The following is a 126,423-nucleotide window of genomic DNA, read 5'->3' as shown; positions in this document are numbered from 1 at the left end:
TAATAATATAAGTGAAATTAAATATTTATTTGAAGATTATGAATATATTGATCCCAATAAAGAAGAGTCTATACCAATATTTAATGAGATATTATTTACTTAGTTTTACAAAAGAATAGTATAATATAATAGGTGTAAATAATATATAGTATATAGGATAAACAGATAAATGAGATTTTATATATTATTATGATTTATTAACAAAACAATAGAAAGTAATAAAAGATATTATATAGATGATACAAAAAAATATTTATCAATAGCTATATTAATTCCTCAAACTAAAGAAAATCTATGTAGATATAGTTGTTTAATTAATATATGAGAAGATGATCTTAATAAAGAATGAAAAGAGAAGTTATTTAAAGATGGATATATGAGAAGAATAATAAACAAAATATTTTATAATAATGAATATACAGGCATAATTATAATAGATATTGTATATTTAAATTGTAAAGATGGAGATTATGATGATCCAGATATTAGAATAAATGATATAAAACTTATATGTGATATATAGACTCATATTATAATATATAGTAAGTATAATAAATAGAATTCTAATTATAGTTTAAATTTAGAAGATATTGAAAAATTCAATGAAATTTATTTTTATGATATTCCAGAAAGATATATTTTATGAAATAAATTAGAAAATAATAATTAAGTAATTCTTATTTATAATATAATTAGAAATAAACATAAAAATTATATAAACTTAAAAATTATAATTTTAATATAATGAAAAAAGAAAAAAGAAACAATAAAAAAAGAATAATATTTATTATAAGTATTATATTAATACTAATTATAAGTATTATATTAATCATATTTTCAATAAAATATTTTAAAGAAAAACCTCTATTAAAACCAGAACCTATTAAAATAACCATAGAAGAATTATTAAGTTAGGATATTATAAAAAATAGAGAATTTATTACTAAGAGTAAAATTCTAAATTTTAATTTATATTATGTAGAAGTTAGAGATTTTTTATATAAACATAATAATAAAATAATGGAATTATATAATAAATTTAAGATAAAAAGAAATAATATTAAAAATATAAATGAATATAAAATTTTTTAGCCTATTAATTTTAATAATATAGATAATAACCTTAATAAATATTTAAATAAAATATTTAATAAACTTACATGTGATTGTGATTTAGTAACTAATAATATAAAAGAAATCAAAAATTTATTAGAAAATCATGAATATATTGATCCTAATGAAAAAAAGTCTATACCAATATTTAATGAAATATTATTTACTTAGTCCATAAAAGAATAGTATAATATAATAGGCTCAAATAATATATAGTATATAGGATAGATAGATGAATGAGATTTTATATATTATTATGATTTATTAATAAAGAAATAGAAAGTAGTAAAAAATATATTCTATTGATGATAAAAAAATTTATTGATTAACAGCTATATTAATTCCTCAAACTAAAAGAAAATCTATGTAGATATAGTTGTTTAATTAATATGTGAGAAGATGATCTTAATAAACAATGAAAAGAGAAGTTATTTAAAGATGAATATATGAGAAGAGTAATAAACAAAATATTTTATAATAATGAATATACAGGTATAATTATAACAGATTTTGTATATTTAAATTGTAAAGATGGAGATTATGATGATCCAAAGATTGAAATAAATGATGAAAAATTTGTATGTGATGTTTAGACTCATATTATAATATATAGTAAGTATAATAAATAGAATTCTAATTATAGTTTAAATTTAGAAGATATTGAAAAATTCAATGAAATTTATTTTTATGATATTCCAGAAAGATATATTTTATGAAATAAATTAGAAAATAATAATTAAGTAATTCTTATTTATAATATAATTATAAATAAACATAAAAATTATATAAACTTAAAAATTATAATTTTAATATAATGAAAAAAGAAAAAAGAAACAATAAAAAAAGAATAATATTTATTATAATTATTATATTAATACTAATTATAAGTATTATATTAATCATAATTTCAACAATAAATTATTTTAAAGAAAAAAAATTAATAATAACCATAGATGAATTATTAAATTAGGATATTATGAAAAATAAAGAATTTATTAAAAAGAATGAAACTGGTAATTTTAATTTATATTATGTAGAGATTGATTCTTTTTTACATAAACATAAAAATAAAATAATAAATTTATATAATAAATTTAAAATGAAACGAAATGAAGTGAAAAATATAAATAAATCTAAAATTCTTTAGTCTGTTAATTTTAATAATATTGATAAGAATCTTAATAAATATTTAAATGAAATATTTAATATATTTACAGATGAATCTTCTCGAATAATTAATAATATAAATGGTGTCAAAGATTTACTTGAAGATCATGAATATATTGATCCTAATGAAAAAAAGCCTATACCAATATTTAATGAAATATTATTTACTTAGTCCATAAAAGAATAGTATAATATAATAGGCTCAAATAATATATAGTATATAGGATAGACAGATGATTGAGATTTTATATATTATTATGATTTGTTAATAAAGAAATAGAGAGTGGTAAAAAGATATTATAATAAAACAAATCAATATTGATGTAGATCTATATTAATACCTAAAAATAATAAAACCAAATCTAGATATAAATGTTCAATTAATATATTTGAAGATGATATAGATAAAGAGTGAACAAAAAAATTATTTAAAGATGGATATATAAAGAGAACAATAATGAAAATATTTTATAATAATGAATATGTAGGTATAATAATATTTGATTTTGTATATTTAAATTGTAAAGATAGCAAATATGATAATTTATTAATTGGAATAAACGATAAAAAATTTATATGTGATGTTTAGATGCATTTTATAATATATAGTAAATATAATAAAAACGATTCTAATTATATTTTTAATATAGAATATATTGAAAAATCCAATGAATTTTATTTTTATGATATTCCAGAAAGATATATATTGTGAAATAAATTAGAAAATAATAATTAAGTAATTCTTATTTTAATATAATTAGAAATAAACTAACTACAAAAAAATTATAATTTAATGAAGATATATAAAGAAAAAAGAAATAATAAAAAAAGAATAATATTTATTATAAGTATTATATTAATACTAATTATAAGTATTATATTAATCATATTTTCAATAATATATTATTTTAAAAAGAAAAAATCAATAGAGTTAGAATCTATTAAAATGACAATAGAAGAATTATTAAATTAGGATATTATAAAAACCCCAGAATTAATTAAAATAAATGATAATGAATATTTTAATTTATATTATGCAAAAACTGGAGATTTTTTAAATAAATATGAAAATAAGATAATAAAATTATATAATGAATTTAAAGTAAAAAGAAATAATATTAAAAATATAAATGAATATAAAATCTTTCAACCTATCAATTTTAATAATATAGATGAAAATCTTAATAAATATTTAAATGAAATACTTGATAAACGTGTATGTGAATATGATTTAGTAACTAATAATATAAAAGAAATCAAAAATTTATTAGAAGATCATGAATATATTAATCCTAATGAAAAAAAGCCTATACCAATATTTAATGAGATGTTATTTACTTAGTCCATAAAAAAACAGTATAATATAATAGGCTCAAATAATATATAGTATATAGGATAGATAGATGAATGAGATTTTATATATTATTATGATTTATTAATAAAGAAATAGAAAGTGGTAAAAAGATATTCTATTGATGATATAAAAAAATATTGATTAACAGCTATATTAATTCTCCAAACTAAAGAAAATCTATGTAGATATAGTTGTTTAATTAATATGTGAGAAGATGATCTTAATAAAGAATGAAAAGAGAAGTTATTTAAAGATGGATATATGAGAAGAGTAATAAACAAAACATTTTATAATAATGAATATACAGGCATAATTATAATAGATATTGTATATTTAAATTGTAAAGATGGAGATTATGATGATTCATATATTAGAATAAACGATGAAAAACTTATATGCGATGTATAGACTCATATTATAATATATAGTAAGTATAATAAATAGAATTCTAATTATAGTTTAAATTTAGAAGATATTGAAAAATTCAATGAAATTTATTTTTATGATATTCCAGAAAGATATATTTTATGAAATAAATTAGAAAATAATAATTAAGTAATTCTTATTTATAATATAATTAGAAATAAACATAAAAATTATATAAACTTAAAAATTATAATTTTAATATAATGAAAAAAGAAAAAAGAAACAATAAAAAAAGAATAATATTTATTATAAGTATTATATTAATACTAATTATAAGTATTATATTAATCATATTTTCAATAAAATATTTTAAAGAAAAACCTCTATTAAAACCAGAACCTATTAAAATAACCATAGAAGAATTATTAAGTTAGGATATTATAAAAAATAGAGAATTTATTACTAAGAGTGAAATTCTAAATTTTAATTTATATTATGTAGAAGTTAGAGATTTTTTATATAAACATAATAATAAAATAATGGAATTATATAATAAATTTAAGATAAAAAGAAATAATATTAAAAATATAAATGAATATAAAATTTTTTAGCCTATTAATTTTAATAATATAGATAATAACCTTAATAAATATTTAAATAAAATATTTAATAAACTTACATGTGATTGTGATTTAGTAACTAATAATATAAAAGAAATCAAAAATTTATTAGAAAATCATGAATATATTGATCCTAATGAAAAAAAGTCTATACCAATATTTAATGAAATATTATTTACTTAGTCCATAAAAGAATAGTATAATATAATAGGCTCAAATAATATATAGTATATAGGATAGATAGATGAATGAGATTTTATATATTATTATGATTTATTAATAAAGAAATAGAAAGTAGTAAAAAGATATTTTTTTGATAATATAAAAAAATATTTATCAATAGCTATATTAATACCTCAAACTAAAGAAAATTTATATTATAGATATAGATGTCCAATTAATATATGAGAAGATGATCTTAATAAACAATGAAAAGAGAAGTTATTTAAAGATGAATATATGAGAAGAGTAATAAACAAAATATTTTATAATAATAAAAATATAACTATAATAATATTGGATTTTTTATATTTAAATTGTAAAGATAGTTTTTTTTAAAGAATTTTAATTAAAATAAATGATAAAAAATTTATATGTGATGTTTAGATACATATTAGTATATATAGTATATATATTAAATATAATGAAAATGATTCTAATTTTAATATTGAAAATATTGAAAAATCTAATGAAGTTTATTTTTTTGATATTCCAGAAAGATATATAATATGAAATGAAATAGAAAATAATAATTAAATAATTCTTATTTCAAATATAATTATAAATAAACATAAAAAAATCATAATTTAATATTTAAATGAAAAAATAACAACAAAAAGAAATAATAAAAAGATAATATTTATTATTATAATATTGTTAATTGTAATTATTATATCAATAATAATTTTAATAAAATATTTTAAAGAAAAAAATTAACAGAATTTATAATGAAAATAGATGAATTATTAAGCTAGAATATTATGTAGTAACTATAAATTTTTTACATAATAAACATAAACATGAAAATAAAATAATAGAATTATATAGTAAATTTAAGATAAAACATAGTAATGCTTATAATATAGATGAACCTAAATTTTTTAATATATTAATTTTAATAATATAAATAATCCATGAATCTGTAGTGATAGGGATGTTGCCTTAAAGGAAAGAGCTAAAAAAGAGAGGTACCTTCCATTGGCAACTGAGCTGGGTCTACTCTGAGACGTGAAGACTATTGTTGTTCCAGTAACTATAGGTGCCTTTGGTGCTGTTACAAAGAACTTCAATTATCTGATCTCAGAGGTCATACCTGCCAACATATGCAAGTAGGTGGTCCACAGAGCAATCCGTGAAACATTAGATATCATCTAGCGGAGTAAAGGTGCATAAGTATTAGAAAATAATAAATAATTAATTTTATTTAAAATTTTTAAACTTTAAAAATATAAAATAAATTTAATTTTTTTAACACAAAATTATTATAAAATATGAAGTTAAACTTAAATTTAATATTAATTATATTTATTATTAATAAAATAAAAAATATTACAGATAAAGATAAATTAAATCAATATAAAGGTAATATTACTGAAAATTTAAATGAATTAGAAAAAATAATGAATAATGAAAATTTATTAAACATATTTTTAGATGAAGAAAAATGAAATTTACGTAATGTATCTCAAAATATTCAAAAATTATATAATGAAAAAACATATGATATAAATTTTAAAATATTAAAAGAAAAAATAAATAATATTAAATAGAATATTAAAGATATGATTTCATTAAAAATTAAAAAACAAGATAAAAATAAATTAGAAAAATTATTAATAACAATAAATAATATAAATTTAAATAAAAAATCAGATTGAATATTATCATAGGAAAAAATAGAAGAAATATTAGATAAAATGGTAATAGAATTTTATGATAAAAATATAATAGATTTAGATAATGATAATGGAATATTAATATATATAGATCTTAATAAAAATGAATTAATTTTTTTGGATAAAATAGAAATTAATAAAATAGAAATAAAACATAAAATTATTATTCAATTTTCAGATTATAAAGAAAAAACAGATAATGAAAAAAGTTCAATAAGTAGTTTATTATTAAAAATTTATCTAAAAAATAATAATAATAAAATATTCAAAAATTTTAAATTAAAAATAAAAAATAATATTTTAAGTAATAAAGATATATTAATAAAATTCAAATATATATTTAATAATGATAATATAATGGATTTTTTAGATTTAATAAAAAATCAAAATACATGTTTTATGAAAATATATATAAAAAATTTTTTAAAATCTGATAATTTTGAATATGAAGAATTATATAAAATAGCAAAAAATACAAAAGAAAAATCAGAAAATAATAGTATAATACATAAATTTATGGATAAACTAGATGGATATTGTTTATTTACAATAGATGAAGTAGATGAAATTAAAGAATATGTAAAATATATAAATAAAGATGATTCTGAAAAATTTAATATAGTATATGATAAGTTTATTGAAGATTTTAAAAATTTGGATTTATTTAATTCTTGAAATTATTCATAGATTTCATATAATATAAATGATTTTTTAAAAAAAGAATTAGAATCTATTATAAAAGAAAAAATAACTAAATATAAAGATAATTTGTTAAATATAAAAAAAATAATAGATGAAATTTTTTTTTGAATTTAGAATATATCAATTGATACTATAAGTAAAAAGAAATGTATTATATGATTTTTAGTTATATTAACAATAATTTTAATTATTATAGTTATATTTTATAGAAAAGGAAATTTATTATTTTATATAGTAAAAAGAAATCATTAATCGATTATTAAATTATATATCTTTATTAAATTTTTTAAAGATCTTTTTATTATAAAATAAATAAAAACAAAAAGTAAATAATTAGAATAAAATACCCCTAACTAATAAAGAAACATAATAGTAAAAATAAATAATATTTATTCTAAAAAATAATACTATATTAATCTTAATACGAAAAATATTTTGGAAAAAATCTAAATCATCTATTATATAATATTAATATAGATTATAAATTCTAAAAATTAGATATAAAAAAATATAAATTAATTAATGAATATAATATATAATTAAAAATATTAAAATTACAATTAAATGTATAAAAAAGGATTAAAAAATAATAATCAATAAGAGAGTAAACAAAAATAATGCAGTATAAAAAAATAAATCTAGTAAATCTAAAAAGAGGAAGAAAATAAATAAATTATTTTAAAAATTAGAAATTTAAAATAAAATTTCAATTATAATAAATATTATTAAAGAACTTATAAAATAAAAAATAGGATTACTAAATAATATTAAGAATAAATAAATAGTTATAAGAAAAAAGACTTTTTTTACTTATATATAATTATAAATTTAAAGTTTTAAGAAAATTCTTTTATAAAAAGAAAATAAGATAAATAAATAATAAATTTAAAATTTAATAAAAAATTAAAAAATAAAAGAAGAAAATATATAGCTTTATAATAAAAATAGTTAAAAAAACTTTATATTAATATATATTTTATATAAAAGAGTTTTAAAATAAATAGGGTTTATTATTGATATATTAAAAAACAACTTTTATATATAAATTATATTATTAAATTTAAATTATTTAAAAATAAAAAAGTTTTAAAATAAATAGAAATTTATTACTATATATTATATATAATAGCTTAACTAATTATATTTAAGCTATGATAAATATCTCTTATAAATTATATATAATATAAAAATCTAATAAAAAATTTATTTTTTCTATTTTTATTATAATATTAAATAATTATATAATAATTTATCATTAAAAATATTTAAATTTAAAAATGAAATAAAAAATATACAAAGAACTTTAAAGTTATTAATACTTATGTTTATAGCAATTATATTAATAAATAATAAAAATGATGATAAGTAGAAATTAGAATAGTATAAAAATGATATCAATAAAACAATAAATATATTAATAAAATTGAGTTTAGAAAAAAAAGTTAAAAAATATTTTATTAGATAAAGAAAAGTTAAATTTAAATAAAATATCTATTATGATTAAAAATTGATACAAAAATAATAAAAATTATATTAATCATATATCAATAAAAAAAATAAAAAAGAAGATATAAATAATTTATTAAAATTATTAAGTATTATTAAAAGAATTAAATTATTTAAAGAATTAGATCGAATATTATTAGATAAAAAATAAATAAAATATTAAATAATAAAGTATTAGAAATTAAAAATGAATTTATATAAGAAAAAAAATCTAATAATAAAATATATTTAAAAATATGATTATTAAAGAAGAAACATTATTTATTAGATCAAAAAGAAATAAAGTTTAAATTTATTGAACAAAATTTAATAGAAAAAGAAATATTATTCATGATTCTTCTAATTATAATTTATATAAAACTACTGATAATTAGATTAATATAAATTTAAAAATGTATTTATTAATAATGGCAATAATATTAGATCTTTTTTAAGATCTTTAATAAAAAAGTTTAAGAGTAATATATAAATAGTTTTTTGATCTGTTAAATATAAAAAAATAACAATTTATATAATATAACATAAGTAATAAAGAAATATAAAAATAATAGTATAATTAATTAAATTTATAAAAAAATTGAATAATAAAAGGATATTAATAGAAAAATAAATAAATAATATTAAAAACATATAAAAAATATAGGCTAAAATAAATAGTATAATAAATTTATTGAGTGTATTAAAAATAATAATAAAAACAATTTTTAATTCTTAAATGAAGGAATTAATTATAATATAGATAATTTTTTAGAAAGCGAATTTAAAGATATAATAAAAGAAAAGGTTGAATAATATAAAAATAATTTATTAAGTATAATAAAATTAATAAAAAAATAAGTAATAATATCTGTAGTTATATTCAAAATAATTTTAGATGTTATTATTATTACTGTATTTTATTATAATTAAAAAAATAGATTATTTTGTAAATAATAGGAAAATTAATTAATTTTTTTACCATTTTTCAGAAAATCTATATTATTTATTATAGTTTTATATCAAAATCAATTAATTAATTATAATATTTTACATTTTTAAAGATCTATAAAAAATTTTAAATCTATTTTATATTTTATTCTATTCTAATATATATTTATATAAAAATTTTAGAATTTTTTTTATTAATTTATTTTTTTGGATTTTATTTAATTATTTTATTTGTTTTTTAAATATTATATCAAAAACATTTACATTATTAAATAAATTTTTATCCATAAAAAATTAACATATAATAATAAATATTTAACTATCTTAATTAATAAATATTATTATAATAATAAAATATCGTAAATTTACAACATTATAATTAAAAATAATAATCTAATATATATTCTATAAATTAGATTTTTATATAATATATATCTATAATCAAAAAATAGATGAAAAGTAAAAAATTTAAATTTAAGAAAAATTATTAATTTATTACTTTTTTTATTTCTTCTATTCTTATAATAAAAAATTAATATAATAATTATAATAAAACCAATAATAAATAATAAAAATATTAATACTATTTTTAAAAATACTATTTTTATCTTTCTTTTCATTATTATATTTTAATATTGATTCTAATAATACTAAAATCTTACTAAAATACTATATTACTATATGTATTTCTTTATCCATATTTAAATATTTTATTAAACTATTTATCTCATTTATTATTATTTTTAATTCTATATTTTCTTCATTAAATACAGATAATATATTAATTAATTCATTATTTTTATTTATAATATCTTCCTTATCTAATAAAATATTCTAATATATATTATTATATTCAATATATAACTTACTAAATAAAAATACTATATGTTTTTGATATTCATTTATTTTATTATCAAATTCTTTAGATAAAATATTTAAAACTTTATCAAATTCTTCATATATTAAAACATCACAAGAATATATAAAATCATTAAGCTCTATATAAATTTTATTATTATTTTGATTATTATTACAATTTTCTTTATATTTCTCTATTATATCTTTAATATCTGTTAATAAATTTTTATTACATTTTTTTGTTATTGAAATTAAATAATCTAAAAAATTTATATTATTGTCTGAATTATTTATAGGAAAATATAAATCCTAATCTAATAAATTTTTAATATTATTTAATAAAAAATATACATTGATTTATCCTAAAATATTGTGAATCTATATGTAATATTTTTTTATAAGTGTTAGTTTTTTATATATTATCATATCTATATTATTCTATATAACTAAAAACTATCTAATCTAAAAATATATATCCATTATTTCTTTTTTTTATTCTATATAAGATTAATATTTTTTTTTTCATTCGTTTATATTTTTTTCAATAATAAAACTTAAATCATTAAATAATCTATTCATAATAAGTACTGAATCAATTAATTTTAAATTTTAAATTATTTTAAATTTTAATAGATCATCTTCTATTTTAAATATATTTAAATAAATACCTGAAAAATTTGAATTATGTCATAGACAATAATATCAAATATGAATACTATTATTTCATAAATGATTTTTTTATATTTCAATTTTTAATCATTCCAAAATATTGATATTGAATATCTATTATAAAATTCTTAAATAAAATATTTTCTTTTGTTATAGTATATATCATATTATAATATTTTATATTTATATATATATTTATTTATTCTCTTTTATATTCAAAATATTAGTAATAATTTCATCATAAATTTTAAAATTATCGCTATGTATTTTAAATATAGTAAATCTATTAATAAAATTAAAAAATTCTTTTCATGTATTTTTTATTTTATTTAATTCTTCATAATTTATATTATTTATTATATCTTTTATTTTCATATTAATATTATTTATTATTGAGATAATATTTCCATCTTTTTTCTTATAATTTTCTATTCAATTCTATAAAGAATTCTATAAAATATTAACCTAATCACATTTAATGAAAATTTCAATTTTTAATATAACAATTATCTAAAATAGTAATTTTTTTAACATACAAATAATATAATAATTATATATTTATAAAAATTATGAAAATAAATTTTACTATTTAATTCAAGTTATATAAAGCATTATTAATTCTTATTAAAGTCTAAAAAGTATTTAATAATTCTTTAATTATATTAGATTTAACTAAATAATTATTATATACTCTTAAATTTAATAATTTTTAGTTTATTTTCATTAATAATACAAATTTTCTGATTTAATAATTTTAAATATATATTATATATTTCTTTTTTTTTATTTATAATTTAAATTTAAGAAAATAATATTAATATAAATTTAATTACTTATTTAATAATAAATAAGAATAATAAGAATAAAAAGAAAAGTATAAAATATAATAGTTATTTCTGATAATCTTTATCTTTTTTAATATTAATAATATCATCACATTTTTCTATAATTTATACTTATATTTTCATATTTTTTTAGAAATATATAAAATTATTTTATATATATTTTCAATTTTGTTTTTTAGATTTTGTATATATTTAAGTATAATATTAAAAAATTAAAAAATATTTCTAATTTAATAATTTATTAAAATCTATATTTTTTTTTCATAGATTTTATTTTTTTTAATTTATCTATTTATTTCTAATATAAATATTTAGATAAATATTTTATTTATTACTTTAATGATTATATAATAATTTATAATTCGATATAATATTTTTAATTTAAAATTAAATGTTTAATAAATTTATATTAATAGATAAAAAATTTAATCTATATAAATAAAATTCATATTATACCGAAATACTTTAATATAAAATATTAATAAATATATATAGAAAATATAATTAATAAAATATTCAAAATAATATTTAAAAATAATATTAATATTTTAATAAATTATGTTTAAAATTTTATTAGTAATTCTATAAATTATTAAATATATTTTATTAATAAAATAAATATATAAATTATATAAAAGATAAATTTTTAAATAGAGAAACAAAGAAAAATAATATAATATAATAAATTTCTGTTTAAAAAAATCTTAGATAGTTAAATTTTCTTTTAAATTATTAAATTCTAATTGAACTTTCTTCAATTATTCTTTTTTTATTGTTAAGTATTTATTCTATTCTTTTATATTTTTTAAAAGATTATGAATATAGGGCAAAATATTGATTATACCATTTTCAGCTTTTTTTATAAATTCATTAATAGTATTCATCTTATTTCTATTAAATCCTAATATTTTATTAATACTTGCTTCATTTATTAAATTTGCTACATATTCTGTACTTATATATAAATGAATATTTGAAATAAAAGAAATAGACGCATTCGATCTAACCCCAACATCATTTTTGGTTTTTTTAAATGAATATAATTCTATTAAAATTCTATTAAAATTTTGATTATATGCATGATTATTATTATTCTATATTATATCCATTATATTAAATAAACATTTATCTATTGTATGAAAATTTATAAATTTAATTTTTTCAGAATTTAATCCATTAGATATTAACTCTATACATTCTTTTCTTATTTCTTTTTTATGATTATTTATATCTTTAGGTAGATTTTGTATCTAAAAAATAATATCTTTTAATTTTTTTATAAAACTAGTTTTATAAATAAAATATTTTATTTTTCCTTTATATTCTTTTTTAATAGTATATTTTTTAAAATTTTTATTTATTTTATTGGTTATATTCTATACAATACAAAAATGACTTATATGTTCATATCCTACATTTTCAGCAACATTTACTATATCATCATATGATATATTATATATATCTTCTGTTATATCATCATAATATTTTTTTAATAAATTTTTATCAGAATTTATTATTTTTTTATTATAATAATTTGTTTTAAGTAAATCTTTAATTTTATTATTATTACAATTAGTTAATTCTAATTTTTCTATAAAAATTAAATCGGTAGAATCTATCTTTTGATAATCATTCTCAATTTTAATATTTAATTTTTGGGTTTCTACATAATAAACATTTTTATTAATTTCTCCTAAAGTTTTGTCGATAATATTTTTATATATAGAATGTAATATTTCCTATAATATTAAATTTTTTTCTATAAATTTTATATTCGATCCAAAAGACAAATGTTTATCTAATAAAACATTAGTAAATTTTTCCGTTAAATATTTTTTAATTTCTTCATTTTTTAGTAAAAAGTCAAAATTTCTAGATATATTTAATGATAATGAATACATTTTACCCACTATATCATATAAATTTTCTATTATATTTGAATATTTAGTACTATGACTATAATACATATTTTTTATAATTTCTTTTGTTAAATTTTTATATAAAAAATTATTATAAAATACTTTTATTTGTATCTTAAATTCTTCAAATAATGATTCAAATTTCTCAATTTGTTCTTCTATTTTAGTTATTTCATTATTTTTTATATATATTATAATTGAAATGAAAATAAATATTATTATTTTAAAATCCATTATTAGTGGTATTTTTTGATAAAAATAAATAGTATATGAATAAAATATTAATTTTTTATAAATAAAAAATATTAAATAAAATTTAATAAATAAAAATATATACAAAAAAATTATAAATATAATATAATAACATATAAATTAATACTAAATTGCTTTTAAATATACTAATAATAAAATCTAGTAAAATAATAATAAGAAAATATAATATTTTAAATTTAAGTAATTAATTATTTAAAAAAAAGTAAAAAAATTATAAAGTTATAAAATATGATATATAATATCAATAATAAATAATGTTAGATTATAAATATTATTTTTAAAAATTAACATACAAAAATAATATAGAAATGAGAAATATAAATATTATAAAAAATAGTTTAAGATTTTTTATCTTTTGTCTTTTTTTAATTTAGTTAATATTAAATAAAAATTTAGAAAAAATAAAAGTATTAAAATTTTTTATGGATGATATAAAATCCAATATATTAAATTATATTCTATATAAATCTATTTTTAATATTAAACTTGATGAAAATATTATATTAAATAAATTTAATGATAAATAGAAATTATTAAGGAATTAATTTGGTCTTAATAAAGAAGATGAAGTGAATGAAGAAAATATTAAAATAAAAAATAAATGATTTAGAAAAAGAACTGAAAAAAAAAATGAAAAATCATTTGATGATATATAAGCGATATGTATGAAAAAATTAAAAAAAGATATATATAATAAAGTAGATACAATATAAAATAATTTTTCAGATATTGAAAAAATAAATCAATTAAAAAAAAATTAAATTTAAATTAAGAAATAGATGAAGAATTTATAATAAAAGTACTAGTAATAGAATATTTAAAAATAATATTACAAAATATTATGATAAAAACTGAATTTAATATATATTTAATTAATAGTTTAAATCACATAGAAATAATAAAAGATATAGATGAAGAAAAAATATATTTAGCTAAAATTTATGATATAAAATTATCTAAACCTATATATAATCACATAAAAATATATATATAGAAAAATTAAGTGAAGAAGAAAAAGAAAAAATTATCATTTTCCATATCTTCTTCTTATTTTATTATTATTTTAATATTTAATTATTATAAAGATAAAATATAGAAAAATATAGATGATATATATAATTATTTAGATACTATTGATATATATACATATAAAAATCTTTTTAAAAAATGATGATTATGAATAATAATCGTTTCTATATTATTATTAATATTTTTTGCATTAATTTAAAAAATAATAATAATATATATATATAATCTTTTATTATTTATGTATTCAATTATCTCTATTTGAATAATATTATAAATAAAAAAAGAAATTATGTAGATTTTACTTATAAAATATACTTAAAATTACATAAAAAACTATATAAAACTATAAAAAATTTAATTAATTTTAGTTTTTTTTACGAATTTCATCTTCATTTTTTTATTCATCTTTTTTTAATTTATTCTAAAATATTTACACTATTGAATAAATTTTTATTGTTAAGATATCAAATATATATAACAATGCTCATCTATATTAATTGATAAATTCTATAACACTAATATATCTTAAATATAACTTTATAAACAAAATTTAATATAATACATAAAATATAATATAAAAAACCTTAAATATAAATTATATTCTATTAAAATACTATTATATTTTACAAATAATTTATAAAATTATATTATATATATCTGTAAATTAATTGAAAAGTAAGAATTTAAATTTTTAAAAAATTATATTTTATTTATTAATAACTATATTAGCTCAATATTATTTTCTTCTTTTATTTCTTTTTTAATTATATTTATTAATCTATCAAATATATTAATTTCTTCTTTTAAAAAACTATTTTTAATACTCATTATACTTTTTAAATAATTTTTTATCTATTCTGTTTTTTTTAAATAATAAAATATAAATTCTAATTCATATAATATATTTGATCCTATATCCTTCTTAATATTTATTAATTTTTCTATTGTTTCCTTTCTTATACTATCTTCATATATTATAATTTTATTTATAAATTTTTTTATTTTTAATATTTTTTCAAAATTTTTTATCTTTATCTATCTATTGTTTATTCCTAACATATTTATCTTATTTATTATTTCATTCTCCGTTGTCTCTTTATTATTTAGTTGATACTTTTTAATATATAATGATTCAAATCACTTATCATAATAAATAATTATTTCATTATATATTTTTAATACTGTTGTCTCTATACATGAATTAATATGTTCTTTTATAGTATTACATATATTTTTTTCATTTTTTATATTATGTAAAAATTTAAATAAATTTAATATTTTATTTCTTTTATATAACATATTGTTTTCATTTATATTAACATCTAATTTTGATGAAAATAATATTAATTTATCTGTAAAATTTAATATCATTAATTCATTTATATAGGATATAAAATCATTTGTTAATATATTAAAATAATCCTATATTATATTATAAAAAGGAAGTAATATTAATATATTAGGTTTTTTACAAAAAAATTTTAATTTATTTCAATATATCTAATTTTTTTCATTTAATATGATACTTTTACTAGTCTATATCTCATTATTTATATTCTTTATTAAATTATACTCTTCCTATGTCTAAATATATAATATAGTTAATAAAAAATTCTCTATAACTATCTATAAATAATTATAATTTATATTTATAATTTTTTTAATTTTTAATATATTCTTATATATTTCTAAAAAATTAACTATAATCTATTTATTAAAGTTATAATAATATTCATATTCTTTATTAAAAAAATTAATATAATCATTCTTAATAAAAACATCTCCATATTCTAATACTATATTATTGATACTATTATTTATTATATTAAATAATCTAGAATTTAATTGCTCTGATAATAAAAAATCAAAATCTATTATTTCTTTATATTCCTAAAATAAATAACAATTAATAAATAATATAAATTTTTCCTTTTCTAATATTAAATTTTTATATTCTTCCTTAAAATCTATAAAATCTATTAATTCTTTTATATATTTTAATTTTATCCAATCATATACCTTTAAATTCTATATTTTTTCTATTTCATATTTTTTAAATTTTTCTATTTCATTATCATATACTTCTGATGATAATACAAAATTTATAAAAATCTCTTCTATATTTACCTAAATATTTTCCTTTATTTCATTTATTTTCTATTCTATGTGTTTTATTACATTTAATCTTTTTAAATAACTCCTATTCTTTATATATACTAAAAGTAATATAAAATTAATTGATATAGAAATATTATTTTCCTTATTCTTATAATAATTTATTTTCTCCATTAATAATAATAAAAATTTTATCTCATCCATTACTTCTTTCATTTTTTCTATTGTTTTTATTTTATCGATTTTTTCTTTTATATTCTTATTTAACTCATTATTTAATTTTTCTATTCTTATTTGCGAATAATCCTTTAATAATATAGACTTATCTATTATATAATAATATGTCTCAACATATTCATCAAATATCTTATATAAATTTCTAAAATCATCTTCATTTTCATTATATATACTTATTATTTTTTCATCATATTTTTTTAATACTTTTTTATATTCATCTATATCTTCTCACTATGAATATATATTTTTTATCTATACCTTATCTAAATTATTTTTTATTTCTAAAAATGCCTTTGATAATCTTAATATATTTTTATATGATTTTCTCATTAATATTGTGTTTTTATAATATATAAATTTTATATATAAAAATTTTAAATTAAATTAATTCAATTCCAAAATAATTCCTTTTCCTTTTCTAATTTAACTAAATTTTTTATTATATATTTATTTGTAAATTTATCTATCTTATCTTTATATTTATCAATTAAAATTATTTCTTTTAAATTTTCATATTTTTTAAAATTTCCTATTTTTAAATTATATAAAAATAATCCTTCTCCTAATATCATTTTTAAATATTTTTTATTATTTATATTAAAATAATCATCTAAATAAATTTTATCATAATTTATTATTTTATATAAAATAAAAAATATCATTTTTCTTATCTAATTATATAAAAAAGACTATCCACTAATCTCTATTAAACAAAACTCCATATCCTCCATTATAAAAATATTTTTTATATAAAATTGCGTTATATATCTCTTATAATAATCCTATGTTTTGCTAATATTTCCTCAATTAGTTGTAAAATTATGATAAGATTTTGTACCTATAAACTATTTCATTATATCTTCTATCTTATTTTTAATCTCTTCTGTTATTCTATAATTTTTTATATTTTTCTTAAAATTAAATAAGTATGTTGGACAATAATCTTTTATTTTATTGTCAAAATTAAATAAGTATGTTGGACATATGTAATTATATGTTCTATTCATAATTACATTTTTTATATTAAATCTTTTACTAATATTTATCATATCTATTATCTTAATATCTTCAGGCAAATTTTCCTATATTTTACTTATTAAATTATTATCTAATAATTCCTTTTCATATGTACTTAATTTAAAAGATATTAAATTACATGCTGCACTTACTCCTTTATCTGTTCTAGAACATCTTTTTAATTTAATATGAGATATTTTATTATAATTTGTTTCTATTAAAACCTTATTATTATAACATGCATCTATTAATTTATTCTCTATTGTTTCCTTAATATCTTTCTATACACAAGATCCACGATATTTTTCTCCTATATATTGAATTATAAATAAAGTATTCTATCTATAAATTTTATTCATTTTAATAGTGTTTAAAATTTATTTAATTATTTCCAATATTTCTTGCAAATCATATTCTTTTATTTTATTTTTTAAAGTAGGAATAAGATTATATGCTTCCTCTACATTACTTATTAATAAATCTATTAATAAAACTATTTCCTTTTCTGTTATATTATAATTTGCTGATTTAATTTTATATATAACATTTAATAATTCTTCTTTTGTATCATATTTTTTTAATTTCTCACAGAATTTATATGTTTTTTCTATTATCTATAATTTTTTACTATCCATATTTTTAAATTCTATTCTATCAGATTTATTATTTTCTATTATAGGATCCAATAAATAATATACTTCTGAATTTAATAAACATTTACCTTTTTTAATTTCTTCTGGTATTATTTCAAATTCATTTTCTTCATTTTCCATAAAAATATATCACTAAATATATATTATAAATCATTTTCTAATATATCATCAAAATATTTTGGAATTTCTATTTCTCATTTAATTAATTTATTCTAATATAAAAATTCTAAATAATATGAATGTAATAATTGTCCTTGTTTATTATATTTTTCTAATATTTTATTAACATCTATTTTTAAATTTTTCATATTATAAATTTTATCATTTAAAATAGGATGTTTAATATATTTTAAATGAACTCTTATCTAATGTGTTCTTCCTGTTTTTAATTCTAATTCTATTAATGAAAAATTTTTATATTCTTTTATTACTTTATATTTTGTTATAGCTTCTTTACATTTAATTTTATTATTATTAACTATTATTTTCTAATTTATTTTACTTATAGAATTACCTATTGGATAATTTAATATTCCTATTTTATTACTTATATACCCATAAACTATAGCTTTATATTTCTTTATAATTTTCCTATTTATAAATTTATTATTAAAATACTAATAATATTCATATTTTTTAACAAGTATCATTAATCCACTAGTATCTTTATCTAATCTATGTACAATACATGGCTTATATCATTGTTCTTTATTAAAAAACTATATATCTATATTACTTAAATAATAAAATATAAAATTTACTATAGTATTACTTAAATCATTCATTGTTTCTATAGAAGGATGTGATATTATTCCCGATGGTTTATTAATTATTATAATATTTTCATCTTCATAAATTATTTCTATATTTAAATTTTCTGGTTTTATATATTTTTTTATTATATTAATATTGTTATAATTCTATAATAATTCTTCTTTTTTACTTAATAATATAGCTTTATTATCTATTTCTATATCAATTTTATCATTTAAAAATAAAATCTATTTATACTTAGTACAAATCTAATTATTAACTTTAACATATTTATATTCTTTAATAATTTTTTTTAAATAACTTTTTGTAATTTTTAATTCTGTTTTATTTAATTCATTAAATAAAAAAATTATTAATTGAATTTTATCTATATCAACACTATAATTTATTTTCATATTTTTATAAAAATATGAATGATAAAATTAACTTTGAAGAATTAACAAAAGAAACAATAAAAAAATTAAATAGATTATATGTTAAAAAAAGACATGAAAATTTATTAAAAGATATTACTCAATTACCAATAGGAATGAAATTAAAAAATATAGAAATAAAAAAAGAAGATTCGGATTCAGATAGTCTTTATTCTGAAAATTATAATTTAGATATTAATTAAATTAATTTTTTAAAAAATATTTTTATGTATCTTTTACTGGTTTTCAATGATGATTATTTTTTGTTTGTGTTTTTATTAATAAAATAATAATGTTACTTTATTTTTCTGCATTATTAGGAATATTATTAGATATATTTATTTTTTTTATTTTTTTAATATTACCTTCAGCCTTACAATTAGTATTAGGTTATATCAAAGTTTATTTATTATGTATATTCTCAGTAATATCAATTATTATAGGTCTAGCTTTTGCTAGAAAAGGGAATGTTTTATTTTGTTATATAGGTTCAGGAATAAACATATTTTTTTCATTTTGTTTTCTTATTTCATTTTTAAGAATGGGTTCCGAAATATTACGTTTTATTAAAAGTAGCTGTTCTTCTATTGGTAGTGGGTGAATTACATTATTATCTCCTACTACAATGGATTTTGATACAGAAACATAGACATATGAAAATATAGCAGGTGAAGGCATTTGTCTTTCTATTAAAAAACAAGTTCCTATTTTTTTAATATCACTATTAGTTCTTATCTTATTACAATTATTACTAGCTAAATCTATATATTCATTAGCCGATTGTAAAGTAAAAAAGAAAAATTCTGATGATTGAGATGAATTTAATAACTTTGGAGATAATCAACAATACGATGATTTTGAGTTTTAATTAAAAATATTTTTTAAATAATTACACAAACTTAATTTTATGGAAAATAATAATTTTTATTCTTGATCTGATAATCGAGATAAAATAGAAAAATATCAAGAAGATAAAAAAATAAAACAAGATAAAAATTATTTTGTTAAAGATAATGAAATAGAATAGAAAAATAATTCTGAAAATATTAAATCTTGTTTTTATTATATAGAAAACTTAATATATACATTAAATTTAATAGTAAATAATGAAAATAAAATTCTTAATTTAATATCTACTAAACATAAAGAACCTTTAGATTTTGTAAATAAAAATTATAATATAATATTAAATAAATAGAATAATTATAATAATTATTTTGAAAATATAAAACAATATAAAGAAGAAACTAATAATTTATTAACTGAAAGAAAAATACAATATAAATGAATAAAATATTTTAGAAAATTTAATTTATATTTTAAATTAGTAAATAATAAATTAGAATTATGAAAAAAATATTTTAATATAATCCTTTTTTCTACATATGATTATAATTAGATAGAAACAAAAATATTTAATAATACTGAGGATGATTTAATATGAAATAATAATTGTAATAATAAAAATTTAGATAATTATTTTAATAATTTTAATAGTAATATTTTTTATATTTATTTATTTATATGTTTAATTAATTAGATATTAGAAAATGAAGATAAATATATATTTAAAATAAATTATGAAGATTATTTAATTATTATTATATTAAAAGAAGAAGAAACAAAAGTATTAGAAATAAATTTTATTAAAGATAAATATAATTTTTTAATGGATTGTATAATAAATAACAATACAGAAATATAGAAAGAATTATTTTTATTCCTTTATAATAAAAATAAAATAAATCTAATAGAATATTTATTTAAATATATTTTTGTTTAAAATTTAAATATATTTTTAGAATAATTTAATTTTTTAAATATTCCTCCTATATTTTTATTGGTTCTTTCTCCTACTAAAGTATTTACTAAACTATCTGTTCCACATATAAATATTTTAGTATCAGATAATTTAGGTATAAATAATTCCTATAATAAATCAATACTTATTCTTCCTATTAAACATCTTACATTTTCTATTTTTTCTATTCAAGAATCTTGTCTTGTTAATGTTAAAATTATATCAAATTTATCTTTATATATTCTTTTTAAATTTAATATATTCTTTTTTAATAATATATCTTTTTCTGTTTTATTTGAAAATATTAAAGTAAATTTTATATTATTTAATTTTATATAATTTTTTATTATTTGTCACATAGGAGTAATACCTGTACCACCACATATAAAATAAACATTAATAGGAATTTTATTTATTATAATTTCATCCATATTAAATTTTATATAAGGACCGTAAATAATAATTTCATCACCTATTTTTAATTTTTCATTTAAGTACTATGATAAATTATTTGTATTATAAATTTTAATTAATAAATTTATTTCTTTTGATATATTCAAATTTAATGGAGTATATGGCCTTTTTAAATTATTTATAAAAAGATGTATACAAGAAGATACTATTAAATCTTTCATTATATTAAGATTGTTTTTAGGAATAAAAATAAATTTATAACTATCATGAGAATGTTTATTTTTATTTTTTAATATATAAGTAAATTGAGAAAATGACATTAATTTTTTATTTTGGGTTTTATAATTTTTTTAATAAAAAATAATTTATGGAAGAAGAAACTATAGAGATATTTGAATTAAAAAAAATGATAAAACAAGAAGTTTAGTATTATATATGAACAAATACTATGAAAAAATTTTATTATTATATAATTATTTCATATATTTTTGCAAGTATTATTTTTATTATTATAATTTTATATTTTTGAAATGCATATGATAATAATTTTTTAGAAATAATAAAACATAAAGGAATAAAAATTATAGAAAAAAGAAGAATTTTAATAATACTTAATAATTATTTAGATTTATTAATTAATAAAATAATAGACATAAATAGAACTAATAATTTTAGTTTTAGATTGGATAAAATTTAGAAGATTAGTAGCTGAAATATAATTAAAAATAAATTACAATAGTAGTTTAATGAACTTGAAGTTATTAATCAAAATTTAAATTTTATTAATAATATAATTCATAAAATAAATAAATTATTAATATATATAATTGAAAATATAAAAATAAATGATTTTAAAAAATTAAATTTATTATTTTTTTAGAAAATAGAATAGATTAAAATTTTAATTAATTCTAAGTCTAAAATTAAAGATAAAATAAAATATAAAAATATAAAAATAGCTTTAGATATTTTTTTTAAATAATTACAATAATAAAATAAAAGATAGAATATAATTTAAATATTTTTAAAGTAAAATAAAAATTATGTTATCTAGAAATAAAAATATTTTATATAAGAAAATATTTTTTTCTTATATGTATTTCTATACTTTCTACTATGTTATCTATATTATTTATTAATATAAATAATAAAATAAATCTTTTATAATATGATGTTTTTACCTATAAATCTAAGCGCTCTAAATCTAAGATATATAATCTTTTATTATTTAGAACTATAAAATTTTTTTGTAATAAGAAAAATTTCTTAAGCATATAAGTTCAGTTATTAGGACTAAAAATAGAAAAAATAAAGGGTATTTTACTTCTTATTTTTTTATAAACATTACCTATAGGTATTTTTAATGTTTTTAATAAAAACTAATTTAATTCCACTTTATATGCTAATTCTTTATTATTGTTTGTATATGTACGATCTATTAGAGTTATTCTTAAATATGCAATAAAATCACTTGCTTCTTGTAGAGTTGAAATATATGTTAATAAATATCTATTCATGTATTTATTTTCTTTCATTAATGTTTCTAGATTACCTTTTTGATTTTCATTTAATAAAAATATAATATCTTTTAGAATATTTTCTTCGTTATTTTGACCTAATTCTAATACAAATTTATATCTATTAGTAACTATTTTTTCTAATGTATCACCTGATAATACAAAATTTGAACCAAATCAAGTAGTTCAGGAATAAAGAAATTTATACAATGTTTCATCAATTTCTGCATTTTTTTCACTATTCATATACATTTCTTCTTCATAAGTTTTATTAAATATATATCGTAAATATTGTTCTGTTTTATATGGTTTATTTAAATCTCAAGTTGTCGAATCTATTCTTGGTCTACCTACGGGATACTTTTTTCTAGGAACGCATAATAATTTTTTTATACAACATCTATCACATGTTTCAGATACAGGCGTCCAAACACATTTAGTTTTTGATGCTTTACATCTATTACAAGCACCTCTCTATTCAGAGATATCAGATTTATTATTCTACTTTTCTGATAGATTAAGCATTATATTTCAGTCTTGATCATTTTTTTCAGATGAAAGAATATCATGTAAATTTTCAACTTTTTTATTTGATTCCTCATAATTAGGAGAATTGCTATTATTTCCTAATTCCTTTCTAAGTATTTCTAGATACTGTAGCATTTCAGTATTATTGTTTTTAGACTCTCTATTATCCATTATTATAACACAAAGAATAAAGATATAAATATTCCATAAAAGATTTATAATTTTATAAAAAAAAATTTGAATTTTTATAATTATGACGTAAATTTTATGTAATAAAATAATAAAAATTTAAATATAAAAATGAATATAATTTTTAATATAACGTATTTAAAAACAGTTATTTTTTTATATTTTAAATTATAGTCATTATTATTTTAAATATTTTTTATTCTGTTTTTAAAAAATCTTTTTTTGTAAAATAATATATTATACTTCCTATAATAATTAAAATAATAACTACTATAAGAAATATACCTCATACAGGAACATTATTTTCTTTTATCGGTTCTATATTTTCATCACATGGCATTGTATATTTATTTTTAGTATCATATACTAGTATATTAAAAGTTATAGTAAAATAATCTAATACATTAAATAATAAATCTATAATTTCAGAATCATCAGTAAATTGTATATTATTTATATTTTCTATTAAATTTTTCAATTCATCTTCATTTGAAATATTAAATATTATTTTATCGAATTTCTATTTTTCTTTTCCTAAATTAATTTTCAAATGCCCTTGATATATCATTTTCAATATAGTTAACATTATTGCACCACCTTTAGACTATTCTAAACAATTCAAATAATTACCTAAAATTCTTACTTCATATATATATTTTCATATATTTTTTAAAATTACCATTAAGTTGAAATATTTTAATTCATTTAATAAATACATTAGTATAATTTTTTCGTTTTTCATTTTTTTCATTTATTAATTTTTTATATTGAGAATTATTAATATTAATATTATTTATTATTATATCAAAATTATTATCATTAAAGCAAACTTTTATTAATTTTAAAAATAAATCAAAATTTTCAATTTTATTAATTATTCCTATTTTAGTATTTATTTCTATTATTTCTTGTTTTTTATATAAAATTATAGCATCTATTGAAGGTTCATTTAATAATATATCATTATTATCTATATTAGGTAAACTATATTTTATTTTATAATCGTTTGAAAATTCTAAAATTTTTAAATCAAATAATTTTATTAAAAAAAATTTAATAATATTTTCATCTAAAAAATAAAATTTTTTTATATTATTGTCAAAATTATTAAAAGTTAATTTTAATATATCAAAATTTATATTAAAAATATTTATATCTTCATCTTTGAGATTAAAATATTCAATTATTGTTATTAAACTTTTATAAAAATTTGTTGATAAATCCGGATCTATATTATAAAAATTTGTTTTTTCATCTTTATTATTATTAATTAAAAGTTTAGTATATAATTCAATAAAAAGTTCATTTTTATCTTTTGAAAAAATTGTATTTATATATTTTTCTATTTTTTCATTGTTATTATTTACAATATCTATTATAAATTGATAGTTTTTTTGTATTTTTTTGATTTTATTAACTGGAAAAATATATACATCATTTCAATTAGTTTCCATTGTATCTTTTAGAAGTATAGACAAGAGATTTATAAGTTTTTTTTCATTATTTATTATTTTACTTAAGTTTAATATATGTATAAAGATGTTAAAGAATAGAAATATTTTTATTAGTGAATCCATTACTACTTTATTATTTATATGTACTTTTTAACTTAAATATTAAAATGAATAAAAATATTATTTTTAAAAATTTCCATATTTTTAGTATAAATATAATCAGGAATTAAATAATAAAATGAATAAAAAATTTTTTATTAATAAGATGTAAATTGGATATAATATAATATAATAAAGATATTATAATATGATAAAATGAATTTTATAAAATATTTTCTATTTTTATAGCTTTCATTTGATGTTATATATAGAAATTAAGAAGATAATTATTGTTATCTTTTAAATTTATGTTTTTATTATTTAAAACATCAGATAAATTATTTATTTAATGTATGAAAAGTCTAGTTATTGAAGCATAGGGATTGTCTTTTAAGGTGTTTGTTATTATTGTTATTTTATTTTCTAATGCAATTACATTTTTATTTCAAGATATCATAATTTCAATTAATTTTACAATACTAAAATATTTACATTTTTTAGTTTTTATCTATTCATAATCATAAGATAATTTATTTAATTCAATTTCAATATTTTTTGTATAATACTCTTTTATTTTACTATCAATTTTTTCATATTTTTCATATGATTTATTACATCTATTCATGTTAAACTATTTTATTATTCATTTTTTTAATTTATTTTTTAATGGAGTAGTAATATATTTTTTAAAATTTCTAATAAATTTTCTAATAAATTTATTATTTTTAGATTCTTTTTCATCATAATATTTATAATTATCGCTTTCTGAATCATACAAAGTTTCTATACCTCCAGCAGGTTTTACATTAGTAAAAACAATATGTCATCCTTTAACTTTAGAGAGTCATGGGTATATAGCTAATCGGTCATATGTAATTGCTCTAATATATGTTTCTCTAAATCTTGGCATACCACCTGATAAATATTCTTCTCATAAAAATCTAATTCCTATCATCCAATAAGCTGATAATCTAGTACTATTCAAAGAAAAATCAAATTCAGATAAAACACCATTTTTATTAATATAATATATAGTCATTGCAGTATCATCTATATCTTTTAATCCAAATTTTTTCTTATTGATTAGAAAAGTAGTAGATTTACACCCAAAAATAATATTAACAATATTTGTAATCTTAATGCAATTATCAGACATATGTCTTTTACTATCGTATCAATACATGTAAGACTAATCAAAGTTCATCTCCAAATAATATTTCTTAGGAAAGCTTCTCTACTTATAAATTCAAACAAACATCCCATGTTTTAATACTTTGTACAGATCATAACTTTCAGGATTCTAACACCACCATAACAAATTAAAATTACGATTTAAGACATTTTTGTACTTATGTTGATCATATATATCATATTCAGTACGACACCTATATGATGTATATTTGTTTATTCAGTTTATTTCTACGTTTGTAAGGTTTCTATTTGTATTTTGTTTCTTAAGCATTTCTTTTTATTTTTGTGTTAAACAAAATAAAAACATAAACATTGAAAATTTCACTTTATCAATTTATTAAAATATGATTATTAATATAATTTATAATATGGAATATCAAGTTAAGAAAAAACTAATTAATTTTTAATATATTTTAAAGTAATATTTGTTATTTATTACGAGAAAATTTTCTCATTTTTATCAATTTATGTTTATGTATGCCATGTTTTAATGTTAATAAAAAGTTAATTAATTAACGCGATTTTAATCTTTTTTGATTTTTTATTTAAAATAATATTATATAAATATATTATTAATAAAATTAAACAAAATAATAATAATATTAATAAAATTTTCATTCTATAATAGTTTTATATTTTAAAAAAATAGATAAAAAATATATTAATTTTTCTTCTTCTATATTTAATACAAAAATCTAATTTATTATTAATTAATATGGATATGATATATAAAATATTTTTATTCATTTTAAGATATATTTTTATTATAAAATTATTCTTATTTTTTTATTGTTTTTTATTTAATATATTTGAAATAATAGTATTATCTTGTATATCTAACATATTTTTATTTTTTAATTCTTGTAATAATTTATTTAATATTTCATCGCTTACTTTTAATCTCTATTTAATTTTCTGTATACTAATTTTTTCTATTTTTTTTAATATTGACATTAATATAATTTTATTTGATATTATATCTTCATTATTAACATCATCGTTTTTGATTTCTTCTATTTTATCATTATTATATAATATTTCATATAAAGTATCGCTATATAAATCATATTCTTTATTTATTTTTATTTTATCATTAACAATAATTTCATTTTTCTATAAAATATTTATAGTAATTTTTAATATCTATATTGGTATATTATCTATTAAACTATTATAATTTTCTTTTTTATAATTAATAATAATAAAAAACTATAATCCAGTTATTATACATTTGAATTTATTTAAAATTACTGTTACTTTTTCTAATCATATTATATGATTAACTACTATATTTTTTCCTAATTTATTTTCACAGTTCTATTTAATAAAATCATTTCTTTTATTATCAAAAATTATACTCTAATAATTTTTATATATATTCTATAATTTTATATACTAATCATGTTCAAAATAAAATATATTATCCCATTTATATAATATATTTTCTTCTTTATATTTAGATACTATATATTGTAACTATAAAATTAAAACAGATGAATAATAATTTTTTAATTTTTCTATACATGATAATTCTTTATTATACGTATACTATAAATAATTATTAAATAATTTATATATTAAATATTTTTTATATATTAGAAATAAATTTATTGATATATCATCATTTTTATATAATTTTAATATAATTATAAAATATTCTATAATATATTCTAAATTTTCTTCTAATTCTTTTATTATTATATTTTCTTTTTTTATATATATCATTATTCTAAAAAAATAAAGTTAAAACAAATGAAATTATTTTTTTATTTGATATTTTTGATATTTTTTCTAAATATATTTTATATATTGTTTTAGTTATTGAAATATTTGATTTTAATTTTGTTTTTATTATATTTGTCAAATTTATATAATTATTTATTATCTATTGTATATTATTTTGATTTTCATTATTTATTATAAATTCTCTAAAGCATTTATCAGATATTAAATTAAATTTTTCATATAAGAATAAAAATATTTCATATTTTTTATTATTTCATAAATAAATAAGACCAAACTAATGATATATTATTAAATATTGATTATTTTCCATTATATATTTTAAAAGATATTTTTTAATTTTTTCTACATCGCAATATAAATATTCAATACATATTTTAGTTTCAGTTTCTACTATATTCTATAAATTCTATATAGTAATTGATATATCTTCTTTAGTATTTTCTATTAAATTATTAATATATAAATTATTATATTTATTATTTAAATAAATTAAGTATAAATTTTGTATTAATAATTTATATTTCTTTATTAAATCTATATAGTCAAAATTAAAAAATAAATTTTTAGTTTCTAATAATATTTTAGATACATTACATTTTTTATTTATATTTAATTTATATATATCTTCTAAATAATTTTTTTCATTTATTTCTAATCCTGTATCTACCATATCTAATATTAATTTTTGATTTAATTTTATTTCTATAAAATTTTCATCATTATGAATATTTATAAAATATTTTATGTAAGTTTGTATTATAATGTCCATATGACTTATTAATAGATTTTCATAAAAACTATTTTTAAATGTTGTATTAAGTGGTGTATAAGTACTCATTATTTTTACTCAACTATTAATATATGAAAATAAAGAAAGTAATTTTTTTCATTTTAAATTCTATTTTTTATATATAGAAAGTAATTTTAGATAGGTATTTTGTTTTTCTTTATTTAATTCATTTTTATATTTTATTATTTCATTTTTATTGTAAACTATTATTTCTTCATATAATAACTATAGATTTTCATAATTATTATAGGTTAAAGAGTATATCTTCTTATATCATTTATCATAATTCTTTATTTTTTCTGTATCTATTAGTAGACTCTTTTCTATATTATTTCATAATTTATTTATTTCTGTTGTCATGTTTTAAAAATTTGTGTATTAAAAATAATTTTATATATAAAACACTTTAAAACTTTTTATTAAAAATATATACATTACATATATACATATATATAATGCATGTAATTAATTATTTATATGATATTAATATAAGAAAGAATATTCACTATATATAATAAAAAATATAATAGAGAAATAAGGATTAAAAGAAGATATTTAGATATATAATATAGAATTATCTGTTATAAACTATTAGTAAATTAATAGATAATTAAATTGATAAAAATCTTAATATTATCATTAATATATTATTATTTATCTATAATAATATTTAAATTTTAAGAATATTATTTTATATATATTTTAGAAAATAAAAAAATTAGAAAAATTTGATTTAATAAATTTTAAAATAATTAAATTTTATTTATTTATTAATAATATATATCATATTTTTTTTTTTTTTTTATGAATTATCTTATAATATTTTAATATTATAAATAATTACTATAAATTATAAATAAATACAAATATTATTAAAGTATCATATATTTTCATTATATATCTTATTAGACATATTATAGAATAATTGTTTAGTAGCTTCTATATTACAAATAGAATCTTTATATTTTTCAATAATTCTATAGTTATTATAATTATTGTCTCTAAAAACATATAGAATATAATGAAAGTATTCTTTTTATTGAAAAAAATTTATTGATTTTATTGATTTTTACTATATTGCTTAAAATCTAAAAGTTATGAAATTTATTACTATAAATCATTTTTTATATATTTATTATTTATTATTTGTATACTAGCGTAATAAAATATATTTGTATAAAAAAATTATTTAAATTTATTGTTTTACTCCAAATTTATTTTATGTATTTATATTAATCTATGTTAAAATAAAAATTAAATTTTATAATTATTTTTAATTTTATAAAAAATAATAATAATTTATTTATTTATCATATTTTATACAAAATTTTGTGTTATTTCTTTTATTAGTAATTTAACATTAAATTATTAATTAAAATCATAATTTTAATATATGAAATTTACAATAATTTTTTTTATATTTTATTAGATAAATAATAATGAATATAATATTTTACATTATAATGAAGAACTTAATTAGCATTTTAGAAAAAATCTTAGTTTAGAAAAAATATGTCAATTATTTAATAATAATTCAGAAACAAAAAAAGGAAATAAAATATTAATAGGGTATTATTTAAACCCTGATAAAAATGTTGTTATGAAAATTACTTTGGAATACTTGGTTTTTATATGTAATATTAAAATTATAAATGATGAAAAACATATGGTATTTACTAATAGAAATAATATTAATGAAAAATATAAAATTAAATGTGTTTTTGAAAATCTCATATCTAAATTAAAAATTCTTTTTCCTACTTCAAGTAATTATTTAAGAATTAAAATGGGGTTTTGTATGATAATTCCTAAAGACCCTAATTATTTATTAATAAGATATTTTATTAAAAATGAAAAACGTGAATCATTGCATATAATATTTAATTCACAATTATATAAAGAAGAAATAGAAGAAATAGAAATTAAAAAAGGAAATAAAATTATAATTTTAGAATAGCCTATATTTATTATTAAAAAATCTGAAGAAATGATAGAATTAGGAGTTAATAAAAAATATGCTTCAAAATCTTTGAATATAATGTTAAAAAATCTAAAAGATAAAAGTAATAGTATATTTTTTATTTTTAGATTATATCAATAGTTACATATTAATCTTACAGAAATTAATTGAGAAGATAAAAGAGGCCAATTATTATTAATATAGTATAATCCAGTAATTGATAATTTAAATAATTTACATAAATAGAATAGTAATATTATAATAGTTAATGACAATGATATTATGAAAATATTTAATTATTGTAATTTGATAGGAGATAAAAAGATTTTAATAATATTTAAAAAAAATACCAAGAGAAGATTATAAAAAAATTGAAATATATAAAATAAGAGCACAGGTTATATTAAATGAAGATAGAATATAGAATTGTTCTATGGACCTAATTAATGTTATAAAATTCTCAAGTATTTTAGGTTATTATATAAACCAATTATATGAAATATCCAATCCTGCTACAAATAGTGATCCACTTGAAGAAAAATTAACAAGTATGAATAGAACATATTTAATAGATACCCCTATATTTTTTAGTATTAATGCTTTTTATATAGCTGTATTTTATCATAAAAGTGGAAGAAATCAATATATAATATGTCTTTTTTTTAATAAAACTAGTGGATCTGTTATTTTATATGAAAGTATTGGAGATGAAGTAAATATAAATTATGAAAAAATAAATTTAGGTTAGAATATATTTAGGTTAGAAAAAATTGAAAAATTTATTTATAAATTAATAATAACAACTTTAGATAATACTAAAGAAAAATATTGTTTTTATATTAAAAATCATAAGGTAGAAGGTAAAGGTGATTATTCACATCATTATTTTATTGCTCCTATTACTGATGATAAAGTTACTATAAAAAGTCTATATTCAGATAAGTTACATTTTAATTATACAGGTTATTTTTTATCTGATTATTAGAATAATAGTCATAATATTTCTATAAAAAATATTTATATAAAAGATACTCTTGCCAATGATATAAAAACAGGTTTTTATAATCCATGTGCATATTCAATAGTAATAGAATATTATTCAGGAAACGAAGAAACATTTATTCCGGTATTAAAACTAAATAATAAAAAAATAAATGGTATTCCATCATATAAATTTAATATAAAAATTGAACGATGTAAAGATATTATAATTAATATAAATATGAAAATATAGATATGTTATTATTATGGAATACTTATTAGAATATTAGAAAATAATATACAAAAAACTAATAGATTATCTATTATTTATTTAGGTAATAAAAATCTAGAAAACAATGATAGTAAATATCAATTTGGAGACATAAAAAGTATTTAGAATTCTGCCTAACTAACTAAATTTAATTTAGTTAATATTTTTATTTATATATTTATAAAATTTATTATATAACTATGATTTAAAAACTTTATAAATATTTTTTATAGTTAGAGTTAGAGTTATTTAATAAATTATTTATATATTTATAAAATAAGATATTAAAATATAGATATGTTATTATTATATTATATTAACTATTATTATTCAATATATATTTATATATCTATAAATAAATTCATTTTTTATACTTTAATTTTTAATAATAAAAATTATAATATAAATCAAGTTAAAAAATAGTAGAATTCTATTAATAACAGTATATATATTAAGTAAATATAATATTTCATACATATAAGAGATCATATGCTTCTCTATAACTAATATTTATATAATATTAATTTATACAAGTATTAAAAACATAAATTTAAAAATCAATTATATATATATACACTTTATAATTATAATAAATTAATATAATTCAAATATATAAGGAAATATACAGTAGAATAAGATAATCTTTGATTAATTAATGATTAAATTTTAATAAAAAAATATTTTGTTATTACTATTTACGGATTCCATTCTCATTTTTTTATAGATCTTTTTAATATTTGTTTAAAAAATTTTATACTTTAAAATAAATTTTTTTTTATTAAAATTTCTAACAATCATAATAATGCTCAACTATACTAATTAATAAATTCTATAACACTAAAATATCTTAAATCTAAGTTTTTAATCGAAAATTATGAATATACATAAAAAGTATAATAATAATACTTAGATATAAATTAATATCTATTATAGATCTATATATTCTATTAAATATATTTAATATTGATATATCGTATAATTGTAATATAGTTGAAAAGTAAAATTTAATATTTTAAAAAAAATTATAATAGATATATTATGAAATATATAGATATATAAAAATTAACTCTATTAACTATTAATTTTAACTATATTATTTTGATTATAAATACAATATATAGATATTAATAATATTTATTTTCAACTAATAATAATTATAATAAGAGTAAGAGTAACAGATACAGCTATGATAATAATTCAAGTATTTATATAATTCTTTTTTCATATAATTTTAATAATTTTTTTATAAATTTCTGATTATCATCTTTTTTAATTAATGGGGTTTCTTTATAATTTTCTTTATCAGGTAATTCTAATTTCTTATCTAAATTAATTGATAAAATTTTAATATCTTCTTTATAATAATCTATTATATCAAATAATACATTTATAATTTCTTTATCTTCTATCTATAATTCGTTTATATTTTTTATATTTTGATCTGTAATAATAGTATTAATATTATTATTTCAAAATTTATCTTTAGTATCCTTTTTTGGATTAGTAACTGTTAATGTATTATTATCTATTAATTTTAATAAAGTTAATAAAATTGCGCCCCCATTTGTTCCTTCTAATTCTTCTAATTTTTTTTCTATATTATATGTTTCATATATTTCTTTTAAATATTTTCTAAATGATCCTTTCTTTTTAAAAACTTTTAATCATATTTTAAAATTATCTTCATATTTATTTTTCATATAATCGAAATTTTTTATACGTGTTTCTATTGATTTTTTTAAATTATCTATATTGAATTTTTCTTCTTTTTTTGAAGATAATGTAATTAACATATCACATAATAAATGTAAATTTTTAAATTGATCCTTATTAAATAATATTAATGAATTATCTGATCTCATAAATTCTTTATAAAATTCTTCCGTTTCAATAGGTATTGATTCTGATAATTTTTTAATACTATTTTCATTATTATATAATTGTATATTATATTTCTATACATATTCTTCACTAAATTTTATTATTCTTAACAATATTAATTTAGCTAAAAAAATTTTATATATTTTTCTTCCTGAAATTCAAAATATTTAAAATCTTCTTTCATTTTACTATAATCAATTTTTAATATATCTAAATCCTAGTCGAATATAAATATTTCAGTATTATTTTTATTTATTACTTTATAATATTTTCAAAATCTTAAAAAATTTTTATAAAATGATGTTTTAAATTTAGGATCTATTTTTTCAAAATTTTTTATATTTTTTCTATATATTAAATTAGATATATTTAATTCAATAATTAATTCATTAAATATATCTTTTTTATTTTTATTAAAAATTAATAATATGTTATTTTCTACAGGTATAAATAAATTATCTACTATATAAATTATATGCTAAAATACATATTTAATATTATATATTTTATAAATAGAAATTTGATATGTATTATTAAATTTATTTACAATATTTTTTAATATTTCATTCATTATTGTTTTAATTTTATTTTCAACAGTTTTTGTATTAATAATTTTAAAAATAAATATAATAAAGATTAATATTTTTATTATTAAAATATATTTATTGACTTTAATCATTAATATTATATTGTGTTAAGTTTAAAAATTATGAAAAATAATTTTTATAAATAATTTTTATTATTTATTATTTTTCTGTAACTACATTTTTATTTAACTTAAAAATTATTTTATATATTTTTTATTTTTAAAAATTAAAATATTATTTATTTATATTTTTTCTAGAAAATCACCAAATAATAATAAGTACTATAATAAAAATGAAAATAACTAAACTCAATAAAAGAATAATTCATGTAAATATATAATTTTCTTTTTCTTTTAATAATTCATTATCCGTTTTTTCTTTATAATTTTCTTTATCAGGTAATTCTAATTTCTTATCTAAATTAATTGATAAAATTTTAATATCTTCTTTATAATAATCTATTATATCAAATAATACATTTATAATTTTTTTATCTTCTATCTATAATTCGTTTATATTTTTTATATTTTGATCTGTAATAATAGTATTAATATTATTATTTCAAAATTTATCTTTAGTATCCTTTTTTGGATTAGTAACTGTTAATGTATTATTATCTATTAATTTTAATAAAGTTAATAAAATTATACCTCCATTTGTTCCTTCTAATTTTTCTAATTTTTTTCCTATATCGTTTGTTTTATATATTTCTTTTAAATATTTTTTAAATGATCCTTTCTTTTTGAATACTTTTAATCATATTTTAAAATTATCGCTATAACTAATTTTCATTTCATCAAATTTCTACATACGAGTTTCTATTAATTTTTTAAATTATCTATATAATTTATATCTAAATGTTTTTGTTTTTCTTGATACATTAAATTTATCATATCATGTAATATATCTAAATTTTTAAATTGATCCTTATTAAATAATATTAATGAACTATATGGTCTCATAAATTCTTTATAAAATTCTTCCGTTTCAATAGTTATTGATTCTGATAATTTTTTAATACTATTTTCATTATTATATAATTGTATATTATATTTCTATACATATTCTTCACTAAATTTTATTATTCTTAACAATATTAATTTAGCTAAAAAAAATTTTATATATTCTTCATTTTTAAAATTAAATTTTTTAAATCATTCTTCCATCTTACCATAATCAAATTTAGATATATCTAATTTTTGATCAAATATCTATATTTTATTACTTTTTTCTTCAATATAATAATATTTTCAAAATCTTAAAAAATTATTATAGAAAAATGTTTTAAATTCAGGATCTATTTTTTTAAATTTATTTTTATTTTCAGGATTTTGATTATTATTTATATTTAATTCATTAAATAATTTTTCAAAAATTTTTTCTCTTTCTCTTTCTTCATTTTTTTTAAAAAAAAGAGATTTTATAAATTCATCTATATCTTTATTTGAGTTATTTACTATCTGAATTATATACTAAAATGACTGTTTTATATTTTCTATTTTATATATAGTTATCATATAATTTTTAGTACTCATATTTTTTAATAATTTATCCATTATTATATTAATATTTTTCTCATTTTTATTATTAAGAATTTTAAAAATAATAATTGTAATAAAGATAGTGGTTTTTATAAGTGAAAAAAATTTATTTGTTTTATTCATTTTATTATTAAATTTATAAAAAATTACACAAATAATTATAATTATTATTATTATTTTAACTTAAATTTAAAATAATAAATATTTTAATTATAAAATTTATTTGTATTTTTATTTTATATATAAATAATCAAAAAATTCTAAACTCTAATTATTTAATAGTTATATTATTATTTTACTTATTAATAATATCTTGCTGCATTTCTATAATTTTACTTTTCTCTATTCCGTTATTAATAAATAAATTATCAATATTTATATCATATATTTTACTTTCATCTATATCTCCTAATTTAGTAAAATTCTATGATATATATAAAAAATTACTAAAGATTTTCTATGTATTCTATATAGCATTATTGTTTTCTATATAAAATAAATAAAAAAAATTCTTAATATATTCTGCCTTTTCTATTATACATATACTAAAATATGTAAATACATCTCTTATATATGTTCTTATTATATTATCATTTATATTAAATCTACTATTAAATAATACTTTATTTTCTATTATTTTAATATTATATTCTTCTCCAATTTCATCTTTCTATATTAAATATACAAAATATCCTCTTATAACATACTATAAATATATTTCTTTCTTATACATATATGCTAATTCATATATATTAGGTATATCTTCAAATCTTATATCCTTCTCTATATACTATATAAGAATATTCTCATTAATAGGAATAATCTTTCTAGTATTAAAATAATAATTTCTTTTATATACATATCTTATATTTTTTAATACTCAATTAATTCTCTATTTTAAATTCTAATTTCTTATCATTAATTCCTATTTATCTCTTTTCAAATTATTATAAACTATATATTTATATATCTTATTATCTGATCCTAATACACTTAATATTTCTCTTTCTCTAATCTTTTCAATTCCATATATATAATTTATTTTAATACTATTATCTCCAAATAAATTTAAATTTTTTAATTCTATACAATTTTTTATATTTAAAAAATTATTCTATATGTAAATCATTCATTTAACATTTCCTATTAATAATATTATATCATTATATATATTTCCATATATTTTATTAGAATATACCATATATCATGATAATATATAATATATTTCATTTTCATAATCTGTTATCATATTATATATTATCTTTTTTATTAACTATATTAAACATTCATTATTTCTACTCTTTAATAAATCTAATAAATCATATATATAAAAATACCATATTTTATAATCAATCTAATTTAAATTATCTGATAAAAATTTTATCTAATTATTATCTTCCTATTTATAAAAATACCATATAATTTTTGGTATAATTTTATAATGTATATTTAAATTTAATTCTAATGCTTTAACATATGCTACAAATGATTCAAACTAATTAACTTCTAATTTTCCTAATTTTATTCATGATTTAAAATTAAATTCATAACTAATTATACTACATGTATATGATTCTATTGCTTCCAATATTTTCTGTTTTTTTCCATATATCTTTCCATACTTATTAAATATTTCTGATATCTATTTGTCATTTCTATCTGCACTCTATATTTTTCTTAACTATGATAATGCTAAATCTAACTATCCTATCGCTTCTAACTACTTACACTCTTCCATATTAAAATCAAATAATAAACTTGAATGTATCGTATTTTTTGATAATTTTTCATTCATTAAATTACATAAATTTAAACTCTATTCATTATGTTTATTTTTTCTTAACATCTTTAAATAATGTATAAATTCTGTATGTATTGATGATATAATATATCTATCTTTTATCTTTAACTAAAATAAAAATGGAAAATGTTCTCTTGTCTATAATCCTCTATCCAATATATACGCTATATCTTCAAATTCTGAAAATACTAAATTTCTTCATCTTAAATTTCTATCTCATAATATTAATGATCTATTTTTATTAATTTTAGTATTTATAAATTTGTCATATATCTATATTATCATATTATTCTATGATAATCTTCTACTTATAAATGATAATATTAATTTCTATATATTATATGATACAAATATATCCTATACTGATAAAGAATTGTCCATTATTCTATTATTCATTAAATCTGTATTATATATACATATATATGGTAATTTCTTAAAATCTATAATACATTGCGATAAAAATAATTCCATAAAATTCTCTATTATTTCTATCTCTGTCTCATATATTCAATTGTCATTAGTCTAATTTGTATTCTTATCAAAATTATATAAATCAAATGAATTTTTTATTAATATAGATATATGTTTATTAAATTCATAAACTTTTACATATAAATAATTTAATAAATTAGTATTAGATTTAGGTAAACAATGTATATATGAAAATAATAAATTTCTTGTTTCATTTCAATCTCCAGTTTTTCATAAATGATTTAATTTCAATGTCTTATTATTTAACTCATCCGCTACTTTACATATTATCTATAACTATGATAACTACTATATATTTTCTAAATAAAATTTTTCTATTTCCTTTTTATATGCTTTATTTTCCTATATTAAATATTTTACAAAATATTTCTATGATATTGAATACATATAAAAATTATAATTTGTTAATCCATTTATAATATATTTGTCTTTATCACCATATAATTCATAATATGTCTAATATAATAAAATATTATTTAAATCTCTCATTAAATATAATAATTCATTTAATATTTTATCACATATATACTTCTCATATAATAATATTACTGTATTATAACATTTATAATGCTGTGCTATATAAGTAATTATATCTAAATTATCTATTATAAATTCAAATACTTCCTAACTATATTTTAACTCATATATATACTCTATTAATGTTTTTATTGGATTAATATCTGTATAAAAATTATAATTGTCATTTCATATTACCTAATCTGGTTTTATTAATAATTTTCTTATATATTTTAATGGTATATTATAAATTTTACATAATTTTTTAAATAAAATATTTCCAATATCTCTATCAGATTCATTTAAACTTTTTAAAAAATCATCGTTATATTTTGTTAATAAAACATCTGATATCATTCTAATTCAATATCTATCTGATAATGTTTCATAATCCATATGCTTAAATAATTTTTTTATTAATAAATTTATATTATTATTTTTAAATTGATCATATTCTTCTTTTGTTTTTAAATTTTTTCTATTTTTATATAAAATTATTATATATTTAATATAAATTTTATATTTTTCTTTTCCACTTCATTCTTTATAATATAATTGAATCATTTCTATATATATTTCTATATACTAATTATTCTTAATTATAAATTCCGTAAAATAAACAAAAAAATTATCATATTCTTGATTACTAAAAATTATTTCCTATTTTATTAATATTTTATTTTTTACTAAATTTAAATAATCTATTCCATTATAATTGTCTAATAATAAAAAATTATTCTATAATAATATAATAATATCTTTGTTCTTTCCATATATATAACTTATAAAATTTAATAATTCTTTTTTAGTTTCAAGATCATAATTAACTGTTGGTATTAAATGAGTATTAAAAGATTTTATTAAATCATATTCATTTAATAAATCCTTAGTATTTAATGCATTTAATCATTGATTTATTAATTTAAATTTTTGCATAGATGTTTTTAGTATATTCATAATACTTTTAATTATTAATTCTTTCATTTCTACTAATATATAAGAATATTCTCTTGGAAAATTTATTATAAATTCTTCTTTTATTCCTTCTATACTTTTCTATTCTATCGCATTAAAAATATTCTATTTTCATACTTTTATTCATTTATCATTATGGTCTATCTATATACTAAAATATATTAAATATAATCATAAAGATTCTTTTATATTATTAAATTCATTGCTAATTTCTATTTTAAATTTATATATTTCTTTTCTTTTTTTCATTATTTTTATAAAATCATATATTAAATCAGGATATAATTCTATATATAAACAATTTAATATAAAACGTAAAATAATATATAAAATTCAATCACTATTTTCTATTTTTTTCTATATTATTTAATAATATAATTGTTAATTTTTCTAAAGTATTATAATATTCAGATATATAATTAATCTAAATAAATTCTTTGTATATAATAATAACTTTTTCTATTATAAAAAACATTTTTGTATTTATAAATAGTAATAAAATATGTAATTTATTTGTAGATTCTATATTATATTCATTTAAAATATTATCAATTATTTTTAATATAGCTTCTTCATTTTCTTTATAATATAAATTTTTGATTTTAATTAATATATTAAAATATATAGAATTTGTAATTGTAAATATATAATAAATTATTTTGTTACTTAATTTTTTATGAATCTTACTATATAATAAACATGTATATGCTCTTATTTTTTCATTAGAAATATTTATAATATTTTTTATGAAATTATCTATTTTTTTAATTAATTCCTTATGTAATTCTAAATTAGAATTTATATTTTCTATAGCAGAAAATAAAAATTTTATTACTGTCTAAATATATTTATACGGCATTTCATTGTTAAAAGTATCTAATAAATAATTTATTATATACATATTATTATATTTATTTGTTTTTAAAGTAGGATATAAAACAATTATTAAATATAATTGTTTAGTATAATTACAATTAAATTTTTCTATTAATTCCATTAACATATTTCATTTATTTTCTGTATTAATTTGAAGTCTATTAAAAAAACTTAATAACATATCTCCATATATAAATAAATCATCTTTAAAAATATTAATAAGAATTGGAATTTTTCACTTTAATTCTTCTTCTAAATTATCTTTTTTTATAATAGAATTAATTAAAATTTTTATTAAATATTTTTTATCATTAAAAGAATTAATCTAAATTTTATGATCAGTTTTTTGATTTATTTTATGTAATAAAATATCATAACTTGTTTTTATATTATTTAAATAATTAATATTTTCTAAATACATAATATCATATAATGCAATAATACTTTTCTTATCTAAAATATCAATTTTACTAATTTTATAAGTATTATATAATAATTTAAAATATTGAATTATATCTATTATATAATTTTTTGTATAATATTTTCATATTTCATTGTAAATAAATTTAAATAATTCATTAATTTTATTTTGTTCATATTTTATTTTAATAATATCGAATAAAATATCTAATGATAAAATTCTTGTTGTTAAATTAGTTTGAAATATTTGCTAAAATAAATGATCATAAAAATTTTCAACAAATTTTATAATTTCTTTTTTAATATCTTCTATAGAAATACCTTCAAAAATAGTAAATTTTCCTGAAATTATTCTTATATTAATAAATAATAAAATAGCAGGTAAAGTCAATGTTTGATTTTTAACTTGAATCATATTAATTAATTTAATATAATAATAAATAAATTTAATATAACTTCTTTCTAATGAAATATTTTGATTATTTAATAAATCTTTTGTTAATTTATCAATATTATCAAGAATTCTTTTACTTAAACTTATATTAAATAAATTAGGATAAATAGATAAAGCTCTTTTCATATGTATTAATGACTTAATATTACTGTTTTGATAATCGCTTATACTAATAAGAATTGGTTTAAATAATTTCTATTGTTCTTCTTTAGTTACTCTATTAGGAAATTTTATAAGAACTTTTTTTGCTTTTTTATATATTATTTTTTCATCACATAACAAAAATAAAAATAAATGATTATTAATTTCATTTTTTAATTCAATACTAAGACTATTATAAATATTATTAGGAATTATATAATATAATTTACATAAATTTACAATATAAGAAATTTCAAATTTCATATTATCAATAATACAAAGAAAATGATTTAAATTTTTAATATTAAAACTATATTGATTAAAGACAGAAAATTCTTTATACTTATATATAATAATATCTATTAATTTTTCATGAATTATTTTATTAGGATTATTAATAAAATATAATATTAATTTATACATATCTTTAATATTACTTAAAGAATTTAAATTATTAATATTTAATGATTCATTAATTACAATAACATCTAACATTAATAAATAATTCTTGAAAATAATAGTTGAATTAATATTATTGTAAATAATTTTTAATAATTTTTTATCTTTAAATTTTTTACTTATTAAATAATTACATAAAAATGTATGAAAAGATTTGTCAAATAAATTTATTAATTTTACGATTATATCACTATTAGAATATAATATTAATTTAGAAACAAATAAAAATGGTTCCTTTAATAATGGAATAATCTAAGATAATTTTTCAATAAAAGAATCTACTTTCTCTTGAATTAAAGCAATCTTCATTAATATTACACTCACCTTTCATGTTATATCTAATGTATATGCCTCTGCGACAAGTAGTTTATCCAAAATTTTATCACATATAATTTTGTATTTTTCTATTTTTCGTAAATTTAAATTATTTTTTATTGAAAATAATTTATTGTAAATTATAGAAACAATTTGACCTAAATCTAATGATTCATTATCTATTTTTATATAAAATGAATTAGTATATTTATATTTAATATATTTATTTGATTCATAAGTATATATTGTATTATGCTTATCTAAGGATGTTAAAATTATAAGCGCAATTTTTGCTATTGATTGTTCTCTATGTATTAATTGAGATAATAAAAAAATAAATTTGTTATATTTTTTTATTAAAATTAATTTTTTTATAATAATATTTTTTATTTTAATATTTTCAAATCAAATTTTTAAAGTATTTAAAGCTATTTCTAAACTATTTTCTTCATTTAATAATAATATTTTAATTATATATGAAATATTTATGAAAATAAATTTAATAAATAATATATCATTAATAGAAATATTAATTATTAATAAATATAATAAAGAAATATTTGGATGTTTTTTATTTATATAATTTTCAATTCTAAATAAAATATCATAAATTTTACATATTTTTCATAAATTTAAATTTTCCATATTAAATTTTATAATACATCAAATATCGTAAAAAGTTTTAATAATATTATAAATATCTAAAATATCACCCTATGTATTTAGTAAATGATCCAATATTTCTATAATTTTATTAATATAATTTATACCATACACTTTTACAAATTCTTCTTTACATCTTATATTTAGATTATTAAAATTATATATAGATAATAATAAAATATTGTTATATTTAATAAAATTATTTTTATAATTTTTAATAATATATCCTATAACACTATCCAAAAATATCATTCCAGCATGTGATTTAATAATATTATCATATAATATAGATATATCAGTTATTTTTAACTATAATACATTTAAAAAAATATCTATAGAATATTGTAATATACATCTTATAATCGTATCAGGAAGTATTTTAAATATATCAGTTATTTTATTTACAATAGAAAGAAAATCATCTCTATTATAATGTAATTTATTTTGATCAAAAATATAAAAAATACGCAAATTATCAATTAAAAATTTTATTTGTTTTCTAAGTAAAATAATATTTAAAGTTAAATCTATATGTTCAAATTGTTGATTAACATATTGACAAAGTATTTTTAAACTTTCTATTATTGTTAGATAAAGATTTAATAATAAAGATAATTTATTATTACTATTTATATTTAAATTTAAATTAATAAATTTTTGTTTATTATATAATCAGCGAAACATCATTAATTGAATACATCTCATATGTTGAGGTTTTTTAATAGATGCTAAAGTTATTACAATAATTAAAGATTTTAATACCACAATTTGAGTATCAATTTTTCATTTTGTTAAATTATTAAGAGTTTTTATTAAAAAAAATAAAATTTCTAATTCTTCTTTTATTTGTCAAGAAGGTTTAATAATTTTTAAATAATCATGAAAAATAAGAAATAAAGAATGTCTTTGAACAGTAGTATTTTCTAATAATTGATTATCTAATAATAAAAAGAAAGTATGTATATTTATTTTAGGAAATATTTGTTGATTTATTTTAATTTTAAGTAAATATCTTATAAGAGCAATAAATTCACCAAATGCATGAATATTTCTTGGACAATATTGTATTGTATGCTGAATAACTTCTGTTAAATATGTATAACTAGCAAAAAATTGAATTTCATATTTAGTATATATAAAACAAGATAATATAAGACAACGAACCTTCATAGTAAAATAAGTTTCAATCCAAACTATTAAATTTTTATTAGGATTTTTTAATTTATCTAATTTAGATTTTAATGGTGAAAAATTATGAACTAAAATTTTAGTTACCGTTAATCTAATTTCATGATAAAAATCTTTTAATAATACAGGTATTTTTGTTTTAATACTTATAGTTAATAATAAAAATTTAAAAATTGAACTTGTTAATTGTATAGAAAGACTAGCAGGCGATATATTATTTTTATCATCAGTATTATCATTTTCAATTAATTTTTGTAATTTATTTAATTGATATTCATTATATACTCTATTAAAATCAAATAATTTATCTAATATATAGGAGAAAAAATGTTTAAATATAATTTTATGAGTTTGATATTTATTTTTTCAAATTTTTTCTATTATATGAATGATAATAGTTGCATTAATAATATTTTCATTTTTTATTATATAAACTAAAAAAGTTATTATTTTATCTATATAATCATTAATTGAATTATTTTGAGGCAAATTTTTAATAATCTAAAGAATATCAAATCTTATTTCTTGAATAATATTATAAGTAAATTGAATTTGAGTTTCTTTTAAAAAATAAAGTAAAGGTTTTATTATAATTATTAATAATTTATCATATTCATAAGTATATATAAAATTTATATTATGTTTTAGATATTTTATTGCAGTTTTCTATTCATTTACATTTTGAGAAATAAAATTTAATAAAAGTTTCTCTATTTTATTTAAAATACTTGTTTCTTCCATATTTTTTAAAAATAAAAATTTAGTGTTTAGTTTTTATTATTTATAATGCGAAAAATAAAATAATTTTTAATAAAAGAAATTTTATTTATTCATCTAATTTTTTTTAGAAAAAATTTTTTCTCAAAAAATAATAAATGAAATAGCAATAAGACCAATAAGACAACCAAATGTAATAACAATCCACATAAACATATCGCTTTTTTCTTCTATTGAAGTTGGAATTATATATCTATCATCTTTTTTATTATAATCCTTTAGATAAGGCAATTCTAATTTCTTATCTAAATTAATTGATAAAATTTTAATATCTTCTTTATAATAATCTATTATATCAAATAATACATTTATAATTTTTTTATCTTCTATCTATAATTCTTTTATATTTTTTATATTTTGATCCGTAATAATAGTATTAATATTATTATTTCAAAATTTATCTTTAGTATCCTTTTTTGGATTAGTAACTGTTAATGTATTATTATCTATTAATTTTAATAAAGTTAATAAAATTATACCTCCATTTGTTCCTTCTAATTTTTCTAATTTTTTTCCTATATCGTTTGTTTTATATATTTTTTTTAAATATTTTCTAAATGATTCTTTCTTTTTGAATACTTTTAATCATATTTTAAAATTATCTTCATATTTATTTTTCATATCATCGAAATCTTTTATACGTATTTCTATTAATTTCTTTAAATTATCTATAGAACTCATATCAAAATCTTTATATATTTCTTCTGAATATAATGTAACCATCATATTACATTAATGTAACTATATTTATAAACTAATCTTCATTAGTTGAAATTATAGAATTATTTGATCTCATAAATTCTTTATAAAAGTTTTCTGTTTCATTACTTATAGGGCTCCTCTAATTTTTTTAAATTTTTTTTCATCGATATATAATTGTATATCATATTTATTAATATATTCGTCACTAAAGTTTATTATTTTTAACAATATCAATTTAGATAAAAAAAATTTATATATTCTTCATTTTTAAATTTAAAATTTTTAAATTCATCCTTTTATCTTATTATAATCAAATTTAGATGTATTTATTTTTTTATCAAATATCTATATATTATTATTTTTATCTAAACTATTATAATATAAACAAAATCTTAATAAATTATTATAAAATAATGTTTCAAAATTAGGATCTATTTTTGTAAATCCGGTTCTATTTCCTTCATCATGACCAATTACATCCAATAAAACAATTAACATCTCAATAATATCATTCTTTTCTTTTTTAAAAATATTTTCTATACTAGTTTTTATTTCATCTACTAACTAAATTATATACTAAAATACCTGTTTAATATTTTCTATTTTATATACGGATATCATATAGTTTTTACTTGTTATAATCATATTTTTTAATATTTTATCTATTACTATCCTAATACTTTTATCATCAAAATTATTTTTATTATTGTTAATTTTTAAAATAATTATAATAAAAATAGTAATCTTTATCATTAAAAAAATCTATTGGTTCTATTCATTTATTATAATATGTTAAATTTATAAAAAAATTACTTAAATACTTATGATGATAATTTTTTTATTTTTCTTTTTAAATTTAATTAAAATAAAAATTATCTCATTAATCAAAATAAATTTTTTTATTAAATTAATCTAAAAACATATAAAATATAATAAGAAATATTTTTTTAATTAAAAAAATATAATCTCTTTTTTAATTTTATGAAAAATATTTAATGTCGTCATCATTATTTTTTATTATTTTTAATCCTTAAACATAAATATTTGATTTATACTAATAATATGTTTAATATTTCATTTAATTATATACTTTTATCTGTTTTATTATCAAATACCTTTTCAATAGACTCGATAAATATTTCTGAAATAGATACAGAATATAATAATCAATTAATTTTATTAATTGAAGAATATTTAGAATTAAATATTATATTAGAAAAAATATTATATATTACAAATAAAACTAATTATAAAGAATCCCTAGAAATTCTTTTTAAATTTTGAAATTCCCCTGTCTGATTAATATTGTCTACAATAAAACATTTAATAAATCATATAATTTTATATAATGAAATACAATATAATAATAATGAATTAGAATCTAAAGCAAATAAAATAATTAGAAAAATATATCAAATATTTGATCTACCAGAAAATAAATTTATTATATTCTATCATTGATCTAAAATACATAATATAAATGAATTTAATCAAAAAATATTAATCCTAAAAAGTAATATGAAATATTTTAATGAAAATATTGAATCCATAATAATGCTACATGGATTAAAAATAAAACTAAAAATAATAAAAGCCGAAAAAATTAAAAACATATTAAATAAAAATTTTCCTAATCCAAAAAGTCTAATGAATAATACTATCATAAACTTTATAACTAAAGAAAAACAATTAAAAAGAATATTAAAAGAATATTGCTTATTATCCTTCCTAATAAAAAAATCTCTTAACTCCATTAATAATCAAAATTTAATCGAAAAATTAGAAAATTATATAAATCGAACCATATCCCCATTTCGTAGAATATTAGATAATATAATTTTAATAGAAAATACCATAAAAATTATTATAAATAATAATAATAACTATAATATTCCAATCATAAATCCTTTTATATCAAAAATTGATGAAATTATAAATTTTTGACTTCTTAATACTAATAGCATATATAAAAATTTTAAAAATATTAATACCTTTGATCTATATGATTATAATATTAAAATTTATAATAATCAATTAAAACAATTAAATAAATATATCCTTGAAATATTATCTCATATCTTTTGATTAGATACTTATAATAATATAAATCAAAGTGAAAATATTTATCTCTATATAAAAAATATAAATCAAAATATAATAAAATATAATTCAATATTTAATCTAATAATAAAAATCTCAACCTCTGTCTCCCGTAAATCAAAAATAAAAAATAAGTTAAAATTAATATATGATGATTATGATTTCCTTATAAATACTTACATAGATACAACAAAAAATATTTTAAACGATGTCCTATCCCTAATAAATATAAATATAAATAATTTTCAAAAAATAGAAAGCCTAAATGATATAAGCATAATTTTAAATAATTTCTTAGAAAAAATTTCTCAAAAAACTTATCAAAAAATAAAAACTAAATCAGAATATAAAAAAGAAATAATAAATATTAAAAAAAATATCTTTAAAATAAATAAAATTATAAATGTATTAATTAAACAACATATAATAATCAATATTCTTAATGCAAATAATCCCGATAATATAAATGAAGAAAAAATAGAAATTAATCCCCCTAATAATAAAGAAAAAATAGAAGAAGAAATAATAAAAGAAAAAATAGATCCTCTCTACATAAAAAATATTAATAAAGAAAATCAATCCGAAAAAGATTTAAAAAATAATATAATAAATGATATAATAGTAAATAATACTGAAAATATTTATGATGATGAAATAATAAATATAACAGATATAGAAAATCAAATTGATGAAATATATATAATAGATGAAAAATATAACGTACTATTATCCACTGATGGAAATCAAACTAATAATACTAATCAAGAATCAAAATATGATATATACATCCTAGAACAAAATAAATATAATATAATACTTAAAAATTTAAAATATATCCTATCTCAAAAAAAGACTCTAGTATATAAATACTTAAAATTATTCACAATATCAATCATTTCTCTATTCATAATGATATCTCTATTTGTTCTAATCCTATTAAATAATAATTTTTGTATTAATTAAAAAGTTAAAAAGACCTGGAGAAGCAGGGGATCGAACCCTGAGTCTTCTGCATGCAAGGCAGACGCTCTACCATTGAACCACATCCCCAATAATTTATTTTATTATTATTAAAATATATTAAATAAAAATAAAAAATTTAAAAATAAAAAATAAAAATTATGTACTTCTCTTAATTAAATAAACAACTGTAATATTTTCATCATAACTCTTTCTGTTACTATCTTCCTCCATAAAATAACAATCAACTATATACTTATTCATCTCCATAAACTCTGTATATATATCTAATGCCCCCTATATTAATCCTGCATTAAAATAAGCTATATTAAAAGAATTAAAATCATCTATTCCATCATAAAATTCACTCAAAATAGGTGAAATTTCTATTAAATAAATCTCATCTTCCTCCTCCTTAAACTATAATGACTCAATCTCCTTCCCAAATAATACATATCAAAATTTTTTCTATATAAATATTAATATATTTTTCTCATCCTATATAACATTAAACATATTATACTCATAATAAACTCTCTCAAATAATCTTTTCCCTATATCTATTGCAAAATTAAATAATTTATTATGTAACTCATCTATAGATTTAATTCCACTTCTTAATATATCAACAACACTCCTTACTGTAACCTAAAATACAAATTTTTCAACCCTATTCTTACTTTTACCATATATTAAATTTTTTATATTGTTTATATCCATCACAAACTTAAATAATTAATTTATTTACTATGTGGTCCAACTTTTCATACCCTAGGATATACTTCCTAATCCATAATAACTCTCTTTAACCTAACCGCTACCCCATGCTCTGCCTAAAATATCTCCATTGAATTCATAACTGCTATACCAATAGCTATAGCTTCTCCCTTAGTACTAACTAATAAAATTTCTTCTTCATTCTTAATACTATTGTCATATCTTATTATTCCAGGTATATTTAAATTAGCCCCATTACATATAGCACTTATACAACTATCCTTTATAAATATCTTCTTAAAATTAATCAATAAATACTCAAGTGGCATTATAACTCTCCTTAAATATCTATCATCTCCATTCTTATACTAATACATAGCATCTAATACATCATGCATACTAACCATATTACTTTCTTCCCTAATATGTCCACTTCTTATCCTTCTTAACTCTATCATCTTTGCATTAACTCCTAACATTAATCCAATATGAACACATAATACTCTTATATATGTTCCACTCTAACATGATACTCTAAATAACCCACACATACCATAAAATTCAATAGATTCTAACTCATATATCTCCCTTATTCTTAAATTTCTCTTAACCGCACTCTTAACTGGTGGCCTCTAAAATATAGGCCCTATCATCTTCTATAATACCTACTTATACTATTCCTCTTCTACCTTCTCTTCAAACTATATTATACATATATACTCCTTACTACTCTCTGAAAATATCTTAGATAATCTAGTCGATCTATCTAATAATACAATTAATATCCCTGATACATTAGGATCTAATGTTCCACAATGTCCTGTCTTCTTAACTCCTAATATCTTCTTAATTCATGTCACAACTTCATGTGATGTTGGATTGCAATTCTTATCACAATTAATAAATCCATATCTTATATACTATTCAATTGGCCTCTATAATGGCATATATCCTGCCTCTAATACTGTAAATTTAGTACATTTTAAATTTAATTTATCATATCCTTTCAATAATAAAGGCCATTCTTCTGTATTTACCATATAATAAAAAAATAATTATAAAAATAAAAATTATTTATTTTTTCTATACAGGTACATAACTCTTTACACTTAATAAATAATCAATAACTTCCTAATTAAATACTTTTATCTCAAATTTAGTCTTTTCTAATCCATAACATGTAAATAATAATTTATTTTCCATTTCTATATACTCTATATTAGATACTGAAAATATTTTAACTTTATATAATATTTTATAATCTAAATCTGTAATAAGTATAAAATATCAATTCACTCCTAAAAACTAATATTTTGTATTCATCTTATTTAATATATTAAATTCTTTACTATTATCACACTTAAGAATTCTCATTAAATAATAATTCATACCATAATATAATCCTTTAGATATCTATTCTAAATAAGCCTTATAATAAACTTTAGGCCCTGAAAATCTATCCTATTTAATTTTTAATTTTGATGCCTCCTTAAATATTATTCCTTGTCACTATGAAAATGTTTTATTTACTATAACATATTTAGGTAAATACTAATATAACTCTTCTTCCTATAAACTTAAAATATCTTTTGATGTTAATTTTTTTCCTCTTCTTTTTATAAGTAATTCTATTACTACTAATGCTGCTATTATCTCATTAGGTAATATAAATTTATTTCCTACATATACAATATATTTAGCTTCTAAATATAAATCTTTTAAATAATAAAAATCTAATATATTATCTAATTCTTTATCAAATATCTAAAATTTATTTTTTCTAATATAAAATTCATAATTAAATTCTTTATACTATTCTTTAAATTTTTCTAAATAATCAATTAAATTATTTATAGGTATATCAATATAATTTATTAAATAAATTCCTTGTCATTTAGTACAAAAATAAAGACTTCTCTATATAGGATCTAAATTATTTTTAAACTAATAATTTGTATTTAATTCTATTTCATATGTATTAATTATTCCTTCATCTTTTATCTTCATTACATTATTAAGATATTTTATTTTCATTGCATTAAATTTTATTTTTGATAATTTCTCTATATGAATTGTAATCTTCTTATACTAAATCTATTCCTCTTCATATCCTAATAAATAAGATATATTTTTTAATTCAAATTCTCTAAATTCTCTTAATTTTTTATAAAAATTTATATAATTATCTAAATCTTTATTTAAAATTTCATCTTCTTTATTTTCGGGTTCTTTTTCTTCTTTAACTTTTTCTTCTTCTTTATTTTCATCTTCTTTATTTTCGGGTTCTTTTTCTTCTTTAACTTTTTCTTCTTTATTTTCCGTATTAACTTTTTCTTCTTTATTTTCATTGTTTTTATTTTCCGTATTATTCTTTTCTTCTTTTATTTCTTTTTCTTCTGGATTTTCTTCATTCATTTCTCAGTTTAAATTATTTAAACTTTCATCATTTTTATATTTTTTTAATAATTTAAAACATTGTATAGCATATTCTTCTACAGTACCAAAACCAAAAGGACCTGTAATTTTATTGCTTAATTTTAACATATGAGAAACTAAATAAATCATAAAATCTTTTATAGGTTTTTTTCTATGTAATAAAATATATAAAACAAATAAATAATTTTTCATTTCATATAAATTCTAATTATTTGTTGTCTATTTTATTATATAACATAATAATTCAGTATATAAAAAATTATTATTATTAATTTTCTTTAATAAAACATATAATAAATGTCTAAATTTTAATTCATTTTGTTCTATATTATTTAATTTACATAAAGTTAATAAACATTTATAGATAGACTTACATGAATTTTTTAAATTATTTTTTAATTCTTTATTTTTTATATTATCTAATTTCAACATAGTTCTGGGCATTTCTAGATTTTCAGAATATAAAAACATATTTTTTTCTGCATCGGAATCAACACCCATTATAAATAAAGGACCTTTTCTAGCAAAATCTTTTACTTCTCTTAAATTTTTATAATTTTTTATATTAAAACTTTTTACTATATTATCATATTCTTTAATATAATTTTCAGTATCTTTAATATCAGTTGGTTCTCATATAAATAATAATTTTTCTCCTGTACCTTCATTTTCTTTCTAATAAAATTCATCATATTTCTATTTAAATTTTTTAATAAATAAAGAATTTTCGTAATAAGAATTAAAATTTTTATTTATTTCTTCTAAAGTATTATCTATTTCTACTTTTTCTTGAAAATTATTATTTAATAAATATTGATCTAATTGTATTAACTAAGTTATTATATCAAAACTAGAATTATCTCTATGTCCTGTTTTATCTAATTCTTCATCTAATTTTCTTATTTCCGGTACTATATCTTCAGGATTTTCTTCTAATATATTATTTAATTTTATTAATTGTGTTCCTTGAGTAAATATTCAATGTTCTAATTGATTTTTATTAACTTCTTCTAATATTTTACTTAATTCTTTATAATTTTTATTTTTTATTAATTCATCTACTGTAATAAAATATTCGCAAAATATAAAAAATTTAATTTCATTTTTTAACTAATTAATAATTGTTTTATTATCATTCATTATTTTTCTTAAATTTTCTATATTGTCTGATTCAAATTCATTATTTAATTCAATAATTATTTTTGTAATTTTTAATGTAGGAACTTTTTCTATATTTATATTTTGAAATTTTTCTAAAATAGAATTATAAATACTAAATAAATTTTTAAAATCATTCTATTTTATTAATGTTTCTAATTTAATTATATCCTCTCCTAATATAACACATGTTAATTTTATTTCTTTTTGATATGAAATATTTATTCCTTCTTGTATTTTTTCTATATTTCTATTATTTATTCCTTCTGTTATTATATTATTTATTTTTTTAATAATTTCATAATCTAATTTACATATAAATGTTTTTATATAAATTAATAAATTTTTTATAATAATTTCAACATTCTTTCTAATAATTAATTGTAATGCATTAAAAACTTCATTTTTTTTAACAAAAACTAAAGTTTTTCCTATTATAATATCAGGTTTTAAATTACTATTTTCTTGAAATAAAATTTCTAAAATTTTATTAATTTTCATTTTCTCATCATTGTTATTGTCATATTCTTTTAATTGTTCTGTCTTTATTACTAATCGATATCTATTATAAAATCATAATAATTTGAATCTAAAAGGAAATCCAATATTTCTTATTTTAATAACTTCCATTATACCCGCATAGTTTAACTATTTTAATACTTTCTTATTATTAAAATCTAAAATACTTTTATTGTCATTAGGCTTTATACACTTAATAAAATGAGGATTTGTTTTATTTATTTCATTAATTAATATAGTTAAATCTTTATTAAATCTAAATAATAAAGCTCTATTTGTTACTTTATCTGTTTCAGTTACAGTTTTTTGAAATAATTCTTTTACTATAGAATTACCAGAAGAATTACATAATTTTATAAATAATAAAGAAATACTATCTCTATTTTTCTTAACAAAATTTTCAATACTATAATCTACTTCTGCCGCATAATGTTTAATAATAAATCCATTCATTCCCTTAGTATAAAATTCATTTTCTTTAAATTTACTATTTAATTTAGATAATAAATTTTTATCATTTCCTTGTGGAACAATAACTTCTTCATTTATTATATCAACTAAACCTAATTTCATTTCAATTAATTCAAGACAACTATTTTTATTATCTTTACTTAAATTTATATTTTGTATTCCCTCTGTATCATAAACATTTTTTTCAAATGTAAAAATATAATCCGAAAAATATTTTTGTAATTTTTCATTAGTTCAATTAATACATAATTGTTCTAAACTATTTTTTTCAAAAACTTCAAATCCAAAAATATCTAAAATTCCAATATAATTTTTTTTATCTGCTACATTGTCTACATTATGTATAACATTATTTATTTTTTCTACTAATCATAAAAATAATTGATTATATATTATATTAATAAAAGAATTTTTTAAAGAAATTGTTTTGTCAGGTAATAAATTAGATTTTATTTCTTTCTTATTTACAATTATTAATTTTTTAGTTATAGCTTCTTCCAATAATTCAGGAGAAACTTTTATTAATGATGCCATAAAATTTAAATTTTCTTTATCCTTTATATAAGAAGAATCATTATCCTTTATTTCAAATGTTAAATTTCCTATATGTAAAATAAATGCAATTAATTCATGAAAAGATTCTATTTGTTCATTATTAAAAGATAATAATTTAAAACATTCAATTAATATTTTATAATTTTTTATATCTAAATCTATCTCTTGTTGAGATAATTCTCTTTTATTTAAAATTTCAAATTTTTTATAATTTTCTAATTTAAATTTTTGAGAATATTCACTATGTAATATTTGATAAAAAACATGATAATTTCTTTCATCTTTTATTTGATAAGATACTCTACTTTTTTCTAATAAATAAACTATTATACTACAATTTATTATTTTTTTATCTTCAAATAAAAGTTCTTGTCATCTACTAAATCTACTTGAATTATTATTTAATAAAGTCATTGCATTACCTAAAGATTCTAAAATACAATTAATAGAAAGTAAAATATTAGAAATCTAATCTTTAACATGAGATAATTCTATATAAAATTTTAAAGCTTCTTTCGCTGATACTGTCTTTCCAGAACCACTATCACCAGATATAATAAGAGATTGTGGACATCCATTATTTTCTACCATATTATAATATGAACTATTAGCTATAGCATAAACATGAGGATCTATACTGTCTTTATTTGTAATTTTAGGTATATAATTTTGAATATTTGTTGCTATTTCTTGATAAGGATTAATTACAATTAAAATTTCACCTACATATGTATGAATTTTATTCTCTAAATATTGTTTTTTAATTTGAAATAATAATGGATTTTGACCAAATATAGGTAAATTTAATAAATTTTTATATGTATAAGATATTATAGATTTTGGTACAAGTTCATAATTCTTTATTTCAGTTTCATTCATTGTAATATTTTTAGTTTTATCATACGATTCACATAAATATGTTCCATCTCTATTGAATAATTTTATTGAATATATTATAAAAATTTCTTCCTTATCTGGGATATATAAATACTAATTAATTAAATCCATATATTTTAACACAAACTTGATTTTATTATTCTTATTTTTTTAATTTTAAGTTTTATGATTATTAAAGAAATTAAAGGAAGATAGATTATAGACAGTAGAGGAATACCGAGTATAGAAGTAGATTTAAAAACAAGCGATGGAATATTTACATCTAGTTGTCCTTCGGGATCTTCTACTGGTGTATATGAAGCAATAGAATTAAGAGATAAAGATCAAAATTGTTTTTCAGGTAATTCTTTATATAAAGTTTTAGAAAATATTAAAATTATAGAAAAAGAATTAATTGGATATAATGTTTTAAAACAAGAAGAATTAGATAAATTTATGATTAAATTAGATGGAACTAAAAATAAAAAGAAATTTGGTGCTAATGCGATTTTACCTATATCTATATGCATATGTAAAGCAGCTGCAAAACATTTAAATATTCCTCTATATGAATATATAAATAAATTATGTAATTTAAAAAATGAAAAATATTATTTACCATATCCTTCTTTTAATATATTAAATGGTGGAAAACATTCAGGAAATAATGTTACTTTTCAAGAATTTATGATAATGCCATAGGAACCATCTTCATTTTTTTTAAATTTTAAAATAGGTTGTGAAATTTATTCTATACTTAAATAGAATTTAATTAAACTTTATGGAAAATCATCCATAAATGTAGGTGATGAAGGAGGTTTTGCTCCTGATATTACTTTAGTTGATAATAAATTAGTAGAAGAAAATGCAATAATTTTAATTAATAATTGTATAGAAAAAAGTAAATATTTAAATACTAAAATAGCCATAGATGTTGCTGCTTCAACTTTCTATAATGAAAATAATAAAAATTATTCTATTACTTTAAAACAACAAAAACAAAAATTATTTACAGAAAAAGAATTATTAGATTTTTATATAAATTTATTTAAAAATTATCCTAATATATATAGTATAGAAGATCCCTTTGATGAAAATGATTTTATTAATTTTTCTAATTTAAATTCAATTTTAAAAAATAAAAGAATAGTAGGGGATGACTTACTAGTTACTAATACAGAAAGAATTTCTATAGCTATAAAAAATAATTCTTGCAATACTTTACTCTTAAAAATGAATCAAATAGGAACAATAACTGAAACATTAAATGCTGTAAATTTAGCTAAAAATAATAATTGACATATTATGGTATCTCATAGATCAGGTGAAACAGAAGATACTTTTATAGCCGATTTAGCCGTAGGAATTCAAGCTCAATATATTAAAAGTGGCGCTCCTTGTAGAACAGAAAGAGTCTGTAAATATAATAGATTAATCAGAATAGAAGAAGAATTAAAAGAAAATAATAAATATAATTAGATGTTTAATTTAAATTAATTTTAAAGTGATGATAAAAATATTTTGAAAAAATGATAAAAATAAAAAATGATAGAAAATAATAATTTTAAAATATTTAATAAATATTCTTATGAAGATATAACATTTAATGATGATTCATTGCAAGATTATATATCAATAACAAATAAAAGTAGAGTAATTGTACCACATACATCTAGAAATTATCAAAGATATAGATTTTTGAAAGCTGAATTGCCTATAGTAGAGAAATTAGCAAATAATTTAATGAGAAAAGGAAGAAATAGTGGTAAAAAGTTAAAAGCTATTACTATAATACAAAAAACATTAGATATTATTCATCTTATTACTAAGAAGAATCCAATACAAGTATTAGTTAATGCAATAGAAAATGGAAGTGCTAGAGAAGATACAACAAAAATTGGATTTTCAGGATCAGGTAGATTATAGTCAGTTGATGTTTCACCATTACGTAGAGTTAATATTTCATTACAAAATATAACTATAGGTGCAAGAAGAGCAGCAGAAAGAAATTCTAAAACTATGTCTGAATGTTTAGCAGATGAAATTATAGCAGCATCAAATAATGATACTTAGAAGAGTTTTGCTGTTAAGAAAAAAGAAGAAATTGAAAGATCAGCAAAGGCTAATAGGTAATTAATTTTTTTTATATTTTTATAATAAATTAAAAATCACAAAATGTATTCATATAATCCATTTATAGAATTTTATCAAGAGAATAATAATAATTGTATAATTTATAAAGAAAATAATATTTTAATTAATTGTTCTATGAGAGGACCAATAGAATCTAAATAGAATAATTTATTGCATATTATTATTAATAAATTAGATTATAAAACTAATAAAATTTATAATTTTAAACATATATCATAGAATTTATTTTCATTTTTTATTCCAATTCTTTTATTAAAAGAGAATTTAATGATAGAAATATTTATTACTATTATAGAGGGAGATGAAATAGATATTTCACATCTTATTAATATTATTACATTAAATTTTTGTTATTATCATATACCTATTAAATGTTTTCCTATTGCAATATCTTTTACTATAGAAAATGATAAATTTATTTTAAATCCTGAAAAGCATATAATTTTACAAAATGATAATAAATATGCTATGCTTATATATGATGATGAAAAATTAATATTTTATCATACTACATTATCATTTGATAAATTATTAGAGATACATAAAAATAATAAAAAAATTTCAGTTAAAATAAAAAAATATTTTTTAAAGTTATTAAATGAATTTGATTGAAATATAAATAAAAACATTTCTTCTATTTTAAATAAATAATTTTATATACTTAGTGTTTTTGTGTCAATAAAAATTAACAATGGAAAATTTAATAAATTCAATTAGTAAACATGATATTAATACTATATTAAAAATGGATGAGGTTAAATTACGTAAATTATTGAATAAATGTATAATTTTTCCTTTATCATGTTTAATTAAACGATATTTAGGGGATGAATATGATCCTACTATTAGTTAGGAAATAAAGGATAGTTTATATTATATGTTCTTTGGTGAATCTGTTCCTACTATATCTATAGATAAATATTTAGAAAGAATTTAGAAAGAAACTTCTTGTACTAATTCTTGTTTTATAGTTTCTCTTATATTATTGGATAGATTATTAAATAATACTACGATAAAGAATATAATTCATCCTAGAAGTATTCATAGATTATTTCTTTCTTCTCTTATAATATCTATAAAATTAGTAGATGATACTTTTTATTCCAATACTTTTTATTCTAAAGTATTTGGTATAAGAAAAGACGAATTAAATTTTTTAGAATGAGAATTTTTTAAACTTATTGATTTTAATACTAGTATTGATCTAAGATTATATAATAAATATGAAACTGAATTTGTAAATCATATAACATAGCATAAATGTGATAGATGTATTAAAAAATTATTAACAATTGATAGTAGTAATTAATTTATTTTAATTTAATAAATTTTTATATTTTATATTTTTATCAAATTCATGACATCATTTGTTAGTAGAATAGATCAAATAAAATTTATTGTTTAGATTTTTTATATGGTAGTATTTAATAATTTAAAAATAGAGCATGAAAATTATTCATTATATTATCTTTATCTTTATATATCTTTATATTTACTTATATTTTCACTTTATTATATGGCATATAGTAGAATTAAATTATTATTATATAAAAAATAGATTAAAATAAAAGAAAGTTAGATAAATCCACCGGGATTTTTAAGTTTACTTACATCTAATTAGTAGGAAGAAGATATTGAGCATGAAATGGCAGAGCATGAGTATGATATGATAATGATAAAAAAAGATCTATAGCAATGTTTATTGGATATAATTATGACAGTGTTTATCGGAGTTATATTAAAATCACACACAATATTTATTTTACATTCAGTTATAGGATTATTATCATTTTTAAAATCAGGAATTATAAGAATTTATATATTAGGATGGGAGGTAGAAAGACCGTTTATATTAGAGACAGTAAATGAAGAAGTAACTAATGAGGAATAGAATCCAATAATAGAAGAGTAGGAGTAGGAGCCAGTAATAGAAGAGCCATAGGTTGAAGAAATAAATACCGAATAATTTTAAAATTTATTTTTTTATTTTTTTATTTAACATACAAATTAAATGTTCATTATAATTACTAATATAAGTTTTATAAAAATTTATAATATTCAATTTTATTTGATTTTTATTTTTAAAAAAATTATTTCTAAAATTATAATGAAAATATAATAATATATTATTATATTTTTCTATTCCATCATTTTGAAAATTAATTTCTTTTTTATTATTTTTATTAGTTTTAATAATATTATTTCTTATTTTTTTAATATTTTCAATTTTCGATTCAATTGATTTTTTTTGATTAATTAATCTTATTATATTTTCATAAAAATTTGAAACTTTTTTAAATGTACTAATATATTGTATTATAAACTATTCCATTTGATTTCAATAAATAAGAGATAATTTATTGATTCTAATTAATGAATTAAAATTAATAATAATATCATCATTATCATCATCTGTTAAATTCAATTTATAACAAATTCTTTCTGAATTAATTTCTTTTAAAGTTGAATGAAAATTATCAAATTTAAATAAGTTATTTTGAATTTTTTCTAAAAATAAATTTATACTTATTTGAAATTTATTAATTATATTAAGTAAATATTTAGATTCTACTTCTAATGTAATAAAAATTTCATCATCAATTAAGTTACAATTTTTTATATCTATATTAGGAATAGAACTTAATATATTATCTGAATTATAATCATTTAAATAAAAATAAGAAGTCATTGAAGAATTTTGAATATTATTTTTAAATTTATTAAAATCTGAAGTATTATAAAATAAAAATATATATAGAATATCATTTTTATTTAAAAATATTCAATTTAATACTAAAAATTTTAAATATTTTTCTAATTTATTTTTTCTATATGAGATAACTATGATATCTAAATGATTTATTATATCAGTTTCAGGAAAAACATAAAGAAATAAACCTGGAATTTTTGATAAATTATTATGTAATCATAAAAAATCTGAATATCTTCTATAAATAGTTTCAATAAATTCATTATTATTTAATGTATATTTTATTATTATCTCATAAATTGTATAAGAAATTCAAGTATTATTTATATTTTTATGATTTGAAATAATAATATTATTTATTTTAAAATCCATTTATTTGTGTTTTTAAAATTAATTAATAAAATTTTTAGAAATATTTTATTACTACTTAATTAATAAAATCTTTATCGAAATATAATGAAGGAAGAAATAAAATATCTTTTCTTAATTGGGAGCTAATTAATTTGAATTTTTTTTCTAATTCATTTTCATTTAAGATTAAATATATATCTATTATTTCTCTTAATAATTCATCGAGTCTGCATATGGATCTGGTTATAATACCTATATATATTTTACTATTTTCTAATATTTCAAAGATTGAAATATTATTGTATCATTTATATACTATATTTATGAGGCCATTTTTTATATTATTTTTAATATAGGTATTTTGAGTTATATTTATTATATTTTTTATTTTTTCATAAATATTGATTGAAATTTCTAATAAATTTTCATAAGGTTCGTTTAATTCTGGGCAAAAATCTTCATCATCATCATAATTTTTATCATATATAAAGCATGATAGAATTGCGCATATGGTATCATTTTCTAATTTTTTAAAATAGTTAGAGAGTATTAATTCTGAGAGTATAATGGAGGATTCGGTGGTTGTTATATTCATACAGATTCTACCTTTTAGGGTCAATATTTTATTATCTATATATTTTAGTATTGTTAGAGTTTTTATTATTATATTAAATTCTTTTATTATATCTGAGTCTAATAAGGAAAAATTATTTTTAATTTTTTCCAATTCATTTTTTAAGTTAATAATATTATTATTATTTTTTATAAAATGATTAATTTCTTGTTTATTATTTATATTTTTTATTAGATTTAAAATATAATATTTTTTTTCTAATAATTGATTATTTTTTTGAAAAAAATAAATATCTGTAATTTTAAAATCTTTATAGGATAATACATTAAAATTTAGGTCTAAGATATCTATATTATTATAATTATTTAATATATTTAATAATTTTTGAGATTGATTTTTTAAATTATTAATTTTAAATGGTTTTATTATAGGGGAAGGAATAGCATAAATTAAATTTTTTTTAATTGGTTTTATTATAACAAAAAATGAATCATCTTTCTATCATTGATCTATTATAAATTCTTTAAAGATTATATTTTCTTTTTTATTAAAAATTAACAAAATTTGTAATATTTTATTATCTACTATAATACCGGGAAGAATATTTTGATTATGTTTAATTAATACTATGGAATATTTAGATATTAATTTATTTAGCATTTTACTATTAGAATTATTTATAATATTATTCATTATATCTTGTTGTATTTCTTGATAATTATTTAAAGAATCTAATATTTCTACTAGATAAATATTTTCATTTTCTAGTTGATTTTGTAATTGAATTTTTCTTTCTTGTAATAGATCAATATTTAATATAGTATTAATATTACTGAATGAAGAGAAAAAATAATCTATTACATTTGAAAATTTTTTATTAAGTTGTTGTAGAACTATGCTATGGGTGAGACGAAATTTAGAAATTAATTTATCTGATTTATTTATTAGTAGATTGGAAAGATCTTGAAAGGAGGGAAGAGATATATTATTTAAATTATTATATGTTATTAGGAGTAATACATAGCCTTGTTTATCGCTACCTCTTCGACCAGCTCTACCGCTCATTTGTATATATTCAGAGTTATTAAGAAGTCTATATATTTTACCGTCATTTTTTTCTATTTTAGAGAATAATACGGTTCTAGCAGGCATATTTAGGCCTAGAGAGAATGTTTCTGTTGCTAGTAATATTTTTATGTAGCCTTTTTGAAAGCAAATTTCTGTTAATTCTTTTAGTATGGGTAAGAGACCTGAATGATGTATTCCAATACCATTAAGTATTAGTTCTGAGACTAATTGTACTTGTTCTAAATTTTTTTCATTTTTATTTATTTTATTATATAATTTATTTAATAGATATAATATTTTTGATTTAATATTACTTTCTATGATAATTATTTTATATTCTAATAATTTTCAAGCTAAAAAATCTATTTTTTTTCTTGAGAAACAGAATAGTATTACGGGAAGAAAATTATTTTTTTTAAGATATTCTAGGGATTTTCTTATTTGTTTTGTTTCTAAAAGAAAATTTTTATTTTTATTTGATTCATTATATTCATTTAATATTTTTTTAGTATATTCATAATTTTTAAACAAAATATTTTTATCGTGATTTTCACCTTCTTTTATTAGAATTAATTCTTTATTAGGAAGAAATAGATAATGTTTTAAGGGTATGGGTCTTTTCTATGTTCTTATTATATAGATTGTTTTTTGTCTTATATATCCTATTCAATAGGCAAATTCTTTATAGTTTGATACGGTAGCAGATAAGAGAATAAAATTTATTTTTTTAGGTAGATCCATTATGCACTATTCTCAGACTACGCCTCTTCAAGAGTCATTAATATAATGTACTTCATCAAATATAACATAATCTACATCATTTAATATATTATTTTCTTTATAGATCATATTTCTTAGAATTTCTGTAGTCATTATAATGCACATTGCATTTTCATTAAGAATAACATCACCTGTTATGATACCTAGATATTTTTTAGAGTCAAAAGAGGGAATTTGGCTTAATAAATTATAAAAATCTTTATATTTTTGATTTGAGAGGGCTTTTATAGGAGAAGTATATATGCATCTTCTATTATTTAATATTGATTTTAATACAGCATATTCAGCTACTAAGGTTTTACCTGCAGATGTATGAGCAGAAATAAAAATATTTTCATTATTTTCTATATATATTATGGCTTGTTTTTGAAATGGATCTAGTTCAAAAGGATAAATTGTAACAAGATTATCTTTTATATTTTCTCAATTTGATTCTATGTCTTCTTCAATAGGTTCTATGCAATATTTCATATTTATGTTTATTTTTAAAATATAATTAATTAATTAAAAGTCATCATCTGCAGGTAATGGAGCTAATTTAGCTTTTTCTAATTCTTTTTCATATTCTTTCATTTTTTCAACATCTATAGGTTTTTCCTATTTAGCAGGTAATGGTTGATCTAATATATTTAAGAAATTATCATTTAATAATTTTTGAAGTAATAATTTAAATGGTCTATCATATTGGTAATTAGATTTAGAGGAAACATCGCAATAATCCATATTATATTTTCTATGTAAGGTAATATTTTTAGGCATAATTACTCTATCAGGTAAATCTACTTTATTACCAACTAGTACTAGAGGTAAATCTAATCTTGTGACTCTTAATAAATCTTTTAACCAGTTCTATGAAGCGTTATAACTATCTCTTGAGGTAACATCAAAAATAACAATTGCAGCATCAGCACCTATATAATAACCTTCTCTTAGACCACCATATTTTTCTTGACCAGCAGTATCTCAACAATTTAATGTAACAGGGCCTTTACTTGTGAAAAAATCCAATTGATATACATTTGCACCTATAGTAGCAACATAATCTTGTATAAATCTACCAGAAGTATGTCTAGTAATGAAACATGTTTTACCAACACCACCATTACCAATTAATACTATTTTAAACTATAAAGCACTCTAATATTGTGGATTTGTCATTATATAAAATATTAAGAAATGTGATAAAAATAAATTTATATAAAAAAATATTATTTATTTTTATAAAAATAATAGATAATATATTTAGATATAATATATAGTAATTAGGATATAAATTATGAAATTATTTAATTTTTATATATTTTTTAAAGAATTATATTATATTATAAATTAAATATTTTTATAAAATAAAAAAAATAATTTGATTTTATTTAAATTTATGTTTTTTAACACTTGTATAAATCGATGTTATATAAGTATTATCTATGTAGAGTTTATTACTTCTTATATATAGAAATATATTTATTATCTTATTGAACTAATGTATATTATTAATATACTCATCTATATTGGCTTGATTTAAAGTATAATTTTTATTATGAAAAATTATATATATTTTAATATTTTATTCTAGTTAGTATATTCATATTTACTATAATTTTTAAAGTAAAAGAATATATAATATATTAATTTATCTAAAAATTAATATATATTTTATAATTTTATAATTTAAAATTATTAAATAATATTATTTTATAATTAATTACTTTCCTTAATATAAATATTATTTATTTATTTAAAATTATTTTTATTCAAATTATAAATTATAATTTCTATGAAAATACTATAATTAATATATTATTGTATTTGTTCTTTAATATTTCTTATAATTTAAATTAAATTATATTAATAATAATATTTAAAAATACTCTATATTTATTTACATTAATTTATTTTTAGATTTTTCATTATTTTTATTTTTATATATATAATTATTATAATTATAATTAAAAAAAATAATAAAAAAATATTCCTAATTTTTTTATTATTTTTTTATTATTTTTTTTATTTTTCTTTAATTTTTTTTTTAAAATTCTTCTAATAATAACAATGTTTTATTATAATAATAATATATTCAAACGATGTTATATTCTCTTTTATCATGTAATATATGATTTATTATAGAATTAATTTCTTTATATTCTTTAAATGTTGAAAGTATATTTTTAAATCCTTTAAATTGAGTTTTATCTAATTCTAATTATCTTTTAAAAATATATTTGTTTTATAAATAAAATTTCTCTCTAATATTTATATGGATTATCTAACCAAGATGTGTGTTCTGTTATAATATTAGTAAAAACTTTATCATATATAAAATTTGTTATTTTATAAAAATTCTAATTTATTTCATCAAGATTCTCTTTTTTACTTAAATCCTTCATTTCATCACTAAAATTTATATTTGATAATTTATATTCTTCTTTAGATATTTCATTTAGATATTGAAAAAAAGTTATATATTTTTTTGATTCTTTTATATAATAAGTTGATTTTTCATTAATAATTTCTTCTATAAGATTAACTATACTATCAATATTAGAATTTGAAGGTGTTGTAAGATTGTTTATAATAATATATCAGTTAAATATATTTAATTTATCATATAATATCGTCTCTTTATCATCTAGTATATCCATATTTTATATAAATTTATTAATTAATTTAGAAATTTCATTTTTTTGTTTTTTTTTTTGTTTCATCTTATTTTCTATTTTTAAATATATCGTATTTTTCTTTTATTACAACTAGTTGATTTAAAATATCCTTATTATATGATTTTCTTTATATAATATAATCTATGAAAAATTTATTTTAATTTAGTTCCAATTGATCATATTATATTCTAAAATACTATCTTGCTAATTTTTTATTTTGTCATTTTTTTCATATGTGAAAAAATAGTAAATGATAACTATAAGGATGTTATAAAAATTCCTAATAATTTTTTTTAAAACATCTATAATAGTTAAAAAATTGTATATTATCATGTATATTATCATTCTCAGAATAATTTGTTAATTTTTTCATAAATATAATTTATATTTTTATTTGTTATTTCTGTATTATTTCTATATGTACTTTATATATAATATATTTTTTACTTGTTTCATAAAACTTTTTCTACACACTATACATTTCATTTAACTCCTTTGGGTCTATATTCTTAAATGCTTGTATTAATTCTTTTATTCATTTTATTCAAAGAACTAATAACAGTATCAATATCATTATTATAGATATTATATCAAGATTTTATCTCTTTTTTTTCTTATTTATTTAAGTAATCATTGTCTTTGTCTATTGAATAAATCTAGTATATAACTTGATAGTATATAATAAAAAAGATTACTCTTAATATTTGATTTATATGATTAATGATATTTATATAAAAATTCATATTGAATATATTTATAATTATAAAATACAACCATATTTTTTAATATTTTGAAAATAATATAAATATATATTTTAGAATTAGAATTAAATTTATATATATTAATAATAAAAAACTTTTTTTATTTAATTAAATATAATACTTAAAATTATTTAATTATTTATTATCTTATACTTATGTATATTTACTCCACTAAACAATATCTAATAATCTATAAATTATTTTATGGATCGTCTACTTGTTTATTTTGGAGTAAGTATTAGTTCTGAAATCAGATGATTAAAGTTCTTTATAATAGAAATAAAAACACCATATATCTACATGAATTTTAATATGAAATAAATCCTTTTTTTAGTCTTTGAAAAGGAAGCTTTATACTACGCACCAACAACCTAAATAGATGACCTGGACTTAGTACCATTTACAATATCCTTGTAAATGATACCACCGATGTAAGTTAGATAATTAATAAACTTCTATAGAGAAGTTATCCTTATTCTAAAGCCTTAATCTCATCAGAGGCTAATAGAGAGGTCATGGCATCATTTATCTTTGAAATGATGTCATACCTTCCACTGAGCTTGTCGAGCCTTAATAGATTTTCATGAGCTTCGATGTCAGACATCTAATCTCATGAGTTCTCTATCTTAGCAAGGAGTCTAAGACGTACGTCGGAGTTGGATGTTGATATTCGGACATCAACACTCACATGTGATTTTTGATTAGTACCACATGGCAGGATGTGTTCTGACTGATTGGGGATAGACTAATTACTATCCCTATCAGTTTTTCTCCTTTTATTGGAATGAGTATGAGACTAATGTTTCTTATTATCACATGAGGATGAGTTCTAGGGATTTATTAATAAATATGATTCTATAACTTTTTAATTAAAGAAAAATATAAAAATATTTTGATAATTATTTTTAAGCTAATTGATAGTAGAGTTGCAAGATAATAATGAAATTGAACTAAAATTATTATTAGTAACAAGAGATTGATCAATCTCTAATCCCTTATTCTTCTATTTAAGCTTAAACTATAATTATTCTTCTACTAAAGATCCCTTTACTTTCTTCTTTCTATTTTTAAATCAAAGAAAGTATTTTTTTATGAAAAATTTTAGAATTGGCATTCTAATCATTTTCCATATTTATGTTCATGTTTTATAATATTATTATATATAATAAAAAAATTCATATAATTTTTAAATTTATGTTTTTTGACACTTGTATAAATTGATGTTATATAAGTATTATCTATGTAGAGCTTGTTACTTCTTATATATAGAAATATATTTATTATCTTATTGAACTAATGTATATTATTAATATACTCGTCTATATTGGCTTGATTTAAAGTATAATTTTTATTATGAAAAATTATATAGTAAATAATGATATAAAAATATTTATTTTAATAGAAATAGATAATTAGTATTAATTTTTATGAAATATAATTTTTTCTACATATATTAATTATATTTTAATAATATTTACAATCCTCTGAGTAAAGTAAAATTAAATTTATTGTTATAATTTTTAAAAAATATAATTATTATTTTAAATAATCCTATTATTATAATTTTATACTCTTTATTTTAAATACCTAGATAAATATCTAAATATTTATATTTTTGTTTTCTATTTTTAAAATATTTTATTTTTAATTTTTTAATTAGTTTAAAATAATTATTTTCTATAATTTTACTTTATTTTATTTTCAAAATCTTTTTTATTTTATTAATTATATTTTAATTTCTATTATATGTTCTTAAACTATATTTAATATTAGATTATGTTTTTATATTTATACTTAAAGTCTACTATTTTAGTATACTTAAGTAGTTATATGAATAGATATATATATATATATATATATAATTTTACATACATTATATTTTTTAATTATTAAATCAAATTATTCAAAAAATTTATTTAAATGAATATAATTATTTTTTTATCTTTAAGAATGTTAATTTTTAATAGTTTAATATATATAAAATTTATAAATATACTTTTTTCTATAATTTTTAATTTAATACTATGATAATATATATTAAAAATGGTAAAGTAAATGAGTTAACTATTTTTATTGAATTTTTTAAATTTTCTTTTCTATTTTATCATTATTTTTAATTATTTATTTATCTCTATATATTAATAATAGTTTTTTAATTTATATTATCATCTCTTTTTTCTTCTTTATTTTCTAATGTTTAATATTCACTTTAAATATTATTTTTAAAAATAATCATTTGATTTATAATTAAAAACGTATATATAAAATCTATAAAAATATCATTAAAATATCAGTTAAATGTTAAAATTAATATTTTTTATTACATACTATATAATTATATATTAGATTTATACAATAAATAACGACGTTAATTATTTAATAAACTTAAAAGAAAAATTAAAATCTTGATATGAGATTTATAATAATGAAAATGATAGTATTATTATTTCTTTAGATAAAATAAATGAAAAAATAGTAGAAATGTTTAAAAATATAGAAAAGAATGATTTAGATGAAATATGGAATAATTGGAGTATTTTTTATAAAGAATTTAAAAAATACAGTATATATAAAACATATAGAAATAATGTAGAAATAATAAATATATATATAAAATATATTTTTGAAAATTTAAATAATTAGTCTAATAATAGATATAAAAATATAAAAATCTTTTTTATTATAGATAATTTAAAACGTAATAGGCCTTATTATGGTGAAGTTAATTATTTTTCATATTGGATTGAAATATGTAAAAATTGAAAAATTAAAAATCATTGATGAAATGATATTTTAGAATATAGAATTTTAGATCGTGCTAATTTAGGATAGAGCTTTTCAACTGTGATATTTTATGAAGAAAATGATATGATATTTAGTAAAAAAAATAATAATAATATAGAAAATGAAAGAAAAAATATATTTCAAGAACTTAATTTATTAAATCAATTTATTTAGAATAAAGAATTAGAATAGATAAATAATCAAAAAAATAAAAAAATTTATAATATAATAGAAAAATTTAATAAGAATTTAGATATAGTTTATAATAAAGATATGGTAATATATCAACGATTAAATATAATAATATAGTATATTAAAGATAAAGAATATTAGTTAGATCAAAAAATCAAGATTATAAAAAAAATTCTATATGAAGATTCATTTTCTTCCATAACTAAATCAAAAAATAATAATATAACTTTTTTAGATTATTTAAAAGAAATATGTATAGAAAAAATATAAATTATCTATAGATTTTAATAATATAATAGAAAATTTAGAAAATAATAATTTTAATAATATAGAAGAATAGTTTTCAAAAATAAAAATCCATATTAATGATAATTTTTTTTCTAAGATGAATATTTCTTGAATTGGGTTTGGTAAATTATTATATAAATTATGTCAATATATTATGTATGAAGAAATAGAATTATTTTTAAAAAATAATATAGCTTAGGTTAAAGAAAGTTTATATAATTTAAAAAATATACTTTTGAAGTTTGATAAAATTAATAACAAATGTATGAATGAAATTAATTTTATAACAAATTATATATTATTTAATGAACAAAATTTTCATATTATTGTACATTAGTATAGTAGAATATTATTATTAATAGAGGAACTAGTATAGTAGTAGATAAAAGAAAATAATAATAACTTTAGAAATATTCTTATAATTATTATAATTATAATATTAGCAGTAATAATCATAATCTTATTTGGTATATATAAAAAATGAAAAAATGAAAAAAATAGAAAAGAAATATAACTTATAATTTTATATTTAAAAAATATTTTTATTAAATAAAAAGAAGTATATAGATTAATAATCTATAATAAAAACTTATTATAGCTGCTTTTAACATTTATTTTTATAATTAGATTATCTTTTCACAAATAATTTATTAGAAAATAAATAATCTATAAATATATAAATTTTTTTTTATAAATTATAGAAAGTATAATAAAATATTGATTTACTTAATATATTATATGAATAAATAATTGAAATATATAATATAACCATTATTTAAATATTGATAATCTATATATAATAAAATATTTTTTATACAAGATTTTCTTATATTATAAACATACTTAATAATTACTAAAATAAAATTTTAAGATAAATCTATTATTATATTTAATCTAAGTTAATATAAAAATTTATTATTTTATAATATTTTGATATTTAAATTTATTAAATAAATTGAATAAATCATTTTTACATAGAGTATTATTTTAATTCCATTTCAATCATTATATTTATTTATTTTTTATCTTTTTTACTATATTCTAAAAAAGTTTTTTCCTAGTTTTAATCTTTTGATATGTAATCTTTATTTATTAAAAATTTTATAATTTATTTAAAATATATTTTTTTAATAAAAAACTTATTATTGAATTCTTTTATATTTTTATAGATAATGCATAGAATTTTTTTATATATTTAATTGATTTTTTTTCTAAATATTAATTGATTTTTATTTTAATAATATAATAAATAAATTTATAATTTAAAAATATCGTTAAAATATCAGTTAAATGTTGGAATTAATATTTTTATAACATGTTATAAAGTTATATATTAGATTTATACAATAAATAAATATACTGATTAGTTAGTTAATTTTAAAGAAGAAATGAAATCTTGATACAATTATTAGTTTTATAAATAAAATAAATGAAAAAATAATAGATGTATATAAGAATCTAAAAAGAATAAAAATAGATAAAATGTATAATAATTAAAAATATTTTTATAAAGAAACTAAAAAATATACAACGTATAAAAATATATAGAAGTAATTTATAAATATTATTTATTTATTTAAAATTATTTTATTCAAATTATAAATTATAATTTCTATGAAAATACTATAATTAATATATTATTGTATTTGTTCTTTAATATTTCTTATAATTTAAATTAAATTATATTAATAATAATATTTAAAAATACTCTATATTTATTTACATTAATTTATTTTTAGATTTTTCATTATTTTTATTTTTATATATATAATTATTATAATTATAATTAAAAAAAAAATAAAAAAAATATTCCTAATTTTTTATTATTTTTTTTATTATTTTTTATTTTTCTTTTAATTTTTTTTTAAAATTCTTCTAATAATAACAATGTTTTATTATAATAATAATATATTCAAACGATGTTATATTCTCTTTTATCATGTAATATATGATTTATTATAGAATTAATTTCTTTATATTCTTTAAATGTTGAAAGTATATTTTTAAATCCTTTAAATTGAGTTTTATCTAATTCTAATTATCTTTTAAAATATATTTGTTTTATAAATAAAATTTCTCTCTAATATTTATATGGATTATCTAACCAAGATGTGTGTTCTGTTATAATATTAGTAAAAACTTTATCATATATAAAATTTGTTATTTTATAAAAATTCTAATTTATTTCATCAAGATTCTCTTTTTACTTAAATCCTTCATTTCATCACTAAAATTTATATTTGATAATTTATATTCTTCTTTTTAGATATTTCATTTAGATATTGAAAAAAAGTTATATATTTTTTTGATTCTTTTATATAATAAGTTGATTTTTCATTAATAATTTCTTCTATAAGATTAACTATACTATCAATATTAGAATTTGAAGGTGTTGTAAGATTGTTTATAATAATATATCAGTTAAATATATTTAATTTATCATATAATATCGTCTCTTTATCATCTAGTATATCCATATTTTATATAAAATTTATTAATTAATTTAGAAATTTCATTTTTTTTTTTTTGTTTCATCTTATTTTCTATTTTAAATATATCGTATTTTTTCTTTTATTACAACTAGTTGATTTAAAATATCCTTATTATATGATTTTCTTTATATAATATAATCTATGAAAAATTTATTTTAATTTAGTTCCAATTGATCATATTATATTCTAAAATACTATCTTGCTAATTTTTTATTTTGTCATTTTTTTCATATGTGAAAAAATAGTAAATGATAACTATAAGGATGTTATAAAAATTCCTAATAATTTTTTAAAACATCTATAATAGTTAAAATTCGTATATTATCATGTATATTATCATTCTCAGAATAATTTGTTAATTTTTCATAAATATAATTTATATTTTTATTTGTTATTTCTGTATTATTTCTATATGTACTTTATATATAATATATTTTTTACTTGTTTCATAAAACTTTTTCTACACAATATACATTTCATTTAACTCCTTTGGGTCTATATTCTTAAATGCTTGTATTAATTCTTTATTCATTTTATTCAAAGAACTAATAACAGTATCAATATCATTATTATAGATATTATATCAAGATTTTATCTCTTTTTCTTATTTATTTAAGTAATCATTGTCTTTGTCTATTGAATAAATCTAGTATATAACTTGATAGTATATAATAAAAAAGATTACTCTTAATATTTGATTTATATGATTAATGATATTTATATAAAAATTCATATTGAATATATTTATAATTATAAAATACAACCATATTTTTTAATATTTTGAAAATAATATAAATATATATTTTTAGAATTAGAATTAAATTTATATATATTAATAATAAAAAACTTTTTTTATTTAATTAAATATAATACTTAAAATTATTTAATTATTTATTATCTTATACTTATGTATATTTACTCCACTAAACAATATCTAATAATCTATAAATTATTTTATGGATCGTCTACTTGTTTATTTTGAGTAAGTATTAGTTCTGAAATCAGATGATTAAAGTTCTTTATAATAGAAATAAAAACACCATATATCTACATGAATAACATTAGTTTTAACATTTTTTAATGTAGACTCATCTTAGTTGTTAATGAAAGATATTTCTTTTTTTTAACATAAGTAGTTTATAGATGTCTTAAATTAATATCTTCCTAGTCTAAACATCTATCTTCTTAAGATCCGACTCATTCCAATTAACTATACCGAATGAATACTAGAAAAGGCTTCCAGCTAAGGTATTTATGGCTTTAACCATATTCCTACCATTAAGTTTAGTTAATGTAAGCTTCCTCACTCTTTTAAAATATTCATCGGTTAGTTGAATTTTAATGGCCTTATCCTATATAGTAGGGCTTTCCTACATGCCTAGATATTTATACTAGGAGGATATTGGTAGATCCTTTAGGGCCTACCACCGTGTATTTAAAGATGGATTTTCTTTAAGAGTAGTCTAGTAGCTAAAATTTTTATAATATAAAAATAATATAATTTATATTATAAATATATATTATAATTATTTCTTTAATATTTTATTATAAATAATAGAATTTTATTACTTAAAAATATAAAATAATAATAATAGTTAATATTTAATATTTTCAAAAAAAATTATAAAAATATCGTTAAAATATCAGTTCAATGTTAAAATTAATATTTTTTATTATATTATATAAAGTTATATATGAGATCTATACAATAAACAATGATAATAGTTATATAATTAATTTTAAAAAAGAATTAAAATCATGAAATGAAACATATAATAATGAAGATGGTATTATTATTATTTCTTTAAATAAAATAAATAAAAAAATAATAGAAATGTTTAAAAATATAGAAAAGAATGATCTAGATAAAATAGAGAATAATTGAAATTTTTTTTATGAAGAATCTAAAAAATATACTACATATAAAACATACAGAAATAATATAGAAATAATAAATAAACATATAAATATTATTTTAAAAAATTTAAATAATTATTCCAATAATAATAGATATGATAATATAAAAACATTAATTACTATATATATTTTAAAAAATCCTCATTTTTTATGAAATATTAATATTTTATTTTATTTTGGTGTATCTGAGAATTGAAAGAATAAAGATCATTGGTGAAATAATATTTTAGTATATAATATTTTATCATATTATGATTTACATTTTAAATTTGTAAATATTATATTTTATGAAGAAAATGATATATTATCAATAAAAATAAATAATAATATTTTAGATCAATTAAAAAATATTAATATAGATTTTAGGAGTTTTAGAAAAAATATTAATATTAATAATCTAGAATAGATAAATAATAAAAAAGATGAAATTAATAGTATAATAAAAAAATTTCAAAAGAATTTAGATATAGTTTATAATAAAGATATGATAATATATCAAAAATTAGATATAATAAATTATCATATTAAAAATGGAAAATATTTATTAGATCATAAAATTAATATTATAAAGAAAATTTTATATGAAGAAATGTGTGATTATATAGATAAAACAAAAAATAATATAACTTTTTTAAAATATTTAGAAGAAGTCTGTACAAAAGAATATGGATTAACTATAGATTTTAATAGTATAAATAATAATGATATTAATAATAATATTAATAAAATAAACGAGTAGCTTAAAAAAATAAAAATTTATATTTAGGATAAAATTTTTTCTAAAATTAATAATTTATATATTTTAAATAATTTATTTAGTAAAATATATCAAGATAGTATATATAAAGATATAGAATAGATTTTAAAAAATAAAAAAATTATAAATTAGATAGAAAATAATATAATTAGTTTAAAAAAAATATTTTCAAAATTTAAAAATATTAAAAGAATTTAGATAGAAGAAATTAATTTATTAATAGATGGTATATTATGAAAGAAAAATGATTGTGATGTTATTAAGGCATCTTATTATAATAAAATATTGTTATTAATAGAAGAACTATTATAGTAGTAGATAAAAGAAAATAATAATAACTTTAGAAATATTCTTATAATTATATGTATAATATTAATCTCAATAGTATTAATCATTATAATTATATTTTTATACAAAAAATCAAAAAAAATAAGTTTAGAAAAGAAATATACAATTTAAGTTATATAATTTTTAGATATTTTTTTTATTAAATAAATTAATTATTTAAATATACAATATAAAAATTTTATATTTCATAATTTTTTGTATTTAATATAATCTATAGCAATATTTATATTAATTTTATATAATATATAGTGAAACTATATTATTGTGATTTGATATGAGTGAATAGTTCTAACCATCTAATTATATATATACCTTTCATTATATCATTTATTGTTAGCTATAGAGGGGTTTATTTTTATTTTTTTTAAATTTTAATTTTTAAAAATTATTTATTTAATGTTTCTAATGGCCGCCTTATGCACCTTTACTCCGCCAGACGATATCTAATGTTCCACGGATTGCTCTGTGGACCACCTACTTTCCTATGTTGGCAGGTATGACCTTTGAGATCAGACGATTGAAGTTCTTTGTAACAGCACCAAAGACACCTATAGCTACTGGAACAACAATAGTCTTCACGTCTCAGAGTAGACCCAGCTCAGTTGCCAATGGAAGGTATCTCTCTTTTTTAGCTCTTTCCTTTAAGGCAACATACCTATCACTACAGACCGTAATCTCAATGATTTAGCATGTTTTCTTACTCTTATCCAGGACTACAATATCAGGAACATTATGTGATATAAACTATTCATCTAATAATCTCTTATCAGTCTAAATAGGTGTATCTCATAATATTTTCACATTACCATTCACTGACTCTAGGACAGATTCCGGATAATGATCAAATTCAGTACGAGCAGTTGCAAGATGATATTTCTTTGCTAGATTAAAATGAATTAATCTAGCAACATCATTATGCCTCTTCTTATACTGATTTCCTGTACGAGCGGTGCATCTGACAGCAATCGCCTCTATGGTTTGAGGATGATTACTACAATTACACCTTTTCTAGTATAGTCGTCTACCTAATGTATCCTAAGCAAGGGTTATTAAAGCCTCTTCCCTAGGACCATTTTTCGGTTGATGTAAGTATCCTATAGACGTCTTAAAATCATTAGCAGCCGATAAGGCTACCTCCCTTAAGTACTCTATTTTCTACATTACACCTTGACTATACTACTATAAAGGTCGAGGTTGATACCATTGAGATATTTCATAAGTTTTCTTAGGGATAGCCTATAACATACTCAAGATAGAGGGGTTTACATTTAATATAGGTTCAAATAATATTATTTATTTCAATCATATCTTTATACCTTTTATTAAAATATTTTATTATACCTTCTTGTATGAGAATTATAGTGATCTTTTATTTATATTAAACTCTAATTTCATTTACTAAAAGTTTATATTTCATTTTTTTTCTTTTTCCCAAAAATTAGATTGGATAAACTTTTAATTTCTACTTCTATTATTTTAATTTCTTTTTTAAATTTGTCAAAAAGAAAAATATCTAATCTATTTATATAGAATATTATTTTCAACAATAGGATAACTTTAATTTATAATAATTTTAGCAAATCTTTTTTTCTTTTAAGGTAATTTATTCATATTTAGTAATGTTGTATTTTAATCATATAGCTTTGAGTAATGCTTCATGTATTGTTTTATAAATATAATTAAGGATTATATAATATCTTATAGCTATATAATCAACTGTTTTTAAATCCCTTTTCTACACTTCTTATATTTTATTCTATTTATTGTAAAAATATTTATATTCTACATATTAAAAATTATATTTTGGTTTATGGACTATAAATACTTCTTTTAATTCATGATACATAATTTTAAAAAATTTATTAATTCTTTTTTTAACTCCATCTTCTATTATATTTTTCTTTTATTCTATTTTTCATATAATATTTTTTTATATAATCATCCTCATATATCTAGTTTCATTTCATATTTTTTATTAATATTTTGGTTATTTATTTAGATATATATTCTATTCTATTTCACTAGAATTTATTATATTGTTTTTATTGTTTTAAATTATTCTAGTTTTTATTAAATTATTCTGTATAAATTTTTTCAAAAGGTTCAGATATTTTATTTAAGACCAATTTTTCTTCTCATAATTTAAAAAATAAAGTAAATACTATAAAAAATTAAAAATATAATATAATTTTCAAAATAAAGCTTAAAAATAAATAAATAAAATTCTTAAAAATTATTTTTTTTATATAAATATTTAATATTAATATTAAAAATCAGTTATTTATTTTAAAATAAACGTTTAAAATTTATAAAAAAATATCCTAAAAAATTATTAAAATGTTAAGAATAATATTTATTATCATTTATTATACAATAATCAATTATATTTATACAGCAGATAAAGACATTAATTAGATAATTAATTTTAAAAAAGAATTAGAATCTTGATATGACACTTATAATAAAGAAGATGATTCTATTGTTAAATTTTTAAAATTATTTAATAAAAACATACATGAAGAATTAAAAAAATTATGAAGTGAAAATTTAAATAAATTAAATGAGTAGTGAAATATATTTTATGAAGAATCAAAAAAGTTTACAACATATAAATTATATAGAAAAAATATAGAGTTAGTTAATAAATATATAAAAATTATCTTAAAAAATCAAAATAGTTCTTTTGATGATAGATATGATAATATAAAAATGATACTTATTTTTATTACTATAGGAAAGATTCCAAGCGAATTTTATGAATAGTTTATATATTATTCTGGAGTATTAAAAAATTGAGAAACTAAAAATCATTGATGAAATAATATTCTAAAATATAATAAAATGGTTTATTCGGATTTAAGAAGTAATTTTGAAGATTTTTTATTATATGAAGAAAATGATATATTATTATGGAGTGATAATAATGACAATGATAATATTTTAGATCAAATAAATGAAGAATATAAAAAATTAAATGAAAATTATAAAGATAATAATTTAGAATAGATAAATAAACAAAATGAAAAAATTTATGATGTTATGAAAATTTTTAATGAAAATTTTTTAGATATAGTAGAAAATAAAGACATGAAAATATATCAAAATATAAATATTATATCATTCTATATTAATAGAATTTTGTACTTAGAAAATGAAATAAATAATAATATAATAAAAGAATAGAATAAAATATCAAAATATAATAATAAAATAAAAAAAAAAAAAACGATATTATAAATAAAATTTTACATGAAAATATATATTCTACTTTAGATGAATTAAATAATAATATAACTTTTTTAGAATATTTGGAAGAAATATGTATAAAAGAATACAAATTAAATACAAATTTTAGTGATATAATGCAAAATTTAAAAAATAATAATTTTAAAGAACTAAAAAATTAGTTTTCAGAAATAAAAAGATCATATTATAAATAATTTTTTAAATAAATTCAATTTTGCTAGAGTAAATTTTGTTAATACAATGTCTGCCATCAATAAAATATATAATGTCTCTTTAGGTTGAGAAACGATTAATTTTTTATTTTTTTTAAGAAACTAGATTAAAAAAAATATGAAAAATTTACAAAATATATTTTTAAATTTAAAACATATTAAGAACGATAATATTAAACAAATTAATTATATGATTGAATATCTTTCAGATGGCACAAATAAAACTGATATAATTATATTACATTATTATAATAAAATATTATTATTAGTAAAAATATTATTATTATAGTATGAAGATAATGAAAAAACAATATTAAAAAATTATTTTTGCGTTATATCATAAAAACTAGAATTAATTATTTTTATTATTACAGAAGATTTTCTATATTTTATATATAAACTTTAAATATAAATATATAAAATTAATAAAATAAAAATTTTAGAATTGATAATTTGCTAATTTTGTGTTATTTCTATTATTAGTAATTTGATATTAAATTTAATTAAAATTATAATTTTAACATATGAAATTTATATTTATATTTATTATATTTTATTATATATATAATGAAGTATGTAATATTCAACATTATGATGAAGAAATCAATTAGCATATTAGAAAAGATCTTGAGTTAGAAAGAATATGTGCATTATTTAATAATAATTCAAAAACAAAAAAAAAAATAAAATAATAATATGATATTATTGAGAATCTAAAAAAAAACAGTATTATGAAAATTACTATAAATTATTTAAAATTTATATGCACTACTGAAATTATAAATAGTGAAAAATATATAGTATTTACTAATAGAAATAATGATAATGAAAAATATAAAATTAAATGTATAATTAAAAATTATGAATCTAAAATAAAAATTCTTACATCCGTATCTGATAATAATTATTTTAAGGATTAGAATGGGATTTTTTATGTTAAATTTTAAAGAAATTAATTATTTATTAGTAAAATATTTTATTTAGAATAAAAATACAATAGAATTATTACACATAGTGTTTGATACAGAATTATATAAAGAAAAAAAGAAGAATCAAAAAGAAAAGAAGAATGTACATATCCAATTATATCATAGAATATATGAGTTATTAAAAATAAAGAAGAATCGATAGAAACAGGAATTGATAAAAAATATAGTATAAAATATTTATTTATAATATTAAAAAATCTAAAAGATAAAAATAATAATGTATTTTTTATTTTTAGACTATTTGAATAGTTATATATTAATTTTTTAAAATTAATTGGTCTAATTATTTAGGTGAATTATTAGTAGTATAGTATAATCCTATATTTAATAATTTAAATAATTTATAGAAATCCTATAATAATATAATAATAGTTGTTGATGAAAATATTGTAGAAATATTTAATTATCATACTTATATAAAAAAAAAAAGTAAAAAAAAGATTTTAATAATATTTAAAATAATATTAAAAGAAAATTATAAAAAATAGAAATATTTAGAATAAGACTTCAAATTATATTAAACGATGAAAGATTGTAGAGTCGTTCTTTTTATAAAACTAATATTATAGACATATCTAGTATTTTAGGAATATATAAAAATTATTTTCATGAAATAAATAATCCTATTACATTTACTGATCCATCTGAAAAAAAATTAATAAGTTTAAATAGAACTTATCTAAATAATATTCCTATATTTTAGCATATTAATGGTGCATATATAGTTGTATTTTATCATAAAGGAGAAAGAAATGAATATATAATATGTCTTTTTTTCAATAAAGGTACTGGATCTGCTTCTTTATATGAAAATATTGGAAATGAATTAAAAATAAATTATAAAAAAATTAATGATTTTGATACTATTTATAATAATAGACTTGGTAATATTTATAAATTAACAATATTCAATAAGCATAATAAAAATTAGAAATATATTAAAAAAATTAGTAAATATACACATCATTTTTTTATTGTTCATAATAATGCAAAAAATGCTAATATAAATGATTTATTTTTATATAAATTATGTTTTAATTATACAGGATTTTTATAGCTAATTATTGAAATAGTCCTTATAGTAATAGTATTTTTATAAAAAAATATTTATATAACAGAAGTTAATGGAAGTTTTGAAGAAGGTAGATTATATAAATATTTAATAATAATTGAGTATTATTCATAGGAATGTAAAACATTGATTCCAATATTAAAAATAAATAATGAAAAAATAAATGATATTCCAAAAGATAAATTTAATATAATAATTGAAAAATGTACAAATATTATTATATTTGGTATAAATATGAAAATATAGATTTGTTATTATTACGAAATACTTATTAAAATATTAGAGAATAATGAAAACACACGTAGTTGATTATCTAGTATTTATTTATGTAATAAAAAATATACAAAATAATGATATTAATTATCAATTTGGAGATATAGAAGCTATTTAGAGTTTTTATAAATAAATAAATTTTTATTTTATTTTATTAAGTTAAATTTATCTCTTTTTATTTTTATAATATTTTAATTTATTTATGTTTTTAAAAAATTTAAATAGAAGAAAAATTTTAAAATTTATAAAGTTATTTTATCTAATTTATTATTAAAATATATTTTTTATTTTATATAGATATTTATCTTAAAATAAAAAGATTAATTTTAATAATATAATTCATTATTTTTTTTTTTTTTTATCTATTAATTATTCATTTTTAATAAAAGTCATTTTATAGTTTAATCAAATTTTATATACTAAATTTTAATTTTCTTTTCTTTTTTTCATATTATATATAAATAAAAAAACATATAAAAATATTTTATTATTATTTTATTAATATATATTATAAAATCATCTATATATATTAAATTTAGAATACATAAGTAAAATTAAATTATTTTTATTTAAATTTATGTTTTTTGACACTTATATAAATCGATGTTATATAAGTATTATCTATGTAGAGCTTGTTACTTCTTATATATAGAAATATATTTATTATCTTATTGAACTAATGTATATTATTAATATACTCATCTATATTGGCTTGATTTAAAGTATAATTTTTATTATGAAAAATTATATAGTAAATAATGATATAAAAATAGATAATTAGTATTAATTATATTTTTTAATATATAGTATAAATAAGATCTATATATAAGTTAAAATTATAGAGTAATATTTATTTCTAAAATTTTAATTATTAAAAATTCGGAATATTCTTTTATTATAATATATATTAGAAATAATAATTCTTTTTTATTTTTAAAATATTATTCTAAAAATATAGATTTATATTATTTCAAATATTAAAAAATATTATTTATATTTCTTAATATATAAATATTTTTGTATTTTATAATTATATATATTCAGGAATATAATTTCAAAAAATATATATAATATGAATTTTTATATAAATATCATTAATTATATAAGTCAAATGTTAAGAATAATCTTTTTTATTATACACTATCAATTTATATACTATATTTATTCAATAGACAACAATAATGATCACTTAAATGAATAGGAAAAAGAGATAAAATCTTGATATGATGTTCATAGTAGTGATATTGATACTGTTATTAGTTCTTTGAATAAAATGAATGAAGAAATAACACAAACATTTAAGAATATGAACAAGACGAGGTTAAATATAATATAGAGTAGATAGAAGAAGTTTTATGAAGTAAATAAAGAATATAATATGTATAAAACATATAGAAATAATATGGAAATAATAAATAAAAGTATAAAATATATTTATGAAAAATTAATAAATTATTCTGAAAAAATGAAAGATATGATAATATACGGATTTTAACTATTATACTTATTTTAAGAAAGATATTCCGTTTCTTTTAAGTTCTTTTGACTATAATATAGATTTTTTATATGCGTGAGAAAAATAAAAATATAAAAAAGATTGACAATATAATATTATAGAATATGATATAATATATGACTACTACTGGACATATAAATTTAAAAATATTATATTTTATGAAAAAAATAATATTATATTAAAAAGAGAAGATACAGATATTAATAATCAAATAAAAGTATTAGAAGAAGCCCCAAAAAATTAGAAGAAAGAATTGGATATGAAACTGAAGAAAATTTAAAAAAATAAAAAGATGAAATTTACATATTAATAAATTTATGAAAAATATAGAAATAACAAAGAATAAAGATATTATAATAAAAAATAAAATAAGTATCCTTATGAAATTTATTGATAATACTCATAATCATATGGATAGTTGAAAATTTGATATTGATATTACAGTTAATTCTATAAAAGAAATTATGAATGAAAAATCAACTTATTATATAAAATAATCTGAAAAATATATGTCTTTTTTTAAATATTTAGAAGAAATATGTAAAGAAGAATATGAATTATTAAAAATAGATATTCATATTAGAATAAATAATTTAAACTATAAAAATACTTTATTTAAATTAAGAAATTTCTTATCAGAAATAAAAGATATTTTGATAATGTCTTATACAAAGAAAAATCATATTACTAGCCTGAATGATTATATATGCCACTAAAAAAGTTATATAATAAATAATAGTTATTTTTAGAGAATAATTTAAATTAGATTAATGTTCAATTTAGAGGATTTTAAAAAAAATACTTTTAAAATTTAAGGATCTGAATAATAAATATATTAAAAAAATCATATATATGATAGATTATATATTATCTAATAAAGAGAAATATAATCGTACATTATCTGAAGAAGAATATGATATCGTTTGATTATATTATTATAATAAAATATTATTATTAGATGATTTTTTAAAAAAAATAAAAGAAGAAGAAGAAAGAAAAGAATCATTATTATTATTATAGAGTAAAGAAAAAATAATAAATTTAGAAATATTATTATTATTATCTTTGTTGCTGTTGTTATTATTTTGATTATAGTTATAATAATTATATATAAATCTAAAAAATCTAAAAATACCCCATTATAATAAATGTAAATAAATATAGTTAATTTTTAAATATTTTTTAAGTATATATATTAAAATAAAGATTTTTATAATTAAATTATTTTAATATGATTAGTAGTATATAATATTATTTCTTTTTATATAAATAATATTTATATTAAGAAAAATAATTAATTATTAAATATATATTAGTTTTTTTAAATAAATTAATATAATATATTCTTTTTTTTAAATTAAATTATAGTAAATATGAATAATATAATAAATAAGATAAGATATTAGAATATATATATATATTAAATATTATAAAATAAAAGATTATAAAATATATAAAGAAGAAATAGATATTAATATTATAGTTTATAATATTTTTATATTTATTATTATAATTTTATTAGTAAGAATATATATTTACTATATAATTTTTCATAATAAATATTATACTTTAAATCAAGCCAATATAGATGAGTATATTAATAATATACATTAGTTCAATAAGATAATAAATATATTTCTATATATAAGAAGTAACAAGCTCTACATAGATAATACTTATATAACATCGATTTATATAAGTGTTAAAAAAACATAAATTTAAATAAAAATAATTTAATTTTTTTATTTTATAAAAATATGTTATTAACAAAGACTTCCTTATCAACTTCTAATAATTTTAAGACCTTTATAAATTAGATAATTTATAATTAAAAAATAATTATAGAAAGAAGTTTTAATAATCTTTACTTAAGATATATAATACATTAGAAAAATAATTTTATCAGAAAATATGTGATTATAGTAATAATTTTAAAAAATAAAAGAGATTACTTTTTAAATACTACTGTTTATATAGAAAATCAATATAAAAAAATGAATAATAATGTTAATAGATTAATTCATTTTAATCTAACAAAAAATATCATCTTACAACTGCTTATACTGAATTTGATCATTATATAGAATCTATCTTAGAATCATTAAATCAATATTAATATGAAAATAATATGAGATATATTATTAAGATTAATAAAAGATTATTAGATAATAGGCTTTTATAACATAATATTTCTGACATTATATAGTTTTAAACAACTGTAAAAAAAATGTGCTAAATTATTTAAATTACGATCTATAGTAATATATGTATTATTATATTAAAGGAAATAATTAAAAAGAAATATATTTTTTATTAGTTACTGAGAAAAAATCTATTCTGAAAGGTTGAGGTGATTATTATTACTATAGTAAATTATACCTTTGGTATTATTATAAAAAATTTTAATCTTCTGATTTCAGAGATAATACCTTCTAATATTGATATATAAGTGATTTACAAAACCAATCAATAAATTATTAGATATTATTTAATGAAATAAAGATAATATAAGTGTTAAAAAACATAAATTTAAATAAAAATAATTTAATTTTTTTATTTTATAAAAATATGTTATTAACAAAGACTTCCTTATCAACTTCTAATAATTTTAAGACCTTTTATAAATTAGATAATTTATAATTAAAAATAATTATAGAAAAAAGAAGTTTTAATAATCTTTACTTAAGATATATAATACATTAGAAAAATAATTTTATCAGAAAATATGTGATTATAGTAATAATTTTAAAAAATAAAAGAGATTACTTTTTAAATACTACTGTTTATATAGAAAATCAATATAAAAAAATGAATAATAATGTTAATAGATTAATTCATTTTAATCTAACAAAAAATATCATCTTACAACTGCTTATACTGAATTTGATCATTATATAGAATCTATCTTAGAATCATTAAATCAATATTAATATGAAAATAATATGAGATATATTATTAAGATTAATAAAAGATTATTAGATAATAGGCTTTTATAACATAATATTTCTGACATTATATAGTTTTAAACAACTGTAAAAAAATGTGCTAAATTATTTAAATTACGATCTATAGTAATATATGTATTATTATATTAAAGGAAATAATTAAAAAAAGAAATATATTTTTTATTAGTTACTGAGAAAAAATCTATTCTGAAAGGTTGAGGTGATTATTATTACTATAGTAAATTATACCTTTGGTATTATTATAAAAAATTTTAATCTTCTGATTTCAGAGATAATACCTTCTAATATTGATATATAAGTGATTTACAAACCAATCAATAAATTATTAGATATTATTTAATGAAATAAGAGAATAATAATATAATTAAATAAATTTAATTATTAATTTATCAAAAATAATAATAGAATATTATTATTAAAAAATTATTATTGTATAATAAAAAATCAAAATAATAGAATATTGTTATTTATTATATATAAAAAAACAAAGAAAAAATAAAAACGAAATATTTATTATTATTTTTAAAAATCATCTAAATAAATTAAGTTTATAAAATTCTATTATTTTATAACAATAGTTTTAATTAATATTAAAACTAATATTAATGATATTTTATTTCAAATTAAATAATGAATTTTTATATTAATTTTTTAGATTTTAATTAATTTCTTTTATTAAATGAAGTATTATATAATTAGAAATACTAAATTAAAAAGTTTCTTTAATAAAAATAAATAATTATAATATAAATTAATCTTTTTATTTATATAAAAACCAATTTCGTCTTTAATAACTTATTTTTCTCTTTAAAATAATCATTTTTTTACTATATTTTAATAATAAAAGATTATTAAATATATAAATTTTAAAAATATTTATATAATTTAAATTTAAGAAAAATTAATTTTTATTTTATAAGATTAAATAAAATAAGTATATAAAGATAATAAAATATCATAAATATTATGTATTAATAAAATTTTATAAACTAAATAGATAATAATATTTAATGTAATATTTAAAAAAAATAATTTATTTAATTCAATTCTTAAAATTAAATTTAAGAAAAAATAATAAAATTTAATTTTTTAGAATTAAAATATATTATGAATTATATAGTTTTATTAATAGTAGTAGCATTATGTTTATATATATTTTTTAATTATATTATAAATATTCAAAAAGAATATGAAGTTTTTAAAAATATAATAGAAAATGAAGAGATAATAGATAATATGTAGAATAATAGAAAAATAATTGAATTAATAGAAATAAATAGAATATATATTTATGAAATGATTATGATTTAATTTTTAATTAACTTTTTATTATTTTATATATATATATATATATAATTTTTTATTATAAATATATGTGTAAAAATATAATATAAATTGAAATAATATAATTCATAATTATAATAATTAATAGTATAGTATATATATATTAAAATATAAAATATTAGAATTTTAAAAAATAATTTTATTAAAAGATTATATAAGATTAATAAATTTAGTTATTATAAATAATAAATTTTTAAAATTATAAAAAAATAATATGGATTTAAAAAGTATTGATAGTATTTTTATTTTATTTTTTATGGGATTAATAATAATTATATTAATAATAATATTATTTAATTCAATTTTAAAATGTATCATTTGTTGTTGTGTATCTAATGATAATAAAAGTTATGAATCGGCAGATTAGAGAGAAATAATAGAGGAAACGATAGTAGTTAATACAAATGAATAGGAAAATATACTATTAAATAGATATGATAATTAGAGAGAAATAATAATAGTGAATGTAGATGTTCATAAAGATAAATATGATAATTAGAGAGAAATAATAGAAGAAGAGATAGCGATTGATACAAATGAATAGAAAAATATAACAACATAGAGAATTGATTATGTTTAATAAAAAATTATAAAATAATTATTTAAAATTTATTTTAGTTATTTATATTAATAAAATAGATTATAAGTTTATTTTAAATATTTTTATTAATAAAAATTATAATCTATTTTAAAAATGAAATATATTAAAAAATATTTATATATTATTAGTATTTTATTATATATAAAAATAAATATTTATATAAATTAAAAAATTATTAATAAAAAAAATGAAAACAGAAATGATATTATTTTTAGTTTATTTATGTATATTATTATTTATAGGAGTATTTATATTATTTAAAGAATGTTTATCATTAACAAGTTGTAATAATATTAATTAGAGATGGGAAAATATTGAAACTAATAATATAGAGAGTTAGTAGAATATAGAACTAAATAATTTAAATAATGAAAATAAAGAAGAAGAAATAATAGATAATGTAGATAGATAGTAGAATATAATACTTGAAAAAGAATTTATTACATTTAATAAAGCAATATAGAAAATAGACTTTATGCATCCTGTTCCTACACCTAAAAGAGATAATTAAATTTATTTTTAAAAACAATATTTTTTAAAAAATTTAAATAAAATCATTATATGATATTAAATTAAAAATTACTTAATATTATTCTAATTTTATGAAAATTGAATATATTATAATTATATTTTTAATTTTTAAATTGATTTTTTAATGAAAATGTAGAATTTGTAATATATTTGATAATATTAATGATAGTAATATAAATTATTATTATTATAATCTTTTAAAAAATTTATTAAATAATTCATATATATATTGAAATAAGTTTAATAGAATTAAATAATATTCTAGAAGAAGTATTGATTGATTTAAAAATTTATAAAATATATATTTTATAAAAAATACAAATAAGTTTAATTAAGAAATATAGAAAGTAAATATTATAATATTTAAATTTAAGAATTATATTTTTATTATATATTCTCTTCTTATATTATGATAAAGAAATTATAATAAAACCTAATATATGAAATTTAAAAATAAAAAATAAATTTTTAATATTATATTGTTTAAAATTAGATTATAATATTTATATAAGTTTTTTAAAATCACTATAGTTATTTATTATTTAACAAATAATTCAATAAAAATAAAATATATTATATAATTTATATTATAAAATAATTACTTATAAACTAAAAATTTAAATTAAATTTTTTTATAATTTTTACGTTAAAAATCCAGTAATTATTATGGAAGTAAAATATTGAATTCTTATTTCATTTATATTTTGTATATTTACAATAATTATATTTGTATTTATATATTTAAAATTAAAAAAAATTTCATATAATAATCAATATAGTATTAAATTTAATTAGATTCAAGAATAGAAAAATCCATTAGAAGAAGAAAATATAGAATATTAGAATTTATTAAATCAAAATATTTATAAAATGTTTAATTAGGAAACATCGAGAATAAGTTCAATAAGTTCAATAAATTCGATATTTGAATAAAATAATTAAATTTATTTTTAAAATTAAAAACAAACCGATATGAAAACAGATAATTGAAAATATTATGAAATTGCAATATATGTAAGTATTATAGTAATTATAATTATATTTTTATTATGTAATAATATTCTAAATATATGTTTTTATTGTAATAATAATATTACTATATTTTAGAAAAATAGTATTGAAAATCAAGAAATATCAGATTTTTCAAGTGAATATAAATTTATAACAAATAATAAAAAAAATAGTATTTTTTATAATGAAAATATAACATTAAATGATATAGAAAGTATAATTAATGAAGAAACATTAATTATAAATTCTGATACTGATTACATATAAAAAATTTTTTTAATTAATTCAAAATTTCATAATATAAGTAATTTTAAATTTTTTATTAAATAGTTTTTTTATATAATATATTTTATAATTAGGAAATAGTTTTTAAGTAGAAATTTAAATTTAAGAAAAATATTTAAATTATTATATAAAAAACAGTTTAAATTTTTAAAGTTAAAAAAACGAAATAAAATGAAAACAACAAATATAAATTCTAATTTAATTATATTTTATATAATTTTAACAATAATTGTAATAATATATATATATATATATATTTAGATAGTTATTTATTTAAATTTTATTCTATTAGAGATAATAAAGATTTTATTAGAAGAGAAAAATATATCAGAAGAAAAAATAAAAGATAATAATATAATAATATTTAAAAGAACACCAAATACATCAGATGATGATAATAACTGGGAAAAAATCAATATAATTCAAAAAATAAAAAAATTTATTAATTTAAAATATATATTTAAAATTATAAAAACTAATATAATATAAAAACATGAAAATTTATTATTTTGTTATTAATTAATATAATTATATTATTAATATTAATTATATTTATTATTAGTTTATTATATATATCTAATTATTATTTTAATAAAATTTAGAAAAATAAAATAAAATCAGAAATAAGAAAAATCGTTCCAAAATAGTAAAAAATATTTATATTAAGATCAGATAATACATATAACAAATATAATTATATTAAATAATAATAATTAATTATATAATTAAGATTAATTTCATATAATAGTTTTAAAACAATGATTAAAATATTAAAAAATAATCGATTTTATTATAATTAGAAAAATCTATATATAATTAAAATAGTTCTTTTTTATTTTTAATTATCATATTTTAGTTTTAATAAAAGTAGAAGGTAAATATGTCTTATTATTATTTAAAAAATTAAAATAATACTATTTTAAATTAGGAAATATTTTTAAAATATAATATATAAAATACTACTATAATAGATAGAATAAAAATATGTAAAATAATAAATTATAGATAATAGAATTTAAAAAATCCAATATTATGACAGTAACGGTAATTATATTTATTTTTTATAAAAATATTATAAAAATATAAAAACAGTTATGGAATCAAAATATTTATTTTCTATTTTTTTATTAGTTTTTTACCTTTTACTTTTAATAATTTTATATATATATATATTTAATATTTGAAAAATGTTTATTTAATAATTATATTCTTAATAATAATACAGATTAGGCATTAGAAGATAAATAGAATTAGGAAAATAAAATACCTGAAATAGCAAATAATACATTTAATAATAAAGAAGAAAAGAAGATTATATATTCTACTCTTATTTGATAAAATAATTAATTTTTTTATTTTTTAGGGTTTAAAAATTAAACATGGAAATACCATTTTTAGGAAATATTTCACTTAAAGTAATTACTTCAGTAATAATAACAATTATAGTATTAACCTCATTTACATATATTTCTTTAATTAATTAGAATAGAAATTCTGATAATTCAAAATAGAGAAATATAATAACCTCAGATGATAATAAAGAAGAAATAAAAAATATAATAATAGAAAATAAACAAGAACAGATAAAAGATAATGAAGAAATAGAAAATGTATAGAAAATAGAAAAAAATATAGATTTAGATTTTATAAATAAAAATGAAGATGAGAAAAAAAATTAAATTTTAATTTTTAATTTAACAAAAATATTTTTTTTAAAAAATCAATTATAAAATACAATGTATTTTTATAAGTCAAATTATTTTAATAAATTATATTAGTTAATTATATTTCCAATTTTTATAATTTAATATGTAAATATAAATTTAATAATAATATAATTTAGAAGGATTAAAAATATAATATATATAAAAAAAAATAGAATATAATACAATAATAGAAATTATAATAAATATTATTAATAAAAAATAATTAAATTTTATATATTTAATTCAATCTAATAATAATAATTTATAAAAAATTTATATTGAAATATAAATTATTAGAATTTATTATATTTATAATTTATATATTTTTTATAACATTCATGTTAATATATTTAAATTTATACATTTATAATTCTAATTATGTTATTGTTTCTATTAATAATGTTTATAATGACCACCTTATACACGTTTACTCCGCCAGATGATATCTAATGTTCAATAGATGTATCAAATATAAATAATAAAGAAATAGAAGAAATAAAATTTATATAAACTGATTCATAAAACAGTTAAATAATTAAATAATTTTTTAAAAAATTTTTTTAAAAAACAATATATGTATATATCTTATTAAAGTTTATATTTTTTATATTTTTTATAATTTAATTAATAACTATAATTATATCCTAATTATATAACAATTATTATTTATATAATCATTATTTTTTAATAAAAATAAAATATTTTAGGAATTTAAATATCATAAAAATATAAAAAATAAAATACTACTAAACATAAAATTGAATAATATAATTATAATAGATAAAAATATAATATATGGTAATATAATAATATAGTAAAATAAATTATTTAAAAAATTAATTGATATTATAATAGAAAATAAAGATGAAATAATTGATAATGTAGAAAATATTAAAGTTTATTATTAAAAAAATAAATAATATAATTTTTATATACTTTAATTTTATAACATATAAAAACTATTTAAGTTATTTTTTAGAAATTATTATATTTATTTATTTTTCGTTTAATAGCATCTTCTTCATTTCTAATTCATTTATAGATAAAGCTATATCTGATTATAATTATATTTATGATAATATAATTCAATAATAGAAAAATAGATAGATATATAAAAGTAAAATAACTTAATAAAAGACAAAAATATATCATTAGATAAATTTACAAGTTATATAGTAAATAATGAAATAATTCATAAGATAAAAATAAAAAAATTAAAAATCTTTAAATAGTTAGTTGTAATATTAATAAAAAAATAAGATTTTCATTATAATTTTAAATAATAAAGTTTTAATTTTTTTATTATATTTAAATAAAAAATATAATTAACTAAATTTTATTATTTTAAAATATATCTTTATTAATAATTAAATTAAAATATATTTAAAAAATATAAAAATGATAAAATATAATTATTTTTATATTTATATAAATACCATATATAATTAACATGAAAATAAATAAAAAGAATTTGAAATTTAAAATATTAATAATCAAAATAATTTTTATTATTATTTTATTTTCTATTATTATTTTAATTATAGTTTTTAAATATAAAAAACAGTCTATCAAAATTTATGAAAAATTTAATTATAATGAAATAGATACATTAAAAAATAAATATATTTTAATAAATGAATATTTAATGTCTTACTTCAATAATAATGAATTTTTGGAGTTTTTTGAATTTTTAATAGATGGACTTTTATATTCTAATAATAGTAAAAAATTTTTAATAGAAATAATAATAGAAATAATCGAAACTATTAAATTTATATATGAAAATAAAAATCAAGAACTTTAAAAAAAATAGAATTATGTAAAAATTTACATATCAAATATATAGAATATATATAGAAATATGAAAAAATAAAACTAGATAAAAATATGTTAGAATGAAGATATAATTGAATGAAAAAATATTTTTTTATTTTTTATGAAAATATAGTAAATCAACTTAATAAAATTAAAAAATATTTAATTGATGAAAAATATAATGAATTTCTTGAAAATAAATATAAAACAAAATTATATAAAATTCAAAATAAAATTATATTAGAATTAAATATATTATATTCTGATTTAGAAAATATTAATAATAATATTCTATTAAAAACAAATAAAAATAAAATAATAGATAAAGATATAATAAATTATATTTTAACTAGAAATTATATATTTATAAATTATTATTGAAATCTTAATGATATAAATTCATATGATTGATTATAAAAAATTTTGGATTATTTAAATTTTTATATAGATGTGAATTTTATGCTTTTTATTTAAATCAATTTGAAAAAATTTATATTATTATAGAATTATTAAAAATATATAAAGATAATTGAAAATCATTAAATAAATCTGATTTTATTGATATAAATATAACAATAAATAATAAAAATAATATATAGGATGAAATAATAAATTATTTATATAAATTATATAATTTATATAAATAATTTATTTGATATAATTAATAAAATAGAGAAGAAATTTATAAAAGAAATTTATAAAAAATTTCCTAAAAAGGAATTTTGATATGATTCATCTTATAAAATATCTGAAGAAAATAAACTAAAATATATTAAATATATATTAAACGTATCATATGAAATTAAAAAGATAATAAATATAATTCAAAAAATATATTTAATAAAAACTAATACTAATAAAAGATTTTATAATAGACCTAAAGGAAATTAATTAATTATAATTTTTAAAATAATTATATAATAAATATATATTAAGTTGATTAATTAAAATATATTATTATTTTTTGTTTTTCTTTATTATATTAACTATATATTTTTTATTTTTTTATTATTATATTAATATTTTAAAAAAAATTTAAAAATTTTAATTTATTTTTTCATTTTTCTTTTTAATTAATTATTATTTAATAAGTAATATAATAAAAAATATTAAAATATTATGTTTATTAGTCTTTTTTATTATATTTTCTTCTAATTTATTATATATATTTTAATATTTTTTATTAATATATTATCAAATAATTAAATAAGATTGTTTGTTTAAATTTATTAAATATAAAATTACTTAATTAGATAACTAAATTTATGTTTATTTCTATTTTTATATTTTTTAAATATTATAATTATTAGTGTGATAAAGAATATGATGAAGAATATAACACTTAATATTTTATATATATTTATCTTCTTATTTATTTTTAATTCAAATTTTAGTATATTATTTATTAATTTTAATAATCTAATATATAATATTTTATCATTATTGTTTATATTTATTATTAAATTTTCTATATTTTTTTTAATATTAATATATAAATCATTAAACTCATTAATATTACTATTTTTTATAACAAAATCAATATCATCTTTAAATATATTATATAATTCTTTTAAATTATACATATTATTATAAAATATTTTAATATCTAAATTATAATATGTAAATAATATATCTTCAAATGATTCCTGTATAAATTTTATATTATTATATATTTGATTTATATATGTATATCTTAAAATTTTATATATTTGATTTATATCACTTTTATTATCTTCTAAAATATTATGAATTTCTAAAATATATGAATAATTTTTAACTATATTAAAACCATTTATTTCATTTAAATAATTAACCAACAAATTTAAATTTATATTTTTATCTTTTAAATAATTTATAAATTTATTAGATTCTTTATTTGATAAAGGATAATATAATTCTTTCTATAAAAAATTCAATATAAACTATTTTACATAATTAAACTAAGTATCTGGTATATCATATCTATTTTCATATACAACAGGTACATGAAAATTATATATTAATTTTAATATAGATAATTTTTCATATAACATAATTTCATCACTATTATTTATTATAATATGATCATTTATTTTTAATAATATTTTATTTAAATTATTTTTTATTTTTTTAATTTCATTAAAATTATTAGTACTATAATTATTTATATTAGAATATAATTCTTTTATATAATTTTCTATTTCTAATAATATTTTTTCTATTTCAGAATCTTCATTTTCAATTAAATTTATTTCATATTTATCTTCATTAAAATCTAAAATATAATTTGTATAAATACATTTTAAATTAGAATTATTAGAATTATATAATATATTTTTTAAAATTCATGAATTATATATATTATTATAAATATTATCATCATTAATATTATTATATCAATGATCTTTATTTAATCAATTATTTCAAAAAATATGATAGTTTAAAATATTATTAAAAATATTATCAATTTTTTTAATAATATTTATAAAATTTAATATTAATTTATATATTATTAAAATATTTTCTGAATTATCGAATAGATTATTACATTTATTTATTTTATTTCATATTTTATCTATAGTTAATATTATATATCCTATTTGATCATATAAATTTTTATCTAATTTATATATAGTATAATAAGTAATTTGTTCATATGTGTCATTTCATTTGTTTTTTATATTATTTAATATACTATCTATAATATCTTTCTAATTTAACATTAAAGATTCTATATCTATTATTTCGTTATAGTAAGATTTGTTTTCATTATTTATTCATATATTTAAATCATTCTATATTATTTTTATTTTTTTATTTATATTATTTTCATTATTTGATATAATAATATTTATTATATATGCTAATATAATACTATATCTATTAATTTTTAACATATATTTTATATACTATAATAAAATACGTAAAAAATTATTTTTATTTATAAATTTCTATAAAAAACATAAATTTAAATTTAATTAATTTTTTAGATAATTTTTTTATTATATATATTTAATATATAAATAAATCTTTCTGAAATAAAAAAAATTAAAATAAATACAAATTCATAATAAAATATGGTTAAAAATATTTAATTAATTTTTCTTTAATCTTTATTTTATTGATGATTTTATAATATTTTAAAAAAATTTAAATCTACATATTTTTAATTATATAAATGATATAAAATTATAAATTATTATTTATAATAAAAATATGTAATTAATTATATAATAAAATATTGAATTTTAATATAATATACAAATCTATTTATTACATTATAATTTATTTTATTTAAATATATTATTTCTTTATCTCAATAAAAATATGTTGATTATTATCAAGTTATATATAAAAAAATAAATTTTAAAATATTCTATAAAAAAATTTATATAATAATAATTTTTCTATTATTTTTCTATTATATAATACCTATAGATTTATATTAAATTATAGAATTTATTAATTAGTATAGTTAAATAGATTATATATGTTCATTAATTTAGATATTAAAAATCTATTAAATAATATAAATATTTTTAAAGAATTTTATAAAAAATAAATAAAAAAGATATAATTTAATTTAATAAATATAAAATAAGAAACAGTTTTTATAAATTTAAAATTTTTATAATAAAAATATAAATGAATTTTGATAAATTAATAAATATTTTATAGAATTTATATATTTACTTAATTATTGCATTTATATTTTTACTTATTGTTTATTTTTTTATTATTATAATTATGTTATTCCAAGAGAAAATATATTTAATAATAATAATATAATATGATTATAGGATTTTAAAAGTCCCCCTTTATATGATAATATAAATTTCGATAAAGAAAATAATCAGAATATTATAATTAAAGATGAAAATTTATTAAATTTACCCAAATATAATTAAATAGATTTTAAAAATCAAAATTATAAAGTTTCTTTATTAAAATCCGAAATATAAATTATTAAAAAATAAAAAAATTAATTTTATATAAAATATTGGATCATTATATATTCTTTAATAATTAAATAACATTAAAATTATATAACACAAATTATACAAAAAAATGGAAAAAAAAATGAATGAAGTGTGATTTTTAAGAATAAATAAATATAAAAAGTATAATTTTTTTGTATTTTTTATGTTTTTAATTATGATAATAATTTTATTATTATATTTTAATACAGAATATACAGAATATAAAATTTATAATTTATTAAAAAATAATATTATATCTACAAAGAATAAAATTAAAGTAATAAAAATAAATAATATAGAAAATGAAGTACAATATATAACTTTTTATTTTGTAAAACTCAACAAGTTTTTATATAAATATGATGATATTTTAATAAATTTATATGAAAATTTTAAAATAAAAAGAGAATAGAATAAAGAATGAAAAGAATCTAATTTATTTTTTAAAATAGATTTTAAAAATATTAAAACTAGTATAACAGATTATATATTTAAAATAAAAGATAATTTTTTTAATTATAAAGAACAAATTCCTTTGCTACACATTATATATGTATATAAAAAGAAAGATTATAATGATCCAAATGAAAAAACTTGTGATTATATTTATAATGAAATATTATTTACAAAATTTATAACTAAATCTAATAATTATATTGAAATTTAGAATAATAATATGCAATATTTAAATAAATCGAATGATTGAGATATAGTATATTTTTATGATTTATTGATAAAAAAATAGAAAATTATAATATCACAAGGACAAAAAGAAAAGGATTTTATAATTATTTCTATTGATAATAGTGATAGAATGCATGTTCATAATAGAAATTCACATACCGAAGTATCTATTAGAATACACATAGAAGAAGTAAATAATAATTTTAATGAAAAATTATTAAAAAAAGGATTTATAAAAAGAATAATAAATAGAATAGAATGCAATGATGATTTTATAGGTATAATTATTCGAGATATAGTATATTTTAATTGTGAAATTTATGAAACTATAGAAAATAAATATATTTGTGATTTTCATATACATATTAGTATTTACACTTAGTATATGGAAGAAAATAAGACTTTAATTAATATAGAAAAAAATGATGAAATTTATTTATTTGATATTCCAGATAGATATAAAAAATGAAATAAAATATAAAATATAAAATAATTTTAAAGTTTATATTAATTATATATTATTTATTAATATGATTATTTTATTTATTATTTTCTATTTATTTTATAGTCAAATTTCTTTATTTTCTTTATTTTTATACAATTTTTATGTTGGTTTATTTAATATAAAATAATATATTGTTACTAATATTAATATTAATAAAATTAAAATAAGTAAAGTTCAAATTTTAAATTTTAAAGAAATATCATCTGATATATTAATAATTAATAATATATTAAATATTTTATTTATTTCTTCTTTTATTTTATTTAATTTAATTATATATTCTTTTAAATGTATTTCATATTCATATTTTGTCTATAAATTGTATAATTCTATTGTTTTCATAAATAATAATTTCTATTTTTCATATAATTTTTTTAATTTTAATTTTATTTCTTTTTGAATTTTTTTATTATTTTCTTCTTTTAATTCCATCTAATTTAAAATTTTTAAAAAATTTTTTATTAAAAACTATAATTGATCCTATATTTTATCTTCACCAAAGTATTGAATTAATTTTTCTTTATTTAATTTTTCTTCATTTAATATTTCTGTTGATATCTACTTTAGTTTTTCAATAATTTTTATTATATCATCTATTTTGGGTTCAAGCATATCACATATTGTTTTTATTGTTTTATTATCTGATTCCTTGCAAAATTTAATAAAAAATAGTATAATTAAAAAAAATTTCATAATTATTTTTACTATATTTTATTTATGTCTTTTTTATAAAATATTTATTTTTTTAATTAAGAAAAGAAAATATTATAAAATATAAATTATTATTTTAAAATTTAATTAAATTTTTAATATTATAACCCCCATAATATTATATAAAATAATAATAAATATAATTTTGAAGACACTTTATATCGTAATTAACTATATAATTAATATTTCCAGATACTTATAAAAAATTTATATATTTTTATATATATAATAATTTTATTTTATTAAAATAAATAAATATATAAATAATATTATACTTTCAATAGATTAAAATAAATAAATAAAATATATTTTAAATAATGATATAATTTTATATTTTTGAGAATTTATTCAATAATTTAATATAAATGAATATAAAAATTTAAAAAATCATAATATATCTTTTATAGTTAAAAAAAAAAAAAAAATTATATATTTTAATTTATTTATTTAAAATATAAATTATTAAAAATAAAACTTATATTTAAAATCAAGAATAAAAATAATAGATATAATATATAAAATAGGAAATAATAAGTATCAAAAAATTAATAGTCAATATATAAAACTACTATAATGTATTATTTATAATAGTTCATAAATATATTTTTTTTTTTTATAAAAAATATTTATATGTATTATAAATTTATATAAATTTATGAATATTTTTATATACTTATATTATTTTATATTAAAATACAATATAATACAAATTTTATAAAAAATTAGTTAAAAATAAAATTATTTTATAAAAAAAATTATAATCTAGACATTGGTATTCTTATTGTATTTTATTGGGTAATATTAAATGAAGTTAATGGAATATCTTCTTGTGTATTATTATTTTCCAAATTATTATTAGTTTCATAATTTTCATAACAATTAGAACAAAAAACAGGTTTTATCTATTTATTTAAATCTATAATATTTTCATAACAAGAAGAACAATATAAATTTAATGTTTTATTTTCATATTTTTTATATTTTTTTCATAATGTAAAAAGTATATAAGTAGATAAACATATAATTATTAAAAATAAAATAAATATTAAAATATAATATTTTATAATTGATTTCATAGTTTTTATTATGATTAATTATGGATATTTTTAATTATAATTAGAATATTTTAAACCAACTACTCTAATAACATTTAGGTATTTTACAAAATACATTTGATTTTTCCATATTATTATCAATATTTTTACCACAACTTAATTTATCTATATATTAAAAATATTATATGTTGTATAATATTCTATATAATATATAAATATCTTATTTGTATATAATTTATATCTATAACTAATTTATAATTATATAATCTATATATTTTAGTTTTTATATCTAAATTTTTAATATATATATATATCTAAGTTCTTTTATTTATTTCATTATATTTATATAATATATTAGATATCGTCTGATGGAGTAAACGTGCATAAGGCGGCCATTATAAACATTAATTAATTAATTTTAAAAATTAAAAAAAATATAATATATTGAATATTAACTAGTTAGTTGTTTTAAACTATTATATTAGGTTTTTCAAATATATCTATAATAATCTTATTATAAAAAGAATCCTAAAATATTACAAAATCAAATTTTAAATTATTATTATATATATAAATTCTATCTTTTTTTTACTAAAAATTATTATAATTCAATTATATTAATTAATATTAATTTAATTTATATTTTTCAATAATTAATAAAATTTTTATTAGCTGAATAAGTATTAAATATTTTAAACTTTTAATTTCTTTTAGATTATTATTATTATTAGTTTCTATATAATAATTATCATTTAAACCTTTATATAAAATTATAGAAGAAATATTTTTAATAGTAGAAAAAGTTGAATTCTATTATATTTTATTTATTATATTTTTCATATCATACTTCTATTAAATAGGCATAATATCAATAATAATATAATCTTTATTTAAATTTTAATAAATTTTATAATATCTTTTTTGCTAGAGTTATTATATATTTTTGAAAATATCATGAGAAATAACTTGATAAAATTAAAATTACTAATATTATTATTAAATCTTTATTAATAATTGTATACGATTTACTTTTAAAATATTTAGGTTATTTATTCTTCATTATTTTAATATTATAGTTAGTTATATTATTATGTAAATATTTTATTTATTTATCTGTAATATATAAATATTTTCTAACCTTAAAAATATTAATTTTAAATTTATGAAAATTACTTATTAATAAATAAATATTATAATAATCATATAGTTTTAAAAATATTTTAATAATAAAATTTCGTATGATTTTATTAATAATTATTAATAAAAAGATATTTAAAAAGATATCTTTTTAAATATCCAATAAAATTTAATAAAATATAAATAAATAATTTAAAATAAATATATATAAACATATCAATAATAAAATTTAATTTAAGAAAAGTTTTTTTAATTTAAACATTTTTTAATATTTTTTTTATTTTTATAAGTTTATATATTATTTTTAAAAACAATAATAAATTTATTAATTTATCTTCTTTAAAATATTATTAATATATATGTATTAAAATTTAAACTATTTAAAAAATTAAAAAGTTTTATAATGTATAAAATTATAATTTACTTATAAAAATTATATATATATATTGTAAATATATTTTATATTATGTTTTTATTAAATTATTCTATTAAAGAAAATATAATAAATATAAAAAGATATAAAGATACTCATATATTTATATTTAAGTTTAATTTTATATAATAAAAAATATTAAATAAAACTAATTTTAGATCCAAACTAAAATACGGATTTTTAATTAATTAATTTAATATAATTTTTTATATATTATAAAAATATTAGATATTTTCAGATAAGTAGTTTGTATATTTTTACATAAAATTTATTTTTAAAAAAATATCCGAATTTTCGGATTAATTATATCGGATTTAATTATTTTTAATTTTATGTCATATTAAATGAATTTTAAAATCATAAAATCATTTTATCTTTTCACAATAATAACATGTATAATATTTTTAGGATTTTTATATTCATATATATATAATATAAAAAACGATATTTTATAGAATTAGTTAGAATTAGAAAAATATTTTAAAAATTCGGATGAAAAGATAAAAAAATTTGAAAATAAAGTAAAATTAACAATAAAACCGAATAAACCTAAGGAGAAAGAAACTTTAAAGTTTGAAACAGAAAATGATAAAATATTTGAAAAATTAAAAGATTGGTTAAATATAGAAGGAACTTTAAAAAATAAAAACTTATATATATGATTCTAATTTATAGCAATATTATAATATAAACTTTTATAAATATTATGAATTATATTGATCATCTTTATATAATATTTCAATACATTTACCTATAACTAATAGAGAATTATTAGTATATTTATTTAATTATGTTTCTATTTTTGTTTTTACAAGAGATGGAATAGAAAAAATTGAAGAATATTTTTTTAATAGAGTGGGAACCGGTAATATATTTAAAAATAAAATTTATAATTCTTCTATAAAAACTTATAAAAAAGTTTTTGATCAAAAATTAAATAGTGCCATTAAATATTATAACTTAAAAAACATATTAGATAATAGTACTGGTATAAATATAAATGATAGTAGTTAGTAGTTATTAATAAACGAACAACCTAATTATAATTTAGAATTAGAAAAAATAATTATTGATTTAATAAATAGACTCAGAGAATTAATATCTGAAAATCAAAATCCAATAATTTTAAATGATGAGGAAATAAAAAAATCATTTTTTAAATTATTACAAGATTTAGAAGATTAGAATGACATATTAGAATAGATTATTGAAGAAGAAAAATCAAGAAATCAAGGAGTAAAAAAATATGAAAAAATAGATAAATTAAAAAATGAATATTTATATAAAAGAAAATTTATGGAAATAAAATTTTTTTATAAACTTGTTTTTGGTGAAGGCAGGGTTAAAAATGAAAATGAATATAGTTTTAAAAAAGATTTTATAGAAACAATTATTCCAAATATACATGACATTGAATGAACAAATGGTAAAAATTTATTTAATTATTATAAACATATAATTAGTAGATTAAATGATGTACCTTTTGATAAACGTCTTTTAGTAGAAAAATTACACGATTAGAATATTGATAAAGATGAATATTTTACAAAATATGTAAAATTATCAGAAGATGAAATAGATAAATATACTATATTTATAAAATTAAAACGTTATATAGGAATTATAAATAATACAATAGATTATGTATGAGATGAATTTGAGATATAAATAAGTTTTTAAAAAAATAAATTATATAAATTTCTAATTTAAAAATAAATATTTTTAAGAACAATATAAATTATAATATTAAGTAATAGTTTTTAAGAGCTATAAATCTTATAATGTAAATTTTATATATAAATAATTATTTTATAGGTTAAAATATAATTATAAATAGTTTTTTTATAAAAAAGAATTTTTAGATACTTTAAAAAATTAAATTTATATTTAAAATTTTTTAATTACAACATTATGTAAAAAAAGTTTATATAATTTATTTAATATATATTATTTATATACTATTAAATTTTATAAATCAAAAATACAAATTAGAAAGAATATTTTAAAATTTTTAAATTATAAATAAATTTAAATTATAAATATATATCAAAATAAAAAATAAAAATTACAAATAAAAAATATTCAATGAATTAATAGATTAATTAAAAAATTAGTATTTAATGATAATTATATCTATATTTTTCAAAATTAAAATTGAAGATAATTTTAGTTAATAATTTTTAGATAATACACATATAAATCATTAAATCAAATGTTAAAAGATAGAAAATAGATTTAAATTATTAAATATTTAAAAACTAAATAAAATTAATTAATTATATAATAAAAATTTATTTAATTATTATTAAAATATAGTTAATAAATTAAATCATATACCTTTTAATAAAAAATTTATTCTATTAAATTAGTAAAAAAAATATTTTTAAAAATATAAATAAATAAATAAATTTAGAATTTCTAAATATTTAATCTTTTATTATTTATTTTATTAAAAATTAATTATTCTATAGTTATTATTTTTCTATATATAATATTTTCTATATAACTAACTATTTAGAAGTGATCATTTATTTTATATTTATATTTAATTTTATATTAATATAATATATAATAATTAAGTATTTATATTAAATTTAATTGGCTCTTAAATAGATAATTAATCAATATATAATAATTTAAAAATAATTTAAAAATAATTTTATATAATAATATATAAAATTTATATATTATCATTTATTATTATATATTAAATGATATATAATATATAATATTAAATGATAACGATAAACAAAAAAATAAAAATTTTATTAAAAAATCCTAACTTTAGTCTAATAAATATATATAAATTAGGCCAATTTGAGCTAGGTTATTTATATTTATTAAATATAAACAATGTCAATAAAAAATAATTTTAAAATAATAAACTGTTGATTTTTTGGTTTATTTATATTAAATATATGTTTTTTTGGATATTTATATTATAGGATTGATAATATACAAAATCATATTTTTCAAAATTAGATAAAATCAGAAAATTATTTTAAAAATTCAGATAAACATATTATAAAATTTAAAAAACAAATACAAAAAGAAAATACAATACCTAACCCAATACCTACCCCTAAAGTAGAAATTTTAGATAAAAATACAGAAATAATGGATGAAAATTCTAAAGAAGAAATACAAAAAGAAAATACATTACCAAAATCAATACCTACCCCTAAAGTAGAAATTTTAGATAAAAATACAGAAATAATAGGTGAAAATTCTAAAGAAGAAAATCATTATGTAGATTTAAATTTTTGAATGAATAAAGGAGGAACTTTAAAAAATAATAATAAAAATGTACTTAAAGAACCGTATTTGAAATATTATAATAATTTATTTTGAAATTAGTATGAAAAATATTGGCCTTTAATATATATCAATTCAAAAGTTTGATCTTTTACTCATGAAGGAATATTTGATTTTTTATTTGAATATTTATCTGTATTTATTTTTGTATAGGATGAAATATCAAAAATTGAAAATTTTTTATATGAATATAGGTATAATAAAATAATTATAAGTAAAAATAATATAAATAGGGAAGAATTATTAAAAATTAGAAATCTTCTTCTTAAAAAATTACAAGAAGCTATTAAATATCAAAAATTTGCATCTTATATTGATAATCATGAGTTGGATAATAAAAAATATGTAAGTTTTGAAAAAATAGCTTAGATAACAGCTAAAAAAAATGAATATTTAATGAGTATTTATGAAACATTTGAAGAATTATATGAATATACAAAAGCTTATAATAGTGAAGATAAAAATACATTAAAAACCTATTATAATGAATTAATATCATTTTTAGAACAATTTGATCTTCCATTATTTATTAATATTGAAAATACAAAGTCAATAAAATAGATATCAGAAGAAGAGAAAATAAATAACGATTTATTTGTAAAAGAAATAGAAATAATGGATTTTTTTTGTAGACTTATTGACGTGGAATTTTCAGAAGAAGCTAAAAATTTAAATGAAGAATTTAAATCATTAATTATACCAAATCTAGATAAAATTAAATGAACAAATAATATAAATTTATTTACTCATTATAAAGAAATACAAAAATCATTAAATCAAATACCTTTAAAAAGAGATATTTTTATTAAAAGATTATATAATAAAGATAAAATAGATTATTTTTAGTAGTATTTAAATTTAGATCCAAATCATAATGACTATTATACTATATATATAAAATTAAAAATTTATTTAAAAATTATAAATGAAACAATAAATTAAGAAATATAAATAAGTATTTTTAGTTTAAATATTAATATTAATAAAAACATACATGTAAATATAAAATATTTTGAAATAAAAAATCATATAATTCAAAACTTTATTATTAAATTAAAATTAGATATTTTTTTACATAAACATAAAACTATAATAATAATTTTTAAAAAAGAAAAGGAAATAAATTAGAAAGTTGTAAAAAATATTTAAAACATAAACTAAAATATAAAAAAATATTTAAAAATAGTAGTTAATTAAAATCCATAATATTTTAAATATAAAAATATTTGTCTATTATCTTTTAATTCAGATTTTAAAAAATCTGAAATAATTTTATTATAATATCTAATAGCAATATATTGTTTATATATATTATTTTCTTTTAGGATTTAAATATATCTAATATCTTGAGAAATCTGCTAAAAACTATGTTTTATTTAATATAGTTGCTAATTTTTTATAATCAATAAATAAATTAAAATAAATTTCATTTTTTGATATAATATTATTAAATTCAATTTCCTAAATATCAATATTTGATTTTAAAATTTATATCGAAAATTTGACAAAATATTCCTGTTATTGTATTTTCAAAAAATTGATATAGTTTCTTCTTTATTTTTTTATTTATTGATAACTATGAATCATCTAAAGAATATATATCTTTCATTTCAGTACTTATTTCTTCTATTTTCTACCCATATTTTAATGCCATATCTATACACTATGATAATAGTTCTATATATTTAGTTTCAGAAATAACATTTATATCTATATTTTTAAAAAAGCTATCTTCAAACTATATTATTAAATTTTTTGCAATTTCTTTAATATTTTTTAAAATATTTTCTTTTTCTTCTTGTTTTAAATTTAATAAAATATTATCCTATTGAACCTTTCTTTTATTTAAAGTTGAGTCATATATAGATAATGCTTTATTTATTTTTTCATATTCAAAACCATAATTTATAACTTTTCTTATTTCTTTATCAAAATAAATTCTAAAAGATTTTATTATTTTATAGTTATATAACTATTTATTATTTATAATACCTGGTAATTTCAATTTAATATCAAAAAAAAATCAGATAAATTTAATATTTGATTTTGTACATATGTATATATAATTGTAAAATCTGATAAAAATTCATTATTTTTTTACTGATCTAAAATTTCATCTACTATTTAATTTCATCTTCTTTTTAAATTATCATATAGTATATGATAATTTTTAATCTCATTTTCCATATAATACTTACCAGAAAAAGTCAGTAAAAAATTAATCCACTTTCATTTTCTATATCATCTTCTAATCCAAATTCTATATCATATTCAAATAAACTATTTCCTATTTCCTCTTCTAAATCATCATTTCATTCAATTGGAAAAACTTTTATTTTATTTTCTTTAATATTATTCTTATCCTTAATATTTTCTTCTTCATTTGATGAACTAAGTATGTTTTTAGTTTTTCATGCCATAGTTATTAAAGAAATTAAACCAATAAATATTGCAAAACATACATGCTATTGTTATTATAAATTTACTAAATATTCCCATTAAATAAAAAATTAATTGATTAATAATTATACTCCGAAAAATAAAAAATTTAATAAATAAAATAATCTGTATTATATATTATTAATTATACCATTCTGGTATTTAATAAAATTTTATTTTTTTATTTAAATATATTTAATTATTAATAATAATATTATATTAATAATTTAAATATTTAAAAAAAAGTATTTTATGTTTCTTATATTTTAAATTAATTAATTAATTATATAAAAAATTATAATATTTTATTATATATTTATATATAGAAATATTATAATTTCTAATTTACTCATAATTTTTAATATTTTCATAATTAAAAATAATTTTAAATTTTTTTCTAATATTTAATTTTTTACTTTTAAACGATTTTTTAATTGTAGAAAATATTATATAAAAAATCATTTTATAAGAAATATAATAATGTAATAGAAATTAATTTATACCTATTTTTATTTTTTTATTATTTAATATTAAATTCATTATTTTCAATTATAAAGTGATATTTAAAATATTTTAATATCATAAAATTTATAAATTAATATAGCTGAGCATTATTATATATGTTTGATACTTTAACTATAAAAATTTATTTAATAGTGTAAATATTTTTAATAAAATATTCAAATGATGAATAAAAAATAGAAATGAAATTTATTAAGTTATAATATGAAAATATAAACTTCGACAAAATATTATAAAGACATAAAATAAAAATAAAGAAACAAAAAATATTAAATAATTGAAATGAATGAAAATAATATAGTGGTTAGTTTAGATTTAAATAAATTTAAAAGTGATTTAAATAAAAATAGACCTATTTTATTATATCTAAAAGAATATGCAAATAAATGCATTAAAGTAAGAGACGTATTAAAAGATAACCCTAAAATACCCAATAAACCAACTATTGTTAATAATAAAAACAATGCAGAAGAAAATAAATATAATACGTATGATTTTATAAAAAATAATATATTTTATAATCAAATTAATTATATTACTAACAATATTAATAGTAAAAAGTTTGAATAAAGAACAACAAGAAATAAAAAAAGAATATGAAAATTTAATAAAAAAAAAAATAAAATTCAATAGAAAAATATTAAAGATATTAAAAGTAGTGATAATGTAAAGATAGATTAGAATTATATAAATATAAGTAACCTAACTAATCTAACATAGATATCCGCAGATACTATTAAAAATGCTTTAAAAAAAGAGATATCTTAATAAAAAAAATCTATACAACTATTTCAAGTATTCTTATAGCATTAAATCCTATACAAAAAATAGATTATATTGAATCTGATCCTCATGTTTTTTCATTTAACAAATGATTCATTTAATGATTGTAAAAATACAGAATATAATCAAAGTATTATTATTAATGGGGAAAGTGGTTCTGGAAAAACAGAATCAACAAAGTTAGCTATAAATTTTATAATAAAAAAAAAAAAAGTAAAAAAAGAAAAGACTTTAACTAAAACAAATATTTTATTTGAAACATTTGGTAATGCTAAAACTATAAGAAATAATAATAGTAGTAGATTCGGAAAATATATAGAAATACAATTATCTTCTGATATGGAAATTAAAGGTATTAAATTTTATCAATATCTTCTTGAAACTACACGAGTATGTTTTCAAGAATAGAATGAAAGAAATTATCATATATTCTATATGTTATTTGAAAATATAAAATGTGATTGAATAAAAGAAAATATAAATAAATTTTTAAAAAATAAAAAAATAAATGATTTTTATTATCTTAATATGTCTAATTGTTATACAGTAGAAGACTTAGGCGATGAATTAAATTTTAATGAATTAATAAATTCTTTTGAAATAATGAACTTTACTCAAGAAATAATAATAAATATTATAGAAACACTCTTTTTTATTTTATATTTAGGAAATATAAATTTTACTACAGAAGATGGAAAAAATGATCCTAATGATATTGGTATAATAAAAAATATAAATACTATAGATGAAATATGTGAATTATTTGATATAAAAAAAGAATAGTTAATAACATGCTTAACTAATAAATTAATAACAATAAATAAAAAAAGTAAATATTCAAAATTATCAAAATATAACTGTGAGAAAAATAGAGATTCTCTTGTGAAATTTCTATATAATAAAATATTTTGTATAATAGTAGAAAAATTAAATAAAAATCTTGAAACTACTGATTATAATAAAACTTTAAGTATTTTAGATATATTCGGATTTGAAATATTTGATAAAAATTCATTAGAACAACTTCTTATTAATTTTACTAATGAAAAATTACAAGTATTATTTAATATGTATGTATTCAAAGAAGAACAAGAAGAATATAAAAAAGAAAATATTAAATTTGAAACTAATGAAAATATTAGTTTTATAGATAATAGTGAAATAATAGAAATAATATCTTCTAATAAAAAATTATCTATATTCAGTCTTATAGAAGAAGAATGTAAATTAGTTAAAGGAGATGATTATTCATTACTTAAAAAAATAAAATCAAATATAAATTCTTCATATATAGTTTCTAATAATTTTAAAGATATGTTTATAATAAAACATTTTGCAGGTGATGTAAAATATTACGTAGATAATTTTATTCAAAAAAATAAAAATAGAACTCCTAAAGAATTTTGCGATATATTAAATAAAAAAGATAATGAAATATTTTTAAATACAGTTTTAGATATACAAAAATCAGATAATAAATTAGTAACAATTACAAATCTATATAATTCTGATCTATTTAATCTTTTAAATAAAATAAATCAAACAAAACCTAGATTTATTAGATGTATTAAACCAAATCCTAATAAAAAAGCATTAGATTTTGATGATAAAATGGTATCAAAACAAATAGAAACATTAGGTATTTTAGCTACTGTAAAAATAAGAAAACTAGGTTATGAATATAGATATAAGTATTCTGAATTTTCTAATATATTTAGAAATCTTTTGTATTATGATTTAGATTTAAATAGAAATACTAATATACCAAGTAATTATGGAGAAAAATCTAAAAAAATTATGAATTTAAGATCTAGTATTCTTAATACTAAAAGTAAAGATTATTTATTTGGTAATAATAAAATATTTATTAAAACTAATACATATAATATTCTAATTAATGAATTAAAATATTTTTAAAATTTCAATAATATTGAAAAAATTTAAAATTTTTATATTATTATTTCTAAAATATAAAAATAAAATAAAAAAATCAGTAATTATAACCAATAATAAACCAATTTCTACTCCAAATATTGTTAATAATAAAAATAATATTAAACATATTTTATTAAATAATCTAATAATTAATAATAATAAATCTAAAATATAGGATTTAATAAAAATTATAAAATCACTTTCTAATATAGAAATAAATGATAATATTTTATCAATAAAATTAGATATAGAAGAATAGTTAAAAAATAAAGAATAGCCACCATCCATACCTTCTTCTAATTTAAAATCTACATAGAATAATAAATCTTTGAAACCACCTGTTATTCCTAAAGAAAAAATTAAACCAAATATATCATCTAATAAAATAAAAGATACTCATAAAAGTGAAATTAAATTAACTATACCTAAACCTACACCAGAATTAAAAATTCCATTAAATTCTCCTCCACCTATAAATAATAATAAACCACCAGAAATTAAAAAATCACCTCCAATATCTAATAAATAGATACCTCCACCTATAACTAATGTTTTAAAAAATAACAATACAAATACTAATATACCGCCACCCAATACTAATACTAATATTAATACTAAAATTTTACCAAAAATTAATAATGAAAAATGAAAATCTCCTTTACCACCACCTGTTAATGTTTCATTGAAAAAAACTAAAACAAAAGATTAGATGGAAGAAATGAATTACGGTAGTGTAGTAAAAAATTAAAATAATTAAAGATATTAATAAAATATATTATAAATTTAAATTATAATTTAATTACAATAAAAAATAACTTAATAAAATAATTTTTTTTATTAAACACAAAATAAAAATATGGAATAGTTATTAATAGAGGAAATCAAATTAATAAAGAATAATAATCTAAAAAAATATTTAGAGAGAATATTAGAAGCATATAAAAATAATTTACATTATGATATTAGTAATATATTAAAAGAAATGAGTATGGATAATGAAATAAAAGAAGAAGATTATCTTATTATATTTTATAATAAGTTTTTAAAATAGCAATAGTTTAATATAGATATATTCGATTATTTAAATTTTATAATTAATATATGTTCAAGTTTGAAAAATATAAATGAAAAAAGAAAATTAATAGAAGAAAATAAAACAGAATAGATAATGAAGAATATAGAAACAAAATTATTAATATTTTTTGCAGAATTAAATATAACAATAATAGATGATTTAGAAAATAATACAAAAAATATATATAATTTAGTAACAGATTATAATTATTTTAATGTAGAGTTTATGGAATAGCATTTATTTACAGTATTATAGAATAGTAGTTTAATAAAATTAAAAACCATAAAATTATAGTATTATATGTTTTTAATATACTGAAATAAATGTATATCATATAATCCAAATAAATTACAATAGATAATATGCAAATATATTAATAATATAGATAAAGATATAATAAAATATAATATAGAAAATATAAAATTATTAATATATGATTTACTAACAAGTATATTGATAAGTTCAGAAATATATGATTTTATATCTATAATAAATAGTATTGAAAATAAAGATATAATATTTGAATAGATAGATAATGACATATATTAGATATTTATACATGATATAGGAATAAAAGAATTAACAAAAATTATAGAAAAAATATCTGAAAATGATAAATTATTATTAGATAATAAAAATAAAATTTTAATAAAGATATAGTTAATATATTTACATGAATATATAGAATAGTTATGTATATATAATAAAATATTTGTATTTAAATTGGAAGAATTAAATAATAAAATAAAATATAAAGAATATAATATAGATAATTATATAATAGATTTAATTTCATTAGATTTAATTAAAGGGAAAATAAATGAGAAAAAAGGAATATTTATATTAGAAGATATTAGTATTTTTTAGAAATTATAGGATGATAAAAAATCATTATTAAATATATTAGAAGATTATTATAGTAAATTAGAAGATGAAGAATTTAATAATGAAGAATATAAAGAATAGATTGAAGTTTATGGTATAGAATAAATTTATTTTTATAGAGTTTTTATGAGTATATAAACATTCATATTTAATTTTTTTTATTTTTTTACATCTTTTATTCTAATTATATATATAATCAAATTATCTTTTTTATTTTTTAATATTTTTTTAATATCTAATTAAAATATTATACTTGATATTTTTATCTTAAATAAAAAGAAAATTTATTAATGGGTGTTGCAGGACCAAGAAAACATTTTAAAGCTATTAGAGCTCCAAAAACATGAAGATTATTAAGAAAAAATCAAATATTTGCTCCAAGACCTATGCCAGGTCCTCATCCAATAAAAGAATGCATGCCTCTTGTAATATTATTAAGAAATCATTTAAAATATGCATTAACAACTAGAGAAGCTAAATATATATTAAATAAAGGCTATATAAAGATTAATAATAAAGTAAAAAAAGATCATAAATTTCCAATAGGTATTTTAGATATAATAACTATAGAAAAAATGGATCAAAATTTTATTTTATTATATAATTCTAAAGGCCATTATGTTTTACAACCTATAAAACCTAATCAAGCTAAATTCAAACTTTGTAAAGTAGCTAAAAAGTCTTACGGTAAAGTTGGTGTTTCTGGTAGAAATCCTTTAAAACATTATTCCCATATTTCTGTTTCTTATTTAACAACTGAAGATGGTAGAATAGTAAGATATCCAAATCCAAATATTAGACCTAATGATACTATAGAATTAAATTTAACAAATAATACAATAAGAAATTGAATAGAATTTGATGAAGAAAATACCGCTTTAGTTACTAAAAAAGGTAATTCTGGTAGAATTGGAAAAATAGAAAAAATAGAAAAACATCCTGGTCAAAAAGATATTATTCATCTTATAGATAAAAAAGGAAATAGATTTGCTACAACAAAAGATAATGTAATGATAATAGGTCCTACTATAGAAAAATCATTTATTACATTACCAGAAGATAAAGGTGTAAGATTATCCATATTAGAAGAAAAAGAATTAAATAATAATTAATAATTAATTTTATCTATTTTCATCTATATATAAATTATATAATATTTTTTTATCTATCTGATATCAATGGTTTTTTACATATGTATTTTTTATAACTTCTATTAAAAATTCTTTTCATAATTTTCTTTTTTTATACTCTTTAATTACTTTACTAAATAATTTCTTTGTATCTTTATTAAAATTATATATAAATAATAATTTTTTCATATTAGATATTTCTTTATCATCTTTTCCATTATATTCACATATATTATCATAATATAAATATAATTTATCTATTATATTTTTAAATTCTATCTCAGGTATTTCCTCTACTCTTTTCTCATCTATTTTTAATAAATATTTTTCCAATAAATTTATATCAATTTTTGATAATATAATAAATATTAATATTCCCTATATATTATTACAAATTTTATTAGGTAATTTTGTTATTAATCCTAAAATATTTTTTCTTAAATCTTTTAATTTATTCTATAAACTACATAAAATAATTAAATATCTCTCTACATGTATCTAATTATTATTAGTTAATATTTTATTAAAAATATTAGAAACATAACTTTTTATTTTTGATATTCAATAACTTTTATTTTTGCTAAATAATTCAAATATATTATGCTTATAATCATAATCAAATTTTTTATTATACTATTTTATCTATTTTATTATATATATTGCTTTAATAAAATATCTACCATTATAATTATATATTTCCATTATTATATTTTCATATATTAAACATTTTAAATTTCTTTTTAAAGATATTTTTGCCTATATTTTATGAAAATTTTGATTATCTAAATTATCAAAAAATAAATTTAATATATCTCCATCATGTATTTCTCCTAACTCATTATAATCTTCACATATTACCTAATAACATTTTATATATTTCATTTTATAAAAAAATTCACAAAAATATTTATTCTTTTGTTTTATTGTTTCTTCCGGAAATGTATATAATGAATGTATTATATAACAATATAATCTATTTTTTATTATTTCACCTTTTTTATATATATTTATATATATTTTATCTGATATTCTATAATAAGGTGTTAAAATATTATATACTTCATTATCTTCTATTATTAAATTTTCACCAACTAATCTTCCTAATATTTCCTTATTATATATAATATAAACCATTTTTAATAATTGTTCCTATAAATTTTTATTAGATATAGTATTTAATACATAATCTGAACTATATATTTTACAAAATTTATCATTTATTATTCCTTTATCAAATATATAAAATAATAAATTTCTTATATATAAATTATTAATATCTTTTTCTAATATTTTATTCATTAAATCTTCTAATTCTTCTATACTTATTCTACTATATTTAATATATTTTCTTATAACATATGTTCACATAGATGTTGATTTACATAATACTATAAATTTTTCAATATAATAAATAAAATCTTTATATTTTAATGACTAAATATTATTTTTTGTAAACTAATATAATAAAATATTCTATTTTTCTTTATTATATATTTTAAAATATACTAATACACTTTCTAATATATAAAAACTACTATAATCTCAATACATTCATAATATTAATTTTTCATTTCATATATTATTTAATGTCTCTTTCATTTTTTTATTTAATCAAAGAAATGTAATTGAATTTTTAGTTTTAATATTTCCCATATAACTCTATACAAATCCAATTATATACTATTCAGTATTTGTTAATTTTCTATATTTATTTTCATTAATAATAATATATTTTATTAAAAATATTTCAACCTATAAAACTTCATTTTTTATTCAATAATTTAATATATATAAAAAATAATTCAATTCTATTGAAGTCTATATATATTTCATTTTATATTTACTAATTATTAAATTTCAAAACATATATAAATTCTAAAGATAAACTTCATTTTTTTCTATATTTAACTTATAACAAATTATATTAGCACATAATAATAACTCAGAATAATCTATTAAATTTTTATCTTTTTCATTATAATATTTTATAGTATTATATAAAAAATCTGTATCGGTTGAATTATTAAAAGTTATATCTGATATATCTTTTGAACTAAAAAATTTTCTTTCTTCTTTTACAGGATAATTTGTATATCTTGATAATGCATATGCTTTAATTTTCTATATATCTAATAAATTTTCTAATTCATTAAAATTCATATGTATAAAAATAATTTCTAATAAAATTCTAGATTTATTTCCTATTACTTTCACTAAACTTTCATTAATAATTAATCTTAACAAAATATCGATAAATCCTCTTTTTATATAAATATATAATAAACATCTAATATAATCATATAATAAAGAATACTTATTAACATTTATAAAAAACTAAATAAATAAACTCAAAATAATATTAATTTCAACATATGTTTCATTTTTTAAACTCTGTTCTATTACGTAAAACATTCCTATATCATTACTTAAAACATTTAATAAATTAAATCCTCAAAAATCTATATATATATAAATATAAATTATTTTTTTTAATTGTCTTTCATTTATTTCTAAACAATCAAATTCAGTTGTATTAACATCAATATCCTCCATTTTTATTTTTTCATTAGAAAATTCAAAAAATACTCAAAATTCATCAACATATTTACATAGTTCTATTATTCCTTCTTTTTTATTAAATTCTAATGATAAACTTAAATATAAAATTCAATGATACTTTAATAATAATCATTGTATATAATTTTTTGGAATAAAATGACTATGTAATAATTTTCTTATACATTTTGCCAAATATATATATTGATATACAGTAGTTTTATCTAAAATTTCCTCTTTTTCTATTATTTTCATCATATCTATAAGTAAATAAAATCCCGAATATGATGGATTTCTTCTTATATACCATGAAACACTTCTAATAATACTAACTTTTAATTCATCTTCTTCTATATATAATTTTAATATATTATAATATCATGCAATTTCTATAGTATAATTAAAATTATCTAATACAAGTAAAAAAATATAAATTATATTTTTTTCTATAAAATAAAAAAATATTCTTTTTTCAGTTTTTAATATCTAATAAAGTAATTTAAAATATAATAATGTAACTTCTGAATCTACATCTTTTCTTTTAATATAAATTATATGAAATATTTCTATTAATAATTCTATTTCATTATCACTGTATATATATCCTTCAATTAATTCTAATACTCTTTTTGTAATATTTAATAAACGATCATTTTTTATAAATTCAATTTTCTATAGAAAATTATCATATTTTTCAACCATATTATATTATATAAAAATTATTGTGATGTCGTTAGATTAAAAAGAAATTAATTAATTATAAGATATTCTAAATTTTTATCTATTTGATTTAATATTATTTTTCAATTATTTTTTATACTTATTTCTTTTATCATTTTAAATATCTAAATTGGATTTTGTTTATTAATATAAGAAAATTCACTTCCACAACAAAATATACAAAAATTCATAACAATTTCATTCTTCTATTTTTTACATAATTTACACTATATTTTTGTACTTATATATTCGTTTATTGTTTTTTCTATATAAATTGAAATATTTTTCTATATATAATTATTAGATATCTAATACTAACAATTAAAACATATTTTATTATTACTATAAAGACTGAATTTATCCATAGTCTAACAATTCATACATTTAATTATATTAATTTCTATAAATTTTAATATTATTTCATCTTCTTTCTAGTATTTTAAATCTTCATAAATTTCATTTCTTAAAATAAAAATGTCTTTATTCATTATTTTATCTATACTTATTGTATTATATAATAAATCTATAAATAATTTACCCTTTTTATATAAATGATAATATTTTGTTACTTTAATTATTTTCTATTTAATTTTATTTATAATTCTTCTTAATTGTATATATAATAAATCTCGATCATTTTCATTATTCTAATAATAAGAAATTTCATTTTCTATTAAAATATTAGAATAATTTAATTTTTTATACGGTATTATAATATATTGTATAAGTAAATTTAATAAAGAATCTTTTATTTCTTTATATCCTTCTAAAAATGTTCAATTATTAATAATTTTATCCTATTCAAGAATTCCACAAAAATTATAAAAATCTAAAAAATGTAATGTTTTTCATATTCTTTGTATATGAAAATTATAATTATATTTTTTTATATTTTCTTTAAAATATTCAATCCAATCTTCTATATTATTATATCTATTACTAGATACTATTAACTTATATTCTGTTAATAGAATTATATTACAATCTAATCTGTTAATATATTGTAATATATTATTAAAATAATTCTATCTTTCATCTCTTATAATATTAAATAAATCATAATCATTATTAATTATACATTCAATGTATCTAATTAAATCCATATATTTTTTATTTCTTATAATAGTACAAATATCTCTTAAATAATTTTTAAATAAAATAAATTTTTTATCATTATTATTACATCTAAAAATACTTTCTATTAAAAAATTTTTAATATTTATTTCTACGCATATATCTCTATATAATCCACTCTTATATTTTAAATTAATTTGATTTAAATAACTATAAACACATTTTTTATTTTGTAATAAATTATTCTACTATAATACTAATTTTCATCCATTTATCATAATTTCATAAAAAGTAAGATTTGTTGGATTAATATTAATATTTTTATATATTATATTTTCATTTTTAATTATTTCCTTTATTTTATATTTTCTTTTATTTTTTAAAATTTTTCAATATTCTTTTAAATAATTTAAATCATAATTAAAAAAATCTTCTATTTTTTTCTATCTTCTAAGATTTTCTAAAATATTATTTATTTCTTTAAATTTTATTTTTTTATATTTAATTAAATTAGACATAGGTGTATCATCATTTTTTTCTATTTTTTGTTTTTTATTTATACTTATATTTAACTAATATTTTTTAATTTTTAATTTATTATGTGATAATATTCAATCAGGCGCATTTACATTTTTTATTAAATTATTAACTCCTTGAAGAACACCAGGTATTATAACAATTCTCTATATCATATTAATTAACCTTTGCTTATAATAATCTCAATCTAAAACTTCATGTATAGTATTTCCCTTTGTTCCTAATCATTTTTTTATAAAAAAAGATCTTTCATTTTCATTTAATCCAAATAACTATATAGGTAAAGCTCTTTCACTTATACCTTTATCCATAGGATATTTACTTATAATATATTTACACATAATACCTTTCATACTATCCTAAGTATTTCATATTTCTTTTAATCTTCTACTACAAGTAATTACTAAACTTTTAACCACTTTATAATCTTCTATATTTTCTTTCATTTTCTTTTCTTCTGTAAATAATTCTAAAATTTTATCCTATCCTATTCCTTTATTTTGTATAATATCTAAATAATATTCACATAATTTTCCTAATCTTTGATATATATTATTATATGTATTTTCATATAATAATTCCTAAAATATTTTTTTCTATAATTCTTTTACCATATTTAATTCTCCTCTTCTTTTTATTTCAAATCCTTTCAATTCACATATACCAGAATCATTATATACAACATATCTCTTCTTTATTTGTTTATCTTTAATATCAGATGATGGTAAAAACATAGCTTTATAAGGTCCGTCTAATGCAAATATAAGAGAACACATTGTTTTTTTTAATATATTTATTATTTTTAATTTCAAAATATTGTTCATTTTTTTGTTTTTGATAAAGAATATAATTTAAATATTCTGTTATTATATTATACTTAATACCAGATAATTCTATTATAGAAGGAAATGTAGATGGCGCCATAAATCATATTCCATCTGTATCTAATTCTATTATTTCCATCCCAATATTTTCTAATTCTAATTTGGCATCTTTTATTATCTACGCTCCTATATATGTAGTAATACCTGCCATTTCCATAGAATATCATCTACTACCTTGTTTCATTACATAACCATAAAATGAATTAAGTATAACTTTATACGCTAACTAAAGTGAATCATTTATATCAATTTCATTATTTAATTTTTCTATATCTTCTTCTTTATTATTTTTTCTTATCTTTAAACTTTTTACTATCTACTTATATTCATATCTTTTATCTCTAAATAATTTAATAGCATCCACATAAAATGGATTCTATTTCTAACATATATAAACATTTTTTTCTATTTCTTCCTATATTAAAACTTTTCTATATTTTTTACTACAATAATTTCTTATTCTTTTTTCTATATTTTTCTAATCTTCATTATATAATTTTTCAAATTCATCCTTATTAATATTATAATATTTACATCTTCAAATTCATTTCATTTTTTTACGACAATCTTCTTTAGAATTTCTACATGAATAACATATATTATCATTTAATATAGATACAGGCTATAATCTATTTGTTAATATTATATTAGGATACATTGCTTCCACATCTAAATGTAAAATTAATGGCATATCTTTTACTATATTATAATTTTCTAATTTCATTTTTATATTATTTATCTATTGTATATCTTCTAAATTTTTATATTTTTCAAATATAAAATTTATATTGTTAATAAATTTTCTTATATTATTTTTATTTATTTTAAATTCTATAGGTAAATCCTCTCTATATAAACCAGATTTAATACTTTCAACATGTCCTCCTACATAAGTCTCAGATTCTATTAATTTATCCTTATAAAATTTAAATTTTTTCTATTTATTTTTATTTGGAAATACTATATTTTTAATTTTTGCTTGATATAATAATTGATATTCACATAATACTCCCGCTCCTTTTCTTAATACTTGTTCTATATTAAGCGGAACTATTTTACATAATGATATTAAAAATAAATGAATAAATCCTTTGAATAACTCCATAGTTGCTATACTATCTGATACTGAATATTCTGCTAATATTTTTGGTTTATATATAGCTAATGGTACCATATCTTCTGGATCAACTTCTTTAGGTTCATAAAATAATTTAATTCTTGTTACAGCTTTTAATCCTTGAGATCCCTATGGTAAAAATGAATCTCTTTTTACTCAATAAAAACAATCTATATGTATACTATATCTACCTGTATAAGTCTACTATTTTTCATTATATTCCATTCCACATAATGGAAAAATATTACTTTTATTTAATATAATATTTCTCTACTCTATATATAATCAATCGAATTTATCCCCATTATATGTAACATATATATGCGGAAAATAATTATAACAAATATCAAAGAATTTTTGAAGTAATTTTATTTCATTCTATTCATTATATACTTCAAACATAACAGATTTATCTTTATATAAATATTCAAAATTCTCTATATTCTAACTTATTAATTCTCTATTTATAATTAAAATATTTCTATCATTTTGATCACTTAATATAAGAGAAATCATTATAATAGGATCTTTTTCATATTCTGGAAATTTTAATGGATCCTTTGCTGTTTCTATATCAAATATTAATTTTCTTAAAATCGGAATACTGTTATTATCAATATTTTCAAAATAAAAATTATCAAAATTTCTTCTTACTTTATATCAATTACCTATCTTTATATCATTATCTAAACAAAATCTACCTATAATATCAATATCATGTTCTCTTATATCTTCAATATAATTTAACGGTATATTATAATTTTCTTTATTTTCTATAATATTTTCCATCTATTTAATAAACTCACGGTATATCATAACATTGTCAAATTCTATCTATATATAATTCTAATTCTATGTTTTTAAATTTATGTTAAGATCTAATTTCTCTATAATTTTTATGTTTTTAAATTTATATTTTTTTATTATATAATTTTTAACTTCTTCTATAAATAATTTTTTTACATTTATTAATATTTTATATAAATAATTTACTCTTATTATACTTGTTTTATTTTTATTATCAATAAAACATATATTAATTTTTGGCTTTTTATTCTATTTAGTTTTTTTAATTGATATATGATATATTCATATTATAATCTCATATTCTTTTACTTTTACTTTTTTATTAATAAATTTGTTGTTATATAACATATTTTTTATATTTTTATTTTTGTTAAAATTACTTAATTATTCTAGAATGTCATCTATTTTTAAAATCATTCTTGTCATCTATGTAGCTTGTTGTATTATCTATATTTTATTTATTATTGGTTCTATAATACCCTATTCTCTCATATTATAATTTTTATTTTGACAATCTACTCCATATATAATCTTATCTTCTTTTTGATTTTTTATTAATGTTTCTATTTCTAATAATGTATTTATTATATTTAATCCTGAATTTTGTATTAATTGTTTTGGTATACTATATAAAGCATCTATATATGCATCGATTATAAATCTATTTTTTGTTTCTTTTTTAAGTTTATTTATACAATATAGTTCAGCTGCTCCACCACCACATATTATTCTATTATTTTTTATCATTGTTTTTACATTACATATAGCATCATGAATACATCTTTCAGATTCTTCTAATATTTGTGATGATGATCCTCTTAATAAAATAGTTTTATTATTTCTATTACTACACTCTTCTAATACTAACATTTTATCTTCTCCATCTATTGTATAAGATTTTTCATATATTCTTTTACATGTTCCAAATTTTTCTTTATTTATTTCTTCAAATCTTCTTATTATTTTAGCACCTGTTGCAATAGATAATAATTCTATATCAGTACCTGAAACTCATCTTACAGCATTTATACCACTATGATATAATAGATAATTAGCTTCATCATCAAATCCTCACTAACAAAATACTATATCACATCCTTCTTTTTTTAACATATGAACCATATCTAAAAAGTACTATTGTTCTATCTAATATAATAATTTATAATCTTCTTCTGTTTTAATTTCTACTTTATGTTTAGTATGTGGCTTTGGAGGTTCAAATGAACAAACTAATATACATATTTTAGGATCTATTAATTCTTTAGTCATTTGTGGATGAGACATTAATTTATCTATTAAAATACCATCTATCAAATGACATTCTGTTTTATTTCCGCCTAGTTTCTTTTCTATTTTTATTAAATCTAATAAAATTTCTTTTCTATTTCAATCTGTAATTTTAAGTACAGCTTCTACTATTATTTCACTAAAATGAGTTTTATTATATTTTATAAGTTTTGTTGAAATAGATGTTTCTGCTATCTTAATTAACATATTTTTAGCTTCATTACTTATATTTTCATTTATTTCTATAAATTCAGATTTTTCATATAACATATTAGTAATATCTAAAGAAATTTTATCAAATATTTCTGTAATAAAAGTAGGATGTATATCTTTATTTATTAAATTTAAAGAACTTTTTAATAATTCACAACAAAAAATAACAATAGATGTAGTACCATCACCTGTATTAGAATCTTGAGAAGTACTTATAGTAACAATAAATTGTGAAATCATATTTTCTATATCAGATTCTTTAAGTATTGTTGCACCATCATTTGTTATTATAGTTTTATTATCTTTATCTATAATAATTTTGTCTAAACCCATAGGACCAAAAGAGGTTTTCACTAGTTCACTAACTTGAACAGCTTTTCCTATATTATATACAATTGCATCTTTACCTGTTAATCTACTTCTCTAAATTTCATTTTTTAAAATATTAATTGGATGTGGGAAATTCATTTTAATTTTGTGTTACACTAGTTTTATAAAGTATTCCTATTATAGTTCCTATAAAAATAACTATAATAAATATTATAATAAGCTATATAATTCTAAGTGTATTTTTTATTGTATTAACTATAGTTTCTGCAATAAATTTTCCTTTAAATATAGATTTAAGTCTATCAAATAATCAGTTTATATTAAAAGGATTGCGAAATTTTATATTAAAATTAAAAGGATTTTTAAAAAGTCTACCTAATAAATTTTTAAATAAATTTTTCAATATTTTCTTTTTAAATTTCTTCTTCTTAGCTCTTTTCTATTTCCTTTTTCTTTTTATCTTCTTTTTTCTATTTTTTCTTAGATTTTTTATCTTCTTTTTTTCTTTTTCTTTTTAGCTTTTTTATCGGCTTTCTTTTTTCTTTGCATCTTCTTTCTTCTTTCTCCTTTTTCTAATTTATCTTTTTTCTTCTATAATTTTTCTTTTTTAATTTCTTTTTTACGAACTTTTTTAGTATTTTTTATTTTTTCATCTTTTTCTTTTTTAAATTTTCTTTTTATTTCTTTTATTTTTTTCTGCTCGGCTCTTCTTTTTTTCTATTCTTCTTTTCTTTTTTTTATTTCTTCTTTCTTTTTTGTTACTTTCTATTTATTTTCTACTTTTTTTCTTTCTCTTTCCTATTTTCTTTTTATTTCTTTTTCCTATTTTATTTCATTTTTACTTTTTACTTTTTCATTAGTTTTTTTCTATGTCTATGTTTTCTATTTTTTATATTTATTTTTTAAATTATATTTTTTCTATAAATTTAGATTTAGATTTTTAATTTTAGATTTTTGTGGAGTTTTAATACTAATATTAGTTTTTTTAGACGATCTTTTACTAAATCCCACAGGTTTTGAATCAATTAAATTTAATAATAACAATAAAATTAATAAATATTTTTTCATAAAAAATATATAAAGGAATATTAAAATTATTTTATTTCATTTTCTCATATTTTGGATCTTCTGTTTCAATAACCTTTTTAATATATGTATCATTACGTATACCTAAATCTTTATTCTGATTTTTAGAAAATATTTTTGATATTAAATTATAACCTATTATATAATTTTTTTTAAAAGTTAATTCTAAAATTATTGTATTATAGAAAATATTTATTAAAGTTAAAAATATTCATAATAAAATAATAAACAATATAGAATAAAATATAAAATTTTTTCATTTAAATTTTTTAAATTTACCTAATTCAATACCAGTAGAATCTCAATCTCTATCTCTTATATGACAAAAATCTGTATTTCTAAAAAATATATATAAATCTCATATATTTAATTTTTTTATTATACATTCTAAACCATATAAAGATGGAATATCTATTGTATTTTCTATAAAGACATCAACTTCATCCACTGTAAGTATATAATAAAATTCATATTGATATTCTAATTTTGTATTATTTATAATAAAATTTATATTAAAATAATATAAATTATTTTTCTAATTAATTAAAACATAATAATTTTGTATATCTTCTATATAAGGAAATAAAAATTTTATATTACCATTTTGAGTTTCTTCACCTATAAAAGGAATTTTAAAATTTTCATTATAAGATCTCATAAAAAATTTTCATTCTTTAGTATTATTAATGAAACATTTTTTATCTAATTTATCAATTTCACATATATTTATTTCAAAAAATTTAAATTCTTTTCAATCAGATTTTGTAATTCAAAATTTTTCTATTCTTATTTTATCAAAAGAATGTAAAATTTGCTCTTTTTTACTTACTACTTTTATAATTTTTTTAATATTATCAACCTTTATTATATT

At 14.9% G+C, this 126,423-nt stretch overlaps 4 protein-coding genes, 1 non-coding gene and 2 pseudogenes across 5 annotated transcripts; 3 read left to right on the top strand and 4 right to left on the bottom strand.

The window, feature by feature from the left end:
• Positions 1 to 50,259: 50,259 nt before the first annotated feature.
• Positions 50,260 to 50,331, bottom strand: trnaa-ugc. Its single transcript has one exon. It is a non-coding gene; the product is annotated as a tRNA-Ala (tRNA).
• Positions 50,332 to 51,005: 674 nt separating this feature from the next.
• On the bottom strand, positions 51,006 to 51,998 carry LOC125290334 (annotated as a pseudogene).
• A 5,161-nt stretch (positions 51,999 to 57,159) lies between these two features.
• Positions 57,160 to 57,675, top strand: LOC125290339 (alpha-enolase-like). The gene is given in 1 exon segment (XM_048237164.1): positions 57,160 to 57,675. A coding segment is annotated over 1 exon segment (516 nt).
• Positions 57,676 to 58,527: 852 nt separating this feature from the next.
• On the top strand, positions 58,528 to 59,106 carry LOC125290340 (40S ribosomal protein S5-like; the record flags this gene model as incomplete). The annotated part of the gene is given in 1 exon segment (XM_048237165.1): positions 58,528 to 59,106. A coding segment is annotated over 1 exon segment (579 nt), but the record flags the coding sequence as incomplete, so codon positions are not given.
• Positions 59,107 to 62,737: 3,631 nt separating this feature from the next.
• LOC125290333 lies at positions 62,738 to 65,024 on the bottom strand (annotated as a pseudogene).
• Positions 65,025 to 65,114: 90 nt separating this feature from the next.
• On the bottom strand, positions 65,115 to 68,632 carry LOC125290332 (GTP-binding nuclear protein GSP1/Ran-like). The gene is given in 2 exon segments (XM_048237162.1): positions 65,115 to 65,745; positions 68,577 to 68,632. Coding segments are annotated over 2 exon segments (687 nt in total).
• Positions 68,633 to 77,302: 8,670 nt separating this feature from the next.
• Positions 77,303 to 114,923, top strand: rps4x (ribosomal protein S4 X-linked). Its single transcript, XM_048237161.1, is given in 2 exon segments — positions 77,303 to 77,421; positions 114,161 to 114,923. Coding segments are annotated over 2 exon segments (882 nt in total).
• The last annotated feature ends 11,500 nt before the right edge of the window (positions 114,924 to 126,423 follow it).

The sequence above is a fragment of the Alosa alosa genome, unplaced genomic scaffold, assembly GCF_017589495.1.
Source record: "Alosa alosa isolate M-15738 ecotype Scorff River unplaced genomic scaffold, AALO_Geno_1.1 AALO_1.0_unplaced_4, whole genome shotgun sequence".
In the NCBI taxonomy this organism is placed as follows: Eukaryota; Metazoa; Chordata; class Actinopteri; order Clupeiformes; family Clupeidae; genus Alosa; species Alosa alosa.
Note: the sequence above shows the minus strand (reverse complement) of the source record. Positions and strands in the feature narration are given on the sequence as shown.